Source organism: Gordionus sp. m RMFG-2023, chromosome 1, assembly GCF_954871325.1.
Source record: "Gordionus sp. m RMFG-2023 chromosome 1, tfGorSpeb1-WG-v2, whole genome shotgun sequence".
Lineage (NCBI taxonomy): Eukaryota > Metazoa > Nematomorpha > Gordioida > Chordodea > Parachordodidae > Gordionus > Gordionus sp. m RMFG-2023.
Window position 1 is genome coordinate 14,321,020 of NC_088775.1, and position 136,480 is coordinate 14,457,499.

The 136,480-nt window shown below is 27.5% G+C and overlaps 4 protein-coding genes and 1 long non-coding RNA gene across 10 annotated transcripts; 4 read left to right on the top strand and 1 right to left on the bottom strand.

The window, feature by feature from the left end:
- Positions 1–376: 376 nt before the first annotated feature.
- On the bottom strand, positions 377–31,091 carry LOC135931928 (tartrate-resistant acid phosphatase type 5-like). Its single transcript, XM_065469249.1, has 7 exons — positions 31,000–31,091; positions 12,624–12,829; positions 12,367–12,491; positions 11,638–11,703; positions 10,468–10,713; positions 4,103–4,250; positions 377–637 (listed from the first exon to the last, which is right to left on the bottom strand). Exons 1-7 carry the CDS (start codon positions 31,004–31,006, stop codon positions 377–379), a joined length of 1,059 nt encoding a protein of 352 aa, XP_065325321.1. The 5' UTR covers positions 31,007–31,091.
- On the top strand, positions 29,460–37,857 carry LOC135929952 (uncharacterized). 6 transcript variants are annotated; one of them, XM_065466744.1, is made up of 3 exons: positions 29,460–29,592; positions 32,028–33,176; positions 37,719–37,857. In XM_065466744.1, exon 2 carries the CDS (start codon positions 32,032–32,034, stop codon positions 33,130–33,132), a length of 1,101 nt encoding a protein of 366 aa, XP_065322816.1. In that variant the 5' UTR covers positions 29,460–29,592; positions 32,028–32,031; the 3' UTR covers positions 33,133–33,176; positions 37,719–37,857. The 6 variants fall into 6 exon arrangements, with proteins under 6 accessions (XP_065322816.1, XP_065322803.1, XP_065322811.1 ...); XM_065466731.1 differs by lacking the exon at positions 37,719–37,857 and adding an exon at positions 33,514–33,671; XM_065466739.1 differs by lacking the exon at positions 37,719–37,857 and adding an exon at positions 33,538–33,656.
- A 19,166-nt stretch (positions 37,858–57,023) lies between these two features.
- Positions 57,024–57,272, top strand: LOC135931619 (uncharacterized). The gene is made up of 3 exons (XR_010573106.1): positions 57,024–57,067; positions 57,111–57,167; positions 57,209–57,272. It is a non-coding gene; the product is annotated as an uncharacterized LOC135931619 (long non-coding RNA).
- Positions 57,273–57,400: 128 nt separating this feature from the next.
- LOC135931472 (exportin-T-like) lies at positions 57,401–98,351 on the top strand. The gene is made up of 23 exons (XM_065468603.1): positions 57,401–57,542; positions 70,210–70,293; positions 70,977–71,306; positions 74,589–74,668; positions 76,844–77,051; positions 81,502–81,564; positions 82,288–82,359; positions 83,538–83,666; positions 83,824–83,964; positions 84,326–84,445; positions 84,732–84,826; positions 85,224–85,410; positions 86,245–86,402; positions 88,277–88,496; positions 88,822–88,950; positions 89,090–89,285; positions 90,716–90,783; positions 92,036–92,084; positions 95,069–95,226; positions 95,699–95,746; positions 96,828–96,902; positions 97,995–98,048; positions 98,110–98,351. Exons 2-23 carry the CDS (start codon positions 70,213–70,215, stop codon positions 98,143–98,145), a joined length of 2,697 nt encoding a protein of 898 aa, XP_065324675.1. The 5' UTR covers positions 57,401–57,542; positions 70,210–70,212; the 3' UTR covers positions 98,146–98,351.
- A 2,606-nt stretch (positions 98,352–100,957) lies between these two features.
- Positions 100,958–118,396, top strand: LOC135924095 (carboxypeptidase M-like). The gene is made up of 8 exons (XM_065459165.1): positions 100,958–101,101; positions 101,145–101,248; positions 101,359–101,531; positions 113,695–113,888; positions 114,738–114,905; positions 115,232–115,381; positions 117,114–117,256; positions 118,196–118,396. Exons 1-8 carry the CDS (start codon positions 101,038–101,040, stop codon positions 118,286–118,288), a joined length of 1,089 nt encoding a protein of 362 aa, XP_065315237.1. The 5' UTR covers positions 100,958–101,037; the 3' UTR covers positions 118,289–118,396.
- Positions 118,397–136,480: the final 18,084 nt, after the last annotated feature.

Here is a 136,480-nt window from a genome sequence, read left to right on the forward strand (position 1 = left end):
TTAGAACTATCCACTAATGTTTCAAAAAAAGAAATTATTATAATTTTTCTATTTATAAGAATAAAAATAATCAGTAAATTTTAGCGCAATTATTTATTTATTTAAATCTAAAATTTATAAGATGTGAATGTTTTATTCATAGTAGTGGTTTGGGAGATGCATTTTATTTTTAAGAGTAACGTAAAATGTATTGAAGTTACAATTTTTTAATATTATTTATAGTTCTATTTATAATCTATTTTTTATTACTAATATATTTTTTATAAAGGATAAAAAATAATTAGAGAAAAAAATCTTAATTTAGAACAATCATGAAATATAATAGTACAAGTTTTCAAAAATAAGATAAAAATTCATTTTTAACTATTCACTTTTATTATTTATTCTGATAAAATTGTTGATTCCTCCTGTAGATTTTCTTTCGGTAAAGAAATACGCCATCCTCGTTATAGTACGCCACCACCAAGCGTTTGCTAGGATACATGAAATTTAATAAACCAAAACCTCCTTTTTCCGCATACCTAAATATTTTCCTTTCGTTGGCATAGGGATATATCCTTCTTTGTAGGTCAAGCTTAGAACCAGAACCAAATACTGCATACTTCATTGTAATATTATCGGTGTCTTCTTCTATATACTATTAAAATAGTGTTAAAACGAGTGTAGTTAAAACCCGATTCGGGTCGATTTTTTAAAATGGCCCGATTAAGATAAGCATCGAGATTTGGCAAATTCCCAAATTTCTTCCAGAGTGCAAAATCTTTAGGCTTATGTAATGTTATTTTGGTTATAACCTTAATCGAGCCGTTTTTAAAACCGACCCAAATTGGACTTTGTTAAAATAAATCATTTTAGTGAGATTACCAGTGAAAAAAAGAATGAAATAACACATTTGGCCTATCAAATATATACCTAATTAAGATCTACGTGGACTATAAAATTTAAAAATGGGCACAAGCCAGAACTAGTTTAAAGTTTAGAAATTACAACGGGGCAGTTTTAAAAAAAAATCTGCTCGCTCATGGTTTTTGGAAAAATTTCCAAAAACCATGCGTTGCTTAAAAATATTTGAATGGTTGGTATTGTTCATTGTTTATTTTACTATATTTTTATTTAACCTTATAAAATATGAAATAATTTAAGATAAACAAATATTTTAAATATAATCATGCTCTTTACATTTTACCTTTATCCAAATTCACTCCCCCCCCCCCGTTTATTGTTTTGAAAATATTCTTTGCACACCAGCCTATGAGAGGGCGTAGTCGAACTCTGATAAGTTAATCTATGTAACTTGGGATAGTAATATAATAATCTAAAATATTTAAGTAAATTAACTTATCTATATTTCATCTTTTTGGTGACAATGATTTTGTAGATTTCAAATAAAAAATTAGAAAGATAAAGAAATAAAAAAATATTAGGATGAATTAGTTATCTGCAATCCAGGCTAGACTGGGCCTATTCAAAAAATAATGATTTTGATTATTATATTGTGTCATTTCTAAAAAAAAATCGAGCCGGGCCGGATCAGACCTAAAATTTTAAATAAGATATATCATTCAATTTAGTGAAAAAAATTGATATATTTTTAAATTCTTGTTAGAAACAAGACGCCAATATTTTTTTATTTGTAGAATATTATTTTTACAAATAAAAAAATTATATGTTTAAATTATTTCGGGCTGGACGGTCAAATAATTATTATTTCGGGTCTGGCCTTTCGTAACACATAAAAAAAAATTTCAGGAAATGGCCGGGCCAAAATTTTAAATAAAAATTTCGTGAGAAACAAATTTCGAGGTCTTTTGACGAATGTAGAATCCCACGTTGGGATCCGACAAGTTTAAGTGGCCTCGAAATTTCCAAGAATATTTGTGCAAGATTTGCTAGTACTTTTGGCGGTTCGGAGCGAAAATAAATTTGGCGATCCTTTAAAATATTCTCCCTCCATATAATTTAACTAAACTTTTAAAAAAATCATAAAATAAAGAACCAGGTTCGTCTTTTTAAAATAGGATACTTGAAAGCAACATAGAATATAAATTCATATTTATGCAATAGATATAAATGATTTGTAATAAATGACTGAGCTAAAATTAATCATAATTTATGTGATATTTATACTTTTTTAAATAACATTTACTTTTAAGTGATAAGGAACAAATTTTAACGACCATAAAATAGTCCATCAGCAGTTCCTGTTTGCAGGGGGCTGTATCGATGGCTATTTGTAAGAAGACAGAATTTGTTAAACTAGCATATTTGTTTTTGAGTCTCTATTTTTCCTATAGCAGCTAAAGATGATTTTGATTTGGCTGCGAAGTTGATAATATATAGTACCACATCCTACCTTGGAATGAGACTTATGCCATCGGGATGCATGGAATTATTCTGTGATAACTCACACCAGTTCGAAAGATGGAACTGTAACATTTTTGAGGTAAAATTATATTGATGCATGGCCGGTGCAATCTAAAGGGTAGAAATTAGATTCGATGAACTAACCGCACCCAATACAAGTAGATGTGTCGACATTGCTGGCGAAGCAGATGGCAATAATGTTGAACCTAATTGTTCACGCGTCATAAACAAGTCCAAATCTCAGCTAGGTGGCTTGCAACTATTTTTAGACAGAATGAGCATTCAATATTATGCAATTCCGATTTTACTTTAAGCATCAGAAAGAAAGTATTTAATGGAACTAGCGATAGGAGGGGCATCCAATTCTTTTTGAGTTATTGACGATAGAATATTCACTGGATGTGACCCCCCCCCTCGCAAACTTATTCAACGACGATATTCCCCCATTATTAATTACAAGTTTTAATTAGGATGGTAATCCCTTAATATATTTAACAAAGAATAACTTAAATTATTAATACCTCCCTATAAACTATAAAAAAATTGTGAATGTAAAAAAGTTATTTTTCGGAAATATGAATTTAATTAAAAACTTTACTCGCATTTACGATGAATGCATTGTTATGGTATATAGTTAGCATGAATATGAGTTTGCTGATAGAATGTCTAACACTTTTAAAATTACGTTTAAAAATATAACAGAAAATTACCCAGAATAATTTTATTTGAAAAATAATAACTATAATTATATGCAATATATAGATTTGGTCGATGTTTAGTAATATAAAAATATTATAATAGATCTAAAATAAAAGTATTAAATAAATTTTTACAATAATATATTTTACCATTCTAAAAATTTAATTGATAATCCCCCAATAAATTTATCCTGCCCCTAGGCCTACTCCCTTTACACCTATTCCCTTCAAAAAATTTGGAAACAAAATGCTTATATCCCCTTTATTAATGTAGACGTTGGGGACAGAATAACTTGGAGAGAGTACGGCTGATAATGTTCAAGCGGATATGCAGATAGCGATGAAGGTGTAAAAGTTGTAAATCGGATACCAATGTCCCCTAACTTTTTAAGGAGAGTTTCTTTAAGCCAGAAAGAATACAAGAAGTTTATATTTAAAGTCCATTGAATCATGTCCTTTTTGAGCTTTAATAGATACTGATCGTTGCATTCAGAAATGAGTTTTAAAATAATTTCTTTTAATTGTTATTAAATGATAAATAGAATCCAGTTTAGCTAAATCCTTTGGAAATTTGTGTAGGAATGCGTTAATATTTTTTCTTCCGCGAATATGGGTTCCAGGAGGACAAGGGTTTTCTTTGCTGACTACATAAAAGTTAATAACCTGTAGAATGAATGTGGTTTTAAGAAACTTATCTTACAATTAAAGATAATTATTTGTTATTTATGAGGTCTGTAATATATAAAAGTTATAAGAGGGGGGGGGGGGTTATCACGGAAAAATAGTTACCAGCCCTTAATCATTCAAATTAAAGTTTTATATACAGCCAGGCCCAAAAGCTTGGCTCTATGAATTATCTTTCTTTTTTTTTATTTATTCTACTTTCAGATATTTTATGATATGATAAGATCGTAAAAATTATTGATCACAAACTGAAGGAAAAAAAGTATTAACATGTTTTAAAAAGTAAGATTTTATTGTTTAAATATTTTCGTTAGATTTTTAATTTTTATGAAATTATTAATAATAATAATGATAACTTGTAAATCATGATCATGGCCACAAATAAACAATGAGGCCATATTATCTCTGAGCCAGGGATTTAAGAATTGTAGTAATTTTGTGGCTCCTGCTACACCGAACGAATATATTGGATGGTGTCCAGCCACTACCAAAAAATCGGCCATGCTAAAAGAAAAGTAAATTAAGTGTTTTAACTTAAGAAAATCATTCATTATTATAATCACCAGAATGCATTTGTTACATTTCTATTCTATTGATATATTTCATTTGTTACATATCCCCTATTGTTACTGTTGTATCTCTCGTCCTCATAATTGCATGAACAGCACAGAACTAGGAAGAGACTATTGGATTGTTATATTTAGGGGCACCGGGTAGCTCATGTGTTATGATAGATGAAAAATGGAGAGGTATATCAGTCCATTAAATAAACATAAACTCGAAACGGTCTATGACATTATTTGGAGACTTAGTCGTTATGATAGACCTAGCATGATAGATCAGTTGACGTATCGGAAATGTTGAGAATCACAAAGGTTTTAAATAACCGATGTTTAGTCTAAATAAAATACAATTTCACATAAGCCTCAGAATAAAGAACCTAAGAGGCATAATACCTATTATGACTGCCCAAATGACAACTGGAATGCTTATTTTTTAAAGCACTATACAATCGTCAATAGAGAATTACTCAACACAACCATTCCCAAAAGCAGTACACACCTGAAATTATTATACACCACTGACCATAGATCACGTTACCTACACAATAGGGTAAGTTTTACCAAAACCAAAAATACAAAAATTTTATTTGAAAACTGTTCGTAATAGTAAGAGAAATACAAAACAGTATATGGTAAAATTTTAAGTCAACGGTATCAATAAAAAACAATAGATAGATAAGGCCCTAGTATTTCTATGTTTAAAAATAACTTTCGAAGATCACCTATCACACATGCAAATTAAAGAAACAACATAGAACACATGGCTTATAATAGAGTCTAAAGGAATCTCTCTCAAATGCAGGGGTACTATTATCGTTGTTCATAATTTGTAAGATTTACAATTGATCCTTTACACAGATACCGAAAATAGCAAACCATGACTAATGCAGAAGCTATGAAAAATCAATTAATAATTGAATTCTCACCAACATTTTATAATTGGGAAGAGAACTACAATGACCATAGTGAGGAACAGTTCCGACGACTTAGTAGACACTTCCAAAAAAACCTCAATAATGTCATCACCCGGCATCTACTCGATCGATGGTCTCTTACCAATCCACACATATATAACACCTGAGCTAACCGGCCCCTGTTGCATGCAGCTATAATGACGTGGAAACACAATAGCTACATCCATATATCCTTAACGTTAAATAGTAACATATTATCTCCTTGTCGTTACTGTCACACTTATATTTAATTGTTAAATATCTCTCAGTACTAAATTTGTTCGAAAATCTTGATCTCCATAAACAAATTCCTTTCTCTTTAAAGTTAAAGGTTGAATTATGTTCATATATCTGGAAAAAAATAAGGAATGCTGGTGGGATTCGGACCTCTTGCTTAAAAGCCAAACAGGTTAGCACTTAAGCCCTATATAGTAAAATACCATAAACATTTTAGACTGTTTATATTTATATAATAATAAATGTTATAATAATTAGACTCTGCTTGTGTTTTGATAATTTTCTTCTAAACCTCCGCTGTTTTTTTTAATATATAAATATATATTACTTACAATTAACTCTGAAAAATATATACAAAATAATCCCAAATCCTAATATTTAAAATATTAATAATAATCCGGGAATTCTAAAAATAAAAAAGAAATATATCATTTCTCATAAAAACCTGCCTATATTGAGCGTATTACCCATTAAATTAGTTGTTATTCCGTTTATCCATCAGAGTTCATTAATTATCGAAGATTACTGTTAAGTTAGATGTTCATATATTTTTTTAAACTTGTCAATATTGAGAGAACTACCCATTAAACAAGCTCTTATTCAGTTTACGCATGATAATTCCTTAATTCTCGCTAGATTTAATTTTCTCATATTCTCTAATTAATCGATTAATTGATGCACAAATTTTGCTTAATTGTTTCTCTCAAAATCAATATATTTTAAATAATCTCGCTATTATACACTATCTTATCCATTTGGCTTATCATATATAGGAAAACTTGCCAATATTTAGATTCATTCTTGTTAAATTTGGAGTTATTCCGTTTTTGTATGAGTGTATTATATATTTTTTAAATAAAAACCGCTAATTTTAAAAGTCGAAAATAATAGTATTTATGTAATAAAACTTGCCAATAATTAGCTTCATTCTCTTTAAATTTAAAGTTATTCCGTTTTTGTATCAGAGTTCATTATTTTTCAAAAAATAAAAACTGTTAATTTTAAACGCCAATTTTTATTGCTAAATTAATTACCGCGCGATTTAATTTTTTAAAATATATATCCCATCTTTCCTTTTTGTTTAGTGATGCACAAATTTAACTTATACTTTGCGCAAAATTAAAAATTCATTAGTCGCTTATTAATAACTCACGCCTCTCTATCTCAATTTTCTTCGCTCGCTTTGCTTCGGATTTTTTATATATTTTTATCTAGCATCATTTTTCAAATTATTCATCATCGCAGCTTCATATATTTTGATTCATTGACGCTATTTAATAAAACCTATTTGATAGTTCATTTCTTTATTTCCATTGTTTAATCCGAGTCATATTTGATAAATTTCGCGTGATCCATTCGCGATTCTTTTTATCAATTTTTATTTTCGCATCTGGATATAGCTTTCAATTCATTCATTACCACTACATTCTTCTTACAAGTAGTCAAGCCATTCACTCAAGTTATTTGCTTTACATTCTAATATTTGGCATTGACTTTTGATTTATTCATGCCCGCAGTATAATACTATAACAATGGACATCCCCTTTGAACCCAAAATCTGCCTTTCCTGCCTTAAACTTATACATTTATCAAATGATGATGTATTTTATGTTCATGGATCAATCATTAACAAGTGATCATTCAAGACGTTCACCTCTCCCCTAGAACGCTTACACGCTTCCCAGCCCTTTCATAGAACCACCTTTTTATACCCATTCCTCAATATCAGAAAACCTAACATCATATGAATTCCCAAAGAGATTAGGTTACAGGTCGCTAAGTCTCTCTCTGACTTTACCTCTTTATTGCAAAATTTTAACAGTGAGAAGGAATGGCTTAAATTTTAATCTTTGGTTATAATACCTTTAGGTTATTTTATAAATTCTCAAGAATTTCTTTAATAAAACAAATTAATGATGCCTCCTGCAACATTTCCCCCCATCTCCAAGAGTTTAAGGGTCTCACAATTTTTTTTATAACAAAAAAGCTTCTCCTATTGAGCTTAAAGCCAAACTTATTTCAAATAATAGACTGTTTAAATATTAAAGGTGCTCTTAAATTGGCCTCTTCTAATGATTCACTAGTTGACTCAGATGAGACATACATAAAACCCCAACACCCTTCACTTTAACTCCAATCGCCCAACAACCTTATTCTCATTGTGCTTCCAATTTCATTTCAGACGAAGTAAGGAAGGTAATCCTATCCTTACACCGACCGCTCACGGCCTAGATGGAATCAAACCCATGTTCTCCAGGACACAACTTCTCCATTGATCAGTTCACAAACTTTCATCCTTCTTAAAATCACAAACCTGTGTAACTGAATCTTATATGGTGACGTTCCCATCATTGACTCCCCCATTCTTTTTAGAGCCAGACTTATAACCTTACAGAAGCCTAACAAAGATATCGGAGTTAACTTTCAGCCACCTTGTCGCTAAAATGATTACATACGGGATAAAATATAAGATCTCTCACCTTCTCACCCCATTTTATTTAGGGATAGGAATCACTGGCGTATGTGAGGCCAGAGTATATCTCACTCGTCTTTATTTGGAGAGCAATCCCACAAATGAAACACTTATCAATGTTTTGCTAATGCGTACAACACCCTCACCCCTAACTCACAATCAGCGAGCACATCATTCCCATGCTACACCAAATTTCTCTAATCAATTTTGCAATTCAATTTTCAAAAAATAATCTCAGTCTAGGTCATCAAACAAGATAAATAATTAAGATCCCTTTTATTTTGTCTTCCAATCAATAATATAATTCAAATCATTAATTCAGAATGCTCATTTTTACTCCGCGTTGACGGGATGGACCTCATTTTTAACCAATATGGTCATACATATTATCAAGAAAATGAGATGCGCTGTTGGTCTCATTCCCAACCCCCAAAAATCTTAATTTGTGCAAGTAAACTCCTCCGATTAAAATTCCCACAATTTCGAAATTACCTCCAAGGAGAAGCTAACACATCTAGATTCCCCAGTAGGAGGATTCACCGCAATCAGTGCCTTCCTTCACTCTACTCTTGATATTCTTTTTAAGCTTGATAACCTCTTTGACTTGCTACCCTTGTATAAATCATTCTTCCAAACTTCTTTAATATTCCACACTTTATGCTTTTCACTCAACGCCTATTTTTAAATATCCTATCTCACTCAGTATTTATGATATAAAAATAATAACCGAAAATATTTGAATCAAAAATTCAATAAAACAGCATGGGCTCAAGCTTCTTTACCCACCAAAAGTAATGGTATAGGGATTAGATCTCCCAACGATCTTGCTCTCACTGCCTTTTGAGGATTCTACTTTCAAAAGCCACAATCACGTACCACGCCTCACAACCTTTATGATGCTATCTTGCTATGAAGGAAGCCCGTTGATGATGTCCCGAATCTAATAGACAGAAGGATTGGGACAGGTCAGTTGTAGCATGATGTGTTGAATACCTATTATCTAGCATGTTCCCATCAGACCATTCTCTCTTCACTTCTTATGGAACCGGGTATAAATTTTTGGAGTCATTCCTATCTAAAGTCTTCAACTCCAGCCAACCAACAATGAGCTAACCCACGCAAAACTTTCCTCACTTCTGCTCTGGTTGCAGAATCCCCAAAATCAGCAAAGGAAGACACATCGGATGAATCTTCAGCCACACACAATGCAATTTCTTGATCCAGCGAGCATTGAAATCTGCTCAAATACCCGCTATGCTTGAATCACCAGAACATTTAGATCCGATGGAAAGCGGCCTGACAAAATTTCCCTGATCCCATGGAAACGGGTCAATTTCTGGCTTGGTTCCATTCTTGTATAGATCCATTACCTTCTAACCAAACTCCAAACCTACTTGAGCAAAAAGAAGAACATAAAATTTCCAAAAATTCGTAAATATCAGAAGATCACATCTTTATCCCAATAATATCCACTACCTTAACCTGCAAGCATACTTGTGATCCACAAGAAGGCTTCTTCCTCAGACAGAAACTGGCTATAGCCAGGGATCCAAACCGAAACGAATATCGGTTCGGTTCAGGTTCAGATTCGGATAAAAATATCGGTTCAAGGTTCAGGTTCGGTTCACAAAAAATAAAAATATCGGTTCGGTTCGAACCTCTAAAAACCGGTTTGAACACATTTGTATTCAAACCTACATTAGGATTATGTATCAGGAGAAATTTTTTTTTATTTCATAATTAAAATAAAAACCTTCATTTTTATTAATTGCACAAATATAACAAATAAATATATCAATGATTAATTTAAATATGAACAATTATTTAAACAACTTATGTATTAGATTAAATTTTTTTCTACGCATTATAATTTATAAGCTTAAAATATTTCAAAAATATTGCAAAATGGCAATATACTAAAGTTTATAAAAATTATGACTGACGTTTTTCAATCAAATGTGATTGATAATAATTTTTAAACAATTTGAATATAATTAAAATTTTTGCAATATACTACTAGTAATAACTTACACATTATTTTATAAGCATAAAATTATGAGACTCGAACCGGTTCAGAGGCATTTTAGCGGTTCGGTTCAGGTTCGGCTAGGATATTTTAGAGGAATAGGTTCGGTTTAGGTTCGATAAAAAATACAGGTTTTTAGCGGCTTAACGGTTCGGTTCAGGTTCGGTTCAGGTTCGGTTTGGATCCCTGGCTATAGCTATCCTTAAAGCGAATTATCAAAGTTTCAATGGCAGTCTTTCAACAGATCTTCGATAGACTCACTTTTTCTTTCTTATCCTTATCATTTTACATTATATTTCACCTTTATATTATTTAATTTTATATTTATTAATTTTTTCGTATATAAATTTTGTGTTGACTTATATTAATATGATAATAAAAATAATCAATGTATCTCAATGTTTTAATAAATGACAGAGATTTCAATTCATCTACAATTTTTGAATATTTTAAATAGCCTTAAATAAACCTCATGTGATTATATAACCATTGTTTATGATGCAATTGAGAGTCTTCGTTCACATATTTTTCCTCTTCTAACCCATTAGAGCCTTTGTTGATGAGTACATTAGTATCCAACATTAAAACGTCTATTACTATGGACTCCTTCAACGATTCATTATCTCTATACTTAATATCTATCATTAAACCAATCTTGTAATACAAATCAGGATATTTCCTTATGTTCAATAATTTATTAAAATTAATAAATGCCCTAAATAAAAGAAACAATAATAAGTATAACTATTATTTTCATAATAAGGGGGTGTAAGTGTGAGGAGAGCGGTTTTTTATAGGTAACATAGATAGCTAATTATTCAAAAGGTGGCATATAATTTTAAATAATAGCAAAGAGCCACAATAATTTGTATTGGATTTGAAATTTCTCATTTTTATATCATTATTTGGGAATTTTTAAATCTTTAAAGATTAATTTGATCAGAAATGTACTCTAGTATTATTGGATTACCTACCCTAGACATTTCAGGCAATATTTTATGTAATTTTCTGTATTTCTTTTCATTTATATGAAAAATCTATTTAAATATAAACTAAAAATAGTTTAAAAGTTTTCAACGAAATTGTCAAAAATTTAGAGTTTGGGGGCTCTACCCATTCTAATTCTGATTTTTCAAATTTTAAAAATCTCACTCAGGAATTTCTTAAATTTATACTATCTTCAATCCTATGTTATATCGAAAAGGATGCAAAGTATTAGCAAAAATATCATTTTAAAAAAATATATGTGGTCTTTCTTTAGCAAAACAATAGAAATATTTAAAATTTTAATAAATTTTACAAATTAATATCTTAAATATAATATATAGATGATAAATTACATTAAAATATTTTATGCCATCTATATTTACTTTTACTATAAAAATATTTTGATAAATCAATCATAATATTAATCAGAAATACTATTGGCCTGATATTCAAGGTACCAGTCTGTATTGGTTAATGCTTTCAATTTTAACCTATACCAGTAGCCAATACTCAAAAATGGAGGTGTGAGGTATCGATTGTATCAGCTGATACCGCGTTAATATCCATAGTATCGGTTTAGAAATTGATAATATTGGTCGATACTGTATTTATATTTCAGATATCTTCATGTATCAATTGTGTCAGCCAATACCTTGTTAGTATCCGTGGTATTGGTTTGACCATCCGATATCGGCTAAATAGGCGTAACAGGGCATCGCTGATATTTAAACAAAACAATTTTTTACAACGACTATAGGTATTTCATGCATCAATTATATAATATAATGAAAACTAAATGAAAGAAATACATATTAAAATTAGCAAAAAAGAAAAATTCAAAATTAACTAAAGTAAATAAATTAAAATGAAATTTAAATTAGCATAGCCTCTTTACTATCATTTACTCTTCTGACCCCTCCCCCTTCTATAATGAGAGTGTCTTTCTTCAACGCCCCCCCCCCTCGTGGCAGAAGTCCCTAGATAAGATATTGCAATATATAATAAAAGTTGGCTACTCTTTCTTAACATAAATAATACATAATGAGCTATCTATGTTATTTATTATAACTATATTTTTTTCCTATAAATTTTATTAGAGGGCTTTAGGTCCGTTTTTATAAGCCTTTGCTACTATGGACGAGGCCGGCGGTTACTATTTAATTTCAATAAAATTTTTCTTGTTTTTTTAATTGTAAAAGAATAAACAATTAAAAATTTTCAATAAATTTATAATATAAATAATAGGATTAAATTTTTTTTAATATGAAAAAAAGCAAAAAAATTGTATCAAAATGCAGAAATACAACTAAAAATTTATCTAAGTACAAATAACTTTTATAAAGTTATCTTGATACTTTAAAAATATATATATTATAGTAACCATCTTTCAGATTTCTTTCGATATTCCATCTGAGCCGTCACATTTCCCCTGTAATCATGGTTTCCAGCTATAACGTACCAATTGATATCCTTTAAAGGTCCAAGATAAACGTTCTCAAACGTTATCTTTTAAGCATAATTTATTTTAATTTATAAAATAGTGCTTAAAATCTATTTTAGAAATCAAACGCTTATTTTAATATAAAGTCCATGTTTCCCAAAAAAACAACTTATATTTATAATTATGTTATGAAATACTTTAAATCTATCGTCTTTGATATCTTCCACACCGTCAGCATAAAAATTATCACCAAGCAATAAAACGGAGGTTTTATTGATTATGACAAATTCTTTCATTGTTTCCGCCACTTTTAATTGCATCTCACTCACGTAAGGCTCTATTGGTTGGCCGCCAGTATCTCCTATAGCTATAAATCGATAAATTAATTCGTCCTGTCCATCGCCTATTTTTTAAAACAAAATTTATAAATAATCTAAGTATATTAATAATCATATTTTATTAACAACTCTAAATAATTAAACATCGAAAGAAAGAAAAGCAATTTACCATAAATTTATTTATTGATTGATTGATAAGATAAAATTCTACTTTTAACTCCTTTTAATTAAATTCTGAGAAAATAATTGCATTGCATGGTTAAAAAGAAAGAAGAAGCGATTCATTTGGTGACATATTTTCAATTTTTTTTACATAATACTAGCAATCTGAAGCTTAAATCACATCAATAATTAGTTCGTATTTCGCTCATTATTTAGTGCAGCACCCGTTTGACACATTTAAAAGAAAAATGTATAATTGGCAAAATAAAAAATATCTAGACCCCACCGATATTTTAGGTTTAATTGGTATTATTTATCAGTCCCTTTTGCCAATTAACTATACAGCGTCGCGCCTTGCGATTCAAAAATCAAATTCATTTAGTTGTCTTTTCTCCTATTCAAAATATTTATGAATCCTGATTTTACCACCTTTTATAGTTGATTTGTTATTTTTGTTTATTTAATGAATATAGAAATAAATTTTAAATCTCGTTATATTTCGAATCTAGTTATATTTTCAAAAACTTGATATGATATTGAATCACACATTAAGAGGGATTCTTAAGTCTGAGAAGTCTTCCAAAATTTTGAAGGCGCTAATTATAGAAGCTCAAACTAAAATTTGCTTCAATCCGTTTTAGTAGACAATAAATAAAATAAACTATTAGCAAAAATAAGAAAATTTCAAAGAATTGGCATCAAGATTCAAATACAGAATAAAAAAAATATTGAATTTAAAAACAATTTAATTACAAAAAATTGGTAAAATATTTTTTTTTTGATCTGAAATATTTAAATGAGCCTTTTTCGTATAAATTATCAAATCAATATTTTAAAAAAATCTTAATTCCATGGAGTGAGGTGAGGGGGGTTCATTCCCTTTTAACACTTATGGATGGTACTCACCCTATGTATTTCACCTTGGCATGAACATTTTGTGAAGTATTTTATTTTTCAATTTATAGTTACAGAAGTTCCCGGCAAAGTGCCTGGGTAGGAGCGCTATATCGAAATACATTTTCACCTTGGCATGAACATTTTGTGAAGTATTTTATTTTTCAATTTATAGTTACAGAAGTTCCGGCAAAGTGCCTGGGTAGGAGCGCTATATCGAAATACATTTTCGGCCATTAAATTTCTCGAATTTAAAAATCGCCAATAGTATATTATTTAAAATTGAGAGTTTCTAATTCTTCATGGATCCCTGTTTCTAATATGAAATATTTATTAAAATAATGTTAATGGTTTGGCTAATTCAATAATATGACAATGTTAATTTCTTAGAAATGCAGAAAAGTCATAAATAAATGTATGTAATAAATTGTTATAATATTATTAAATGATAAATATCTGAAATATGATAGTAACATTTTATTAGGTGATTGATTTATTGTTAGTTAGAATTTAAAATCTAATAATTATATAAAATATATATAAACCTGTGAAATCCGATTCTATATAATGGGTAATTTTGACGTAATTTTTGAATGGATTCACTAACACCTCCTCCTCGGTTTCACGCTCTTTTCCTTTCCGGCTTGAACCGGAATTTAAATCTATGCCGAAGAAATTCAAATAGGGATCAAGTGTACGGGATTCAATCAATACCTCAGGATTTGTATTTAAAATATTTTCCGGATTATCACCGTTAGTTACCACCTCACCGGTGTGTTCTTCAAAATATAGGTCTTTAGAAATGTATTCCTGTCCATGAAATATATCATAATCATGGGTAAGGTTTGTTAAAATAGAATAAGAAGAACAAATTAACCAATTAGTTCGCAACAATAGAAAGCAGATTAGAAGGTATGGTATCCATGCACAGAAATAGCTTTGTTTTATTAGAAGTTTTATTAGAAGCATCAAAGATTTTTTTCATAAATTGTTTAAAAAATATATATATTTTATTTATCAACTGATTTTTATCGAAGCCTGATATCAGTTTACCGCATAAACAGTTTTTTAATAACTAGGTTCAGAAATACAAAATAAGAAGTTAAACAAAAAATTTTGAAGAAATAAAAATGTTGTTTGTCTAATAATGATTGAATAAATAAAAATTTGGCTGTTTGCTTTTCATTTTCAAAATCATAACATTGAATTTTACTTTCTTACCTCATGACTGATTTATTTAAGAGATAGGAACTAGATATTATACCATCCAGAGAGATGCATAACACTAGTGCGCCTATTTAATTGAATATTTTATATATTCAAATAATATTCAAGAATATCAAATATCATTATTCGAATAATATTCGAATATTTTTTTTCTATTTGAATATCATCGTATATCGAATAGTAATAAAATTAGATTCGAATATATTAAATTTCAAATATTATTGTAATCTCATAAACTTAGTATTGTTATAGCCTGACTTTTGCCACCTCCAACATGGTTTCGACGTATCCTTATTTTAAAAAATTATCTCAATTATTGAATTGAGGCTGAAATTTAGGAGTTTATAACAATTTAATTTTTTTAAGCTAAAAACTTGTCAAAGCCATATCGGAATTTATAATTAGCTTCGATAAAAGGGTGGTCATTTTTGTTTATAAAGATCATATTATGACATTTTAGCTCCTGAAAAATATATAGAATTTAATATTTAAATTTAAGGGGCATAACAAGATGGTATTAATTAAGAATTTGCATAAAGTATAGGTTCCGCAAATCAAACTAAATAATTTAAATTATTTTATAAATATTAAAACAACTCAAATTTTTTTTAAAATATAATTCCAAAATTTATATTTAAAAAAAATGTGTTATCTGTGAATCTTTAAATGGCTCGATTTATGCAAAAAAATTTACGCAAGTTTGGATATTTTGCTCGTAGATAGCAGAAGCAAAATCTTTCATGAAGAAATAAAAAATATGTTTTAAAAATAATTTTGATCGTCTTAAAAAAATTCTTCAATTTTTTATTTAAAAAATTTTTTTTCAAAATTTTGACCAAATATAAATTTTTAATGTTTGAGGATTGATTTTTTTTCCAAACTCTTACTTGTCTGCTCTATACTCTATCTTTAAAAAATTTTAAATGATCCAACATCACTAATAACATCTAGAATAATATCATATCAATATTTATCTATATATTAATTATATAACTTTCCAGCGTTGTAATATTCAGGCTGTTCAGCTAGGCTCAAAGTGTATAAACCCTTGACAAACTTATCAATTTTATTTTGTGTAATTATTGGTTTTATTTTATTAATGGCATAAAATCATCTTTTTATGGTGGTGGAGTGGCTTATTTTCCTCTCTGCTCTTTTAGATATAACTTATAATGGGTATAATGCCTAAATGACATCTCTAATAAAAGAAAAAAAATATATAATCATATAAAATTATCATATAAATAATGTATTTTAATATGTTTAACAAAATTTTTAAATGAGTTTGTTGAACCCCTCATCATTTTTTTGTTTGTACAGGTTTGACATTCAGCATATACATTGTGATTTTTGACTTGAATTATTTTTAAAAAATTTCCATCTAAAATTTTTAGATTGGGATTTGATTCAAGGGAATTCATTTCTTGTTAATTTTTTAGCTTTTGGTTGTCAATATATTTAAAATATGGGAGAATAAAAATTAATACAGGATTCCACAGAGAAAATAAGGTTATATTCTGTGATATGTAAATTTTTTAAACATGAATATTAAAAAGAATCTGTATCTTTTGTCAAGAAAATGAAAAAAGAAAGATATAAGATTCTTTTCAGAATAAAGGATATTATATATATATATAGGAGTATCTTATCAAAAATGTCAAAAGATACTGAGTACAAGATACAAGTATTCGCGGTCCTGCCCAACTCAGAATAACACCTTTTAAATATTTACATCCATAGCGTTCCCTAACAATTTAGTTTTATTATTATTTAAATAATTTGCTATTTTTAATATTATACTTTTTTTTAAAAAACTTTAAGTTTTGCCTAATTTGTCCATTCTTACTGTCTTTAATGATGTATAAAAAGCCTTTTTCATTCATTAGCTATTTAATGCATATAGTGTTGTTATACAGCTCGATTTTTAAAAACGGAAACCCAATATTTTAGCCAAAAAATATTACACAAGCTTGGAGATTTTGTTCTTAGATGGAAGAAAGGTTTGGACATATTAACCAAATCTCGAGGTTTGTGTAATATTGTTTTGGCCAACATCAATTAAAATTGGCTAAATCGAGCCGTTAAAGAGAGAAAATTGTTGCTGACCTTAAAATTTATAGATCTTGTTGAGGAGATTTATAAAGGAGGAAAACATTTTAAAATTATAATTGGGTTCTAATTAAAATAACAATAAATAAAAAGGCTAAGAAGACCCGGATATGGTGTAATTCGATCCTCTAGAAGGTTGTTTCAAAACACATTCGTAATCGAAGAATTCATAAAATAGGTGATGCATTTTACAAAATAAAAACTTTAGTATAATTTCGTCTAAATTCAAATTATTTTATAAGGTTCAAAATAAAGAGAAATAGAAAAAAAACTTTATTAGACAAATATGAACATTTTAATTAGACTTCCGTAGAATGGAACAGACTGTTGTGTTATATCAGATTTGAGAGAAAATACCAATATTAGTAATAATCTTGTATTGAGAAAGAAAAATGAGGTTGAATAAAAAGGTCTGAAAAATTGAAGTGCGATTATCTGGAATTACATGCCTGGGTACTGTTGCTGATGACATTCTTAGCCATTAAACTAATAAGAAATACCTTTTACGTCAAACCAAATCTTGAGAAAATAAATGTTTTCAAGTTTTATATTTTAAATAAAGATTTGTAGGGGAGACCGGGGATAACCCATTTCAATCTCTCTCCCCCTCAATAACTCCCCCCCCCCCCAATAAAATTATTGGCTATGGGCCTAGTTGCCTTACAATATTTGGAGGGTTGATGTATACAGAATTAATGTGTCCCTGTTTTTGGAAGATTTTCTAGTGGTTTTGTTTCAATTCGATTATGCTGATTAATTTGTATAGTGGTTTAAATGTCTTTGTTGTCTTCTAATAAAGCACTTATGGTAGTTTATCAATTCTAGAAAATCATGAAGTTCACCTTCGTTTCGTTCTTTAATGTTGCCCCTTTCCTAACAATTTTGACTTTCTCTTCTGCTGAATGTTCCTTATCTATTGTCTGTCACTGCAAAACTCTATAAGCGTTCTAAATATTATAATGACTTTCAAGGCCTTTAATTTTAATTACCTGTTTATATAAGATTTATAAATCAGAACTTAATTAAAATCAGAGACCTGCAAGAGGTACCATTTGCAGGCCCGGCCTGGATTTTTTAAAAATATATTACATTTATTTTTAATTTTATAGCTAATAATGGCGATTTAAAATATTCCGTTTTAAAATATACCGCCCGGCCATGGTATATTTTTTAAAATATTTTAGGCCCGACCGGGTATATTTTAAAAAAATTAAAATACGACAGAGTCCGAGTACCCGGGTTGGGTCTATCTTGGATAAAAATAGAGTGTCAATCATTTATATCTACAGCGTTTTCAGTTTACTTAGTCATTTACAGTTCATATAGACATTTACAGTTTAGTCAGACTCAAACAAGAATCTTTTAATAAAATTTTTTAACGTCATCCACCCGATTAATAAAAATACTGTTATTCTGGCATATTGAGAATGATGGAAGTTAAGAAACTCGAACTATGCATATTAGAAAAATTGCTATGTATGTCAAACAGGTTTCGGCCAAAAGAGATATATACTATCATCACGGAAGACAAGATTGGACAAAGATATATTATCTAATATTTTATTACCTTGTAATCTTTAGTATATATAAACATTACATTATCTTATTTTATAAACTTCTTAATGAATTCTATTCTATTATAATATTTAAGTTGGTTTTGTAGCCAACCGCAAAATTAATATACTTTTTACTTTTCGATCCTAACCCTCGCTTGTCAAGTTACCATCTAATTTTATCATAATCGTAATTTGATTTAATAAAAATTGACAATAAAATTTTGGATTAATCTTAAACTGTGTTCTATTTCTTTTATTCCACTTATTTAAATATTAAAATAAGGTTACAATTATTAATCAGAAAATAATATTAATTTATTTATCCAACTATATATGGGTACCTTGTATAAGAATAATTACTAAACTCTCTTGAACCTTTATAAAATTTAATTCCTTTAACCTGAAGCGAACTTATATATGAAAAGATTGTATGACAATAATATTCCTTATCCCCTCTTCTTCTTTACGAAATCATAATCAACAAAAATGGGAAAGCTTAATCAATATCCCTTATCCCCTCTTAACCCTCTTCGATTTTAAGGGTCATCCTCATTAACACCTACCCCCACCCCGTAAAACCCCTGGTTTATTTAACTTTTCATTGCATAGGTGGTGATAATCAGACCTTAGGCATTTAAAGAACGTTTATTTCTTAAAATTTCGATATTTTTGAATAGATCTTTTAGAGGCTTAATATATTTTGGTAAAATATTTAAAATTAAATTAGATTTTGTTAGGTATTTCATGAGTTGTAACGTGTTTTGGAGCGTGGGATCGAATAGATCCTACCTTGGCATCCGAATAACTTTATTTCATCTGTTTTAGAGCAATGCGATAATAACTATAATAAATAAACTTTTTTTATACATCGTTTCTATTAGTTAAAAATTATATTATATTAATATTTGAACTTTACAAAAAACTTTTTACATCAATCTTATTTTTCGGCATCACTTTTTTTACTCCTTTGGCAAAAACTGTCATGAAATTCTAAAACAACAAATAAATCTAAAAATAACAGTGAAAGTCCCTAAATTAGAGTATATGGCAGAAACCCACAGGCCCGGCAGGTACTTTAATTTTTTTATATACCCGGGGCCGGGTTTAATAATTTTTTTTAAATACCTTGACCGGGCTTAAAAAATATTCTTTAAGAAATACCCGGGTCAGGTCTATTATTTTAAAAATAAATATTTTCAATAGCCATTATTAACTGTAAAAATTACAAATAAATATAATATATTTTTAAAAACTGGCCTAGACCTGAAAATATAAAACCTGAGCTGAAATATTTTTTAAAAATAATCCGGGCTCCGTTTTATTATAAATATGCAAGCTACTAATTAATTTGATTCTAAGATATAACGTACGTATGTAAATTAGGTTCCAGAAAATCCCAACTAGTCCTTCGTATAATTTTTTTCACATGTGCCATTTAGTGTTAATAAGTGATAGGCTCATATTTTTTAAATATTTTGTTTTATTGTTTAAATAGATAAAGGTATATGATATTTTTATTACCGGAAAGAAGGCAATAAAACTTTTTCTAATTTAACTCAGAAATGAATAAGTATTCATTTATTTTTACTTACGTTAAATTTGATTTATAAAAAAAAATAATTTTAATGGCTTTTTAAATATTATTATACCTGGTTAAATGAAATGAGTTTAAACTAAAATTTAAAGAGTATAAATAAGCTATGTTATTTTATAAATATTAATGGCAGGGATACGACATCATAAACACGTGTCAAAAACTCCACCTTCATAATAAGGATTTACTATGTATATTATAATTTTATTTTGATTAGGATGGGTGTGGTAATCATAAATAAGTAATTATTATATTAACCTCAAAAAAAAATGAAATTAATTGAATAGTAATTAGGGGAAAATTTTTTTATCCATATTTTATATTTATAATATTGTATTGGTTTTAATGTAAAATTATGGCCGAACAAAAATGCCACCCCCCCCCCCTCAACAGAAATACTCCAATTCTAACAAATCTATAAAATTCTTAAGAAAGCTGCATAAACGTTACCAGCATAAATAGACAATAAACTATAGATTATTTTTCTATTTTCCAGTGTAGCCAGCCAAGGATATTTAATATCTAGAATAACTTCAGATGAGAAAAATTGAATTTGTGATTTCATCATGAAAGATTTTTAACGTATAAAAATTTTAAAATACTTTTAAAAGATTTCTTGCAAAAATTCTTTTGGAATTTTGGACAAAATTTGATCAAAAATTCAGTATGAGCAATCTCAGAAACCCAGCTGGGACAAATTTTTAAAATTTGGGGATGCAAATTATTAAACTGCAAAAAGCAACCAAGATCTTATTCGTTTTTTAAGCAAAGTTGGGGATGGGGGGGGGGGGGGGGTGTAATATGATAATAATTAAAAAATGAAAAAATATTGACATTGGTCCTTTTACATTTCATCTTTGTAATATAATTCTTAAATAATATATTATGGCTAATTAACAAACACTTAGTACATGGCCAGTTACGTTTTTATTACCTAGAATACAACTTTCATATAACCATATTTATACAAGTGAATTTCGGTGGATCCCAACTTCTTTAATATATATATAAATTCTTGGACTGAAAAAGTATCTGGTGATGATTTTAGCTTCAACACTTTATTTTTTAAAAAAGATTTATAATTTATTAAAGTTTTGTCTTTTACAAATTATATATTTTTAAATCTATAATACTGATCCAAGTATAATTATATATAGTGTATAATAATTATCTGGTACAGAATATATTCTTTAATAAACCTTGATAACTACTGAAAGACTATAATTTCTTAATTTAGACTTTAAAAAACCGGCATAATAATGATCGTTCAAAGGCAGCATTTCTTTTTTATTGGCGGTGACATGTGGTACAAAGGATTTGATTAATTGAAAGTAGGGAAAAATCTTTGTTATCTGTCTGACTGAATTATGTTATATTCGAACTTAACATTTATTCTGATAGAATCACTATTGGTCACTTATGTAAAGGTAAACTATGCAAAAGTGCTCACTTTTGGATATTTTTCTTTATATAATAGCAAAATTAATATTTTTTAAAAATCGAGAAATAAATTAATATCATGTATTTTTTTCGTAAACAGAATGTCTGAAAATCATTATATTTTAAAATAAAAATTAAAATATCATCATCACTCACCAGTAAAAAAAATATATATTGACCTAAAATAATCACCTTTTTATAAATAACCAAAAATCAAATCAAATCTATTACCTTATAGAAAGAAAGGAAAAAGTCCCATAGGTTTCAGATTATATAAAAACTGGGGCCTTTATAGTGACTGCGAATAAAGAATATAATTTGGAGAATTAACGGAGCAGCAAAACGTCAAGTTAATTTTTTTAGTTTACTATTATATTCGAGGTCCTAGGATCATTGAGAGTAAGGGACGTAGAGGGGGCGAGGACGTTCATCAGATATGGGGCGCTGACTAGATCAGAGTTCAGATTAAGTAGGTTGATCGGGACATTTCATTTTTGTTAAGTATGAATATGGTAACTTCTTTAATAAGCATTACAAAATTGTGCTATAATTCAGAGGGATTCTTATGGTGCGTACGAATTGAGCGTTTGCGTTATGCGGTAATTTTTTAATTAAAATAACGCATCCCTTGTTTAAATTGAGTTTGCCTTTTTATTAATATCGTCGATTTAAAATTTTAACTATGTTCTAAAAACAGATTTATCTATGAAAAATGTATCATCTTCTGCCTTATTATTTATTTAATTACTAAATATCATTTTAAAATATAAGTCATTTTTCTAACATTTTATATAATATTACGAAATTTAAAAAAAGTATAAATATCAAACCTTGAATGGTGTCTAAAACGCCAAACGGTAATTCACCAATTTGCAAGATACCATTTGAAATGCAATATTTGCGTTTGCAACTAGTGAAGGTCATGGTCCGGTCTTTCCGGACTGGACCGATACCCTCGGACCGGACCGGACCACGGTCCTTAAGAAAAAGATCGATCCAGACCGTGGTCGACCGATCTTTTTATTTGTTTAAAAAACATATTTTTTTAACCTAATTTGATTTGTTTTATCATTTTATTAAATATAAGAGTATTATATAAACAATAAAATTTATCCAATGGTAATGAAGAAAGTGATTTTGTGCTTGTGGAGGGCATATTAAAATTAAGAGTAGATTATGCTTTTGAGATATTTCCATTTTCATCATTAGAAGTATATATTTTATGTTTTATCATATGTCTGCTTAAGGTACCTAATTATTTTATTAAGAATAATGTTAAGTTATTTTGACAATGAATTATTCAGACAGTTTCTTAAGAAAAAATAGAACTATATAAATAATAACCAAAATATTTTAATAATACTGCTTATTTTGATTAATTTATTGCTTAAAAAATTAAACGATGATACATTAAATTTGATACTGCAGTGAACACTTACTCTATTTTTTTTATTGGGACTATAAGTAAAATGTTTCTTGGACAAACTTATGGTTTTCATATTGTAAAATAAAAATTAACAAAATCTAAAATAACTCATCTAGAAAAATATCATAAAATAAAATATACAAAAAAATTATATTAATTGAATATTAAAGCAAACTTAAATAATAATAAAAAACCGGTCCAGACCGTAAAAAAATAAAAAGATCAATCCGAACCACGGTCCTCAAAAAATGACCGGTCCGAACCACGATCCTCAAAAAATGACCGGTCCGGTATAAGACCGATAGGACCGGACCGTTGACCTTCACTAATTGCAACGCAGCTTTAGAAACGCTCAATATGTGCGCACTTTCAGGAAAGTGTAACGCTAATACAATTTTTTTTGTTTATAAATAAATAAGGATAAATTATGACACCTTTTAAAAAAATTAATTATTTGCTATCACATTTTGACAACATATTATATATCAGTAAATATTCAAATAAAGTAACCCATGACCGGAAGAAAGAAAAAATATTAAAAAATAAAAACACATAAAAAATCAAATAACGTTTCAACGCTATACATCATTAACTCTACTATACCAAGCACAAATTAATAAAGTAAATAATATAAATTTTTAGCAATTTACCAGACCCAGCCCCCGGATACTAAAGTAAATTACAAACCAAATTTATATAAAAAGTAATTATAAATAACGATTAATGCAGTTTTTTTTTGTTTGTTTCTGTGTTTTTAAAAGTATTTGTATTTTATTTTTTATATCTTCTTTATATTATAAAGATAAATATAAATGATAACAATTTATAAAATATTTTATATTATCTAAAAATAATTTTCCTGGAAAAGATCAACGATTAAAAAAATATTTTTTCTCTGTGATTTCCTTATTAAAAATATACAAGGGTGAGGGGGGAGAGATTATGATTTATGTATGAATCATTTTTTTTATTGTTTTAGATATACTATATTTAAACTTCCAAATGTGGTCACCTTCACTTTAAAGAGATTCCTGCACTCTAGCATTCTATTTAAATGCTTCTCAAAAGGTATTATTAAACTAATCAACTCTTCAAGTTAACCAAAACGACCATTCATGATAACAAAGAGGAATTAGGAAATATGATTTAAATAAAAGAATTGATTTTGTTATAATGTTCCCAATAGACCAAGTGGTTAAAAGTCGGAAATATCATTTTTTTTCTTATACTGTAAATTGCGGTGGGCCAGAGTTTCCAGGCCAGTATTATTGGATTGTTAAGGATTTATCTACATGGTTGGCCGGGTTAAAAAATGAAGCTAATCCTTAGACTACAAAATCTAATCACCTATCTATTTTCAAATCTTTATAAAATATAACAGTGAATTTTAAAATGATTCACCACTTTCATTTAATTTTTTTAAAATTATTTTTGATTGCATTTCTAGTTAGAATTTGAAAAATTCAAATATAATTTTAAAAAAAATATGAATTTGACCCATAAATGGTTATATAATATTTTTAGTAGGTGTAGATTGGAATCTTAATTTAATTTTTAAGAGAATTAATAACCTTGGCTTTTTAAATTTTTAGCAAAATAAGCCCCTTTTTATTGTTATAATTAATTTAACAATTTTTTAAAATCATTCCAATTGTTTAAATAAAAATGAAAGGCTTGATTTAATAAAGTTGATTTTATTATATCATATCAATATCATATATAAATATTTCATTGACAAATTATTTTCAAAATAATAATAATAATAATAATTAATTGCATTTTTCATTCTAATTTGTAAGCAAAGAAAAAAATCTCCTTTTTTTATAATCGTAATTTAAAAAAATATTTAATATAACTTATTTATATAGAATAGATTATATTATATTATTATTCTAAAAATCAAAAAATAGCATAAAACTGAGAAGAAAATAAGGAAGGAAGAGTAAGTCTGGGAAAATTCTTAGAAAGTAGACTGCTTTTGGGCGAATTGTAGTTTGCTTTAAGGATAGCTATAGCCAGTTTCTTGCGAGGGCTATTGATATGGGATCCCAAATCTTTGAAGATAGAGAAAGAATTGTCGAAAGGTGTTTAGGTTTTGAATTTTTTTTAGATTCCAGTCGTAATGATAGTTACGAATCATAAGCCATTTCAAAATGAGGACTATATTCAATTTTTTTAGAAAAAAAACCTTAAAAGAAAAAGATGAAAAACTAATATTATTTTTATAAAAATCTAACCTAATCAAAGGCCTACAATAAGTAGACTTAAACACTCCGATATAATTTCTTAGGAAAAGGCCCATCTAAGAGTGCACCACTCCCTCTTAGCAAAATCCTGGCTAGGCCTATGATACAAATTATTGTATATAAGGCGAAGCAAATTGTTGGGAGATGGGGGGGGGGGTAAGATAACAAACCTAAACCCCTTCAGTAATTTATAAATTGTCGCTCATAACTACCCCCCCCCCCATATAAGCACGACTTCGATGCTTAGGTTATCACATATTGATTAATATAATATTCTGAACAAATAAAAACTTAAAAAGAAAAACCAAGTGGGGTAGGGAGGGGGCGTTCAAATTAGAAAGGTTGTTGTTAAAATAAAAATATTTTGATCTGTAGCAGAGATCTACAAAGTCAGGTCACTTTCGTCCGGTCAAGATTATTTGCACAAATTACCCGATCCGTTATTTAAATGTTTACCCGTGTACAGGGAAATTTTTTGTTCTAGTTTTTCGGTCCGGCTCGTTTTTAGGCACGGATCAGGGAATGATATTGTTATGATAAGTTTCCCACCTAGCCCGAACCATCGTAAGTTTTTTGGATAATTCCGCTCAAACACAATTAGATATAAAATAGAGTGTATGAATCAAACAGAAGTTTACATAGAGAAATACCATATAATGTGATTGTTTTAATAACAAAATGATAAAAATAAATTCCAAATAGATGATATTAAATTCGGTAGTTTATTCGCCCAGAGAAAACTATCCCAAAATTTTTCAAATCGTTTAAAAGTTTTTTTTTTAAATAATCTATAACACTATAGACACATGAATTTTCGACGACTATAATGAAACATTCTTATGATATTATTTAGAGTTTGAAATGCTCTAAAAATCTTCACAGATTTTGATCTCAGAAGATTTTTTATTATTTTTTTTTGAAAACACTCAAACAAGTTCTTTGATCAATTTTACCCAAAATACTAAATCATTTCATTATCAAATCTTTTAGTTCTGTAATTTTTATGCATAAAACTAGTATTTCAATTTTGTGATCTTCAATAAAAAATTTTTTTAATTTTTAGCAAATAAAAACTACAAAAAGAATCAAAATAAAATAGACATCAATATAAAGAATTAATCATTAGTTTTTTAAGTTAAAACATTCAATAAATCGAAATCATCCAAATATTACTATTTTCTATACCAAATATTCTCTATCAAAAGAGCTATTCTAAGATGTTACTAGATAAATATGAATTAAAAAAATGATTTCTAAACTTTTTAAGATAAATATAGAACCAGAAATAATAAAATCGAATTATATCTTGCATACAATCAGGGTTGCCAGATGTCACGATTTAGCCGTGATTCTCACTATTTCATACCTAAATTTTTACTTACCCACGTTTTCTCACATTTCACGCTTTTCTAACGTTTTTTGAGTAAATTAAAATAATCACACTTAGTCTCACACTTTTTCTCACGTTAATAAATTTTTTCAAAATATTTTTAAAAACAAATATAAAATTTTAAATTAATTTTATTTTAAAATTTTAAAATTTTTTTTAGTATTTGTTAATAGTCCAACTAACCAATCATATTCATTGACCAATTACCCACAACACAAATTCAATTTTTAGAAAGTTTATCAAGTATAATTATAATATGAATAATAACTATACATTTCTTTTATGGATTTTATAAATCTTATATTAAAACTCGTAAAATTTTAAATGAAATAAATTAAGGGCAAATATTATAAAAGATCTAAAAAACAATCATCCGTTTTCAATACTAACGGATGCATAGAATAAAGGTAATATAAAAACATCTCCCTTATTACTTAGATACTTCAACAAAAAGAATGGAATTAATGTTTAATTACTTAAAAATTTTTCGTCTGACAGTGAAACAAAGACATATATAGATGCTTGCTAGAAAATTTAAAATTCGCTAAATTTGATGCTAATGTAACGGCGTTCTCCTTAACGTTGGCACTTTAGTCAATAACATAAATGTACAATTGCAATCTGAAGATGTATTAGCAATATATATACATGATCTTATCTTAAAACTGAAGATTTCATTTAATTTAAAAATTCAACAAAATTTTTATGGGAGCATTTCTAAAAATATTTTACAACATAATAATGATGTAGAGGTCAAAAATGAATCAAAGATATTTATAAAAAATATTATATAATATCTAGAAAAACTGATATGTTAGATAATATATGGAAATATCTTAGCCCTATGACATTAAAATAATGTCCAGAATTTGAACAATTACAAAAAATTATTAGTAATTATAAAATACCAAACATAGATACAGAAATTCTCTTTAAAGAATATTCACAATTTTATTCCTATTATGATATAAATATAAAAAACAATCACATGAATACCCCCAAAAAATGGATGGATTTTCTTTCTAATAAAAATTCACCATTGATAGAGAAAATATGCAATTTTATATTTTCTATTCCGCATTCAAATGTTTCATCAGAGATAATATTCAGTCTAATGACTACTGCTTAGCGAAAAGAACGTCATCATTGGGGGCTTAACTTATAGTTAAACAAAATATAACTATTCATGCAAAGAGTTTTCAGCCTATCTCTACCCGATGGAAAATCTTTATTGCCTCTTTTAAAATCATCCATAAAATATAATAATTAATATTATGCTATATTTATAAATATGAGAAAAAATTATACATCATAATAATTGCTATTAGCAAATCAATAAAGAATTTTCATTGTCTTTAAAATCTTGTTATATTAAATATAACATATTAACTTAGATGGGTATGCTACATCTATTAACCCGGCCGAAGGCCCGCAAATTGGGGGTATTGGGGGCGAAGCCCCCCATTAATTATTATAAAAGAAAAACTCACGTTTTCAAGTGAAGAATATATGGCAACCCTGCATACAATACAATAAAGTTTATGTTAAAATATAAAATAATAAAGAAAACAATGAAATTATTGAAAGAATCGACGAAAAAAATAACTGTCTGCACAATGCTCGTTTAGGCCGTCATAAAGAAATTGTAAAGGCCCCATTGGATTTATATCACATGGTTTGAAAGAAAGGACTGTAAATCAAGGTGTATAAATTCCTTATAATTTTGGGTAGAAAAAAAGTTGAATACTTTACATCTTTTAATTATGTAAGGCTATTAAAATTAGAGGTCTGCAATGGGTGGGTTTTAGCCCTCCCGCGTTTTATACGGGCGGGATTTCTAAAAGATTATTAACGTTGGGCGAGTGAACGGGAGGATTTATTTTTTAAAACAATGGTGGCCGCTATTTCTAAATCTATTAGCCATGTTGAAATTTCCGAGGTGCCTGACTAATTGAAGATTTTAAGGATGAACCTTTTTTTTTTAAAGTTTCCCATAAATTTTATTTACGCCATTGCCATTCATAGTGAAATGATAACTTTATATATTTTTTTTAAAAAATCAAAATCTTGATGGTAATATGAGCTTTTGTAATGAGCAAACATTGTAAATCCGGAAAGAAAAAATATGTTAATTTTTTTAAAAAAAATCTGACAAGATAAAAATCTTATGTAATTTGAAAAAAAATGAAGGTGTCTATTGTATTTGAGTGCAAAGGTACCCCGGTTCATTTTGTAAATAAAGATATATATGTGTTAACGTTTTAAAATTAAAATAACCTTTAAATTTTAAATAAAGTAAACTAAACAAATAATATAGGACAGAGCATAAATAGCTGCCTGATAATTAAAGTAAATGTTCGATTTACTAGCGTCCAATTTTACGATATTCTCATTCTAATATTTTTTTTTGATTATTCGAAATAATATTCGCGAATATCGAATAATCAAAAATTTACTGAATCAAATATAGAGTTTCATATAGCGTACAAATTAGGCAGGTTTTTACTTGTAAATAAATAAATAAAAATAGATATCGTTGCAAAATTTTTGTATAAATTTTTTTTTTAAAACCGCAGAAAATAATTATGTATTTTGGACATATATTTTTTTTAATAACCGGAAACAATTATTTTTATTATTTAATTTTTTTAAAAATCTTCTGCTTTATTATTTTTTATTTTAATAAATTTTTATTTCTTTGGGGTTTTTTTTGTTCTGGAAAAATAAAAGAAAATTATTACATTTAAATATTCATATCGTTATTATTATCTCTTTCATATAAAGGTAAAAACTTTTTTGATATTCAATTTTATTTTACCTATTTATGAAGAATTAAGGAAGGAAAGAAATTTTTGAGTCAATAAAACAGAAACCTGTTATTGTTATAAGTGAAATAAAAATTATAACGTCCTCTTGGGCTAGGTCTAAATATCGGATTTTAAATTACGTTTCAAAAAACATCTAAACACATAAAGTAAATTTTTCCTAGGTTCAAAATATTTTTGAATATTATGGATTCTACTATCTTTATAGACATTATTCTATTCGGGTTATTTAATATGAAATAAAATAGTTAAAATCTCGTTATATTTTCAAAAAATTGATACGAATCTGAATTTCATTCAGGCGAAGCCATAAACTTGTAGTTTGCTAAGCTTTTGATAGCACTAATTCTAAGCGTAAGCCAACAAATAATATGTACCTTAGTTGATTTTTGTCTTGTATAATATAACTATATATCTCTGGCTGTAGCTTGCATAACAGTGGAAATAGCGTAAAAAAATCTTTGAATTGGAAGATGTGAAGTTCAAAATGGGATGAATTGTTTAGGATGAAATTAGGAATCAATATAAATGTATTGAACACACAAAATTGGCCCTAAATCATGTTTAATTGTTTATAAGCTACTATATAAGCGATTGGCGCAATTATGGGAATCTTTTTTTCTAAAATTTGATAACACAAAAGCGAAATTGATATTAAATTGGGTAGGGCCCCTTTAACAATTTTTTAGAAGAGGGGAATTATGACAAAAGAAAGATCGCCATTAAAAGGTAATTTTTTTTCGCAAATCTTTGTCTAGGTTTCTTTTTTTTCCCTATTTTTAAGAGGATTGATATTCTTTATTTGAGGTGGGGTATGATCCATAGCAGAGGTCTGCAAAGCCCTACCCCTTATATTTTTCTCAAGGCCCGTTATAATTATACAAAAACCAGACCCGGTTTGTTAGAATTTTAATCCGGGATTGATAACTCGTACAAAGATTTTTATGGGGCCAGGTTGCAGACCCCAAATACCTAAAAATTTTCAATGTCAATTAAGGGCTCTTATATCTCCCCACCATATAAATAAATTTTTTAAGATATTCTAAAATTAGCTTGAAATTTTGAAAAATAATATAATATATCAAAATTATAATGACCGGCTTGTACAAATTTACAAAAATCATAGATTTGCGAGCATAATTTTTCAAGTATATTGTCCGGCCCGGCCCAGAATTTTATTATAAAAGAATTCTCGGACTTGTTATAATTGAAAAGAAATTTGCCAGGCTTTACAGATTTCTGATCCATAATAAAAAAATTATGGCATTTGGTTTTAGTAGCAATTTTATTCAAAATTGAAGACTTTATGAGGTTTTCTTCATTTTATTATTTATAAATAAAACTTGCGAGGCAATATCTCACTTACATAGCATAACTTCAGTGTCGCGTAGTATTGTTGTTTTTTCTTATACAAATCATAAATTTTAAAACATCACATTGTAATTTTATATTTATTTTTTTTACTATTAAAACGGTACTTTATTTAAAATAATTATCTTTATACAATAACCTATTTATTTATTTTATACAACATTTTATAAAATAAAAAAAATATAAAAATTTCAGGAAACAGATTTTATGAAATTGAAGAAATCTTTTTATATATATTTTTTTTTAAATACAAATAATTAATAAAAAAAAATACGTCACTTCCTGTTTCTTTCATAAAATCTGTTTTTTTTTCTTATTTAATTTTTTTTAAAAAAATTTAAATTGCAATATTGTAATACGAATTTAAAATAAATAATTTAATTTATTTTTACGCATCTACTACCGTCCCGTCGTTCCCCACAAAATTATCAATGGATCCAAAGGCCTAGAAACTAATAAAATATAAAAATGTTTATTAATATTTATTTACTTTACATCAAATTTCAAAATGTTACTGTTCTTATTTATTTATATTATTTAAATTTTTTTTTTGATAATATACATAATCCATTTTTTTCACCTATCCCTTTTTTTTCTAAAAAAAATAATATTATTTTTAATTTTTGTTGAGATTATTTCAAAAATGCGAAATTTCTAGTTTCATTTTTTTATCTGGTCAAATTACGCAGTTTTAATTTAATAATTTAATACAATATAGTGGTTTATTTATTATTTATTTATTTATAAATTTTTTATTAATAAGTACGCTATAAAAAAAATATTTTATTTGAATAAAATAATTGTGTTAAAGGTAATTTATTCATAAATTATATTATTGCGATTTAACGCATTCAAAAAGTAATTATTTTGAAATTAGTTTTTTTCTAAAATGCTTTCAAATTTGAGCAGTTTATAAGCGCTGCGTTTTTTTATTCTTATAAAACGCATCCTTGTCAATTCGATCAATTATTTTTAACCACTATTGAATTGTAATCTAATTTTCATTCTTGTTAAAACTAATAGATATATGGGAAAAGATGGAGAAAAAAGACACAAAAATTATCTTCCATTTTCGAAGGAATCTGCCCGTCAAGCGCCTCTATCACTTGACAACTATCGCGTATCGCCCAGTAAAAAGAATTACTATACTCAAACTTACCTTTCAAAAAAGCCATCCATTCTTTTAGGCTCCTCGGCAATTCTCAATCACGCAGCAGTTTCCGCGGAAAAGGAGGAGACCTTCAAAAATGCTCAAACGAGTCATTACGATCAGGACGACACAAACGTGCAAGAATACCGTGAATATAAAAAACATTCGCTTTCAAACGGTTTAGAATTTTCCTACAAAAAATCATCCATCGCCACAAGGCAAGTGCCTTCTATTATCCCCCGAAAATCGGTATTATCGAAAACCTTTTCCTTTTTAAGGTTTCATCGGCGCTCCAAAAATATACCGCCCCTACCTCCTCCACGCTTCTATCATAATCGTTCTATTAATAATATAAATTTCGAACCTCCACCAAATTCCGACAAAATATCTCAAGAAAAATTACTCCGGATACCGGAGCATATTGGCAAACCCAATCACCTCTATCGCGATCCCCTTAACCAATCATCACCGATTCACATTTGCCCCAAATGCGGGTGGCATTTTCGCCAAAATATGCCGCAAATTCTAGTACCACCCTTGCCATTGCCACGCTTGAATAATAACCCTCCTAATCATAATATTCCTAATCGGCGGCTTATTTGCGGTAATCGTATATTGTTAACCTCAGACACCATCGTAAACTTCGTCTCCTGCATGTACCCGTTAAATTTCGCCCTATATCATTTTTCATCGCCTAACGATATTAATGATATAATCGATTTTTCTTCCGTCACTGATTCCTCCTTGGAAGAAAATGACGACGAATCAGAAGAGAACTACAAAAGAAAAAAAAATAGCAGGAAGCGGAGAGTTCGAAAATCATTAATTGTGACATTTTATTCTATTTTATGCCCATGCGCATTACTATACTGGCCTTTAAAATTAATTGAGGCGATATACAAAGCCGCCCGACGTAAATTAACGGCCATGAAAATAGCCCGTAACAATGGGACTTGCCCTTATCATTATTCCAATTAGTCGACAATTTTCAAAAACAGAATTCTGGCATATGCGTTTTGAATGTAAGTGAAATTTTTTAAATTTATACTGCCTAGACTGACGATTCATTTATTTAAATATATAATCTTCAAATATTTTTTATTTCGAAGAGAATTTCAATACCACCCATTCCATTTACTATTTTAATGATAGTCAGTATAGGTGAGTAAGCAATATATAAGGTAACTAATATTGAGTTAATTTCTTATTTTTTTAAAAAAAGGGAGTTAAATCAGGGAAATTGAAATGAACTTTCAAATTTTCAGGACCTTTGCGTCCATTGCCGACTTGTGCTTAAAGACAAAAAAATGACAAAATCACAGATTTTTTATAAATATAATACTATAATATAAACCAAAGATTTGACAAACAAATATGTATTAGGAATTGTTATTAAAAAACTCACTCAAAAAATCCCTCTTCGTCAATCGTCAATATCACGTCAAATTTTTTATTTTTGTATAAACTTATTAATATTTTTGTAAAATAAAACACCCATTTATTTATCAGTATTTTATAATATATTATATGTAAAAATAAAACAAAAAAAATGTATTTGTAGTAATTGTTCCATAATATATTTTAAAGCAGAAGGGTTTAATGTTGTATTTATTTCTAAAATACCGTTTCGTTGATAAAAATTATATATTTTTAAAAATGAAAAACAAAAAATTTTAAAAGAAAAACACCATGTAAGAACTATAAGAAAAGTAGTTATCATCATGGTAATAAAGATGATGGTCGCCCACTTTGTAACTCTTTTTGGATCAATAAGTAATTGACACTATATTTCAAATATTTTACCTAAGGTTGTATCAAAACTTATTTCAAAAGTTTTAAAACTCGAATCTAATGATAAAGTTTTGAATATTTTTTAAATGTTTTATCATATTTTTATATTTAAAAAAAATGTTCGACATGGCCTAAATTGTGGACCCAAGTCTAATGTGCAACCCTAAATCATATTAGAATGCCGGATTAAAAAAAAATCCACTAACGTTTGAAAAATCAAATATCTTCCATTTCAGTTCTAATACCAGGTTTCTTGGCCTTTAACGCTAATGACTACCCTAATTAGGTAGAGTTCGACAAAGATTTCATTCTTTTATTTTACACAAATACTATAGGTCTATAATAAACAGCGGTCTCATATGGTCTATTTTATTGTCTCGTTGGAAAACAAAATCCTATTGTGGAAGCTATAAATCAATAGAATCAATAAGCCCCATCGATATATATTTGGCTGAAAATAATTTTAAAAAACATGCTACCTAGATCTTTTCTCGTCATAAACAAATTTTAGTGTCATCAACTTGGATTTCATATACCACATATCTACAATTGAGGAGTCAAGCGTAAACTTGTTTACATCACCGAATAATTATTTGTATCCATTTGGACTGTTCATTTATTTGAGCCTTTTTTTACTTGCCCTTTACAAAAGGTAAAAATCGATAAAGATTTTTAAGATCTAATAGAAGGATTCATTTTTTTAGCAATGAATTTTATTCGAAAATAATACCATACGTGCCATCAATGTCTATTTTTCTATAATTTTTTCAAACATCTTAAATCTCGTTGGGTTGTTACTTCTAAGATTGGTTGTAGGTTGTGTATATTTTAGATCCATATATGATATCACGAATTTCTTCACTAATAAATAATCAACATTTCAGAAATTTTCAGTCATTGGATCCCACGGTTTATAAAATCTGATTTTTTTTAATTTAAAGGAGTTGAATAACCGCCCATAATTTTATCAAAATATAAATTAAAATATGTAACACAAAATAATATAAGGAGACGATATATTAAACACAAAAACAACAAATCTTTAAAATTATTTGATTATTAATTTAACGATATAATTAATATATTACCCTTTATAGAACATATACTAAACCTCTTAAATAGATGAAGACTTATCTTAATCCCCTCTATATACAATTAATAGCTATGAAAAGAAAACATAAATTGAATAACAGGTTAAAGTTAGTAGATTAGACACTATTATATTACTTAAATAAAAAAATATATGATAATATCCGTAATTTCAGCCATAGTTAATAAGGGGTCTTCCAGGCATTCTTATTTCAACATGCGTTTTAAAACAGTCAAAATAAATTACACCGAAAAGATATACTTGAAAAACTCACCAGGTTCTGTTTTCTACCTTAGTACTTGGCGTCTTTAGCCCCTTAATTATTTTATCTTTTTGTAATTTTCATATAAATATAATTTATAAAATTTATTTATTTTAGTCACGTATTTTATTTATGAAAATGTTTAAAAAGAGGAGAGACTATTATCTTTTTATTTTTTTTTATTTCCGTTTTCTTTCATTTTACAAATGTTTTTCTTAATTTTTAAAAAAGTAATTTATTTTGAGGGTTCTGAGTCTGCCAACGAAAACATGGCAACGACAAAATATCCAATTTCTTCATACGTAATTTTAGGAATTAGGGAGTGGAAAGTGGAGCTAATCGTTTACGGTAGTGTACATATACAAATAAAAACTTAATATAAAATTTTTAGGAAAAAATTTTTTTAAATTTTGATATAGAAAGAAATTCATAACCTTCAACGGTTTTTTTTCTTCGTTATTTTATTTTTTGTTAATAAAAAAGATTTGATAGATTTTGAACAACTATTCATTTTTTTCTATGAAAGAAGCGATTTAAATATTTTTCGCATAATATTCCAATTTAATGCTCATTGTGCAACAATGTAGAGAATGTATGCATTATTATTTATACCAAAATGTAATAAAAATTATTTTTTAGGAAATTGGTATTAATATTAGAATTTATGATTATAACTTTTTTTTTATCCAACACCAGTTTTATAAAAACGGCCCGATTAAGGTTTAATCATTAATTTTATGTAAACCTGGAAATTTTGCTCATATGGCATAATGGTTTGGACCTCTATATTTGCCAAATCTCTAGGAATATTATTTAGGCCAAAATCATAATCGGGTCGTTATTAAAAATTGAACTTTTTAACAACACTATCCCTACCTCTACAAATAATTGATTCTTTAAATAAAATAGTTATTTTATTCAATTATGAGTTTTGATGTAGTTTTTTTTTTAACATCTAGCACAATATTTTAGCCAATAAATTAAAAGGCATGGAGGTTTTGCTCGTAGATAGAAGAAGGGTTTGGACAACTATTTAAGAAATCTCGAGGCTTGCTTATTATTATTTTAGCTAAAATTTTAATCTAAAATTGGTTAATTCTAGCCGTTTAACCTTATATTTTACGAATTCGCGCTAACTATGATTGAGGGGTAACAACACTAAGTTTAGGAATCAAAAATTCTAAATAAATAGTAAATTATTAAAAATTTATAAACTTGTGAAATTTTGCTAAAATAAAAGTAATCAATATTAATTTATATTTTGCAGCATTTTGGAAATTTTAATGGAAGTTATTGGACATTTTCATATAAAAATTAATGATGTGAATCGTATTTGGATCTTGGAGCAGATACTTAGAGAAAAGGGAGCATTAGGATTTTAAAGTTTTCATATATAAAAATAGTTTTAAGCGCGTTTAGATATAAATTTTAGGCTGCATCCGATATCTAGATTCGCAAGTGTCGAAACTTTCAGAAGTAAAATTTTAAGAAAATAATGCTAAATTTTTAAGATAAATTTCTAGAATTATTATTTGGACATGGTTATTTCCCCTCTTCGATTAAAATTCTCGAATTTGATATTTTGGACAGTCTTTAATCTCAAATTACGAAGGCTACCTATCCAACAATTATCTTACACTTATACATATGTTTTAAAGTTATCAAACCTTTTTATGTAACATGTGTTTCCTCCCAGTTTAAATTAGGATGGTCAATACTAATTTTAAGAGTTTTTTTTAATATAAGAATAAACAATTATGTGCACCCCTTCCTTTTATTTACATTATTTTATTTATTTAAATTTAAACCATATTATATAAACTTGCGTAATTTGATTTGTTACTAGTTAGGCCTTATTTTAAAAAATATATAAATTTGAAGCGGCTCACAAATAATCACGCTCGTACCCTAAAATATTCAAATTTCACGAGGTTTTATTTTATATTATAAGAAAATTACTTTTAATTTTATTTTCTAAAGCGGAAGTCCTCAAACTAATCTTTTGTAAAATCTAAGGCTTATTAAAAAATAATATCTATTTAATGATAGAAAATACGTATATCGTATCGTAGTTTTTAGCTACACTATTACATTAGCAGGTGTAGACAATTAAATTTTTATTTATTTGTAAAAATTTTAACAAATTATATTATTTATTTATTTTTAAAATAATGAAAATAAAATTATTATTTAAAATACAAAAAAGAGGAGTACACAATAAAAAGAAATTTTGCGCGCATAAAACTTACTATTACTATACATTTACATACTATTTTTTTTTTGAAAAAATACGAAAACAAACAAACCTCTTATATAAAATTGAAACTTATTTTGAAATAAAAATAAACCCGAAATTGTATTAATATAATATTTATTTTGTAAATAATACAATTAAGCTAAATATATCCTTTATAATAAAAGCCGTCTCACAAAAATTGTCACATTTTTGAAAAAATGCAACAAGCCACTAGGTGGAATTGAAATAGCAACTAAATATTTGCCACAGCTGCCTACCACTATACCCTCACGAGTTCTTATGAATGAATGTATTTTTAATTCTATTAAATCTATAAATTATTTTAAAAATTAAATAATAATTAATATTATATACTTCTCATAAAATTTAATAAAAGTTTGTAAAGAATTTCTCATGCCCATCTGATAATATATATTTAGTGAATTTTGATTCAAAGAAGAAAAATGAGTCAGATTATTTGATTTGGGTAATAATAAATTACTGAGATTGAATGGTGATCATCTTCATTCAATATTTTATTGAATTTTGATTTATAGAAGAAAAATTAAAGTCAGATTATTAGATTTGGCAATAAGATATTCATATTGAGATTGAATAGTGAAATCCAAACACTTCTCATATCATACTGAGATTGAATGGTGTAATCCAAACACTTCTCATAAAATTTATATAAATTTATCCCCAAAAATAGTTCATAAAAAATTATATTGGGAAAAGAAACAGGAATATAGGAAATATAAAATGATAATTTATATTTTAGTGAAATAATAGTTTTCTGTTTATATCTACAATAAAATAAGTATTCATTGCTTGATGAAAAAAAAGACATATTTGAATTTGAAAGTTGCATGTGAGAAATATATATTTTAGTTAATTTTATTTTAACTAAATTATTTGACTTCTTTATAGGGATATTGTAAAATATTTATTCCTTTAACTTATTACATTTTCATTCAGCCTTTGAAATTTTTGTGACTATACAAAAAAATATATTATTTGACAGATCACTGTTTTTGCATACAATTCAGAATTTCTGTTTTATAACTAGAAGAACAAAAATATTCATACTTAAAATTAAAGAACAATATAAAACTTTATATAACTCAAGAAATTTTCTTATAATAATTGAAATAATTGTACTACCATCTAAAGTTTTTGAAAATTTAAATTGTGATCTTTTAGATAATATATCATTGATGTATGGACGAGTGATTATAAAGGCTCAAGATACAAAAATTCAAAGGTTGAATATAAATGTTATCAGTTGAAGTGATAAATATTATATCACTTTTGGTGATTAAACTAATCCTTATAAAGAGGTCAATAATAAAACTAACGAAGGTGTCCTATCTTTTTTTTTCTGAATAGAATGCTCTATTTATATAACGTAGTTTAGAATCAAGTGATTTTTCTTTTCTATCCATTTTTTTAATTACATTTTTTATTTTATTGATAAGATAATGAATGCTTTTATATATAATAAAAAAAAATAATATATTGCATTATATAATTTTAAAAAAAATGTATATATTATTTTATTCTAATTTCAATAACAAACCATTGAAGATCAATAAACTTGAGTTTAAGTAATAGTATAATTAATAAATTAATATTTTCATTTTTAATGATTGAATATGGGTATTTAATTTTTAAAAAGTTAATTTTCCAATATAAGAATTAACTCGATAATTTCTAGCCTATAAGGATATTTTTTAAGCTGACCATTTCTTGAAATATGATGCTCTCAGACTCGGAGATAGTTAATTTGTTGGCGAAAAATATTTCCGATAATGCGAACGGCAAAGTTTCGCCCTCAGATCATCGAAGTTTTTGTAATAGTAATTTAAAAAATAATATATATATTTTCCCTCGTTATATAACAGGATAAATAATAATAAATTAATTAAAAAAAGAGTTATTATAAACATATCGGTAATTATAAGAATTAACTCGATAATTTCTAGCCTATAAGGATATTTTTTAAGCTGACCATTTCTTGAAATATGATGCTCTCAGACTCTGAGATAGTTAATTTGTTGGCGAAAAATATTTCCGATAATGCGAACGGCAAAGTTTCGCCCTCAGATCATCGAAGTTTTTGTAATAGTAATTTAAAAAATAATATATATATTTTCCCTCGTTATATAACAGGATAAATAATAATAAATTAATTAAAAAAAGAGTTATTATAAACATATCGGTAATTAATTTTTTAAAATCAGTTGATAATAATCCATTATGTATTGTTGTAATGCCATTCAACTCTATAAAATTTTAAAGTAGTTTGATTTAAATTTTTTTAAAGTTTTATTGGTGAATAAATTATATATTTTTTTTGTCAACTTTTATTTATGAACCAAGGTTAATTCTTTTTTTAGCTTATCTTTTAAAAAGTAAATTATTATAATGGGTTAATTCGGTTCATCATCATCTAGATCCTAATAAGGTAAACGATTTTGTATTAAAGATGTAGCGAGATTTGGGCATCTTCCTTTTCAGATTATCGTTTTTATTTGTTTTTATAATAATATTATATAACGTCGTAAACTAAAAAAATTATTACTTTGAAGTGGTTGAAGATAGTCATCATTGAGGTCTGTATTAGGCAATTTTTTTTAAAAAAATTTAATTCGCCCGCCCATTAGTCTAAAATTTTTTACCCACCCGCCCATTAGTCGAAAATTTTTATAAAAAAAAATTCAGCATTACATCTATACAAAAAGTTATAATTTAGAAATTACTATATTAGCATAAAAAAAATATTCAAATTAAATTATGGATAATTTAATTGATCAAATAAAATATTTATAAAAAAAATATAAATATAAAATTCATATTATATGTAATTCTAATGCAAAAATAATAATGAATTGACTTCTGGATTCAAACAGGTTCTTCTTTGTTCTAAAAACCTTCCAGCAATCCTCGTTCAGAAGAAGCACTAGTTGCAGGAATTGCCAATATTTTTCTTGTTAATCTTGATAGCTTTGGCAAATCTCTTGTCGTTTCCACCAAAGTAGTTTTAAATATATCAAAAAGTTTACTTATTTTAAGAAAAAGTTTTTATGATACCAAAAAGGACATTTTAATTTTTAATATCTAAAAAAGTTCATAAGAACAATTTTTATTAATATTTACTTAAATGATTTTAAAAATTTGACCCGCCCTCCCATGTTTAAATTTCTTAACCCGCCCATAGTTTAAAATTTTTTAAACCGCTTGCCTACCCGTTCTTAAAAATTTTTTGCCCGTCCACTCGCCTGCCCACTTAGATGAGCGAGCATGGGCAGGCGGGCCGAAACCCCGCCCAATGCAGATCTCTATGTTATCATGCTAGCTCGAACCCAAGCAGGCACGTGATTAAGGGGGAGAATCCCCCCATCGCAAATTTGCCTGTTCTCGTTATTTTGTCAATAAAATTTCCCTACACCCCTCCCCCCTCTCATCCAAATGTATACAATATATCACTCAGTATAAAGAAAAATTGAAAGAAATAATCTTTTAAAATACCGACTAAATCAAAATTTTCAGAAAAAAGTTAGTGAAAACTCAAAATTATTTTTTATAAAATTATAATATAACCAAAGGCCTACAAAAGTGGACTTAAAGACCTCCAATAAAATTTATGGCGGAAGTCACCGCCTAATAATTCTCCCCTCCATAGAAAAATTATGGATATGCCTGTGCCAAAGAAAAACAGTGTTTCCTAGAATAAACCTCAACAAATAGGAATTAGGTTTAAAGAGGGTAAAATGATATGAGTTAAGATATTCGCATAGCATATTAAAAATTGGTGTTATTGCATTCAAAATTTGAACTTTATCTTGTTATTTACTATATGTTGACCGATGCTTATTACCCTTCTTTCTTAGCAGGGATACAAACCGAACTATTTAACCATTAATATTCCTCAAACCTGATCACTTAAAAAGTTTATAACCCTGATCTCTAAAAATGATTCTAAACCAGTTTGAATCATTTGATATCCTCCATTTTTAAATATTATTTTACAATCTCACCTACCCATATTACCATATGGAAGTTCTCAAACTAAAAAATATTCTTTCCTATTATTATGGATATTTGATTGATAGCAGAGAATCTAGGGAAACATTTTAAAAAGATGTATCATCTTAATATTCTAATTAGTTTGTATGCCAAATATAGGTTTGATTGTTAAGTTTTCTAAACGTACCTTTATTCAAATTGATTTATATTTAGCATGAATTCAGAACAGCCATTTTTGGGTTCTCTTCCATTCCCAATAAAATAAGCTAACGATGCCTTTAATGCTCACCAAACAAATTTATTTTAAAAATTTATATTGGTAATGCAAATTTAAAAAAATATAAATTTTGCTGAAAAAAAAGGTAGCTGGAAAAAAGAGAATTCGAATTCCAAACTACACAAAATATTATTAATCTTCAAATTTATTTTATTTATCTTATTTTCCTCATCATTCCATTTTGTTAGAGGGAAAAAAATTGTTGTAAGTATAATGAGTTGATAAAAAATTCGTGTACGAAAAAAAATAATCAAGATTAGATTTAACGCTCTCTATATATAAAAAAACATATTTTTTTGGTCTCTTGTTATCAAAAAACAATTTTTTAAAAAACATCTACATTAATGTTATTGCAAATTTATAAGGCGTTTTTTTATAAAATTATTAAGAGTCATATGTCTGTCTGGTCAATTTTTGAAAGGGAAAATGTTATCCACGCACTCTTATAAAGTTTTTTTAATGCTCTTAGTTTTAAGATCAACAAAATTAATGCTTTTTATAGACATTTTGGGACAATCAAAAGCTGATTTGTCCATCAAACTTATATATAATATCAGGGCAAAGAACATTGATCGATTAGAAGCCATTAATAGTTTACTACCCTATGGAGAATCATGGGTCATTTATAGCGTTTTTTTGTTATAAGAAATATATCGGTTCTACTATAATCATATAGACTAAATTTAACAAACGTAAAACAATTGCTGCTTGTAATCAATGATTAAAAATGTTCTCCTTTAAATATTCTTATCACGGTTCGGCAAATATTTCGTTACATACTCTAAGCCTGAATTTTAAAATCATTCATAAAATACAATGCAAGCTAGTAACTTAAAGTTACATATAATGCTTAAAATACATTTAGCTAATAAATTAAATATTTAAAAATATTACTGTAAAATAGGTATTAGACAAAATAATTTCTGATCCAAAATGATATCAATAATAATAAAATATTTTAAAAATTATTATTTGTTCAATTATGGATGACTAATTTTTCATAAAGTTTTGTATGCAGACATTGTCTGTGAATGAGGGGTATTTTAACAATCCCGCAAATTAAAATAGTGATTCTACTGCTGCACGAGAAGGTATATATTAGATATATTTAGTTTATTAACGAATATTTATAAAGTAGTTGAATTTCGAATCTCGAAATATTGAAGTATATTTTTGAAACTCATTATCATTCGAATGCTAAAAAAGATATATAATGTAATCATTATAATATTAATTTGTTAAGCGGGTCTTAAAATTGTTTGTGGTAGATAAAAATATTCGTTGTTAATATTTTGTGGGCTTGTATTAAATATATCCCACTCTAATTTATCATTCTTGACCATTTTATCTGTTACCTGGAATAGCTATACGCTAAATAAAATAGATAGATCATATAATATCTTATAATTTTATACATTTTTCCTTTTTCACGATGATTTTTATTTATTTCTGAATAGTTGTCCTTTAATCTATTTGTGTAAATATCTTCCTTCTTTGTATATAATTCTACTAGAGTAGAAGGACTTTCTCAACGCCCAAGTTGTATTTTATAAAATAGAGTGAATTTGTTTTAAAAAAATATTTTGTATTATTAAAGCTAAATAAAACATGAAATTTGGGTCAAAAAATGTATTTCGTTACAATTCGCTAAAAGTTAAAAACACTCGCTTTCAAAATGTAATGCTTTTCAGATGTTTAAGTTAATTTCGGTTTTGCGGTTTGGTTCGATTCAAATGCATTGTATTAAGGTTGTTTAGTTTATTAAGTTTTTTATATATATAGTTATCAAAAATTATTAGGAGTTTGGTAATAAAATAAGAAAAAAATGGGATAATTTTATTCTTAAAAGATTTTTAAAATAAAGGATGTGAAAAATTAACCCAAAAATAAAAATAGATGTTCATACAATCAACTTTTTTCTTATATTTTATTGAACTAATATACAAAAAATGATCTTTTATTAAAATCTTTATTGAGTTGTCATACATAGGCCTAGTGAAAGTTGAAGAGGTGGGGGGGGGGGGGTTATCATTTCAAGTTAACCCCCCCCATCCCCATAATGTATATAATATATAAACATGAAAGAAAAATAAGTAAAAAAATAACAATTTAAAATATTGACTAGTTTAAAATGAACAAAAAAAATCATTTTTATAAAAAAAATCATTTTTATAAAAAAAATGACAACACAAAATATGTTTTCTATCCTGGTGTTGCGTAATTCGCTAATTTTAGTCGAATCCAAAACGGCTTAGCCAAGTTTTAAAAATTACGCTAAAACCTAATTAGGTATCTGGGTAATTCCATACCAAATCGATAACTTTTCGGCTCGACCTTTTTAATTTCGATAAAATTTTGTATACTGAGAGAATATCATTAGAAAGCATCGAATCCAAAATTTTAGCCTCCTAGTACTCATAGTTCCTGAGATATCAATGGTCAAAAGTGCCAAAAATGACGTTTTTTCGAAAAATGCGATTTTTTAAAATTGAGATAAGTTAAAAAATAATGATTTTAAAAATATAAGTTATGTGTCAATTTATAACTCTATTAAGGGCCTTTTATTGAATATTAAAAAATTTTTCAAAATAATATTGTTGCGGTTTTTATTTAAGTTATAAATTTTAAACATGAAAACTCCAAGTGTTTCGCTTTCCAAATTTTTTTGAATTTAATATTTTCTTATTCTCTAACCTTATATCTATTCATAAAAAAATTTAAACTTGGGACAGCCATGGGTTTTTTAGTTATTGCGATTTAAAAAATAAATATTATTTTCAAAAATAGATGGCGCTCCTTTATAAAATTACGCGTTTTGTTAAAATATTATTTTTTTTAAACTTTTTTCCATTTTAAACATAAATAATAAGATTTTCCAGCATTAATATTATGAAAATATATTATTTAGATCATTTGATAGACTACTTATTATTATTACTTTATTGATAACTTGTAAAAATTATTAGTTTTTAAAATAAATGATTAATTTCCTAAAAAGATAATTACAATTCCTATATAAGAAAATATAATTAATTTTTGAAAGATAATAGCAAGTTTTCATGCACCTGCCTTGATATTAATTAATTTTTATTTTACAAATATTTCAATATTAATATTTTCTTAAAATTATTTATAATGTATAAATATAAATGTGCAAATCCTTTTAAAGAATCTAAACACTTTAATTGTAAAAAGAACCTGCGTAAAGTCACGACGTGGATGACACAATTTCCAAACATTGAGGCAGAACACTATATTTGTGATAAATGTCGTAAGCGTTTATCACAAAAAAATATTGAAAATATAAATTCTGATAGCGAATATGTAAATAATATCCCCACAGCATCCGCATCAATAGATACAATCAATTTAACCTTAAACGAAATTGGAATATCTCCTATTAAGAAAAAAAAACTAACTGAAAAAAATTATCCAAAAAAAAGATAGCAAAAATATCAAAAGCTCTTTCAGATATAATAATTAACAATCCAGAATCGGACACAAAAGACAATAATGATATTCTCAACAATATGAAATTACATTATCCTAATTTATCTAAAAATAAAAAATATCAATTGCTGACCATTCTGCCTCCTAATTGGAGTGCAAATAAAATAAAAACGGAATTCAACGCTACATATCATATGGCATATAATTCCAAAATCATTTTAGAAGAAAAGGGGATTCTTACAACTCCAAATCGAAAGCCTGCAAAATATCTCAATCAAAAAACAGTTGATATTGTTAAAAGTTTTTTTTGCAGTGAAGAAGTTAGCAGGGTATTACCAGGAAAAAAAGATTGCATATCTATCATTGAAAAGGGGGAACGAGTGAACGCTCAAAAAGGCTAGTTCTTAATAATTTAAAAGAATTATATAATCATTTTAAGGAGAGTAATTCAAGCATAATAATTGTATTTTCGAAATTCGCAAGATTAAGACCAAAAAATTGCATATTGGCGGAGGCTAGCGGAACACATAGTATATGCGTTTGTAGCATACACCAGAATATTAAACTAATGATTTTAGGCTGTGAATTAGCAACATTGACTAAAAATGGTGAGGATATATTAACAACTTATAGAGATGTTATAGGCAGAATGATTTGCAACCCCCCATTACCAACCTGTTATTTTGGTGACTGTAGCGAGTGTCCTGGCTCGACACTCTTAAAAGAACGCATTGAAAAATTATTTATAAAAAATGATATAGCTCTTATTACGTTTAAACAATTGGTTTCGGTAGATAGAACTCTGGAGACTTTCTCAATCTTCAGACGAATTTATTAATTATTTTTTCAATAAAATAAATATTCTCATACGCCATTCATTTATTTGTGAACAACAAAGTTCATTTCACAATAACCTTAAAAATAGTTTAGAAAATAATCACTATCTAATTATTTGTGACTTTTCAGAAAATTATTCCTTTATTGTCCAAGATGAAGTAGGGTTATCATTGGACAACTTCGCAAGCTACGCTGCATCCATTCTCAATTTATTATAAAATAGGCAATCTAATTAGCAATCTAAGTTTTGTGGTAATATCGGAATCCTTAATTCATAATACTGTTTCATTCCATTTATTCCAATCGCATTTGATTAATTTTTTAAAAAATAAATTCGACACTCCACCAGAAAAAATTTACTACTTTTCTGATGGTTCAGCAGCTCAATATAAAAATAGGAAAATCTTCATCAATGTTTGTTACCATGAAATCGATTTTGGTGTCCAAGCAGAATGGCATTTTTTTTCTACGGCACATGGTAAAAGTGCCTGCAACCGCATAGGCGGCACAGTAAAAAGGTTAGTTGTCAAGGCAAGCTTACAAAGACCTTATACTGATCAAATAATTACACCTTTATAATTTTATAAATATGCGGAAGAGCATATAAAAGGTATAAATTTTTCTTATGCCACCATACCAGAGTATGAGGAAGAGATGAGGCTACTTGAGAGATTTAGTAAAGCTATCTCAATACCTGGGACACAAAAAATTCACGCAGTGTTTCCGATTGGTTAGAGATGAAATAAAAATTAATTTTCTTCATCCTAAAGGACCAGCAAATTCTTTTGTTTATCCAGCGGCACAAGATCTCCTTTACATACCAAAAAATAATATTTTAACAATAATTAACCCATCAACGGCTACTGGGCGTACATATAATCTATCGTAAAACGAAATTATCTTGGCGTCAAAACAATTAAATTTAAGGAAAACCCGAAAATAAGTAATATCTTTCATGAATTTTTATTTATCTATTATATTTACAAATTAATAAAATTATTTTACGAAATTTAAAATTATTAATGCTGGAAAATCTTATTATTTATGTTTAAAATGGAAAAAAGTTTAAAAAAAATAATAATTTTAACAAAACGCGTAATTTTATAAAGGAGCGCCATCTATTTTTGAAAATAATATTTATTTTTTGATTTTTTAAATCGCAATAACTAAAAAACCCATGGCTGTCCCAAGTTTAAATTTTTTTTATGAATAGATATAAAGTTAGAGAATAAGAAAATATTAAATTCAAAAAAATTTGGAAAGCGAAACACTTGGAGTTTTCATGTTTAAAATTTATAACTTAAATAAAAACCGCAACAATATTATTTTGAAAATTTTTTTAATATTCAATAAAAGGCCCTTAATAGAGTTATAAATTGACACATAACTTATATTTTTAAAATCATTATTTTTTAACTTATCTCAATTTTAAAAAATCGCATTTTTCGAAAAAACGTCATTTTTGGCACTTTTGACCATTGATATCTCAGGAACTATGAGTACTAGGAGGCTAAAATTTTGGATTCGATGCTTTCTAATGATATTCTCTCAGTATACAAAATTTTATCGAAATTAAAAAGGTCGAGCCGAAAAGTTATCGATTTGGTATGGAATTACCCATCTTCTAAGTAGCTCAGCTAATCGTCTATCGCCGTTGCTAGCGTTGTTAAACAGCAACTCAATATTTTCGCCAGAAAAATATTGTCCAAGCCTCGAGATTTCGATAATATATGTCTAAACCTTTGTTCTGTTTATGAACAAATCGTCCGGCTTGTGTAATATTTTTCTGGATGAAATATTGAGTTAGCCGTTTTTTAAAATCAGCCGTTTAACAACTCTAGGTTGCATAATAGATATAAATAAATTATATATAAATAATCATTAAAGCTAGGTTTATCACACTTAACTTTGACGGACTTAGCCGAGCTATTTAACCAATGATAATTTTTGACTAATTAGTTCTAACCTATTTTCTGGAGAAATCTAATTATTCGCATTTATTTAAACACTTTTTCCAAACTTCGCTCTGTTCAGGAGTTCTTCCAATCACCAACATGTCAGTCATATAATAAAATACTCATTCCAAACTATGAAAAATGACTGCCATCGTTCGTCGGAAAATCAAAGCAATACGCTAGTCCAAAAAGTAATCTACAAAATGCGTACAACCCTCTTGGAGAAGTAATAGTCAATATTGCGCCTCACGCTTCACTCGCAATTGTAATACTTTTGAAAAATATGCGCTACCGATTAAATCGGCCAATATATCCTCAATTTGTGGCAAAAAGTAACTTATCTTCACAACCCACATGTTTGGCATGACCCGGAAATCTGCTCACAAGCATATTTCTCCGTTGGCCTTTTCCAGCGGTGTCGCACACTTACTATATTCCATGGAACACATCCCTTTTGTACCCATTGATCCAATTTCCACTTCTCTTCGCCCTCATAAGGTATTTGTCGCACACACAAAATTTTGGCACACAACCCTCATTTAATTTAATGTCCACGTCATAATCTCTGAGACACCCCAAATCTTCACCAAAAATTTCATGATAATTAACCACTAATTTTCGCACCCCCTGAACTTTGATCATTCAAAATTCTACTCTATTATTTCGGAATTTCATTTACGCTGATTCGTCTCTTTCTTTTTTACTCCTACTTTAGCTCTCAATAAGTTTTAAATATATTTCACCGTTTTGCGTTTCATCAAATATCACCTCTCGATATTTTGGATCTTGCATTACGCCTCCCTGCCAAGTTTCACCTTCCTCCCGACTCCAACAATAACGAACCTTTAAAAGCCCTGATTTTTCTAATGCCATCCCTTCAGATTTCTTCCCTAGAATTCCCCCCGATTTCTTTCCTAGAATGATTCCCCAATTTCCTCATCTCTTATGAATACACTTTACTCTCTCATATCACCCATAGTTTCTTCTCTTAGAGCCACGATACCCTCTCCCTTCTCTATTCCAACTAAACAGAGTCACAATTCCCGGCAATATTTCCTCACTCTCATAGGCCATACCCAGATATTCCTCTTTTCAAGTTACTGGTACAAACACACTCCACTATGATTATACTTCTCAAATACTGTATTATGGACCAATTCGGTAGATTCAGTCCCACTCTAATACCGAATCCACTTTCCTATTAATAATCCATGAATCTAATATCGACACTCTTCCCATTACCGCCAATCTGTCATTTCATCAGGCCAAATACTCCAATATTCCACCCCGTGTTAAATAATAGAGTATAATTCTCCCATTCAAATCTATCATCACTCTGACAAGGGTCATGTACCACTCCCTCTTCTTTCATATTTACACACCTTTTTAAAACTGAGAAAACACCTCTTATGTAATTGTTAACCGCATGATATTATTTGCTATCATATAGTTACAAATACCCCCATTCTCTTGCCATATTTCCCATTTTCGGAATTTAAAACACTCCACATTTTGTTCCATTAGTTTCTTTTACATTAGACACAATAATTCATCAATTCTCTCACTATCAGTAGTCCGCAAATTCTAAGTATTAATGATCCAATTCCTTTCTGTGGAAAGCCTCTGTTGTTATAATTGTTCACATTACACTCTTCTTTATTGCGATCAAATCGTCCACATCCCGAACACTGTAATATTGCTTGTTTTTCCCTACAACGGAGCTATATGACCATAATTTTCGCATTCGAAACATTTCATTACTGGGCAATCCCTGCCCATATGGCCTTGTCTTCCGAAATTTTAACAATTCATCTTCATCCTTCCTCAAGAATAAATTCCCCACTCCTGCGAGTTTTCCCTCGGCCTCCTAAATGGCCCCAATATTTGATTACTAGATGAATTTTGCTCTCAGATCTATGTCCTAATTATCCATATCATTATCTGTTCACCCCTTAATTAACTTTTGTACTGGCTTTTCTTCCCATCGGATGGCCCCTCTATGCAAAGTCTGTCCCTTTATTCTTACACTGCCACTTCTCGTTCTCCTTCCCCATATTAAACTGCACTATCCCTAAAGATATATACGATATTTCTCAGTACTTAGCAAATTTTAAGGTTTTCATTGCCGCGTTATAAAAAATTGACTTACTTTTTAAATAAATTTTTTTACTATTTGTAATATCAATAAATATCAGAGTTGTTAAACTCTACTTTTAGCGCGCTACTGCTATCGCTATTTGTTAAAAAAAGTAGCGTGCTACCGATATCGCTGTTTGTCAAAAAAAGTAGCCCGCTATTAGCTACTATTTTTTAAAAGTAGCTTTAGCTACTTTTTCTAAAAAAAATTTATTTGCTTATAATGTTATTGTATAGTAAATATATAAAAATCAACATTTATAAATATTAAAATATAGTTAGTTTTGATTATAAAAAAATTTATGAAATAAAAATAAATATTTATGGTAATTTGTTGCATTTTAATAATAAAATCATTTCAATATTATTATCCCCAAGTCTAGAGCGACGATCAGAAAGTATAAGTTTTGCCTTATTAAATAATCTCTCGACACTAGCACTCTAGGGTAAGGGCGTATTCAATCTTTTATACATATTTTAAATATAAAATATTATCAATAATTTTATTTGCAAGTACATCGTATGTCTGGCATCCTATTATCATTTTGAGGGCTAATGCCACAGATCTTCTTTTTAAAGTTCTAGGGTCTAGCCAATGGCCTGTGATTCCCAAATAAGCTCAAAAATATTTAATCAGATCAATTTATAAATATAAATAAGTTTTTACCTTCTGTTATGTGTTCAACTATCTCCCGTGGTACATATATATGATATCTCTGATAACTCTACTATTAGAGCATCTTTCATCATTTTAAAGTTATCTTCTATTTTATTCATTAGTGTCTGGCGGCATAAAATTGTTGTACCAGGGGATAGAGTATGAATCATCATGGCAAATGATGGATTATCAACTAAGGACATTGGCTGAACTTTATAAATTATAAAATCAACAATAACTTTATCAGCCAATTTCTGAGAAATATTGTCATTTGCATTATTAATTAATTTGGTTTGAATTGAATTAGTCTTTTTGGATGTAGAGTCGCCTATACCAAAATTATTTAGATGTTTCTCTATTTCCTTAAAACTCATGAACAGTCTTATAAAATAAATATTATTAGAATGTAAAAATGACAATTTACCTTTAGGTGTTTCTTGAGGTTATAGCTACCTGATTGATTTGTGGAAATATTTTTTTTTACATTTTAACAAACAAATTTGAAACCAGTTTTGGTTATATATTTATTTATAAAAATTTTCAAATCTAGGGAATAGGAAATATGTATTATAGCTATAAAGAACATTTTCTTCCCTGGTATCTTCCATTTCATTAATATCATTGTCTGAATCACTTTCAACGATTTGGATATCCATAGGCGATGACATTTTAAATTATTAACACGTGATTTAGGTTTATAATACATATGAAAATATAAAATAATAAATCATAAAAATTATAATTAATTATGATATTATATTTAAATTTTCATGTTTACACTTACCTTCATTATATTTTTTAAAAGTGGCGAAGTAGCGGCTACTTAGTTACTTTCAAAAAAAGTAGCGCGCTAAAAAATTAAATAATTACAAAAAAGTAGCCGCTATTAGCTATAGCTACCAAAAATAGCGCGCTACTTGTAGCGCTCTACTTTAACAACTCTGAAAAATATGACATAATTAGTACTGTATTTAACCCAATAATACACATATTTTTCAACTAAATAATTTCCAACGTTTTCTTCTTATACAATAGGCGTAGCCAGGGGGGGGGGAGGTAAGGGGAAATTCCCCTTCTTCAGAAATTTATCACTTTTTGTAAATATCATTTTTAGCTAATAAAAAATACCCCCCTTAGTCCTCCTCCCACTCCCTGACCCTCAAATATGTATGCATATATCTTAAATAATAATTTAAAAGAAAGAATGTAAAAGTTGATATTTTTTTATAAAACTATTCATCATAATTTATAGATTTTTGGGAAAATAAATTTATAAATATATAAAATGAACCAAAAATGTTTTTTAATAAATAGAATATAAGCCAAAGATAAGTCTTAAGACAGAAGTGAAATGAATAATAGATGCATAAAATTACTAAATAATATAATATATCAAATATAATTTTTTATAAAGTGAGTAATTTTAATTTATTAATTTTAATAAGAGTAAAATATAATTTTAAAACTATTGATAAAATCAAATCATAAATTAAAAAAATATTAAAGCACAATACAAACAGTGGAATATTATATGTCGTAGATTTACAATATATCTAATTATCAAATGACAATCAAGTAATTTTTACCAATATAGCGAATAATATATTTTACAGAAAACTATAAAATATTGATAAGGACATCAGATAATATCTTTTGAAGACATTGTGGGATGAATAATATGAAGATTAAATTAAAATATCATTTTTACTTAAATAAATAGATGGCTTTAAATAATTGAATGCAAATTGTTGCTATATTTAATATCAAGAGCATTGATTAGTAAAATATGTTAAATTATTAACTATAATATATTCTCTAACTGACAAATATGTCTGTAAAAGTGGAATTTTACCTAGTATTTTATAACTAATTCTATATAATAGAGTAAAATCAACTATATGTCTACTTACTTTTTATAAATAAATTACTTATAATTGTTTGAAATAAATTATTACCATGCTTTTATATTAAGGTATATACAATACAAGTAATTTATTATATTTTTATTTTGTATATGCTTTTCTAACTAATTAATTTTCAACGTTTTTCCGTATCCTACTAATTACTTTAAATTTTTTATTCCGTACCTTACGCCTTGGCCACCACTTTTATGTTTATAATGTAGAATTAAATAGTAAATTTCCCTTTTAATAGATCATTTTATTAATATTGGTTTAACTTACCACGTGTTCGGGACGAAATGTTTTTTTGTTATATACATATAAATTAAATAAGAATCTAATATTATTCTAGAATAAAAAAATCTTAAATATTATATTTACGTGTTACATATCTTATATATTTCGAAAAAATTTTAAACACTTTTACAAAATGAATAAATAATATAAATAGAAGAATGACTATGCATGATAATCAAAAAACAATATTTGTCCATAAAATATATGAATGAAATGACAAAATTAGTGATCTAAAAAAAAGGAATATACATCATAAATTTTTCATTAAGTTGTATCCAAAACATCAAAAAATTAAATTCTCACTTTTGAAATTTAATAAAAACAAATAAATAGGCATTTTAAATATAAAAGCATGTACAAATAATAATTCTAGAAAATTTTATAATTCAAAATTATAATATAGGATTTTATAATGTTAAATTTCAAAAGTTTTGAAACTTTTCGAATTTCATAGCCTTACCATTCACATTTAGCACAAATTTTCGGGTGGAGATTACAAAAATCCAGTCTATTTTGTATAATTCGCCGCAAATTTGCACAAATTATGAATGAAGTATAGGAGTATCTTAACGATTTCATTATTGTATTAATCTAATAATAAAAAAATGGTTCGTAATATCCCAATTTATTATTTATTTCAAAGTAGATTGATTAATCCTTACAACCTGTCTATTAATAAATATCAAATTTCTATTTAAAATAATTTTTTTAAAATATTACTATCATAGTGTTGTTAGATCGATTCAATCCTAACCATAGGCGTAGCCAAGATTTCCCAAGGGGGGGTGGAATTAAAAAATTACTGGGGGTTTCGTCCCCAGACCCCTTTTTGGGCGGGACTTCGGCCTGGTTACCTTAGTCTATATATAGCTATAAAATATTTTTACAAGATAGGAGATTAGCTTTAATAAAAAATAAATAAACCTGGAACAAATATGAAATTAATTTTCATTAGTTTATATAAAATATAATAAATAACTTGTATATACATTAATATAAAAGCATGGTAATAATTTATTCCAAACAAGTATATGAAATTTATTTATAAAAAGTAAATACACATATAATTGATATTCCTCTATTATATAAAATTAGTTACAAAATACTAGGTAAAATTCCACTTTTACAGACATATTTGACAGTTAGAGAATATATTGCAGTTAATATTTTAACAAATTTTTCTAATCAATGCTCTTGATAATAAATATAGCAACGCATTCAATTATTTAACGCCATCTATTTATTCTATAAAATGATATTAAAAATTAATCTTCATATTATTCATCCCACGTTTAAAAGATATTTTCTGATCTGTAAAATATATAATTCGCTATATTGGTAATAATTACTTAATTGTCATATGATGATTGATAAAATTATATATACTGTAGTAAATCTACGACATATAATATTCCACTGTTTGTATTGTGCTTTAATTTTATTTTATTTATGATTTAATATTTATATTTTACTTTTATTATGATAAATAAATTAAAATTACTCACTTTATAAAAATTATATTTGATATAGTATATTTATTAGTAATTTTATGGATCTATTATTAATAATTATAATACATTTCACTTTTGTCTTAAGACTTATCTTTGGCTTATATTCGAATTCTTAGAAAACATTTTTGGTTCACTTTTTTATATATAAATGCTCTTTTCCAAAAATGTATAAATTATGATGAATAGTTTTATAAATAAATATCAACTTTTACATTCTCTATTTCAAATTATTATTTAAAATATATGCAAACATTTTTGGGGGTCCAGGAGTGGGAGGAAGACTAAGGGGGATATTTTCTATTAGCTTAAAATGATAATCACAAAAAGTGATAAATTTCTGAAGGGGTTGGAAATCCCCTTCCCCCCCGGCTACGCCTATGATTCTAATAATTGTAAAAATTCGCAAAGCTTTGAGAAGTAGTTAGTTTTTATTATAAGATTGAGCTATCTTTTAAGCTTAAACCTCGATGGACGCTAAGATGATAATTTTCGCTTAAAAATTCTGTTTAATCTTTTTAAAGTCGGTTCATAACTTGCTAAAAATGGAGCTATTTTTTATCAATATTTGTGGTGAACTCACTCTATATGTAAATAAAGCAGAGGTGAAATTTTTTATGAAGGTTGCAAATTGTAAAATAATAGAAAATTGATGTATAAAATATTAATGAGTCAATAATATATATTTCATAGAATACTTCAGCGTCCACATGAGTTTGAGGGGGGAGGGGTAAGAACAGTTTGAATCCAATATTTGTGAAGGGTAGGGGGTAGGCGTCTTTAAGGGGGTTTGGATAAATTTATAGATCTATTAAATTTTTATAGGAAATAGGGCAAAATCTATTGTTGTAAAAATTAATATTTTTTATTATAGACCTATTATAATACAATAATATTGCTAATATTCGATCAAATCTATATATTGCGTGCAATCATGGACATTATTTTCCCAAATAAAACTTTCTGCTATCTTATTATGTAATATAAAAGGGTTAGGCATTATCAAACTCATATTCATGCTAAACATATATTCTATAATAATACATTCATTGTAAATGAGGAGGTTTTTAACTGAATTCATGATCTAAAAAAGAACTCTTTTAGATTCACAATATTTTGATATAATATTTAAGTTATTCTTTTTAAAATTTATGAAGGGAGTACCATTATAATTATAAAGGTGAAATTATTAATGTGAGAATATATCCTCCTAAAGCAGCGGTGAAAATCCAGGCATGTAGACACTGGAATACTTCAATGGAACAAGAGTCTTATAATTTCCTGTAGAGTCGGTGCCACTGAATTAGTAAAATTTTAAAACCTTTGTTCAGTATAGATGGTTATCGGGCTTGTCCTCACACAATCACATTTGTTATTAGTCATTTGGATTTAATATTTCCAAAAATATTTATCTTTATTTTTCAATATATAAAAATTGTTATAATCATAGAAACCAAAATTTTCACTATAGTTAAATATAAAATATATAATGAAAATAAAATTATGGAAAAATAAATATATAGCTCTATATTATAAAAGAGCCGTTTGGCTATAAAAAAATATTAAAATTGGGAAAAATTATTTTTGACTTTAGAAATTTTTTGATTTATATAGCAATAGTAAAAAGAAAGGGAAATTAAATTTACTTTTGAAAATGAATTATAATAGTTTGATTGGGTAGCTCAACCCCTCATCAAAATTTGGAAAGGGGACTAAAAATAAAAAATAAATTAATGGAAGAACCTAGTCCCTCTCATTAATAAAGCAAACTATAACGCAAGATGACCATAACAATAAAATTTAAAATTGTGGGTAAATTTTTCTCACGCAATATATTACATCATTATAATATTTATTGACCATCCATGGATCCTGCGAGTGCTCCTTGCTCTAGGAAAACAGAATATTTGGCTACAATAACTAAGCACCATGACGGGTTAATAACTAATTCATTTTGCCTAAGGCTAAGCCTGAGCTGATTTTTTTCTAATTTTATAGTATGAAGATTATATTTATTAAAAAATATTCTGAGAAAAATTTTAATCGGACGCTTCGCACTGAAATAATACCGCTCGTTTGAATAAAAGTTAATTATAATTTATATTAAAAAATATATATCATTGATTTATATACCCTTCTAAATGCTCTAAAAATATTTGTTCAAATATTATTTTAAGAAGACATGCATAAAAGACATGTTTGAGTAAAATCAACAAATCTTACTAAATTATAAATTGATAATAAATATCTAAAATGATTGACTGTGACCGTCTTGTAAATATTTTCAATAAAAAACGTTTATTTAAAACATACGTTCATAAAATCACATTGTGATTCCTATTTTAAAACATGAATAGTTTAGAGGTATTATAGATCAAATCTTTAAAATTTTATATTTTATTTTAGACTTTGAAATATTTTGAAAGCCTAAAAAATGATTCTAATGCACTTAATATATGCTTTCAATCAATTTTTAATTATAATTTGTAAGATTTTAAATATTTTTAAATAAAATTAATTATATTATAGAGATGATCAGTCATTGTTCCTCTATCTAAATATAATTGAGACCATTATATCAAAAAAGTAGGATTATGATTATGTTTAACTTATTAATATTATTATAGTTTTTCTGATTTGGATTCTGCAAAAAAAGAATCTATTAGAAAGTTTATTTATGATTGGATGCAGTTTTATATGGATAATAAAAATGTGGACAAAAATGTTGCAGAAAAATTTTACATTTTAAACAAATTTGCTCAATTATTTACAACTTTCTTCTTAAATGATTATATATTAGAGCAATCAAATATTTTAGATAATCTTTATATAATAATCAGTCCTTATATATCAAGCTATAATAATAGTTATCCAGCTAAATTTATCCTAAATTTATATATACGAATTTTGAAAACTTTAAATGTTGAAATTGCTGATCGAAATTTGTCTATTATCCAAAAGGTATCTATTTATTTTATAAATTTTATTTAACCTTTTTTATTATAAAACATCAAACATTTAAGTCAAAATGAGTTAAATAATAAAAAAATTATAATAATAAACAATTAGAATTGTGTAATATAATAACAATTTATAAAACATATACTTTAACACAGGCATAGTTTCAAGTTTTGTTTTTATAAAAATTAGTATATTAAATGTTCAAAATACCTTTAATTTTGTAGCCAATTCTATATGAACCGGAATGATAATTTGAGCTTAAATTTTATATAATCTATGTATATTCTATTTCCCAGTTACTCCTAAGACTTAAATTGTAAATTGTAACATTGCCAATATGACCCTTATATAATCAAAACTTACTTAATCGGGCATGGGCTTTTATCTGTACCTTTTTCCCATGGGTGTTTAAGTGAGTGGCTTTGCCACTTACACGCACAGGTAACTGCGGCCTGACCAAAAATCGTGGATGGTCCTCTGAATTATTTTCCCATTTTTTATCCCAGTTTAATGGGTTTTTTCATAAGAGAACCAAACTTTGCTCTGTTGTATATATAACTTTTGCTATATGTACGACGTTTAGGGCTATTGCGCTTAATATCACGTATCACGTAAATAAAAAATGTGATAGAGTGAAATTGCCAATGGCAAATAGGCAAGTAAAAATCAGTGTCAGATCTGCGCAAAAATAGGAATCAATTAATGCCTTATAATTTAAAGCTGATCCAAATGATTTCTATATACGTATATATTAGAGACCTGCAGAGGAACCATTTGTACGGCCCGGCCCGGTTTTAAATTTTTTAGGCCCGGCCCGGATATTTTTTAAAAAATTTTTAACGGCACGGCCCAGATTTAAAAATTTAAGCTCGGAATTTTTTAAAATTATATTAGACCTGGTATATACAAAAATTAACCTATGAGTAGTGTTGTTAAATTGCTTGGTTGGGTCGAATTAGCATGATTTTTGGTTGGGTTTTTGGTTGAAAAAATGAACCAAAACAAAACAACCAAATTGGTCGGCCTGGTCGACCAAATCCATAGACCCGAGCATCGACCCGAGCACCAATTCGAGCATCGACCCAAGCACCGATCCAAGCACTGACCCGAGCACCAACCCAAGCACCGACCCAAGCATCGACTCAAGCACAGACCCAAGCACTGACCCAAGCATCGACACAAGCACTGACCCGAGCACAGACCCGAGCATCAACCCAAGCACAGACCGAGCATCGACCCGAGCACCAACCCAAATCAACTTATAATAATTTATTGTTAATGTTTTGCTCAATTTTATGCATAGAGGACGAATATTTCAATAATAGTCTTTTAAAAAATTTTATACTTATATTCAAAATTAAAAATTAGATGGCGAGTAATTCAATTTCATATTAATTAAATAATTGATATGGAATTCGAAATAATTACCTTCTAAGACCGGTAAAAATTTATTATAGGAATTTATCGATTTTTAGATATTTATAATTCATATATCAACGAAAAATGAGGATAATTTATGTTGATTTAATTCTTGCCCTAAAGTTGTAAAAATTGGCTAAGGCTCAAACAGATTAGATATGCTGGCTCAGGAGTTGACATTAGTCACCTCAGGAGTTGACTCGTTTTAATTTTAAGCTGAAATGCATTTATTTGTTGTTTAACTCTAATTCGATAATGGATATTACAAATTAATGTATAGCCTAAAATTGCCTTCCCATCAAAATATTTAAACTTAATATAAATTTGTTAAACAACGTTATCTTTTTTGATATTCATTTTATTAATATTTGTGAATAATTTTATATTTGTCATAAGAATAAATAAAATAATTTTAATGAAATTGTTACGACTTTTGATAGTTTTGAGAAAATTTTTATGGGTAATTAAATTAAAAGTAAATAAAATATAGATTTAATCACTTGACAAACCATGATATTTTTTAAAATTCTATATTTTGATAAATTTGCTTAATCTATTTTTATAACACTTATTTTTTATGGATAAAAATAACCCCGGTCCAGTCTCCCGTATTAGATTGAAACAATCTAAGTTTTATATGATCAGATTAGCTTCTGCTTACAATTATTCCACACATAGCCCTTATAAAAACAAATTTCCAAACTTTTTAAATCGTCTAAAATTAATTAAAAACAGATAGGATGTACACACCATGAACTAGGTTTTGAAGATGATTTTTGAATACTTTTTATCAGAGTTGGCAATTCGGTCAATTGACCGTTCAATTTAAGTCAATTGACGGGAGGAGTATTTGACCTGGTTAAATACGGTCAAATATTCCAAAATATTTTAAGTGATAAAATTAATTTTAAGAAACAATCAATTCCCACCTAAAGTTAATGGAATAAACTATGCCCATTAAAGGACTAATAATTCCTAGTTATACTTTAAAGAAATAACTGTCATTATTTTGAGTCATATTCTATATTATTCACTATAAGATTTTCCTCATTATTTTCAATTTCAATATTTAAGCTAGCATTTTAATTATTTCAGCAGATATAATCTTGATGTGTAAATATATTTGGGTTTAAAGGATATATGCCACAAGCTAAGAATCCGTTTAATATATTATTTGGTGTTACTGTAAATATATATTTTAACCGTTTTACCCATAACAGCTTTACCCCAAGGTGACATATATTATAAACATCGATATTGCGTGACTTCTAGTATAGCTATAGATGTCAATTTTATTTTATAACAAATACATTAAGGAACATGTGTGCCAAATTTTGAATCCTGAGGATATGTATATTTTAGTAAAAGCAAAATATACTAGAGAATGATTTTTATATTTTTTGGGTAAAAAACAGTTTTTTGATAAAATAGATAAAACCAGGTAAGTTTTTTAAAAGATGAACATAGGTAAGAAATTAGATATAAAAATACATCTTCACACCAAATTTAAAATCTTTGTGCTCAAGGGTTAAAAATTATTCGCGTTAACATTTTTACCCCGTCAATCGCTTTACCCCGTCAATCGCTTTACCCCGGTCTCCCCTACATAGAGAAATTTTTTTAAGAGATATTTAATATCTCATGATATTTATTGCATCAAACTTTAAAATTTATTTATTAAATTCCTAGAATAAAATATAATTAAAAAATATATATAATATTAAAAGTAGGTATTATAATTTTGTTCTTAAAAATACCCCTCCCCCTCCTTCCTTGATTTAATAATTTTAAAAAAAAAAATTTTTTCTCTATCAATGAAAAAAATAACAATTCTATTTTTTGAATCCTTTTGCCGAAAAAAATTTCAGTTTTATTTTTTTAAATAACTTTCATTTTTTACTTATTTTTTGTTTTTTCCATAATAGCATAACTAACTTCCAATTCTATTCCCCTCTCTTTTTTTCCCCCAAAAATTAATTCCATAATAAAAATATTCATTTTTTGTTACAATAATTTCATTCCCAAGTCAAAATTAAAAACCCTCTCCCTCCCTCCCTCTTTTCTTTTCTTTATTTTAGTAATAATTATTTATATCCCTGTTTTATAGTAAAATAAAAAAAATAATAAATTAAAAAAAAATATATGATTTTTTAGCTAACTCTATTAATATGATTTTTTTATAAAAAATAGGGGGTAATTATTAGTTCTTACTTTCCTTTTCTTTTCTAAATTCAATCTGGGTAAAGTATTTAAAAGTGAGAAAATTTATAAATTTATTTTGATAAAAAAAATTAAACAATTTTTACTTCCTCTATATATTTAAACCTAATTTTCTACACTCTTCTGGACGATTATTCGATTTTATTTTCCTATACGTAAGTTTTGATACCTTATTTTCTTATTATTATATGGTGCATATAAGTCAAATCTACATTACCTTTTCATCTCTATTTTTATTTCCCATGGGCGTTTGAGTAAGGGGTTTTGCCTCTTACGCGCACAGGTAACCGCGGCCTTCCCAAAAAACGTGGATGGTCCTCTTAATTATTTAAGTATTTCCCATCTTCTATCCCAATTAGATGGGTTTTTCATGAGAGAACCAAGCGTTGCTCTGTTGTATATATATTTCTGATATATATGACGTTTTAGGGCTAGTGCGCTTAATATCACGTAAATTATATTAAAAAAATTTTTTTTTTTAGATAGATATCGAACTCGAAAATATTGGACTAGATTTCTTAGCTGATTACACAATCGACACCCGAAACCTCCTTTAATAATTCCTCTATCGTTAGATATAAAGGGGAGTTTTGTTAAGACTCCCACCAAAAATTATAAGAAGTGTATTCATTGCTCAAAAAAGTACAAAAATACAACTTCCACAAGTAATATTTTATTCCTATAAATTATATTTGTTAATTTTTAGCAAATTTAAAAAGACACTTGTGATTATCTCATCCTAATATAATATCAGAAACATCTATCACAACCCCTGATGTTATGCCGGGAATAAGAAATCAAGAAAATTTAAAATTAAATATGCTGATATTAAAATATCTCATCCTAACAAATATTTCATTTAGAACTATAGAACATAACAGTTTTAAAGAGATGATTCATTATTGTAACAAAGGCTTTAAAATTTGGACGAGACAAACACTAAAGAAAAAACTTTGTACATTATATGAATCGTCTAAAAAAATAATAATTAAAAAATTAACTGATATAAATAGACTAGCAATCACTACAGATTGCTAGTCTAGCCCAGATTCCATAACCTACTGCGCTGTAACTATTCATTACATCAGTAGTGAATGGACACTAACAAATTTATTACTAACCATAGTTTCTTTCCCACATCCCCATACAGGACAGCAAATTTCCGATTTGCTGTTCAATTGTTTTAATGACTTTGAAATAACGCCTAAAATAATATCAATTCATCGACATATTGATAACTTGTCCCAGAGGTTGAATAAGTTTTAAATACATTTTTAAAATCTTCAAAATAATCCTTTTGGAAATCAATATTATTGGAATTAAGGATTTTTTTATTCTTGGGTCTAAAAAAGACCCGGCATAATTGGCGAAATGATACATTTTCGCCAAATAGTCATCACATTTAATCAACATTTTAGATGCTGCATTATATATTATTCCATTATTATTTTTTGTAGCGTTTATTAAATTTTCGTGAATAAAATTTAAAAATAAGATCGCCATCCCAATAGTTGGGGATTGAACTAATTTCACAAGTTATTTTGTAAAAAGGAGACAAAAATATTTCCAGATCGGTTAATAATTGGCGTAATTCCTTATTAATGAAAAACTTATTTTTCCCTAAAGATGTTTGTCCTAGTTCAACAATTGCTTCGATATTCTGTATTAAATAAATATATTAATGTATAAAATTTAATACTTTGTAAAAATATTACCTTATTTACAGCAGCTATCATTAGATATGTGCTGTTCCAACGTGTAGCAACGTCCAAAGGAATTTTGGTACCTCCACTTATTTTGACACACTTTTCCATTAATTTAGGGGAGGTATGAAGCTTGTTGACTAGGGTATGAATTATCTCCAATTTATTTGATAAAAACTCTAGTCCTTCTTGTACAATTAAATTTATAACATGGGCTAGACAACGATGGTTGTACAAGTCTTTTTTGTAAAGAAGTTTGAACTCCTCTTTCATCATATTAACACCACTAACAATATTTTTGGCATTGTCATGTGTAATTGATATTATTTTAGCCGTTATTTCAAAGTCATTAAAACAATTGAACAGCAAATCGGAAATTTGCTGTCCTGTATGGGGATGTGGGAAAGAAACTATGGTTAGTAATAAATTTGTTAGTGTCCATTCACTACTGATGTAATGAATAGTTACAGCGCAGTAGGTTATGGAATCTGGGCTAGACTAGCAATCTGTAGTGATTGCTAGTCTATTTATATCAGTTAATTTTTTAATTATTATTTTTTTAGACGATTCATATAATGTACAAAGTTTTTTCTTTAGTGTTTGTCTCGTCCAAATTTTAAAGCCTTTGTTACAATAATGAATCATCTCTTTAAAACTGTTATGTTCTATAGTTCTAAATGAAATATTTGTTAGGATGAGATATTTTAATATCAGCATATTTAATTTTAAATTTTCTTGATTTCTTATTCCCGGCATAACATCAGGGGTTGTGATAGATGTTTCTGATATTATATTAGGATGAGATAATCCCAACTGTCTTTTTAAATTTGCTAAAAATTAACAAAAATATAATTTATAGGAATAAAATATTACTTGTGGAAGTTGTATTTTTGTACTTTTTTGAGCAATGAATACACTTCTTATGATTTTTGGTGGGAGTCTCAACAAAACTCCCCTTTATATCTAACGATAGAGGAATTATTAAAGGAGGTTTCTGGTGTCGATTGTGCAAATTCAGCTAAGAAAATCTAAAAAAAAAAATTTTTTTAATATAATTTACGTGATATTAAGCGCACTAGCCCTAAAACGTCATATATATCAGAAATATATATACAACAGAGCAACGCTTGGTTCTCTCATGAAAAACCCATCTAACTGGGATAGAAGATGGGAAATACTTAAATAATTAAGAGGACCATCCACGTTTTTTGGGAAGGCCGCGGTTAACTGTGCGCGCAAGAGGCAATACTCCTTACTTAAACGCCCATGGGAAATAAAAATAGAGATGAAAAGGTAATGTAGATTTGACTTATATGCACCATATAATAATATTAATATAATAATATTAGAAGAAAATAAGGTATCAAAACTTACGTATAGGAAAATAAAATCGAATAATCGTCCAGAAGAGTGTAGAAAATTAGGTTTAAATATATAGAGGAAGTAAAAATTGTTTAATTTTTTTTATCAAAATAAATTTATAAATTTTCTCACTTTTAAATACTTTACCCAGATTGAATTTAGAAAAAGAAAAGGAAAGAAAGAACTAATAATTACCCCCTATTTTTTATAAAAAAAAATCCATATTCATAAGAGTTAGCTAAAAAATTATAATTATATATTTTTTTTGATTTATTATTTTAAGGATATAAATAATTATTACTCAAGTAAAGAAAAGAGGGAGGGAGAGGGTTTATATTTAATTTTGACTTGGGAATGAAATTATTTCAAAAAATAAATATTTTTATTATGGAATTAATTTTTGGGGGAAAAAAAGAGAGGGGAATAGAATTGGAAGTTAGTTATGCTATTATGGAAAAAACAAAAAATAAGTAAAAAATGAAAGTTATTTAAAAAAATAAAACTGAAATTTTTTTCGGCAAAAGGATTCAAAAAATAGAATTGTTATTTTTTTCATTGATAGAGAAAAAATTTTTTTTTTAAAAATTATTAAATCAAGGAAGGAGGGGGAGGGGTATTTTTAAGAACAAAATTATAATACATACTTTTAATATTATATATATTTTTTAATTATATTTTATTCTAGGAATTTAATAAATAAATTTTAAAGTTTGATGCAATAAATATCATGAGATATTATATATCTCTTAAAAAAATTCTCTATGTAGGGGAGACCGGGGTAAAGCGATTGACGGGGTAAAAATGTTAACGCGATTTTTAACCCTTGAGCACAAAGATTTTAAATTTGGTGTGAAGATGTATTTTTATATCTAATTTCTTACCTATGTTCATCTTTTAAAAAACTTACCTGGTTTTATCTATTTTATCAAAAAACTGTTTTTTACCCAAAAAATATAAAAATCATTCTCTAGTATATTTTGCTTTTACTAAAATATACATATCCTCAGGATTCAAAATTTGGCACACATGTTCCTTAATGTATTTGTTATAAAATAAAATTTATCTGACATCTCTAGCTATACTAGAAGTCACGCAATATCGATGTTTATAATATATGTCACCTTGGGGTAAAGCTGTTATGGGTAAAACGGTTAAAATATATATTTACAGTAACACCAAATAATATATTAAACGGATTCTTAGCTTGTGGCATATATCCTTTAAACCCAAATATATTTACAGATCAAAATTATATCTGCTGAAATAATTAAAATGCTAGCTTAAATAATGAAATTGAAAATAATGAGGAAACTTACAGTGAATAATATAGAATTTATGACTCAAAATAATGACAGTTATTTCTTTAAAGTATAACTAGGAATTATTAGTCCCTTAATGGGCATGGTGGGCATAGTTTATTCCATTAACTTTAGGTGGGTATTGATTGTTTCTTATAGAAATTACTGCCTTAATTAACTATTAAACATGACGTTTATACTTTTGAAATTAATTTTATCACTTAAAATATTTTGGAGTATTTGACCGTATTTAACCAGGTCAAATACTCCTCCCGTCAATTGACTTAAATTGAACGGTCAATTGACCGAATTGCCTACTCTGATAAAAAGTATTCAAAAATCATCTTCAAAACCTAGTTTATGGTGTGTACATCCTATTTGTTTTTAATTAATTTTAGACGATTTAAAAAGTTTGGAAATTTGTTTTTATAAGGGCTATGTGTGGAATAATTGTAAGAAGAAGCTAATCTGATCATATAAAACTTAGATTGTTTCAATCTAAGACGCGAGACCGGACCGGGGTGATTTTTATCCATAAAAAATAAGTGTTATAAAAATAGATTAAGCAAATTTATCAAAATATAGAATTTTAAAAAATATCATAGTTTATCAAGTGATTAAATCTATATTTTATTTACTTTTAATTTAATTACCCGTAAAAATTCCCTCAAAACTATCAAAAGTCGTAACAATTTATTAAAATTATTTTATTTATTCTATGACAAATATAAAATTATTCACAAATATTAATAAAATGAATATCAAAAAAGATAACGTTGTTTAACAAATTTATATTAAGTTTTAAGATTAAAATATCGTCTAAAGTATATTTGTCAAATTTATTTCGTAATGTGGTTACTTCGTAGTGCACTGAAGGATCCCATCGATATATGTGAGAAAAGATCAGCTAGAACTACTCGCTAGAGGGATATTTTGGATAAATGTAAAAATATTTTGATGGGAAGGCAATTTTAGGCTATACATTAATTTGTAATATCCATTATCGAATTAGAGTTAAACAACAAATAAATGCATTTCAGCTTAAAATTAAAACTAGAGTCAACTCCTGAGCCAGCATATCTAATCTGTTTGAGCCTTAGCCAATTTTTACAACTTTAGTGCAAGAATTAAATCAACATAAATTATCCTCATTTTTCGTTGATATATGAATTATAAATATCTAAAAATCGATAAATTCCTCTAATAAATTTTTCCCGGTCTTAGAAGGTAATTATTTCGAATTCCATATCAATTATTTAATTAATATGAAATTGAATTACTCGTCCTCTAATTTTTAATTTTGAATATAAGTATACAATTTTTTAAAAAAGACTATTGCTGAAATATTCGTCCTCTATGCATAAAATTGAGCAAAACATTAACAATAAATTATTATAAGTTGATTTGGGTTGGTGCTCGGGTCTGTGCTTGGGTCGATGCTCGGGTCAATGCTTGAGTCATTGCTCGGGTCGATGTTCGGGTCTGTGCTTGGGTCGGTGCTCGAGTCTATGGATTTGGTCGACCAATTTGGTTGCTTTGGTTTTGGTTCATTTTTTTAACCAAAAACCAGAGTCGTGGTCGTGTAAAACCAGCTAATTAACCACACTACCTATGAGGTATTTTCATATTTTTCAAAAAATACATGTAAAAAGCTAATATTTTGAGAATATTATATTGAATTTATAAAAATTATAAAACTGTTATTTATAAAAATGTATATTTAGAGCATATACTATATTTTATATTGCATTTATAAAAATAAAACTAATATTCATAAAAATGGTAATAATATTTTGAGCATATACTATATTTTATATTGCATTTAAAAAAAATAAAACTAATATTTAATTTATAAAAATGGAAAATATTTTGAGAATATAATATATTGTATTTAATTTACTATTTAATTTATAAAATAAAAATAAATCGCATTTAAAAAAATGCATGTATAATAAATAGTATTTTGAAAATATAATCTAATTGCACAATATTAATATAATTTATTTTATAATATAAATTTTTAACAAAAGAAGATAATTGCATTATATAATATTGTAAAAAAAAATAATGAAAAATGTTGGATTAAAAACTTTCATGACTCAAGGTAAAATGTAATTAATGCAATAAATATTTGACAGTTTGCAAAGTAAAAAACCAGCATGATTGACGAAACCCTATACTCAAGAAAGATATTAAAAATTCACAAATTATCATGAAGAAAGAGAAGCATATCTACCTTTTCAGGTTGAAGATTACTTCTTCTTTATTCAAGAATTCTCCCAGTAGTGGAAAAATTCCGCTCACAGCTTGCACTTGAAGCAGGAATTGCCAATACCCGTTTTGCCAATTTTGCTAAAATTGGAAATTCGCTTTGATGAGCCGCCCACCACTCTAACAAATTATCCACCTTAAATATTTCATCTATTTTTTTATTTATGTAATTATAATATTCATCATCGGGTATTGACATATTACCAGAATTACCAACGCCCCATTTGTCATAAAACGATTCAGTTTGTTTAACAAAGTCGTAATTTGACTGGTCGATGGTATTTCATTTACTTCCTGAGCCTCTTGTAATTTAATATAATCTTTTATATAGTTTTCCGTTATCTTGCGATCTGTCCCTGACAACATACGTAATTGCTTGAATTTGGGACAGAGAAAAAGAGAAATAAAATGATACTTGTGTAAAACAAATTTTTCAATTAAAAAATACTTTATATTAAGTAAAATCAAATTTATTTCTCCTTTTCGCTTTGAAAGGTATTACAAACTTCAAGAAGTTTATAATACCAAATTATCATTTTAAAAAGAGTACAAGAGTCCGACTGTAACTCAACAATAGCTCTGTTAAAATTCTCAAAAATTTTGACTAGATCCTGAAGGATCGTAAAGTCTATAATATAATACATTTCCGATCCCCCATGTTCTTGAAGAACTTTTATAATTTCTTCATTTTGAGAATAAACAAAATTGAGCATATTGTATTTAGAGATACAGCGGACTTCTATATCTTGATAAAGGGCTTTCAAATGCTGGCATTTATTACTTTGTTTTAAATGCCCCACTAATATTTTAGTATTATCTATTGTTGATTTTATTAATGGGGCATTACTTTCCAAATATTTGAAGTTTTCTTAAAATTGTATTTAATATATGACAAGAACAATTTAATCGTTCATTTAACTCCAATGCTTTTATAATATTTTTGCCTTGGTCTGTAACAAATATTATATTAATAAAATCGTTAGTGTTAAAATTAAAATTGTGAAAATTTTTTAATAGTTCATCCTTAACTACTTTGCTAGTCTTTGACACTTCTTTAAATTTAGCGGTAAATAGGTTTCTCTTCACTAACTTCCAGTCATCTGATATATAGTGCATGTTAACTGTTATAAACGAGTTCTTTTTATGGTCATCACACCATATATCAGTGGAAGCAGCCATAAATCGATTCTTGATTACTGGGGCAAAAGTATCAACTAAAATGTTTCTTATTTTATTACATTTTTCTTTAAGGTGGCGTGATAGAGTGGTGGGATGTGAAATCAATGAGTTAATATTGATATCTATTTTACCATACTTTGCCCCAACATCGACTAGAGCCTGGCTGAATTCAAGAAACCCATTCCCAGCTATCATTTCGAAAGGTCTAATATCTTTTGCGCAAAGTGTTAGGAATGATCTATAAATTTTTCTTTTAAATATTTTATATTACATTTATAGGTTGGTTTTTCAGGTGTAATTTTTTTTTTTATTAATTTTCATGGATTTACCATCACATTTATGTCTTTTTAAATGTGATGTACCATGTTTATAATTATAAGATAATATACTTGAACAATTCTTACATTGTACGTCACCAATGTTTTTTTTATTTTCATCTATGATGATGTTAAATTTAGTCCATATTTCAGATTTTAAATTATTATTTGTATTTCTAAAAGAATAAATATTATTTTTAATTTTATTAATTATACCATTAGTATTTTGTGCCATGATATTCCTTTATTTGATTGTTTTGGTAAAATATGTTGTAAAAATTTAGATATGAATTATAAAAAAATATATTAATACTTTGAATAAATTTGCAGGAAATTAATAATTAGATCGATCGGTGGGTGTTAGGTAGTGTTAACCATCACCCAATATTATATTAATCATAACTATAATATAATATAATCTTATAACCATTAACTCATAATGTAAAAATTTTTATAAAAAATATTAAGGCCCGGCCCGGGTTTAACAATCTTAGGCCCGGCCCGGATATGTTTAAAAAAATTTTTTTTAGGCCCGGCCCGGGTATATTTAAAAAATTTAAAATACGGCCCGGGCTTAGGGCCGGGCCTGCAGGTCTCTGGTATATATACTGAATTATTTATACAACACTTTTATTCCTAGAACTTATTTTAGGTTTAAATTATTTATCCAAGGCACCATTTAGTTTTGAATGCCAAATTTAGCTATCACACATTTCTGTGTTTTTATTTAAACTTATATATAATACAGAAAAAACTAATCTAATTGTCTACAGGAGAAATTTTAAGTTTTAAATATACACCTTTTTATTTATTCATATAGTACATATTGATAATTGCATTTTCTTTAAAAATATTTATATATAAATATAGTCAATAATATAATATATATATTTTTTAGGAAATGTTAAGGAACAATGCTATTAAAGATAAAATGAGATTACTTGATGCTTCAAAAATTGTATCCTCCTTATACCAAATTATTGTAATTTTTATTTTTCATTTTATTAAGCACCTCTTTTTTAAAAACAAATGAAGTTAAATTTATTGTTTATTGAATAAAAATTTCGGGAAGTCACATAAAAAATTGTTGTAATTTATATAAAGTTTTAGTTTTAACTAAAATATTCCCACTTCTCACGCGCCTAGCACTTATAGATTGAATTCTATCTCGTTTTAATTTATTCTTACTAATTCTGGAAAGAGCATTTTATTCAGAAAATTATAAAAAGACAAATTTTTTTTTGGGGGGGGGGATTAAAATAGAATTTGACGCAAGAGTTGATGACCTAATTCTCAGAGGGTTGTTTTTATTCTTGTTTAAAATCAATATATCAGAATCTATTTTGAACTCTTAAAAGAAAAGAGGACGACTTTATTACAGTGCTGACCAGTTGGATGGAAAAATTTGACTTGCAAAAAATTGTTAAAATAACATATTTATTATTCTTATCAATTTTTACAAGTTGAATAATTATATTTACAAACGAATTAAAAAATATGGAAATTTTTTGAATTAGATCTTCACAACACTGTATAAAGACTTGTTTAAAAAAGTAAAATTGAATTAGACGAACTCAAAAAAGGATTCTTATACATTATATCTAATCTTTTTGTTTTAAAATGAAATTTTGATGCTTCACTCACTCCATTTAACAACACAAAAAGGCTTTGTATCGAATGGATATTCCCGAACTTTGCGTTGCGGCTTTCGAAGTGATAGGCCTTTATTCCTCCTGGCTGGACATAAACTTAATTATCAACGACAAAACGCTAACCCTGATTTCCGAAACCATAGCATCCTCTTCCCAATCCTTCGGAAGTAACGCGATCTACGATTCGCACGTTAAAATAGCAGCATTGAAAGCGCTATGCGACGTGCTCAATAAAAAAATGGAACCTTTGCCTAAGGTGCAATTCCTGGAGAGGATGTACGATAGAATAGTGAGTCAAGATCTCGGATTCACCTTTGAAATAGCTATTGACGAATATTCTAAAGTCAGTTATATTCCCCCCTCATATCCTATCATATTAGACATTTAAAAAAAATATATTCAGAGTTGGGCTAAATATTCCGGAAATGTATTTTGTTAAAGTACTTTCTATATTTCGCTACATGCTATAAGCTACATTTTAAAATCGTTCGCAAAATACAATGCGTTAATCTAGTAAAACCTAAAGTCACTAATAATTAAAAAATACATTTAGCTAAAAAATTAAACATTTAAAATATGACCGGAGAGTAAATAAATATTTGACAGAATAATTTATATGATCCAATACAATATATCAATAATCATATAAATAAAAAGTAGTTAGTATATTTAATGATAATCAATTTTACAAAGTTTTATACGCAAACACTCTGTGAGGAGTATTTACTAATCACACTAATGAAAACATTACTATTGCGGAGAAAGATAGTATCTAGTGTTGTTAAAAGGCTTGATTTAACCGATTTTAAATTAAGATTTTAGCCAAAATGATATTTCGCAAACCTCGAGATTTCTTTAAGCCGTTTTTAAAAACGAACCATAATAACAACATTATATAAATATCGTATTATATTTTGTGAAACATTCCCTATTATCGTATACTTTTATAAAGTTATTTTAATTTCGAATAACGAATCGCGAAGATATTGAAATATTTGAAAACTCAATATTATTACTTGGCATCTCAAAAAAATGATTATAATAAAAAATAAAATTAATTATTATTTTTTTTACAGCAATGTGGATCTTAACATTTGTCGTGGAATATAATATTCCCTTGATAATATTAATTTGGGAGGTTGCGTAATTAGGGTTGTTCAAATCAGCGCCGATATATAGCGTTTTCAAAAAATGACCGGACCAATATTTTTTAAAAAACCGATCCGATCCGATATTTATTATTATTTTTGGTTATTTTATGATTGTATATATAACCATATAATTTTTTTATTTAAAAATAATTTCATAATAATAATGTTTGTTGTAATGTATAAAAAAATAGTTAAAAATTGTATACTATTTTTTTGTTAAATTATCTGCACAAGATAAAGATTTTCATATATCTAACGAGCCACATTGAGCTAGAGTTGTTAACGACTCATTTAGCCTATTTTAAAAAACGTTTAGCAAAATTTTGACCAAGTGTAAATTACTCAAGCTTAGTGATTATCAGATGGCAGAAAGATTTGGACTTCTATTTCGAGGCTTAGGTAATAACATTCCTTTTTAAGAATTGGCTGAATGGAGTTGTTTAACAGTAACACATTCACTATAAACATTGCAAATATTTTTAATGAGATTATTAACATTTGGTTAATAAATAAGATACAAATTATTCGTGAAAGTCAGCTGTTTTTTCTTAAAATAGAAAATATTGATATTTTTATGACATTGATACATGGTAAATAAAAATCAATATAAATTCGGATCGGTAGAATATAGGATTGGATCATTGAAAAAATTTATGGGTCGGCATAGCCCTACATCTAACACTTCCCGTTCTTGCTTTATTATTCATGACGCTCTTAACAATTATCTTTAAGAAAAAGAAAAGTGTTAATTAAATGACAGAATTAAGCTAAATAAAAATAGCTAAACATTGTAATATTAATATCGTCGGCTGAATATTATAGCATTCTATATCCATTTTTTTTTTAAAAAATAGATTTTTCAGGAGAATATTTAAAAATAAATAATATTTCAAGTATTTTATAGATGGGAGATTACACCATAATTAATGCATAAATAATAATTATTCTAAATTATATTTTTAAACATCTTTATTGGTGATATGGAAAGAATTGACTTATCTAATAAAATGCATTTAGCATAAAATAAAGCGGATAAGACATTATAATATTCAGCTGGATGTATAAAATTTATACTCTTTATTTTCCTTTTCATTAAGATGAAATTGGTTTTTATTTGTTTCTTAATTATCACCTTCGTCGTAGATGGCATAATTTTCCTAGCCCGCTTGGGCCGATATTTTCTTTATTTGATTTTTAAGCTCCAGCCCAGTTCTGTCTGAAATGTATATTTATTTTTAGGTCCTAACATGGCCCGGACCTAAGTTTTTGATTTAAAAAAGTATATAAATTTAAACCCCATTTTTTTATGGAGATAAATGTAGTAAAAATTACTGATATAGCTTTTGTCCTTATCACAGAAAAATTGTAATTGTTCAAGAGAAAACATTTTTTTCTATATCATTTTGTAGAATTTTTTAACCTTGGCCTGATTAATTTTTAGGCCCGAACCGGCTTCAGGTTGTTTTTAGAGCTCTACTTCTGTTATATGTAGCGTTATATTCGTTTTTTAATACAATTTATTGAGATGATGTGAAGTGACTTCCTCCAAAGTCCTTGGTGTAAATTTATAAAAATAAAGTGAGACCAGGTCGTTGAAAACCAACTTATTTACGGATATTTTCTATTTATCATCTATTATGTATACCATCAATTTATAAAAAAAAATTATGAATGTAAATTAGAAAATAAATGATGAAATTTGACAAAAAATAAAGAAGAGAATCGCCGCGAATTCGCGGCGAAGTGTACTAAATATGATATTAATATAATAATTTTGAATTAATTTTTGTATATTTCGCCGCGAATTCGCCTTAACTGCGAATGCAGGGTTAAGCTAATAGTTTAACTGAAACACAAGTTTTTTGCAAAATATATTTCGTTCTACTGCCCAACTTTGAGTATAGTCCATTAGAGGCTCTGCGAGAACAGGGTCGGCCTGTCTTCGAGGTAGCTGGACCGACTCGGACCTCTTAAATTCCGGGCCGGGTAAGTTTTATTCACACCGGACTCATCTCATCTCATTAGAGGTATGCAAATTTCCAAAATGTTAAAATCTGACCCGTTAAAATTTGTGCCAGGCCAGCCCGGTTTTCTAAAATCCACAAATGTATCCTATGGGAAAATGACCAATAATGATGAGAATATAGGTTTCACGATTTTCTTATTAAAGCAAAAAACACAAAATGTAGGAAAAAGGAAATCGTTTTATATGAATGAATCATAGTAGCAGTTCTTTAAATAAAAAAAAGATAATATTTTAATTAGGCTCTAGAAATGATTTTATTTCTATCCTCTATTAAGCACGCAGGGCATCTCGCCCGCCCTCTCCGTTTATTTATTTTTCCCATGCTCAAAAAAAAATTTCAGACGTTACCTGCCCAGACTATTCTTCTCAAATTAAATCAAGGATTTTTTAAAAAAATTAATTAAATTTATAAAGGTATATATTATAAATTGATTTTTTATATTTCCAGCCCGAAAATTCGGAATATTTGATTCAAAAAGGCAAATTGCTCAATACTTTTGGAACTCTTTTGATCTTATCGTGGAGCAAGTTTCTCATTATTTTTTTTCAAAACAATGTTTTGTTAATATTTACGATACGTGTGATACGAGATAAGGCACCTCTCCCTCTAATGGTCGTAGATAGAACAGAACGCTAGATAATTATACTATCTATCAAACTGAAAATTAAGTAAAAGGGAAGGAGGAGCCATTTATCTGTTGATGGATAGGCCGCACGTACCTGTACGCATAACAGTTCGAAGACTGCCATTTAAGCATCTGTAGGCGGAGATAGAAAGAGTTGGGGAAAGAAGAAGCTTATTTCCGAGAATTGCACATATATTAAATTACTTTAATGAGGGCAAAGGAATAGCTGATTTTAATATCTATGTTAAATAAGTCAATCCTGCTTGTGTTTAATAGTATGAATAAATTGAAAATCTTTTTGTCAAGTTTAAGATATCTAAAACATATATATAATTAAATAATTGATAACTTTTGTCCTCTTATCTCATCTTCTAGTGTTTACATAAAGTTAATCCTGTTTTTCTTTTGAATTTACAATTCATTTTTTTTTTCACCGGAAAAACTGAGGATTTTTTAAAATCATTTTAAAAATAAAAATATTGCATTTTCTTTAATAATATTTGATATAATTATATGAATTGACCCTCAACAATATTAATCCCTTTGTTGTCGGATGAAAAACTTAATTGTATAAAAGATAATATTTTTTAATGTCTATATCACAAATCCCTTAAAAGTAACAATTTAACTGTTTGATTTTATCCTCTATTGTTTGATAAAAAAATTTTTAAGTACCTAATCCCATCTCAATAAAGTCATTTAAATCAATCTCGAAACTGTTCTACCTTTATTAATATAGTGATACTACCATTTAAAGTTTTCGTAAATACCATTTTCAGATCATAAAAATTTTCCTCTCCCCTCCCTCTTTCCGCCTCATTCTCAGAGCCCTCATTTCATCATTGAAATTTCAAGGGTTACTTTATTAGTCAACATAGATAATCAGTATCTATTTTATAAATATTTAAAATAATTTTTAATCATCATGGAGAATGAGGTCTCAGCGTCATTGGATTGGGGAAGGGGGTTTGTAAGTGGGGTTCTAGTCTGACAATTTTTATCGAAAATGAATATAAGATGTTATTTTTAAACTATATATTTTTTTTAAATAAATAAGTAGTAAAAAGTTATTAATTTTTTTTAGAAATGGTGACTAATAATTTGAAATTTTTAGGAAAAAAGGCAGTTAAAATAAGTGTAAAAAAACCAATATTATTTTTAATGAATTTAACACTACCTAAGCTCTTCAAAAAGTGCGCCCAAAGTCCATCCATTATAATACATAGAGGGAACATCCAAAATCTCAGTTTATATATAAAAATTTATATATATTATTCGATTTCTTCCATTCTTCATTTTTACAAAATATTTAAATTTCCATGATGATTGCTTTCGAATTTTAATGTGAAGCCAATGATGTACTAGATTTGGCGATTCAATTATTAAAAGTGTTCATACATAAGAGTCAGCTATAGCTCCATTTTGTGGTTTGCACATCTACTAATTTTATTTATTTATCATTATATGAGTGCACATCAATGCCATATAATTAACGTGCAAACCATAAGATGTCGCTAGAGCTGACTCATATGTATAGACACTTTTAAATGCATTTAATGAACAAATCGCCAAGGCCCAGATACATAAGCCGGGCCTGAAATTTCCGTATATTTGGAAACCAAATATTTGAAATTGCCATTATTATAGCTATAAAAATCAAAAATAAATAAAATATATTTTAAAAAAATCCGGGCCGGGCCGGGCCATACAAATGGTATCTCTGCAGTGTTATACATCATTGTACGAGGCTTGTAGTCTTAATTTATTTTCTCGCTAAATGCACTATTTCCACAACATTATTTAAAAAAAAATTAAGCAAATATAGAGGAAAAGAATTAACATCGCTTTTTTTTTATTATTAACAGTTGGTTTTATGCCGTTTATTATATAATAGTAAAATGTTTGGCATTCAATAAACTGTAATGATGGAGCCTAACATTTTTTTTAACTTGTAAATCAAAATTTTTTTCTCCTTAGAAATTCATGGCATTAAGGAGGCGAAAATTTTAAGGGCGTATCATTATTTTGAATATACATCCATGATATTTATATTCGCCGTAAATTATATGTATGCCAGATTATTCAAATTACGTGACGCTAACAATGCTAATTTTATATTGACCTCATCTATACTACCCAAAGTCGATACCATGATAAGATTCATGAACATTCCCCATACACCCGTGAGTTTAAGCGTCCTCGATTTTGCCAACGAATATTTGGGCGTAGTCGTGAAGCAATGCCGATCCATAAATTTTCAATACGATTTTGAACCTCACCTACAAGTTTGCATAAATTTTTTTTTTTTATTTGAGCCTAATTGTAGGCGCCATGTTTTTCGGGAATCCGTGATCTGAGTTTCTATTATATTTTTACATTTTTTTTCAAGCACGTTGATCAGGCTGTTTTTTAGCCATTCAATATCGATATTATATATTGTAGGTGGTCTAACAAATCTCTCAAGCTTTTAGAATAGCGCTAGGAAAATAAATTTTTTCCGCCCATGGTTTTTTAATATTAAAAGCCTTGACTTGGCCAAAATCGTGTTTTGGCATGCATATAGCGTATCTTACCTAAGATAATTCAATGACATTAAAGAAAGAAAGACTAAACTGATTAATCCAGCTTTAAATGTCACGTTAAATGGAAGATCAGTTGGGATAATAAAAATATTAATAATAAAAAATCCAAAATCCTACCTTCAGCCTCATCGTGGCGGGGGAGTGGCAACGTCTTTTAGCGGCAAATGGAGGTCTAAAAGGTTCCCTGTGATCTGGGTCTAGAATAGGATCACCGTCTCCTCGACGGGGTGTAAAAACCACTTAAAGAGGTTGATGTCAGGAAGGGCATCCGATTGTAAAAACCATGCTACAAAAATTTCCCTATGGTTACAACAAAGCATGGGCGGGGTACAGCCCAAAGTACCCCGTGGGCCTCCTCATCCGCCTACGACAAAAAGAAGGATGGGAAACCTGGTGGAACCACTATTCATGAAAATGAAACGTATGACGGCCATAAACGACCTGATAAAAAGTGGAGAAACCAGTTTACGGGTGATCGAGTTAGGGTCGCGACATGGAATGTTGGGAGTATGACTGGAAGAGCGGGAGAAGTCGTCGATGTATTGCACAGAAGACATATAGATATGTGCTGCATACAGGAGACTAGATGGAAAGGAAATGGGACCAGAATGATTGGCAAGACTAGCGAAAAGTATAAATTCTTTTGGCAAGGAGGTAATGATGGTAAGGCTGGAGTTGGGGTATTGGTTGCGGAGAAATTGGTAGACAAAGTAGTCGAAGTGAGAAGGCTAGACAACCAGATAATGGTTATCAAGATGATTATTGGTAGAAAGCTATATAATATGATCTCGGCATATGTTCCTCAGGTTGGAAGAAGTGAAGAAGAGAAAGATGTATTTTGGGACAGTCTATTGGGGGTGACATCGAGACTGGCAAATGAAGAGGGGATTATCCTGGCTGGCGATCTGAATGGACATGTGGGAGCGAGTAGTGAGGGTTATGAAGGAGTACATGGAGGGTTCAGTTACGGCATGAGAAATTTGAAAGGAGAGAGGATTTTAGAATTTAGTGATGCTATGGATATGATTGTTTGTAATACAATGTTTAAGAAAGAATCAGAGAAGCTGGTGACTTATAAGTCGGGTAGTACCAAAAGTGTTGTGGATTACTTGTTATTAAGGAGATGTGATCGATGTATAATAAAAAATGTGAAAGTGATACTGGGAGAGGAATGTATAAATCAGCATCGACTAGTTGTAGGAGATCTCACTCTTAAAGGTGCCAGGGTCACTAAAAGAAAGTTTGTCCCAAGGCTGAAGGTTTGGAAATTGAAGGAGGAGAATGCTAGACGTCAATTCAATATGGCATTGGCGATTAGGGAGGCGGAGGTGGCACAAGCATCTGGGGTGAATGACAAGTGGGAAGCCATGAAGAAAGCTTGGGTAATGACAACTGAGGAGGTATGTGGATGGACAAAAGGGCCGCCTAGACATAAGGAGACTTGGTGGTGGAGCCCAGAGGTAGCGAAAGCCGTGGATGAGAAACGGAGTTTCAAAGTATGGTATAATAGCAAAGAAAATAGTGATAATGATATTTACAAGATGGCTAAAAGAAATGCTAAGAAATTAATAGCGAAGGCTCAAGAAGAAAAAAGACACGAGTTTGCTAAAGAAATGAAATGCTCTGATGGAATTGGAAATATGGTTAGAATGGCAAAACAGATGTCAAAAAAGAGGCAGGATGTGATAGGTGTAAAGTGTTTGAAAAATATGGAAGGAAAAATGACGATTGATAGTAGTGGTATTAAGAACACCTGGAAGATTTACATGAAAGGACTTTTGAATGAAGAAAATGAATGGAATAATAATATTAGTTGTGCAAAGGTAGAAGGTCCAGGGTGTAAATTTGGCAAGGACGAGATAAGGAGAGCAGTGAAAAAGATGAAGAAAGGGAAGGCATCGGGTTTAACGATGGTGGTATCAGAGATGTTTAAAGGTTCTGATGATTTAGGGATTGAATGGTTAATGAATTTAGCAAATCAGATTGTCACAAAAGGTACTATTCCCGAGGACTGGCGAAGAAGTATAATTATCCCAGTATACAAGGGGAAAGGTGATCCTTTAGATTGTGGGTCTTACAGAGCTATTAAACTCTTGGAACATGCAATGAAAGTATTTGAGAGAGTGTTAGAAAAGCGGATAAGGGAACAAATCAAAATTGATGAAATGCAGTTTGGTTTTACATCGGGAAAAGGCACGACAGATGCAATTTTTGTGGTGAGACAAATTCAGGAGAAGTATCTTGCGAAGGAAAAGAAACTCTATTATGCGTTTGTTGATTTGGAGAAAGCATTTGATAGGGTGCCGCGTGAGATTACAAGATGGGCCTTGAGAAAATCCGGTGTGGAGGAATGGTTAGTTACCGCAGTGATGGCAATGTATGTTGAAGCACAAACAGCAGTACGGACGGATTATGGTGATAGTGACAGCTTTGAGGTGAAGGTAGGACTTCATCAAGGATACGTGCTGAGTCCATTATTATTTATCTTAGTAATGGATGTGGTGGCTAGAGAAATGCGTGAAGGACTTCCCTGGGAGATATTATATGCAGATGACCTTGTATTAATGGCAAACAGTGAGGGAGAATTGAGGGATAAGTTAGTAAATGGAAGATGACTATGGAAGCAAAGGGCCTGAAAATGAATGCATCAAAAACAAAGGTGATGATTGGTGGGGAAAATCTAAAGATAGAAGAATCAGGTAAGTGGCCTTGTGGTGTATGTGGGAAAGGAGTTGCTAGAAATTCTATCCAATGCACCAGATGCCAGAAATGGGTACATAAAAGATGTAGTGGGAAAAAAGGTAGTTTGATGTTAGAAAAAATGACCTTTATTTGTAAAACATGCATGAAAGGGATACATAATAATGATAACCTAAAAAATGGTGGTCTGGATATTGGCAATGGGTTAACCCTAGAAAAAGTGGATAAGTTTTGTTATTTAGGTGATATGCTAAACGCAGATGGTGGTGTAGATTCTGCTGTTGTTGCAAGGATCAGACAAGCTTGGAAGAAGTTCAGAGAGATGTCGTCTATTCTTACAAATAAAAAAGTTTCTCTGAAGTTAAAGGGGAAAGTTTACGTAAGCTGCGTGAGGAGTTGTTTAGTTTATGGCGGTGAAACATGGGCAATGAAAGCAATTCACGAAGCCAAATTAGAAAGAACAGAGATGAGGATGGTTAGATGGATGTGTGGGGTATCTATGAGAGAGAGAAAAACTAGCAAGGAATTGCGAGCAAGATTAGGTATAGAAATGATTGGTATGGTAATGCGACGAAATATACTAAGATGGTTTGGGCATGTGGAACGTATGACAAGAGATGACTGGGTAAAGAGATGCACAATGATGGAAGTAGGAGGATCAAGACCTAGAGGAAGACCCAAGATGACGTGGACAAATGTGATAGCGGCGGATATGAGAAGCTTGAATCTTACAAGTATTGATGCTCAGGACCGTCAAAAATGGAAAAGAAAAATCAGAGGGAAAACTGGCCTACCCGGGTAAACCTGGAAATCGCCATAAAACGGAGAAGAAGAAGAAGGAGATATAAATAGTGAAATAATAAGAGAATGGTTTAAGAATTATAAAAAGATGCCACATGAATTTTTTTTTTTAATTGGAAATAGATTAAAATCAAATTTTAAAGTGTTTTCTCAAAATAAAAAAAAATATTTAATGATACTTTGAAGAAGACTTTCGAGAATACTCTAGAGTTTTAAAACCTCTTCATTTGAGTTGATTTTTAAAAATGGCTAACTAACTATTTTATCCAGAAAAATATTACGTAAGCCGAAGATATTGCTCTCTATTAGGGAAATCTCGAGACTCAGGCAATATTTTTTTGGTAACAATATTGAGTTAGCCGTTTTTAAAAATCGGTTCAAATGGAGCGATTTTGCATCACTACACAAGGATTTTTTAAATAAAATTTCTCCTGAAATTCAAAAAAATTTTTATGAATAAAAAAAAATATTTGTAAGTATTTAATTTATTATTTCGAATAATATTAATTTACGATGTTGTAAATATATTAAAAAAATTTTTTATAAATAAATGTATATTTTTAAGTAAAATAAAATATATAAAGTTGATAAAAAAACATTACACTCACTAATCATCAATTATATGACAAACTTTTTCTTTTAATAACAAAAGCAATTCTTCCTTATACTAGTCAACAAAATCATGATCCCAGACGAATACGAAAATGATATGAAGGTTTTTGAAAATTTATTTAGAATTTTTTTTATAAAAATAAATATCATAAATTATACCTAGTGGACGTGTTATATTCTATTTGATCAATCTATTGCTGCAAAAACCTTTTTTTGCAGGAATAAACTTTGTTTTTTTTTCTGTTTTATAATTATTTAATAAATCCTTATAAAAATTAAATTTTGATTGCAAATTCTTTCAATATCACAATCATCTTATTTAATATAATTGCCAATATTTTGTTGGAAATTTTTCATTACTGTGATCTTTTTAAATCTTGCTCATTTTGATAAATTTGAGTTTATTTAAAAAAAAATTAACCTTTTTACTTTTTTCCCAGGAAATTAATTTTGAAATTTTCTAGTGTTTTGAAATTTCATTAAAATAATTTTTTAGCATGTTCTTTGCTCTATTTTTTTCGCCATTTTCTTACCTGTTTTTTTTTGCATTTGAAAAAAAAATACCTAGTTTCTTCTTTTTTTTATATTATAGATAAAACATTTCTTTCCTGTTTTTTACATTTAAAAAAAACCAGGTTTATTCGTTTTTTGTATATCCAAGATAAAACAAACCCGTTTTTACTAAAATAGTGAGATTTACCAAAGTATCTTTATATTATTTAATAAGATATTAAAAAGTTTTTTTGCTTCAGAATTTGTGTCTATTTTTATTGGTATTAAAAATAAAAATAAACGTACAATATATAGTTATTTTTTTTTATATCAGGAATCTGAATACAACGAATATAAATCGATCAGGAAGGAATTGAAGCCTTTTTTTGACAATCTTTCATCCGTCGTAAATAATTCCATATTTATCAATATTTATTTATTTATAGTTTTTTAATTTGAAATTAAATTCAAGAGTGTTTGTATTCTAACTTTTTCATTTTGTAGAGATATTCTGAATCACGAACCGGACTTATATATATAACGGTCACCTTTCTCTTAAATTGACTGTTATAATTTATAACGAATATCGGTTAGCCTCGTACCGGTTTCCTATCGTTTCGCTTTCCTGGATGGTATTAACATGATTGATTATATACCAATATTTTTTTAAGGATTACCTTGATCCATTTTAATTTCCCTTCTCCTCCCTCCTCACCATTTTTGAATACCCTTTTCTTCTTAAATAATGCGAGAATGTTTTTTAAATTTAAATAAAGCAAGTAGTAAGCCTTTGATTGGTCTAATTTCCGCCTAAATCGATTTTAATTTAATTTAATGATATTATTTTTAGTATTACTTGCCCTATTTTTTTTCTTTTGGAACGAGGCACCGTAGTTTAAATTAAAAGTATTTCACATTTAATAAGGCCCTGATATTACAAATTTCTAAATTTTTTTAAAATTATAAAAAATAAAATATCTTTTTAAAAATATTTCATCTTGATTTAACCAAAAACACGTATATAGGATGAGTTATATTTAAAAAAAAACAAGAATAGCTATATTTATATATGTTATACACAATTCCGTATAGGCTATTTACCTACACGGGTCGCCTTTATTGTGATTAATTTCTCTTGATACTGGTATCGTACATTAAATAAGATGAACCATAAACTTTTCGAAAACATCTTAATTCTTTTCCCCACTCAATTATTTCCATGTCAAATTCTATATCCGGTTTTCACCTTTTTTGAAAAAAAAAAAATATCCAAATATTTTATGATTTTTTAAAAATAAACATTTTTTTTAAAAAATCGCGCTTTTTCTCTAAAATTACAAAATATGGAGATTGCAGGTATTCGAATCCAGAAAATATTTTAGCAGCTCGGTTCAGATCTGGGTTGAGGATATAGAATTTTGAACTTAGTTTGGATTCTGCAAAATAAAAAGGTTGGGTTTCACAAATAATGTAAGCTAAACCGGGTCCACTGCTCTGTCTGAGTCTAGCTTAAACTTCCGGATAGAATACCATGACAATTAAACACAAATATTTATACGATATAAATATATTCGATATTTCAAGAGTTACAACCTTGTAATCAACGCGATAAAACAGTATTCGGCAAACGTGTTGCCAGAATGGTGGGTCCATTTGTTCAAGGAAGTTGAAATGGTTCTCACGCTCATCAATTTCCTAGCCGATTACTATAACGTAACATTTTGCTTTATATTCTTAATATTATATGTATTGACTGAAGTTCAGATTTATTCATTCTTTCTCCACTCACTCATTCACTTACTCCCTCACTTACTTTCATTATAAAAAATCAAAAAATAAATTAAAAATATTATATTGCATAAATAAAAAGTTATACAAAACTCAGCTCAACAATTGTGGTAACAATAACAAAATGAATAATAACTCGAATCATCGCGACGAAAACATGGGCAACCATCAAATAAAAGATCCTAAAGCTGTTCAAAATACTATGAATGAAATACTGGAAATCGTAATTCTTTTACTCTTTTTTTTTTAAAAAAGAAGAAAATTTACTATTTAATTTTTTATTTAAAATATATGATCTTAGCCATTAAGGATCGCATGGGTGTAATAAAAGTATTCTCATCTAAATTAGATTAAATTAATTATTTCCTAAAATATTTTATATCTAAGCAAAATTCTGCCCGGAGCTCCCTAAAATAAAAAAAATGACGTTGCAGCTCCTAAATGACAAAAACAAGTGACCCCCTCTAATCATAACCAATCGACGATAACATATTTTTCGCAATGATTTTGATTATCATTAATGAAATTAAACTTTATTACAATTTTTTTTTATATAATAAACTCAATTTATTAATTATACAAAGTTTTTGTCGAGTAACGTTTATCAACATCCCGCTTCCATCGTTCAAACTTTATACTTCGAGATTTTATCGAAATTCGAACGTTTGATAGCCAAAAATCCCAAATATATCAACCAAGTTTTAGTTGAGTAATTAACACGTACCATTTTAAATGACACGTGTTATAAAAAAATTTAAAACTATATTCTAAATTATTTTAAAAAAATATATAGAACGAAAATTCTTTATTTTTATTGAGTTTAATTATATAAAATCGTATGCCATTTGGTGAATTAGAATCTATATATAAATATGCAAATATAAATGCAAAATTTTTAAGAATAAGGCATTATTTAACTTATGTCCTATCTTTATATATTAGCAGCAAATAGTTAAATTTTATATTTATTATATCATATATCAATAATAGCTAGCATTTCAGAGTGAAAAGGGAATCAAGAGTCCCTCACCAAAGATCAGAAGCCGTTGCTTGCAAATTTTTTGTCGCTTCATCAAAAGTTTCAAGTAAATTTTATATTTTTTCTTATCAAAATATTCTTAATAGCCAGGTAACGGGTGTAAAATATGGATATACACGTGACTTAAAATGATGGATCGTTACGCAATTTATAATAAATTTAAAAAAAAAATTAGAATATGAAGTTGTTAATAATTGGTGTTGTTAACCCCGATTTGGGCCGAGTTCTATAAACGGCTAACTCAATATTTTGTCCAGAAATTATTATGCAAGCCTTAATATTTTTACTCATAGATGGCGCACAGGTTTGGACATCTATTAACTAAATTTCGAGTATTAGGCCATATTTTTTGGATATAATATTGAGTTAGCCGTTTTTAAAAATTAATGATTATATTTGAATGGCATAACGCACAAAAAAATAAATTTTTTATCTATAAATAGGCCTAATTTAAACGCTTCCGGAAATATGACTGTCAATAACTCTAATCTTTCCAACGAAATGTTAACTTTCATTCAGCAAATCCTGGAATGGGCGATTTGCAACGAATCATTGCTCAGCAAAGAAGACATGAACGCTCTTTACGAATCGTACTCCGTTCTCATCATATCCTCCAATTTGGATTTGAACGTTTATAAAAACAAATATATTTATTATTTATATATTGTAAATAACCCTTGATTATTTTAGGATAAATAATACGTAGCAATGCGTTTTTATAAAATATTTGTGAACTTAAATTATACATATTATATAATAAAATTATTGTATTTGGAATGGTGCACCTCAGAGGCTAAACACCCTTCACAAAACTGATTTCTTAGTTCGGAGTTTGTTCTTCTGAAGCTAACCTCGAGTAGGTTAGCAATAAGTTAAGGATTGAGATTGCAGTGATGCGAGTTTATAGAGATGAATGCCATTTAATAATTATGTACTAGTTGTAACTTATCAGGATATAATTACGTTTTGATCGAAATTAATTTAGGGTTAAAATCTTAGCCTGACTCTTAGCCAATTAGCAAAATTTACATTTAGGAATAAGTTTGCTAAAATACATTTCTAAATGTGTGTTTTTTAAATATCTTTATTATTTAATAGAGTCACTGGAAAGGGGGGGGGGCTGAAAAATTTTAAGAGCCCCCTCAAAATTTGAAATATTTTTTTTTAACCAAATGAAATATTGATAATGTTAGCTAAAAAAGGTTATTTTGAAAATAATCTAAAATTTTTTTGAAGTCCCTTAGGTTGTAAAGGCAAATGATGCCCCTGGTTATTATAATGTTAACCTGGTGGAATTGATAAAAGCGTACTTAGGAATAAGGTCAGGGATTTTTTAAAAAAATTCATTTTTATGAACGAAAAAAATGATAAAAAAGAAAGGTTGTTTTTTAGTTAAAAATATCAATAAACCTATGAAATATAATTCTAGGTACACACAACAATTATAACACCTTGTTTTTTTAGGCCAAGAAAGAAGCAATGGAAAAACTTTTGTTATCCCTGGTTACCAACTTTCAGAATACTTTTTCTCCGCTCCAGGATATTAACAAAACACAGACTATCAATTACCGATCGCTAAATTTTATCGTGACCCGTTTTGTCAAAATCATCAATTATATCATGTATTACATTTTAAATTTTAAGATGTTTGCACCATTTTATGATTAATTTGAATTTAAAATTAAGTAAGGAATAAGAAATTAATGCATATTAATTCTCCTTATTGATTCACCCTTAGGTAATAAATACAGTGCAACCTTTACCAATTAAAGATCATCAATGACGTAATAATACATGAATTGGCGCATTCATTTATTTAAATTGCTATTGACACGCTATTTTCGTAAAAAAAGATATTTAATATTTCATGAGAAATCATAATGCTGGGTCACAAGCTGATTTCTATTCAATGACGCTTTAAAATGCATTTTAATGAATGAATCATAAGTCAAGGTTAAGTAAAATATGTCATTTGAAGATCAGTGACGAAGCGTGAAGTTTACTACTATGGAAACAATTACAATACTTATTAACCAATTATAACAAAATCTTAAGATTTATGATTTTGAGATTGGCTCCCGGAATATTTCCCTAACCAAAGACACTTTCTTCTTTTTTAAAAAATAAATTTTATTATTTAAGTTAGGCTGGGTTCAAAATATCAAAAAATTTGATTCACAAACTTTTGAAATTTCATCGAAAAAGAAGAAATAGGCTATTTAAAAAAAAATAAAAACATGTCCAAAATATAATTCTAGAAAATTTTAAAAATTTAATATATGATTTATTTAAAATTTCAAGACTAAACTTTTCGAATTTTTTAAAAAGATTTTGGAAATAGCCATAAGAAGAATTAAAATCAATTAAACCATGACAAAAACAAACATTTTTATTTTCTGCATATTATAAATACAACTTGCATTCAATATAGTTTTCCTTTTTTTTAAAATTCACACACAACTTTTTCCATCTAAGGCTGAATATATAGTAAGGGCGTTATGTTCAAGCTTTGCGTTATTTAATGCTATTGAAATCACAGCTGATTCTTCATAGTGTTAATAATTTTTAAAATATAACATGTTTTTCAAATTTTATCATAACGTTATCATCATAACGCTCCATATTTATAAATTACGTTGCGCGAATAACGCACCGTTTGAAAATGACGCGTGTACTATAAACGAGGCCTAAGTCAGCATTTAAAAACGACGCTCCATTTAAAAAAAATGTACATGTCTTCTAAAAAAAATACTATATGACTAAATAAAAGGTGTATATAAAAATGTAGTAATAATATAAAATATATTTATTTTAAATGGTTATTAAAACCGGAAACCCAAAGAGATAATTTAACCGCCTGGCCGGATTTTAAAAAATTGATATTTTAAATTATTTTTGGCCAGACAAGTTTTTTAATTTTTAAACCCAGTCTCGAATTTATTAAGATTTTTTTAATTAAAAATAATTTTGGGTTTATTTAGTCAATCATTTTTAAAAGAAAAATTGATCGATAATTTAAACAGTGAATGAATGTTAAACGATCCATTTTTCAGGCTGATTAGTTTTATATATTAAAAAAATGGCCAAAGAATTTGTGAGCTTAATCTACCCTCGGTTCGGGATATGTTATTTTTAATCCAGGTCAGGGTTTTTTAAAATGCGCTCTGGGCTGGGTCAATTGGTTCGTTATTTCTAATGTTGTGGGTAAGATTGCTTTACCTTTGAATTGATGTATTTCGAATATCTCTCATTTCAGCATTGATACCTTTTATATCAGGAACATGGGTCTGAACCCCGGATCTGAATATTTTTGGATTAATTTTATATAGATTCCATATTTTAATTTTCGGACTTAAGAATATGTAAATTTCTGGTTAACATCAACGGCATGTCCTTAAAATTTAACAACTCTAAAGTATAATTGTTGAGCACAACTTAAAATTTAAAAGATAAAAGCTATAATCTAACACTCGATATTATATTTTTATAAATACAGAAGAACAACTAAAGCCTTTTCGAACCATAGCCCGATGAAGCAATCTAATTTGGAAAACGTTTACGCCTGTATTCTCGATACCTTACTTTCCTCCCTGGACTTTTTGGATCAAAACATATCGCGCGCGTGTTCCAACAACGAGAAACAAGAAGAAGAGAAAGGCATTCAATTGAGGTACGCGATGTACAGTGGCGTCAGGCAATACTTTCACGTTATGGTGGTAAGTTTAGTCCATATTTTTTTAAATATTTATAGCCAACTTTTTTTTATCGGAAAATATAATCCTTTAAATTTTTTGAATATAATTATAAAATAAGACTTCTATCTCGGCCAATCCAGTGTTGCTTTTATTATATAAAACTTATTATTAACTCTTTAAACAGCTTTTACGCAGATGCTTATGATCATTTTTTAGGTCAATAGGACATGCCATCATGACTCTACATACTTCTTTCTTTAAAGGCCACATATACGATCCAGATGGTTTAATAAATATTAGTTATATTTTTTATAATATATATTATCATAAATGACGTTTAATCCAGGTTTGCCTGGAGGAATCTATTATTATCCCGTATGTTACACCCGCTTTTGAAAAATTCATAAAATTTCGCGATTTCAAAAACGTTTCCGAGATTATACCGCTTTTGAATCAAGTTACCACAAAATTTAAGGTTTGAAGTTATTTAAAATAAATTAAATATTTATTTTGAGACGATATAAACTAAGATTCTAGGTGGAATGAAACAGCGGGAGGGTATTGAAAAATAAGGAAGAGGAAAATATTAATTTTTAAAAAAATCTATCTGACAGAAAAACGCTCCGTCGTTGATAAACGCACTATTCATGCCACTGGTAACCGTTATATTCGAGCTATTGAACAAACCATTAGACGCCGATTCTGATCCGCATGAAATAAGAGAACGATTAAGCCTGCAAAGGAGCTATTATTCCTTTTTAAGTCATTTGATTAACCAAAACAACATGGTCGGAGTCTTGGTCGATCAAGGTAAATAAAAGACACATACTTTATTATCTTCTTCATTGTTTAAACCCGTTTTTTAGGTTTACCCAGGTAAGCGAGTTTTCCCTCTGATCCCCTTTTTCCACTTTCTACGTTTTTATCCATTTCACTTTCTTGTCGTCGTTGGTCTTCCTCGAGGCTTTGATTTCATCTTTTGTATAACGTGTCCAAACCACTTCAGTTTTTTTTGTTGTGATCATAAGGGGATTTTTGAGCGATTATTTTTTTACGATAAAATGCCCTTCCTGATATCAAACTTTTAACCCCATCGAGAAAACGGTAGTCATATTCTATCCCAAACCTCAGGGAATATACCGGAAATTAATAATCAGCATCGAGCCACTCTTTATAAAGATATAATATTAAAAATAAATAAATATTCTAGCTATGGTAATAGACCATATAATTAGTAATTTGAATTAGGAGAACGTGGTGCCTTAAGGTTCGCTTAATAATTACGAACCTGGGTTATCTATTTTCATATGCCTTTAATGAAGATCTGATTATTAATCTATGTGAAACCGAATTTCGTTATCTAAATAACATCCAAATTTAATAGTTTGTGTTTGTAGGTAACCATATTTTTTTAAGCATGCTTTCTAGCTTTTCTAAATATTCAGTCTCTTCTCTGAAAAATAATCGCACATTTTTTTTGTTCATTTGCATTACACCAATAACAGACAATCAATTCGTTTATAGCTTGATCACATTCTGCCCCCACCCCCATTTTTCATATAGATAAAAATTATAGACTGTCCCAAGCCTCGGAGCCCATTAATAAATATTAAAAAAATTCGGCTCTATCTTAGTATAGTTAGGCGGATATCTATTTTTATCCGGTAAAAACACGGCTACACCAAGTTTTTTGCCGAAAACTATCTGCTCAGCTTCTTATTATTTTTTGAATTTTATAGCACAACTTTGAGGAATGCGTAAATAAATTAATTCGCGTCTCTTTGATTGTTGATTTTCAGCCATTATCCAAACTATACGAAAAGTGGACATATTAAAAAAAGGAATACGAACCGAATAATATATTATCCGCGACTCCTCTGAATCATACCAATCGAATATGAATAGGAAATTAATCGGTTCATTAAAAAAATCGAATACTAATATAGTATGTTATTCGATTCCCATTCCTTTTTGAGTCAGCCTACTTAAAAGTTTAAAAAAAATAAAGCAATAAATTGGAATATTCCGTGAGATTAGGAACAAAGTAATGTTTAATCTTTATTTTTTGACTTTATTTAAATATACGTTTAATTATTTATTTTTTTAATTAAAAATTTTGGTCCGTGCCTGGAAAAATCAAAAGAAAAGAATTGATTATGGCTAAGCTAGGCCTCAAAAATATTGAATTTGAATTTTTATTATAATATATATATTTTTTCTTTTAATTTAATATTCTAAAGGAGAACAAAACATGAAGCTTATTATCGAATCCATTATACAAGGAGTTATTGAATGCCAAGATCCTATAGTAAAATAAAAGTGGGTAGAATAAAGGGGCCTGACTATAAAAGATATTTACTAATGCAGGGTTTGAGACCTCCAAAACCGAGTTTAGGTACAGAACCAGGCACGGCACCCTTTTTCCCCGAACCAATGCCGAACCTGGATCCCGTAATATTTAGCTTTATAAACCTGGACCTAACCCGATTTTTCCCCCGGAACCGCGTTTACTATTTTTACAAAAAAACTTATATGATCTTTAGCTTGGGTAATTTACTAATTTCAATTTTACCCAAATAAAGCCTACCTAAGTTAGGTCTCCCTGGACCGGCCTAGATCAAACCGCATTTTTTTGGACTCTGGATCTGTAGCAAACTCGCCAAAAATTTTCATAGAGTCCCGAACCCTGTATTAATCTATTCCTAATCATCTACGCCACATCAGCAGATGAAAATAATAATAGGTCACGTGTCCTTTCATTTTACCCGTTAGTATAATTCAAATAAAATTTAATTTGTCAATTTTAGCTGATACGTATATACATTTAAAACGCGTTATGATTTAAACTAGTGTTGTTGAAAACCTCCATTTTACCGATTTTTAAAAAAGGTTAAATCAAAATTTTAACCATAACAATATCATAAACTTCGAGATTTCGCAAAATCGAGGCTTTTATTTCTAGAATCATTAGTTTAAAGCGTATAATGCTTGCCATGGCTGTTTACTTATTCAATATAAGTGAATATTTTTGATTTATAAAAAAATGGTTGATTTTTACGTTTAAAAAAAAATTGATGTTAGGCTTAAGTAAAATTAAAAGTTTTAGCCCTGATTTAAGTTAAAAAATATATTAGTTTTTATTTAATTGTGGGCGGAACATCATAAAGTTAGGACTTGAAATATAGGAGTATACAAAAACCTCCCACTATGACCCATGCCTTTCTACCCAAGCGTAAGACCCAAAATCCTTATTGGGACAGGGGGAGGAGGGGTTAGGTCGAGGTATGGTTTTGAAAATTTGGATTTAGATTTCCTTTTTTTGCTAAGTTTTGATTTAGAGGTTTTGGATGGTGGTAGGGGGGTCAAATTATCAAATGCTTAGGGGTTAGGTCTAGAAGTACCTGTGATGACCACCTCGAACATAATTATTATCTTGATAAGGTGACCGTTCTTTTTTCTATAGCCAAAAACATCTGTATTACTGAGTAAGTCAGATTTTTAAAGTCCTTATTTTTATTAATATATTAAATCATTTATTAAAATGTCATTTTATTTCAAAGGTTCAAAAAAGCTGTTTTATGCTCCTCAGGAAATGGGTGGACTTATGGAGTAATTATCGCTTAATTATTTATAAATTCCAAAAAATATAACCTTAATTTAATCATTTGAGTTATAGTCTAAATTTAAGCAGAACTTTATTTTCATATTTCTAGGAAAGACATATACTACATTGGGGGGGGGCAAAGCTCTACCAAAACTTGGGGTTCTAATTATTCTTTTATAATTTTAATTTAATTGAACGCGTTTCTCCTATAATTTTGCATGTTGGTTTATGGGTTCAACCCCCCCCCCCTCCCCCCTCCACCCCCCCCCCCTATGTAAATTTTTATGCTTAAAATTTAAAAAACAACTATTTTATTATTTTTGTATTTTTTAAATAAATTATAAACTATCTTGCAAAAAACTTGTCTAGTTTATCATATTCCTTTAAAAAAAATTAATTACTTTATCAATTTCATTATGAAGCAACAATTATTAATTTATTCCTATTTCAACAAATGATAAGCTCAGATACACAAGTCTATTTGACTACCTTTTTATGCAGTTATTAAATATAAAAGTATCAAAGCTACAACCACATCAAGACCCATATTTTAAAAGATGATAGGGTTTTTCTAATGATAATAAAATTATTTTAGCCATTTCGTTTATTTAATTTTTTTAAAATTGCTTTTATGCTTCTAGAATCTTCGTTCTATCTTGAATCTTGGTAACATTTTTAGTAATTTTGCTAATACCCTTTTGATTTATACTGTTCATAAAGTAGAGATTAAACTAAAATGTATTCTTTAAGCCTTACTTATTAGTCTAAACTTTAGAATCAGTACTTTCAAAAGTTTAGCAAACTTCATGCTTAGAACTGCGTCTTAATATCTGAATATATCAAATTTTTGAAAATATTTTTAAAATTTAATGAGATTTTTGAAAATATATTTAAAATTTAATAAGATTTAATTACTTCTATATATATTAAAATTAAAAGAAAAGGTACATTTATGAAAGATCATAGAATCATAAGATTCAAAAATATCCTGAATCGAATCGTGGAAAGAGAACCTTGATGTATTCAGACAAAATTGATTTTTGATAATTTAAAATTCGTTATTTAAAATTTAGCCTAAGATTTGCCATAATTTTTATTTCGCTTATGACTGATTTTTATTTATTTTCTGAAAAAATCTGATGAATGAACTAGTATGTACTAATCAAGCGTTACATATTGTTCATTGCTTCTATAATTTCCCTTCTATCATGATGCCAATTTTAGCGATTTTTTTTTATTTTGCCAAAAATGTGTTTTTTAAACTATCTGACAAAAGGGTTGAAGCAATAAATAAGTATGAAATACGCACTAATTAGACATAAATTTCCAAGATAATTGCTTCTAGATGTTTGGCTAACTTTACGCTTAAGAAATGATATCATAGTTAGTTTTTGGTTCATAATTTGGTTACTTTTTTAATGGCTGGTGAAAGATTAAAGAATTAATAAGGTATTAAATATTAACGCAAATTAGATAGTTAGAACTTCTCTATTCTCCTTTCTGGCTAGACTAGTTTTGACAATGTTTTATTTTTTACCAATAATTATTTTCCTCTTTAAACCAATCAACAAAGAGAATAAAGTAATAAAATATACTAATAAAGGCCTACTTAATGGTTTAGTATAAGTTTTAGAATTAGTGTTTCCAAAAGCTTGGCTCACTTCACGCTTAGAACGTGAAGTCCATAGTATTCATTTTGTTTATGACTCAGTTTCGCTTTGTTGTACTTATATTTGAGCGAGTAATTGAAAGTACCAGACAGGCCAAAATATTAGGGCACCAGATATATAATTTTTTATATTTCCCATTTTAGCACGATATCTTTTTATTAATTTTCTTTTTTCTTTATACTATCTACCAAGTGGATTAAATTAATATATAATTATGATCCAAACATTGATAAAATATACTGAATAAATACCTTCACTCATTTTTTAATCTTAAGGTTGCCAAAATCTTGTTACTAATAATTTTTTCCTTTATACTGGTTAAAATCAGACACTAATAAAACTCAAAACATTGCCATATTTTAGAATTAGGGCTTGTTCGCCCTTTAACGGAGATTATATAAAGACCACCGAAAAATCAATAATATATAACACTTTTTTTATAGTGACCGGATAAAACGGGTTTGGCGCGGGGCTGTTAACACCTTCCCCTTATTGTAAAATCCTGGCTACGCCACTGAGTTGAGCTATTATCTTTAACTCTTTAAAAAAATTTACTTTTATGCTAGGAATGTACTGATATTTTTTATCGGATCGGGCCTATATTTATTCATTTTAAATTATCGGTTATCGGCCAATATTATAAAATTTTCCGACCCGATAAAAATGGCTCTATCAAACCATTTATTTTTATAAATAAAATTGAAATCCATTTATATTGTTATTTTTTTTTTCGCATTCTGTTTATAAAAGTGTGCGATAATATATTTAAAAATAATCTTTAGTTTTATTTAATATTTGACCTCTGATTAATTGTAAATTTTGATATTTTTAAAAAGAAATCTTCGATATATTATTTAAACATTTATTTCATAATATATTTGTTTATTACTTATTATGTAAATAAATTAATGTTACTTATATAAATAAGGGATTTATCAATAAAAATATTTTATATACTTTTAGAATTGCAATTGAATTCTATAACATAATTTTTTAAAATTATAGATGTTATACAAATAAAAAGTATATTAAAAATTAAAACAATTGGTATCTTTACAACAAAATTAGATATGATGTCGGATCGGATCGGCCTCTAAAAAGTGGTATCGGTACATCCCTAGCTAGGACCTCTAAGTTCATATAAATGGCTCCCAAATTCTCATATACGAGGTAGGAACTTTTACCCACTTTTATTTATTTATCTCGATATTTTATAATCTAGCATATGAATTTTGTCTTATTTGGATAAATACTCTTTTAGAAGTGCAATTTAAGCTTCAGATCTCCTCTATTAAATAATTAATTATTTTTTTAAAAAGTGAATTCCTCAGATCCTTCCAATTCAAAGCCGAGCACAAACAATTTAAATTTAGATTCTATAAGCTTTTCCCGATTCGTTTATTCGACCATATTTCCCGCCTGTTTTTCTGCGCCTTTAAAAATGTCTTTCGATTTAAAGGATGCTCAAACAATACAGGTTTTAAAATACTATCTTCCAAACAATTTAACCTGTGATTTTGGGATAAATTATGTTGATAAAAATTATTTACAGTTATAAACATGTATCTCTATTCTCTTAGTCTTCAGTAATCTTGATAATTTCTACAAATGGATTTTAACAGAGTTAATCTAGATACAGATAAATCGTCTAAAATTGTATCGGTATAGATACATTTGTTATAAATGTATTTGTTACGCCTTTTATGTTTTAGATTCTAGGTCGAATTTATTAAAGCGAGTTTTTACTCTAAATTAATTTATTAAGATATAAATTTTGAACCAACGCCTCTACGGTTTGTCAAGAGACCGAATTTTTAAATATCTTGAAAGCTGGAAAATTCATTAATTACTTGTAAGGATTTGATATTTCAGAGATTTACAATTTTTTTCTTTAATATAATTATGTCATAATAAATACATAAAATGCTAATTAATATATATTTTTACAGGCTCTAAATGAGTGCGCTTTGTGTTTTCAATTGATACATCGTAAAGGGGTAACCAATATATTATATTTTAACTGAATTTAAATTTTTCAAATAAATACGTTTTTTTTAAAAAAGCTTTCTTTTTACCAATGCTGAAAACTTTGAGCCCCATATTCAAAAAAATTTGTTTTTTTAATTTAAATGTAAGGAATCCCTTTTTTTACGACAAAGACTTGCTACCGCGATTATTCACTCTAACTATCTAAGTTTATCTCTTCTATCGTACAATCTTCCATGCCTCTTTATACTTTTCATCTCTACTATTTTTTTTTAAACATCCGCTTTTTAAAATTCCTTATCCTTTTTCCTATTTTTATTTTTATCGCCTTCATTAATTTTATCTTAAAAGAAATTATATGCCATTACCTTTTCATAATATATTATAATAGCTATTATTCATATAAAGAAACAGAATAGTTAAAAAAAAATAATTATGAATTCAAAGATTTTTCGAATTTACAAAATTGTTTTCTTAAGGTTCTGTCCTAAATATCATAAATATAAATAAATAAAATTATTAATTTTGAAGAAAAAAATACATAAGCTACTTTTACTGTAAAAATGTGTTCTAAATCTTTTTTTTCATTTACAAAAAATTTTTTTTTTTAAATAATAGATATAAATAAATTTAAATAAAATTTTTCTTAAAATTTATAAATTTATGTAATATTTATGAATAAACCAGCATATTAAAATATTTGGTAGCATTGTTATTTTTCATATTTTAACTTCGTTTTTCTTTATTTTAATTTTTACAAAACTTTAAGAATAAATTAGGAAGATTTCGGAAATGTTCATAATTTTTTAATTTAGCCAAAATTTATAAATTTTGAGGTTTTTTTCAATATATTTAGGACACAGCCTAATTTAAGGCGTTGATTGTACTAAGCTTTAAAAATATTTTCTGGTCCGAAGCATTACTATTACATTCTCAACAAGGATTTGCCTCAAATATAAATTTAGATAAGACCAAGTTAAATTTAAGTGTGATTGACTATTGTTTCTAAACTCAAATAAAATATAACTATTTATGAATGTTAAATATAATATATTTTTTTTAAAACACAACGAAAAATATTTACTTTTTAAGAGTTCCGAATTTGAAAATGTATTGGTCAATCAGATATTTCCATCTATGAATATAACCAATCCCACTATTCAACAAGTGATATTATTTTTTCACTAATAATTGCGTATTCGCATTAAAATTTCAAGACATTTGTTATTATCGCTCACAATTAAAATCAAACAAGAAATTAGAGCAAAAAAGAATGAAAGAGATAATAAAATCAGTTAGAGAGAAATAGCAAGATAGATTTAGATTAATTTTTTGTAATATGATCAGTTGTAAAAGATACTTTTAAAATGGATCTAGATACAGACACAATTTTTATCATACGTTCGCTATTGTTCTCGAATAAAAACTTTTATTATGAGAGGACAAAATACGTAAACAAAATATTTTTTTTATTTTGTTCTCATTTAAAAAAATATCAATACCTCTATTGTTATCGTTTTTAGAACAAATTCTCATTTAAAACGAGCAATTTATTAAAAAAATTTTTTTGTATATTAAACTTTATATTTATTCATTAAAAATTAGCGGAATATCTATACAATTATTTAAAAAAATTCTATCAAAATTTATTTGTTCAAGATAATTTTGTGCTTCATTGGTATTGTTTTTAATATCTAATGGGCGTCATGGCTAAGCAAAGATTTATATTTTCCTTTACATTATAAAAATGTCCTTCTTTCATAATCTTGAACTGATATCTATATATTCAAACGGGGAAAAAATAATATTTTTTATTATATTAGTCTAAATATATTTTAATATATATTTATTTAAACTATATACTCATATAAGATAAAATGAATTGCATTCAAATTTTTATATTTTTATGATAAAAAGCGGTAATCAAAATGCATTTTAAAAGGCATCAAAAACAGATATCGATACCTCTAAAATAATATCTAGATACAGATACTTTTTGTGAAAGTGTATCTAGGTACAGATACGCCATATATGTATAGGTACTTTAACAACTCCGAACCTTTAAAAGGAGCCCAATATTTCTCTTTTTTTTTGTAAAATGGCGTGTTTTCGCTATCGCTATTTTATTTTAAACGTTTAAAACGAGTTATATCGCTACCAAATTTGTAGTTAAAATACCACTATTATCATCTTATTAACATATCTGTAAATTGGCAGACCAACTAATATTATCTATAACCATTTTTTTATATCGAGAAGCAATTCGTTACCGCTTTACGTTCCGATATCAAAAGCTTCAAAACTTTTTTAAAAGTAATATAATATTATTAATATAGCAAATCCCTCATGTATAATTTTTTTTTTTACTAAATAGGAATTCTACAGCAATGCCAAATCAATTCAATTCTAAACACGAGTGACAAAAGACATAATTTTTATTGGCTCAGTTTAGTCATTCCATTCCCAGGATATAAGATTCAAATTTAGCCCTTCTTCGAAAGAACCAAATTATTTACAATTATACTCATTTGCATACGAAAATATTAGTATTCGAATTTTTTTTATCATACATACGACGATGATAACATTTGTTATTCATACGGATATAATTTTAAACCTGACAATTTATTATTATTTTTTACATATTGATTTTTTATTTCATTTTACTTTATAAAATTTATTATATAATATTATTTTATAATATTAATTTGAATAAAAAATAACAAGAGGTCAAGCGATATTAGATATTTATAATATAATATATTATAAATAATAAAAGTAAGAATTAAATAAGTTAAGATAAAATGTTTACTTATGCTATATTTGAATAACGTAACAGAAAAATTGTTATAGACATAAATTTATCTAGGGTTTATTTTTAGTTATTTTGAATTTATTAATGCACATTCTCTTAAAAAAATAGACTATTAAAATGGCGTTTTTGCAATTTTAAAAGGTTATATTTTAGTTATAAGAATAGAAAACCAAAAGAGCTCGCATATGTTTTTGGTTTTATATATTAAAACATTCCATATCCTTGATTCTAATTTTAATAAAAATAACACCAGACTATACTCAGGGGCGTCGCTAGCCTTCACAATCTCAGGGGGCTCAACTAAAAAAAATTTTATGGGGGGCTTCGCCCCCATTACCTCCCAATTTTCCGCTTTAGCCCGACCTTCGGGCGGGTTTTATATTAATATATAATACTTTTTTAAAATTTGTTAACTGAACAATTATTCAGATTTTCATATTTTGTCATTTATTATATTATGCATACAAAATAAACAGGCATATAAAAAATCACATAATGCAATAATATAATTCTTAGCAACTTACATTGACAAAAGCTTATCAAACTAATATAATTCTCTGTAACCATTTTAGACAATGTTTTATAGAATGGACTAATAAGGAAAAATTTATAGGCCAATCTTTGAAGGAGAGTATAAACGACCAATCCAAATCATAAAACTATATGGTGGTTAGAGATTCCTCTTAGATGACATGATGGAAGCTAAATAAGTAATCGAGAAAATTATTGTGAGATATTAAATTTCTAAAAGATTATCTTCCATTTTAAATGATATATAAACGACTACACAGTTGACCATTATTGTTTATCTAAAATATGCAATTATATGCTCTTAGCCGTTATAGTAATAATCTTAAATTACATAGCAAAACAAATAATAGATGGGTTAATTTGCAGTAATAGCCATGACACTAACGATGTAAACTAATATAATTTATTATGTTGGATAAATTGATAAAATAAAAACACTAAAAATCTTTGGAAGAAATAATTATGCAAATATAGTGAAGCCTGGAGTTATTTACACGGCAATGCCATATTAGAAATGAAACATTTTCTAACTATAAAATAAGGAACAGAATGATATGATGAAACAATTAAGATTTTATATATTGTCGCACCACCTTGGTATATTATATTTAAAAATAATAGTAGTATGTAATAATATCAAAAATATACTTGTATTAAAAATTTAACCCAAGTCTGTTTTTCGAAAAGAAAAAAAATAGCTTTCCTAAAAACACGTAAAAAAGAGAAGAAAAGATATCAAATTTATTACATCTATTACAGGATGAATAATAAAATGTTTAATTTTTAAAATTATTATAACTAAATAGATGGCATTAAATACTTGAAGGCAATTTATTATTATATTTATTATCAAAACCATTTATTAGTAAAATTTATTATAATATTGACTAATATATTATATAACTGTCAAATACGTCTATAAAAGTGGTATTATATTTAATATTTTATAAACAACTAGTAGAGGATTATAAACTATATATCTACTTAATTTTTATAAAGAAATCTTTTATAATTATTTGGACCTTGAAAATATATTTAAGGTATGATAATAAAATTTCAAAATAAATATACACTTGATTAGTTTTGAACTCGGCCAACTACAATATTAAATTTGTTAATTTTCAAAGAATATATGATTATATTTATTTAATTAGGGTTAAATTATAATTTAAATAATAAAAGTCAATTAAACTTCAACTGTTAAAGCTAAATTAATATTTAGTGAGTTATTGATATTATATTTTTAATACAGAAATTGATTGCAAGCTGACATAGTGAAAATATAATTTATATGTATTAATCTAATCTAATAATTAAAATAATATTCATTTAATAAGAATTTAAATAGTCTTATTAATTTCTAAAAAATATGATTATATCTATATATTATTTAATGGAATTATAAAAGAAATCATTCAGTGGCATTCAGTGGGCAATCAAAAAAATTTATTTTTAGTTCAAGGGGATATTAAGGAGCCATTAAAAAAAATTTCTTTGATTCAGGGTGCTATTCAAATTTTTCAGGGGGCTCAAGCCCCTGCTCCCCCCCCCCCCCTAGCGACTCCACTCTGTACTTATAGAAGAAATTAAATGTAAATAAATTTATATATAATTTTCAAGCCTTTGATATCCTAATTTAAAGAGCCTACTACTTATAAATAAGAGATAATACAGCCTATATCGATTAATTTAAATATATTATATGTTTTAGGTTAATTTTTAAAATTTTTCGTTGATAGGGGCAATATTTAGAATCAGCCGATCAAATGATATTTATAAACATCGCAATCTATCCCGGCGCTATTAATATTTATTTAAATTTGCATTTTATTTTGAAAAATGTTTTTAAAATTTTATTTAGTTATCACCATATTCAAAGCATCATCATTTATTATAAATAATCCTATTCAGTTAAATTTTACATATCATAACTATGATGAACTAAAAAATTATTTAATGGAAATAAATGCTAAGTATCCAGATAAAACTTATTTATATTCTATAGGAACCACCAAAGAAAGTTATCAATTATAAAAAAATTCAAATAATAAATAGATTTATAGATAGAGCTATTTTGGTTTTAGCCATATCATTGATTAAACCAAGTCGTTTGGAATTTCAAAAATATAAGAATGTAAAATTAATAGGGAATATTCATGGTGATGAGGTAATATTTAAATTATTTACTTAAAATATATGATATTTATATTTCCTGATTTCTATGTTATTAATACTTTATATAAATTTCAGAATATACATATTATTAAACATATATAGGCTGTGGGAAGAGAACTTCTTCTTCATTTTATAGAATATATATTAACTCCATCTAATGAAGATGGTTATAAAATATTAAATTCATTCATGAAAGAAACAATAATACATATTTTACCATCTTTAAATCCTGATGGATTTGAACATGCTCTACAAGTTGAAAATCACCAATGGAGGTTATTTTGATTTAAATATAATTATGAGAGTCTAACATTTATGAAATAATATTTTTACAAATTATTTCAAAGAGTAAAAATAGATATACAATGATACCTTTTATCTATAGCAGCCAAAAAATTATATTTATATTGATAAAAACTAGATTAAATTTATTTCTAATCTTAATCCTTTTTCCTCATAAAAATTTCATATTATAGAAACATATTTTTGTTCTGATCATACCTGATTTGATGTACACCAATTATTTTTACCACTTTGCTTATGGTTTGATAAAAAAAAAATTACAGACCCAATACTAAAAATTATTTGGTAGATGTTCTCTTTATTTAAATATATTATATTTTTACTTATAAAATTTGAAATAATTGTAAATACAAGTCCACCCTCCATATCCCACCCATACAATATTTGAAATCCTACCTGCTCATTTTGTTAAAAATGTTTTCTTCCCACCCACCAATTATTTAAATTTTTATAATGGGGAGAGGGCTTAAACCTTGCTTGTTACAAACCTAGTTTACACAGAAAAAATGCTCTTACTGGTAATCTTGAAAAATTTAGCGAACAAATTTTTTTTACTTGTTATAATATTTTTATTATTTGTGTTAATACTTCATTAGCTTATTTTTTAAAACTTTGCCAATTTTCAACCCTTTTATAACCAATACATGCTTCATAAGCCTATGAATTTTTAAACAACTAGTTTAAACTAGCTTAATGCCTATAAATACCTGCAGTTTACCCACAAACATGGAATATCTTCTCTTTTGGGGATCTATTTTTCCCAGATTGATGGAAATGAAAGAAATCTAGTGTTACTTTGTATCCACAACATTAAACTATGCACTTAAATTATATATCACATAATTATTATTTTTAAATTATCAAATATATTAAAAATCCGCAGGTCTGTAACTTAGCCACACTCAAATCTAACAGGAACGGGCCAAAAGGTTGTATGATTTTTTAAAAAAATTAAAAATCAGGGTGGGGCTTAAAAATTAAAAATCCAGGCATGACCAGGCTAATTTTATCAATTAATCGATTGGAATATTATAAAATGGAATGTTTATTATTTATTTGCTGCTCATATTTTCAATTTTATTTGAGCGATTGGATTGTCTAGAAACTACTCTAGGTTTAAAAATTTCAATCCCAAACATATCAGCAATTTCCTTTACCTTCTCATATACTTCATGAAATTTTTCATTCACATTCCTCTGATATTTGTTAATATTTCAACAATATCCTTTGCTCTATTCATAACCTCTTAAATCCAAATCAATTTATTGTAGCATTTGGCTAAAATCATATGTTAAATAAAAAATACATTGAATTGATATTAAAAATTGTAACTTTGTAAAAGATTCTCAGCATCTGCTGAATCTTTTTACTTGCTTGATATATAAAATTCAAGTGCTGCAAATAAGCGTCATATAGTTTATTTTAAAAAAATATAAAAATAATCAAATACTGTAGATCAATTATTATTTATAATAAATTAAAAACTTAAAAATGGTTTTTTAAATTTCAAGCATTTATTATCAATTTAGTAAATTAAAATAAAATAATTTTTAAAAAAAATTTTTATGGGGGGGGGGGGTGCCCCCAAAGCTCCCAACCCTCATACCTACGCCACTGTTCGTATTAAAAAAGGATTTGAATTATTTGTTTTAAATGCACAAAACTAGGGATGATAATGTTTTCAAAAACCTTGATTTTAGCCAATTTTTTGAAAAATGGCTACTCAATTTAGCTAAAAAATATTGCACCTACGTGAGATTCGCATATATATGGCCTAAAAATATAGGTAAATGTTTTTCAAGTTTTGAGCGAAATTGTTTTTTATTTACTTTTTATTGTTTGGATCGATATATACCAAAAAACCAGGGTTGTCAGATCTCACAATAGTGGCCAAATTTCACGATTTTTTACCTTAGTTTTCGCTAAAATACTCCCGCTATTGATTTACGCTTTCTCCCAATTTTCTTAAAAAAAATTTTCCTGATTTTTATAAGATAAATCATATAATAATTACTCTAATTCTGATGATGAAAATAATTTTTATATAAATGTGAAATAAGTATTTTATATAATTTTTAGAAATCAATCTATATAAAATAATATTTTACTAGTAAACAATTTATTTTTTAAAATTTTAACAGTTTTATATAGCCCATCAAATAAATACTGAAACATTCCCAAATAATGATGCGCTATTTTAATAAAGAAAATAAGTGTTTTAAGCAAACTTCTAAAAAAATTTTCATCGGACTAGGAGAAATCGAACGATATTGTGTCTATGCTTGTGCAGAGCCTTGAAAATTGTAACCTTTCACTATTAAATGTAAAAGCTTTTTCGTATATTAGTGTGAATTTCGGGAAAAGGCAAAGTGTAATGACGGAATTATTAGTTTTCAATGAAAATGTTATCCCCATTGGTTTCCTGTGCCATACAATTCACAATGTAGGAATAAAGGATGCTTCATTATCAATAGATATAGAAATAATTGCTATAAAATGTTATGCCGAATTCAGCAGATCCACCAGACATGGGTATCTGTTCTAAAATAAATTATGGATTCTCAAGATATTGAATGGTCTGAACATTTACGAATCGTTTCAACAAAATGGCTGTCATTAATATCGGCTTTCGAAAGACTTAATATAATTTTTGGCTGTTAAATCTTATTTTTTATCCCAAAAAAATCCTAATTCAATATTAATATTCTTTGAAAATGTATTGGCATTAATATAAGGACGACCTTAAGCAACGTGGTTAAAAAAGTGCAATCAGAAAGTATAATTGCAGTGGAATTATGAATAAATTAGTTACAACTTTAAAAGCCCAAGTTATCACAACTTTTATGGCTCGGTTGTAAGACAAAATCTTATGTAATGTGCAATTCCAATATAAAAGATATCAAATTAGATAATTATTTCAGGAATTCGTTGCTTTAAATACATTTATAGAACAAATAATATATCAAATTTGGCTCATGAAAACAAATTCATACTTTTTTTCAAATATCATTTCGCCAAATTTTGAAAAAATATAAAATATTATATTTTCGTTACCACATACAAACGCTGATTCAGAGCGCATATTTATTTTAATTAAAAATTTATGGCGGAAAGATCGTTATCGGTTATCTTTATCGGATTTAAAAGCGGAATTAATGATCAAATATAAATTTAATTATTCTTGTAAAGATTTTAAAGAATATGCAACAAAAATTAAAAATTTAATTAATAATAAAATATGAATACAATAGGATCATCCTTTATTTTACTGTTTGCTTATTAGATATATTCATTTAAATAAAGAAATAATCAACGGGAAAGAATTATAATTAAATTCTCCCGCTTTTTGTTTGAATGAATCTGGCAACCCTAGCTATAAAATTATAATACAAATAAAATCGTTGTAGGGGAGACCGGGGTAAAATGATAGGCATTTTGCATATTTACCATAAAAATTTTAAACAAGAGTCAAACACAACAAATTATAGATCAATGTGTAGCCCCATCTCTCTTCTACAAGATAAAAAAAGTGTAGCCCTCTACCTATAATATTTTAGGAGCTATGATTAGTTATGTAAAACTACTCATTTTCGCCATTTTACCCTGGGTACAGGGTAAAATGGATAAGCACTAGGGTAAAGTGGTTAAAATAATATTTGACACATATTTATTGTTTTATTTAACAAATATTACAAATTTAAGATTTATTTATGATTTTTATTTAAAAACTAATCGATACAATAAGGACATGTAAAATAATTATCATAATTAGCACATTTAGAATGTGCCCATTCAAGGCCCTCGCGACTATTTTTATAGTTTTTATTACAATTAACACATAAACAATTATTTTTTGATCTTTTTTTTTCTCTAAATTAATAATTTTTTTTTATAAGGTGTAGATGTTAATATTTCTGAATTCTTTTTTTTAAATATTTTATCCGATGAAATATTGAATAATTTAAAAATAGGTATTATAGATGAAGGATTGAATACTCTATTATAATTTTTTGAGCATGATGGTAACATATCATGATAAGGTTCATCAATATCATCTGGAACATTTTCGTTCAATAATATAGATAAATCACTATCATTATTTTGAGTCACTGTAAGATTTTGAGTCACTCTAATATTTTCATCATTATTTTCAAATTCAATGTTTGAGTTAGCATTTGAATTATTACAGCAGATATAATCTTGTTCTGTAAATATATTTGGGTTTAAAGGAAATATGCCACATGCTAAGAATCCATTTAATATATTATTTGATGTCACTGCCCTTGGTACTTCATTTTTTAACACTCCTGGAATATCATAAATCTGAAATTGTTGCCCCACATGATTTTTAGATTGAGCATTATTAAAATTATGAAATACAATATAATTTCAATTGAGCATTTTTATTAAAGTCACCAAATTAATAATATTTAGATTGAGCATTATTAAAATTATGAAATACAATATAATTTCAATTGAGCATTTTTATTAAAGTTACCAAATTAATATTGATATTTAGATTGAGCATTATTAAAATTATGAAATACAATATAATTTCAATTGAGCATTTTTATTAAAGTTACCAAATTGATATTGATATTTAAATTGAGTTATTAAAATTATGAAATACAATATAATACAAACAATATAATTTAATTACTTGTTTAGGCGTTAATCCCATAAATGACCTACTTGCTTCTAATATGTAGTCACACAATCTAAGATTCTTCTTCATTTGTAAATATTTGTTTATGATGATCTGAACTTTTAATACCAATTTTACATCTCCTTCTCAACGTTGTATAAGGTATGTTAAATTTTTTAGCAGACAAATTTAATGAAGTATTATTTTATATTTTATGGCTTCATTTATTATATTTACATCTCTGTATATGGTTTTTCTTTTATAATTTCTCATTATTTGATTGATACAATAAAAATTATAATAAATGAATTAATGAAAAATTAATGTGAATAATTTTATATTTTAACCGTTTTACCCATAACAGCTTTACCCCTAGGTGACATATATTATAAATATCGTTATTGTGTGACTTCTAATATAGCTAAAGATGTCAGATAAATTTTATTTTATAGCTAATACATTAAGGAACATGTGTGCCAAATTTTGAATCCTGAGGATATGTAAATTTTACTAAAAGCAAAATATAGTAGAGAATGATTTTTATATTTTTTGGGTAAAAAACAGTTTTTTGACAAAATATATAAAATTAGGTAAGTTTTTTAAAAGATGAACATAGGTAAGAAATTAGATATAAAAATACATCTTCACACCAAATTTAAGGTCTTTATACTCAATGGTTAAAAAGTTATTCGCGTTAACATTGTTACCCCGTCAATCGCTTTACCCCGGTCTCCCCTAATCGAGTAGCATCTATGGAGCACTCGCCATTATATTTGGTAATGGCTAAATGTAGGCTAATTCTGCTCAATCTACAGGCACTTGCTGGAGAAAATTTGTTAATATTAAGGGGTTTAATTTATATTAGTTTCTTTCAAATTTGAGCTGCTATATTTTTAAGAAAAACCCCTAAGTCATAATCAGAGTTTTCGGCTAAAAATTTATAATTACCCAAATATACTTGCCATAGGCGTTGATTGATTAATCACTATAAAGTAGAGGTCATTAAAGGCCTCTTCGGTTCGTTAAGAATTTTTACACAAGTTGTTGCCTCGTATATATTTTTTAAAAATTTGCCCAGCCTGGTTAGTTATAATCTTTTAAAAAATCTCCAAGCCCAGCTGTTGTATCAGTTAGAAAAAAGAAGAAAATTTAATAAAATATACTAAATGTCAGTCATTTTTCTGACATGAACAATTAATTTTCCTTGGGGAAAAAGTTGTGATGTGGAGATCACGGGACGCCATTGTGGGAGGACAAAGAGATGAAGAATGCACGGAATATATTGGATGACTTGTAGTACTGATCTTAAAGATTTCACAATGTAATTTGGATAATTATTGTTTACTTGTTTTCATATGAATGTTAATTTTTTCATTATCAATTTGTGATATTGGTAAATAGAGAATTTGAAGGAAATTTTATAGTTAAGGGGTTTTTACTTCCAGATTAAGTATTGACAGGGTTGAGGGTAGGGTTGTGTATTTATGTTTTTTTACACCAGCCTTATCCCGGCCTGGTCTAGGCCTTTGTGTTTGCAGCGCTTTGCAAATTTCTACTATATATTTCATTCTAGGTTCGAATCCTGGAAGGATGGTTTTTTAATCCTTGCTAAGTGGTATGAATAACAGATTGGATGCTAGCACATGATTCGGGTTGAGTGATATATGATAAAAATGGATCTTATTGCATTATGATAAAATTTGATCGCTGTTTAGCAAATTTCTATTTTTAAAGTGGTGAGTTTTAACATTTATCAAAGGTTTGCCCTCTTTTGACACAATCTTGAGGCTTAGATAATATTTTTTAAATCTTGATTTAACCGTTTTTAAAAAATTAGTAAATCGACAGTTTTTAATAAATCCTTTTTTAAGATAAATCAAGAAGTTAAAACAAGTTATATATGTTAGCGACAATGAGTTTTTTCCAGCAGTATTTTTTAACTTTAAATCATTTTTTGAGCGTTTTTTTTAATTTAAAAATCTGATTTTATCGGAAATGTTCCATCAAGTTTAAAATACCTACCTTATAAATTGTAAATATTTTTCGGTTAACTTTTGAGTCATTTATGTGAAAAATCTAGGGAAAAACATATTGCCGCTAACATATGTACACTTAAAAAAATTATTTAAATAGTATAATAAAATTTTAATAAAGTTTATTTAAAAAAATAATAATGTCAGATAATCAATGTGAATTAGTTTACATAATCATAATTTATAGCATACATACAACAGCAGTGGCGTATCCAGGATTTTCTTATAGGGGGGGAATTTTTTTGGGGGCTTCGCCCCCAAACCCCTTTTACCTGGCCTTTGGCCTTCGGCCAGCTTTTCTCCGGCCTTCGGCCGGGTCTTATTTAGCTATTCTATTAAATTATTATATTTCTATTTTTAACTATTATTTACTAATTCGTGCTTATGGATAGGATATTACAAGCCTCTTTTTTATTATTTCAAGTTAGGTATATTATATTTAATAAAGTTTTTTTAAATGTAAAGGTTTTTTTAAATGTAAAGTTGAAATAAAGTGTAATGTCATTTTTTTTATAAAATTTGCTTTAAAAACTAGCCTCAGCTTAAATTCTCATACAATATAAGTAGAATATAATTTTTTTATTGAAAATACTAATAGTAGTGTGTTTAAAATATTGACTAGAAAATAATTAAATTAACAAGTTTTTTTAACTTCTTATCAAATACAAGATTTTTAATTATTTCGTTTGTCGTTGGAACCAAATCTCTGTGTATATTTAAGAGCTAACCCATTTAGCCGAGATTCAGTACTTCGTAAATATGTTTTCAACCTTCTCAAGTTGGAAAAAGTCCTTTCATTCGTACATGTTGTAATAGGCAAACATGCAAGAATATAAAACAACTTTGAAATATTATGAAATTGAGCCAAGGTTTCTTTACACCGATTGAGCGCATCAATAGCATGCTCAGGTAAAATAGCTAAACGTATAAATATTTATATCACAATTCGAATTCACTGATTAAATTTATTTCAGTATCAATCTCATAGGAATAAAATTTTTCTAAATATTTAATTTTACCAATAGTGGCATTAGAAAATGAAGAAGGATCTTTGGGTAATAAAACTTGAAGATTGCTAAAGACTTGTTTTTTATCTAAAACCCGTACTTTTATTTGCGATAAAAAAGTATCTGAGAATGGGATGAAAATGGATATTTTATAATATTCTTCAGTTGAGCCAATATTTATTTTCATCTCAATAATGGCCTAGGTGCTAGACGAGGTTTAATTAGTGTTATATCATAAAATTTAACCTTCGATTCAACGTCTAGATAAATATTATGAAAATATTTATCTACATTCATTCTTATTGTATCTACCTGTTCATGTATATTTTCCGCCAAATCAATAACCTGAACCAAATCTAAATTTGGTTTTTGTAAATTTCTACAAAGTAGTGAGCTAAAAATAATTTATAGATGCAACTAGCAGCAATGATAAACTATGATTGATCAATTGAATTCAATAATGATATCGCTGCTGACGACACATTACTTTTTTTCATGCTCAGCCTTATTTATAAATTATCGTTTGATTTCAATCTCTTTGACGAAATATTTTTCCATTTTATTAATATTTTTGAATAATATGTTGGAAAATTGATATTCAAATATTTGTAAAATTTTGATTGGTGGGGAGGGGGGGGGGGTAAAATTTTTATTAGCTTAAAATGATATTTATGAAAATAGTCAAATTTGCGATGGGGGGGGGATTTCCCCCTTTCCCCCCCCCATTGGTTACGCGCCTGTACAACAGAATGCCACAGTCGTTTCAGACCTCTTTATATTTGTCTTGTGGGTAAGTATGTTCACTCATTAGAGATCACCCGACTTTGGTTGTTTGTTTTTATTATTAAAATACCGGCAGTCAAGTTAAATCTGTTCCCCCATTAAAGATGGAGTTAAAATGTTAAAATAATCCAACTATGTTTATTTATACAATAAAAAAGAATATATATAAATAACTTTAAAAGTTATACTTTTAGCCAAGGTAAAACTACATTTGTGTTGGTCATATTTTTTTTATAAATATGTGCAATTTTTTCCCCCCATTTAATTTATTTGTTTATAGGCCATTTAAAAATAATTTTTTAATAAAATATTCATAAAATAATTATAATTAGGCCATAAAAATTAAAATGTTTTAAAATTTCATGATTTATCATAAAATATTTAAAATCGGGTTGCTTATAATATTAATTTCAACAATGTGTTATTTTCGCGAATTTTCACAAATCTCATCTAAATTTCTCGGCCCTTTGTCCACCCGGCGGTCCCGGTATTAAAATATTTTTTTTAATAAGACGATTTAGGCCCGCGGCCCGAATTTAAAAAAAAGCTTAGAAGGAAGAAAACTCAAAATCGTTATTTCCTATTTAAAATGTTTATGCATTAAATTTAAATATTCAACAATTAACTTTGATGATTTAATTGTTTATTATTATTTATTACAAAATAATTATATAAAAAAATGAATGGCAAATATTTCCCAAACCAAGTTTTATTTTAAAAAAACTTTTCTTATTTTTCAAATTCAATTTATAATAACGATATAGCCGGGCTGATTGGCCACCCCTATAGGACTATACGGACTAGATATTGAGTAAATATTCTACACCATTCACATGCTGAAATACAGTTAAATTAAAAAAAAATTTCGTGTCCAAAAAGTAATTTAAGTTGAAGGAAATAACGCATTGACGAAAAGAACTTTGACGTTAACATTTATAATATCATTTTTTGAGTGGATTAATATGATTTACCTGTAAGCGGAATTTTTTTGATTCGGCAGCGGGGGCATATGGTTCAAAATTCATGAGCCTTTTATTTGTTTTTTTTTAGCCAAAAGCATCCATATTACATGATGCCCTTTTTAACCATTAGAATATAAGTTGGATATTACGTGATGAAACGTTTATTAAAATTTAATTGGATTAATTCACCAATCTCTCTCGCCTTTGGCCTACCTTACGTTTCCATGATTATTCTTAAAGGATAAAATCTGAATACCATCTTTAGTTAGTGGTAGTCAATAATCATGCTTGTTTGTCAATAATAAAAAAATTTTATTTTTTTTAAATAAAAAAGATAATGGGTTTAAATTTTTGCTTAACAAAAAATATCATAAAGGACATTTTTTTATATATAAGACCTTAAGTTGGAAAATGTTGTGACAAAGTGGCTCCTCGCTATAGGCTCAAAATGGAATTTATATCTAAGATTTTAAAATACCCTTCAAGAGTTATAAATCAAATGGCGTTTTCCATTCACGAATCAAAGCTAGGCCCCAATTCAAAGCTTCCCAATACAATTTTTTAAATTTTTATAAGCAATTGCTAAAGACCAATTAGATTACTCAAGATTTTAGCCAAAACAAAAAATTACTAAAAAAGAAAGAAAGGAAAGATTTTATTGATTTAGCCTTTGAAAATTGGCTAAAGCGAGGTTTTAAAAAACTACTATAGATTAATAGTATATATTAAAATCGATAATTATTATTAATGGCTAGTAAATTTATTAACTTTTTATTTCAAAAATATTTAAGTAATCAAATTTTTAAAAACTCGGAGTTTTTACCTTTTTGTAGTGTGGGCGTTATTCAGGATGCAGTAAATTTCTAATAATTAACGGCAGATGGGTCATTCGGGTAAAATAGCGAAGATCAAACATACACCACAAAATTTAATACAAAATGATAAATATTCTATAATAAATTATAATACAATAATAGCGCATATAAAGTAGATCATTCCTATAACTATAATATGCCCATTCAACACAGTGCATTGTATTGAAGTCAATTTTTGTTTTGCGCTTTTTACTGTTATTTAGGTTCCATTCACTTTTTTTAAAGTATAGATGGAGATACAAATGGTAATTGTAGATGATTTTTTTCCCTTTTTATATAAATCTTGGCAACTGTAATTACCGCACTTGAATTGAATATATGAGAAAATAAAGGATTGCTATTATAATAACGTTTCAAGTCTAACCTAATATTTTTACAGAAATATATAACGCAAGCCTGAAGATTATGCTCATAGATGGTACAAAGGTTTGGACATCTATTAGCGAAATCTCAATGTTTAGGCAATATTTTTTTGACTAAAATATTGAGCTATCCGTTTTTAAAAATCGGTATAAATCGAGCCATTTAACAACACTAAGTTAGCTTAAATGCTTAAAAATTTTTCTAGATAAAACTCGACTAAGTTTAATCGGTAGCTTGGACATCGCGAAATATATCCTATAAATTTTATAAAATTCGATAAAGTTACTTTTATCAAAGCAAAAATCAGCGTTTGATCAATATCTATTATTAGCACAGCCCCCCCCCCCCCCATTACTAAAAGAACATTTGTTAAATTTAATATATATTATAGATAATTATCTCTAAAAATGGAAATGTTGGTGTTTACCTTTTTACTCCGTGTGCCTTATAGCTCGGTTTATATATTTATAAAACTCTAAAATCCTGGCTGTGCCGATCCACATATTCACCGATCCGATATTTTCCGATATTGCTTCAAAACCGATCCAATATTTATACTGATTTTTCACCACCCCCCATTGAACCAAATGTAATTAAGATATCAATATTTTTTATGCATTTAATTTAATTTTTTTAATTCTACAATTAACTAATTAAAAAAATATATTTAATAATATATCCATTTTATGTTGGTATGAATTATAAAAGTTATATTTAATATATAAAATTCTAATATATTAGATTTTTAGAGCCTCGATTTTCTGGCAATAAGCTTCTACGATATGGACTATCTATATCCCCAGCCGTATTGAAGGCAGACTCAGATGATTTCGCAGATAACGCATTTTGCAAAATTATCTTTGTCTTTTGTAAAATATTTCCATAATTCAGATACCATATTTAAAAATTTTTTTTTATTTTAAAGTATAAATAATAAAACTGACGTTATTATTTAAAAAGATTTGAAATAAATAAAACTTTGAGTTTTCCTTTCTATTTTTATAAAAAAAACTTTTAATATACTATAAAATCTATTTTAAAAAAAGAAATCAAATTTAGAGGGTGTTGTGCATTTGCATTGTTTAAGAAAAAATTATTTAGAAAATATTATAATAATGTAAAATAAATATACATAACATAAAATAACAAAAAAAAGAAAAGTAAAAAGATCGGATCGGTTTTTACATGTATCGGCTAGATCCGATATATTTGGAAAACGCTAAATATCGGTACCGATCCGATTCGATATTTAATATCGGCACAACCCTAATATCCTGCTTTGCGTTCCCTTCAAATCCTATAATTTAACAATATATATCGGGTTTAAAAAGCGTTTCCTCTACCTCTTATAATTTTTGATTCTTATAAGATGTCACCAGTACTTTAATTCAATTTAAATATATATCCATAAATAATTTTATTTATATGACCCCCAATCCCCTTCCCAATGCACCACTCATTTTTTAGAGGTAACAGTGATCCTAATGTTGATTTAAATCGCAATTTTCCCGATTACTTTATGGAAAATGACGTACCTCGCGAGCTGGAGACCGTAGCGGTTATGAATTGGTTGCGGGAAATAAATTTTGTCTTTTCAATTTCGTTCCACGGGGGAGCGCTGGTCGTTAGTTATCCTTACGATAATAAGAACCCCATTTCTCGTATATTCTGTATTTATATAATATATATAAGAATACTAATAAAACAATGAAATCTAGGAACATTTGCTATTTCCGGGAATCAAAATGCACTTTATGAAAATATATCCATTAATTCCAAAACTCGTGCTTAATCAATTTTTTTAAGAATATGCCTTGATATGTAAATGAAAAACGAAAAAAATAGCATATTTTATTCTTAGGCCATTTTCAATTTTTGTTCTAGGTTTTTGTATTTATTAAATTATATATCATTTTAAAGAGAGTTATTCTTATACGTGAATATTTTATTTTAATAGCCTAATTACTTTGATATTCCTGTAGTTTAGCCCTTATGAAAGGGAAAACGACTAAGTTTACCCGACTATTAGCCAACTTTATGTTTTTTTTATTCATTAGGAATAGGGATCACTGATAATGATTAAAAAAGTAGCAACCAGAAATTATTTAAAAATGACCATGGCATTTAATCAGAGTCATTTTTTTTACAACCAGAGCTAACAGCTATAGCAAATTTTTTATAAGCTACAGATAAGTCGAAAGTGGTTAAAACCACTCTTACGTATAGTTGAGAGATAAAATCGTACACAATATTCTTTATTAATAGGTCAGGTCCCATCTTCAATGCACTTAAATAAAATGAAGTATCTGAAGGGATAATGCCCGAATCTCTTAATGAAGGTAGATTTTACAGAAAAACAAATTTAGGCCTCCTATACTTGGTTAAAATGTGGGAGGGGGGATTTAGACCCCCCCCCCCGCCGACTCTCCTATGATTTTCAAAAATATTGTTAACCTACATTCTCTTTTTGCCCATAATTTTAAATTTACTTTTCATACCATTAAATTTAGAAAGCAACCCTTCTAACGAAAACCTGTCCGATGATGACGACGTATTCAAGCATTTATCCAAATCTTATGTGGGAGTACTTCAGCAAGATGCTATTATAGGCCAATGTTCCAGGGAGGAGTATATAGAGCCAGGAATTACTAACGGGGCTAAATGGTATCCCATCACCGGTATATTAACACGATCAAATAATATTGTTAGAGATTAAATAATCTTTCGAGTTTAAATCATGTATTTAGGAGAGATTTTTGAGATTTAAAAATCTGATTTGAAGGAAATGTATTTAAAAAAGTATATAGAACTCATTTTAATATGATGAAATAAACAATTTAAAGATAATATGTAATATAAACAAATACAATTGTATTATAATTATACTAGAGAAAGAAAGAAATATTTTTATTTATAAATACTTTACTGGCCAAGATTATAAAAAAAACTTAAAAGTCGCCTTCTCTTTAATCACAGTAATCTTCCTTAAAAAAATTATTTGAAGGTGGAATGCAAGATTATAATTACTTTAACGGTGTATTCGAGCTTACCATCGAGCTTTCCTGCCCAAAATTTCCTGAACCCACTGCGCTTTTGACTTATTGGAACAGCCACAAAGACTCGATTATACGAATATTGGATGAGACAAGGAGAGGTATGTAATATTATATCGGATGAGTATTATGATGCTCTATGATCACTTTTTTTTAATAATTCATTTCTTCTATAGCATCAATAAAAATACTACAATATTATCTGGAATAATCCTTTGTATACATTATTGCATTGATCTCCTATTTTAACATGATAAATCTTTCAATTTTTAAAAAAAAAATAAAACTGGATACAGAACATTATAATCAGGGGTGTTCCAATGCCACTTTTTTGAGGCCGATCCGATATCATTTGATTGTGTTATTTATACATATTTAATTTATGTGTAAAAGTATACTATATATTTTTTATTAAATCATTTATTTTATAATAATAACATTATAAATATATTCACTTATTTATATAGTAATTAAAGAAATTTTAAACAAATAGTTAAATTAAAATTAATATATCGAAGATTTCTTTTCAGAAATACTTAGGGAAGGAAGGGGCTGTCACACCAGCTTCACTAGTAAACACAGATTCTGACGATACACTTATGACAAGTGTTGCTAGATATTAATGAGCAAGTTTAGTGCCAAAATTTGAAACACCAATCGAAACTATGGCAGATTTTGAAAAGTGTGAATGGCACCTGAGTAGTCCATTAGCACTGATTTCTTTCATTCTTATGGTGGATGTAATATAAAAACTATCATTCCTTATTAACGGGTGAAGCAGTAAATAGTAGTGATGCATCCGGCCTAATTTATCAAGCCCGGCTCGAAATTTTTTTAAAAAAGTTTTACCCAGCCCGGCCCGCCGAATTTTTTTGAAAAGTATTGCCGGCCCCACCCACCGGCCCGGCCCAAATTTATTTAAATATACATATTAATTTTTATAATTACTCAAAATAAACGATATATGTTATATGGCGTCTAGTTTCTATAAATAAAATCAAATATTTTTATTTTACATAAAAAATTTAACATAAAATTGATAAATTTAGATATATTTTAAAAAAAATTCTAAGGCCCGACTCGGCCCGAATTTTCTTAATATTAGGCCCGACCCAGCCCAAACCCTATTTTTTTTAAAAAAAGGGCCAGGTATGGGCCGGGCTTACTTTTGCAGATCTCTAGAAATAGCTTTTCACAGGTAAACCAAATCAAATGAATCAAACCGGAATTGAATTTACGCAAAAGTTTCTTAGCACAAATCAAATGAGCAAATTTATTTGCAGTTGTAAGATATCGAGCTTTTTTTAGTCACAAATTCTTATGAATAATTTGATGCACTGAAGTTTGTGATATACCAATCTCTGGATATTTGAGAAATTATGGGTGCCCGTGGTCTTCTTGACTTATTACAAGTGTATCAACAAGTTTAATATTTTTCTGAGTTCAAGCACTTCGCGGTCTCCCAATTGAGTCCTGAAAGAGGCCAATTTCCATTTGGAAATTTCTGAAATAATCGTTTGGTACCATAATGTCGTTCTTGTTATAAGATTTTAATTAAGCTTAAATCATTTTAGTAAAACTCATATTTTTTTTATTATTTGGTATCGAAAAAAATCGTTTGGTTTTTTTATTTTTAAATAAAGTTGCATGTTTTCTATACCAGTTAAGAAAAATTTATAAAACTTTGCAGAATTGTTAAGAAAAAAAACTTAAAAACTGACGCAGTTATGATTAAGTGAAAAAGTATGTCACTTCAATCCAACCACCCTTTGAATCATTGTTTAACAATAATGATTATTCTTCATTAATATACATGGCATATATTTTTTAAAGGTATCAGGGGACGAGTTCTGACGATAAATAAACTTCCGGTACCCTACGCAGAAATATATGTCAAAAACAGAATTCACAATGTGTTTACCAACAATGAGGGCTATTTTTGGAGGCTTTTATTGCCGGGTAGTTACGTAATCAAGGTTAGAAATTTTGCCCATATTTGAGCATTTACTTTTACAAAATTTGAACAATGTTGTTTTTCGTTGGCTATTTTAGCTCTCGTTATTATCATTAAATATAGTTGGGTATAGTGTTGTTAAAAGGCTTGATTTTTGAAAACGGCTATCTCAATATTACGCACGCCTGGAGATTTGCTCATAGATGGCAGAAGTTTGGACATCTATTAACGAAATCAGGATACTTGCGGAAATCTTAATTTATAAATGACTAAATCATCAATTGTTTGTTTTTTTTGAAAAAAATCATACATTTAGATGTAGTTTATATACAAACTATTTCATGATAATTAATATTCATTTGGATTCTAGTATTTTATAATGATTGGCTATTAATAGGATTTTTCTAATCGATAATTTAAAATTCCTTTTTTTAAACAGTATATAAATATTTTGTTTTTTTTAAAATAGTCTATTTCTGGCTGGTGTTTTTTCTTTCTCTCAGTTGTCAATCTATTATAATATTTTTTATTTAAAAAAAACAATTTATTATGATTTTTTTTTAAAAAAATTTTGGTCTTAATGTTTATCAGATATAGAGGTCCAAATTTTAGACCAGGTTCGATTTTGAAATTTTTTTACTTTTAATACCCACCAGCCCGGAATTTTTTAAAATTTGGTTTTTTATTTTGAAAAATTATAATCTTATTTTGCAAATTGTTTTAAGAAGGAAAAATTGAAAATATAACCAGTAAATTAATATTAAACGTTTTCTGGTTGATTAATTGATATAAACAGATTTATCATAACCTTTGCCCGGTACGAGTCGGGTTGCAGATCTCTGATATTATTAAAATATAATTACAAAAAAGTAACATAATGAATTTAATTTAGCTGGCCACGTGGTGCCTTATCATTGAAAAAAATAGTATATTATTATTAACAAATAAATATTTTAAAAAGGTCAATATTCCGAATGTAACTACTCAATTTTTCCCTGTGCAAGTTCCACTGAATACTGGTTACGTAGATGTTGAGTTGGTGCTAAATATTTAGATGCAATTTTTTTTAAATGATTATTGTTATAATAATACGAGTGCCGCTAATAAATAATCCGTTAATAATTTTTTTAAATTATGTTTTATTTTTAGTCAGTCTTAAACGAACCAATTTTTTTATGAAAATATATTATTATGATTGTATTATAACTTTAATAAAAAAGGAATAATTGCTCAAATAATGCTTTTCACAAAATTTTTATTCTTAACCATATTTTACATACTTTTGAATACCGGAGGCAGACTCTACTCTCTCATAAATTCATACATTAGTACGTTTCATTGAGCCTCCCAAGTCTGAGTCGTTTTTTAGGATTTCGATAGATCTCTGAAAGTAGTAAAAATTAACAATTTAAAAAATATTAGAGTGGAGTAAGTGTGACCATTTATTTTAGCTCGTGCATAATTTGAATTTAAAAAGTTTCATTTATGGCACAAAAATTTTTATAATTTTTTTTACCAGAGTTTGAGATCTGGACGGAAAATATTTTGCCTTATTTTTGAATATATATATTGTTTAAATAGTTCTGTTTCCGGATCCTGTAGTTTATAAAAATGGGGTTTCAGATCTTAATTTTTTTTTATTAAAGTTTAAAATCAGGTTCCAATTTAATAATCAAAATTTCCTCCTAAAAATTTTTAAAAACCGCAACCAGGACTCTTTTATTTTATTTAATATACTTGAACCGGAAACAAAGAAATTTGAACAATATAGAACTGGAATTTCTCTTTTTCTTTAAAAAAGATGAGTAAATATAGTACTTAAACTTTTTGAATACAGTTTTAATTAATCATAAATCGGATGTAATATTATATTAAGTTGTTTACAATTATCATTTATAAAATTCGCTAATCGTTACATAATTAGTCACGTGTGTTGTCGATTTCACGTTGTTCTGTATTTTGTGATTTCATATTTGGTCCTATCTCTTTTCTTTCTAACCTTTAAATACTTTCAGGCATTTAATTTTTGGAGAATGAAAGCAATATATTTCGATTTATTTTTCCCACTTTCTTCAAATGGGGATGCTTTTCCATCTGTTACTTTATTTTATACCATATATTTTCGATATAATTTTCAACTATGACTAGATGAAGTTAATTTATAAGTTCAATATATTTTGTTTTTAGCATATTTTGCATTTATGACAGGGTGACAGTGACCACGTCTTGTTCTTGTTAACCAAACTAAGTTGAACGACATAATGAATTTATTATTTATTTTTATCTCATATATTATATCTTCTTAAGATTTTAGTTAATCCTTTCACCCTAGGATAATTAATATTCTTTTAGATTTTTTTATAATTATCCTTAATATTTTTATTTCAAATTTCAAAACGGACTTCAATTTTATCACTAAAAACCATAAATTTATTTTAAAAAATGAATATAAAAAGATCAATATAATCTTATATATTTATATCATCTTTATCTAAAAATTATTTATGTAAATTTGATACCATTTTTTTTAGTTTACTCTGTGTCCAAAACATCAAAAAATTTATTTTGAAACATTACTCAATTTCTAAAACCCTAATACTCATGATAAAACTTTATCGTTAGTCCAAAACTTTTTTTGAAAATTTTAACAACTTAAACATTCTTCTTAAAGTTTTGAAACAATTCGACAAAATCTTATCTTATAAATTTATATTTTATGAAAATTTTAACTCAAGGTGACACAATTAAGCTTTAAAAATGTATAAAATTTTAATGAATTTGTTAGAGACCGAATAAAATGTTTTGGATAGTAGATATTGAAGCCTTAGTGCTAATTTTTAATCATTCTCCATCTCCCATATGGGTTTAAAATAATCTAGCCAATTTATTTTAACTAATAAATCTAAGTCGTTCGGTTTGGTCATTTCGCCCAAAAATGGATCCTACAATATAAGAAGGATTACGAAGTAAATTTGTAGAGGGGGGGAGAGGTGATACATATATTTGAAACAATTTTTTTAATTAGGAAATTTTGTGATCCCCTCTAAAGGGACAGGTTGGCCAGTAATCCTATTTGGAAATAGTCCCGCAGAGCCTTTAGGTTAAAAAAAAAATTTCGGCCTTCAGGAAAGTAAAATTTAATTAATTATAATCGAAATTTATAATTTTTCAAAAACTATTTATTTTAAAAAATATAATATTTAATTTCAAGATTTTACATAATTATTATAGATCTAATTTATTTACTTTAGATCCAAATGCAACACTTTCACAAAAACATGAATTCGAAATTAAATATATTTTTCATTCTCAAAAAAGTATTTAATATTATAGAGTTGTTAAAATTCTTGAAGAAACCGTCATATTCAAAGCGGTTGGTATTATTTCTTAAAGCATTCATTAACATTAGCTTTCAATATTCTATTGTTCAAAACCTTATAGCTATAAAAGTATCGCGAATTTTTAATAATGCTCATATCTCATTATGATCCAATATACAATAAATCATTTATGAAGACCATTCAAATGAAACAAACTTGGAAAATAAAAACAAACTTCTAATTGTTATAAGTAATATGTTTTTTTAGCGCTGAATTTACAACATTTGTTTTTTGGGGTAATGATATATGGCATTGTTTAAATGCAATAACACCCACTTATTTGTATTATGTATTAGAGGTAGTGGTCCTCTCCGATATTCTATATAGCATTCCCTATAGCACGGGACAACCTAGTTGGCTTCAGAAAAAATGGAACTTGTTGGATTCGAAACCAGAATTATCGGAATAATAGTGAAACAATCGCTCAACCTATTAGGCCACAGACGTTATAAGAAAACCTTTTTTGTATATAAGGATAAAATTATGACGCTATCTTATATTTCAATGAATCACATAAAAATTTACGTTATAAATCTCTTACCCATTTTTTTTAATAGTCGCTTTATTTCTGGATATATTATATTATTGAATGTATTTATGATTGGTTAAATTAATGAGGTGAGTTACCATGGATTTTCTTTGTTTTAAGTTAATGAGGTGAGTTGCCATAGAATTTCCTTGTTTTAAGTTATTTTATTATTTTGTTTTATTTATACTATTTAAATTATATTTATTTTGCGGAATTTAAAAAAGGCGAAATTAAAATTACCAATTATATTCATATTATTCGGATTTTATATTATAATAAGAAGTTAAAGTTTGGGAATTCATTCTGTGGAATTTATTTAGAAGGGGAAAAGGATATGTTGACAATTTTGAGCAAACTACATTCGAAAGACCCATTTAACACTCTTAGAAAACGAATTAAAAAACAATTTGACAATAAAAAAAATTATACAAATGGGCAGTTACTCAAGATATAAACATATATGATCGAACTACAAATTTTCTCGCGATATATTTAATATAATAGATAAATTATTAAAATGCTTTTTGAGTAGTTTTGGCCACTAATTCTTTGAGTAAAAGACTTTATTTTAAGTCTTTGTATCTCTAAACATGGACTATAATCAAAAAATATCATTAGAAAATCGTGTGAAGGTGCGTCAAACATGCGAAGTGAATTTGTTATTTTACACAATCTATATTTATAAAAAATTGAGTAGAGCCTCTAAATCTGTTTTTTCTTTATTTTAATAGATCAAATAAATTTAAAGAAGCAAACTTTTTATAAAAGTTTAACTGGCTGGAAATTTTAAAAAAATATAACAGACCGGTTAAAATATTTAACAGGTGAGCAACTTTGTGCAAATATGCCCACTCGAGTTTTGCTGATCCCTGCATACTGTGGAAATATTGATAATAACCAAAATTTTTGGATGAAATATATATAGTTAAACAAGATAAGTAGGATTAAATGTTAAAAAGATATGGGTTAGGGTTAATTAAAGGTTTAGATATGGGTTAAAAGTACAGTATATTAAAGAGGTATTTTAATATGATGAAATTATTTTTATATCTTGTCAAATCTGATAGATCATGTAATTAAAAATATTTTCCTTGAAGCCTATAATCGTAAATATTATATTAAAATTTTTAGAGGATAGGGCAACGCTTTACAGCTCCTATTTAATCGGACAGAATTAAAAGTGAAATGCTCAGAAATTTTTTTTTTAAAATCAGAAAAAATACTTAATGTTCAAATATAATACTGAATGCTCAGATTTATTTCTTGATACTCAGATAAAAATTTAACTTTCTAGAAAAAAAATACTAATGGCTCAAATTGAAACGCTCAGAAAAAATATAAAGAGCACAGAACTAGTTACTTAATTGCTAGGAATTATTTTTCTTAGTCTATTTTAAAATTTGTATACGATTATAAATTTTCTAAAAATGTTTACCTCCTGGTTTCCATGGAATTCACGCTCTAATTTCAATGTCGATATCACGCCATACTCTTTTCCCCGTTGTCATAGTCCTTGCCGGTTCCTCAAAATAAAAATTACAGATTAAGATGGCTTATTTTAAAAGGTGTATCTTTTGATTTGTAAATTTGGTTTTGGCTTAATAAATTGGGGTATATTAAACATTCAAGAATCTTTCAAATAATACCAATGTTAGAAATGTAAGAAAATCAGGATGCCCCTAAAGACATAGTGATGAGTAAAAATTGCAATGTTATCGGTAGATCTTTAATTACCTTTTAGAAATATATTGTTAAAAAACTTTTAATCACACAGCACTTACCTTTAAGACGTAGAGTGATTGGCATCAATATAATCAATCGATCTCCTTATTGTGTCATTATATTATGCTAGGATATTTTAAACCCCAAATCCTAACATGCCCACTGGTAAATGATATATATTAATATTTACAATTGAACTTTTTATTACTCTAATTTCATACCCATGTTGACATATCAACAAAATTTACCCTCCCCCTCTCCCCCACTCTTTATTTATTTCGAAGACATAGAGTGATGAAAATCAATTAATCTTTTTATTATCTTTCATTTGATACCAATGTCGATATAATGTTAGAAAATCTTAGAAACGGCTAGATCAATATTTTTAGAAAAATATTGCCTAACCTTCGAAATACCTTTGTTTCCTGTTCCAAGGTCATAATATTAATACATTTATAAATAGAGTTATTAAAATCAAATTTTGATTGTAAATATTCTAAATTGTCTTAATAAAATATCTGCTTCATTTAAAAATGTATTTATTAGAGTATTATTTGAACATTTAAAATTTTTAGCAATAGCGCCATAAAATTTATTATCAATTTTTAACTGTAGAGATGAACAGAGCTGTAGCATGATTTTGTGAATCTTTATTAATAAAGAATATTCTGATTGCAACTGAATATTAACTGCATGAAGTAGATTTTCTACATGTGAAACTAATCCAAAATATGCTTCTGCCATTTCATACTTAAAAAAATTTTTCAAAATTTTAGGACAGCTTTTAAAATCTTTATTTAAAAAGTATTTTTTTAAGGGTTTGTAAAATTTTAAAATTCTATCGATGGCAGGTATTAATGATAACCACCTGATAGGTACATATTGTAACAACTCACACCATTCCAAGTCAGACCACTCCACCAACTCTTTTAATTCATTAATTCTTTTCGTTGATGAAATAAATTCGTTAAAACATCTCGTCATAATTATTTCGACATCCACAGATAGTACATTCATTGCATTCTTGCAAGAATCATGTAGTATATGGCATATACAGTCAATTGGTATTAATTCATTATTGTGCTGCCTCAATTCGGTAAATACACTTTGGTTTTTGGCAAAATTTACAAAGGCATTATCAGCGCAGAAGGCTGACATTATTGATAACCCTGAATCAGCTATATTTACATTATGTGGTTAGCTACATCGTTCTTGTTGAAATAGCGAAAGATCAAGGGAAATGTTTTAATATTTCCCTTATTAAATGCATTTGTCAGAATTGCATATGGATGCCCATCTTTCGAATCGTCTAGAATTGACCTCTAGGATTCAGGTACTAAAACACTTGTGATAGCCTTGCTCATTTTTGTTCTACCAAAAGTAAGGTTTGCACTTATATTGGAGTCGTTAAATATCATGGGAAAAGGATTCGACTCACATTGTGGTGGTATAGCTCTGTGAATGTTGAACTACATGATAGGTGTATACGATTTCCGCAACTGTAGTTACGTCTGTGTTATTTATTATTTTTGGAGAATATTTTTGTATTGCAATCGATGTTGATATACCCCCCTGTACTGACTTACATGAATGAAATGATGTTGATTTATTATTGGATAAAAATAAAACAGGATAGAAAGAAATTTACAAACTAGACATGTTTTTCGAATAAATATTTAAAATTTATTTTTAAAATATAAAAATAATTAATTAATGTCTCTCAAAATTATTATTTATATATTAAAAACGTTAAAATATTTTTAAATAAAGGGAGAAATTAAAAAATTGCGGTAGATTTTTGCGGGAGATTTCCAATTGCGGTAGTTTTGCGGGAGAGAAATGTCTGCGTGTAAACTAAAAAATTGCGGAATCTCCCGCTGATAGACAACCCTGGGCTGGAGTATTAATGTCTTGCAAAACGTTCTTAAATATGATTTGAGCCTATCTACATTTTTTGCATATTACATTATGCCCTATGTCTAAATTTAATTAAAATAAGCCTGGGTAAAAAAAACTTGTTTTAACTTTATATGACGATAATATACTGATCATATGACATAATTAATGAACATACCTTAAATATGGTATGAACTATAAGACTGATTATAATAAAATGTTTAATAAAATATACTAAATTTAGTTTTCCTAAATAGAAAAAAATAGGGGAAATTTGCCTATACTTAGTGAAGGGATCATCTAGATGTGATATAGAAAAATCAAAGCCTATCTATTTGGGTTTGGAGGTAGAGTCCTCTCCACACCATTTCTCTAATTAAATAAGACATTGAAAAAAGGTTTGAGGAAGTATTTATAGTGAATGCTTCGAAAATCCCATAGTAGTTATTCTATGTGGGTCCTTTTTTTCTGGCGCAGACCAATGTTATCTCTGAACACAGCGACACAAGCAACGAGTAACTTGACTAATAGGTGACAAAGTTTTTTAAAATTATTCTGGGCTATGTTGGACCTATTATTTTTTAAATAAAAATAGGGATTCTATAATAATTTGTGAAATATATAATATTTTTTAAATATTTTTTAGTTTCGGGTTGGGTATTTAGGGACATTAAAAATTTTTTTTTGATAAATATCCATTTAAAATTTTTTTAATAAGGATTAACAACATCTAACTCCCCACTTTGTCAACTATTAGTCAAGTTACTCGTTGCTTGTGTCGCCAGAGGTAACATTGCTCTGCACCAGAATAAGAGTGACGCACCCTCATAGAAGAACAGGGATCTTCGAGGCATTCACTCACCATAAATTCTTCCTCTATCCTCTTCTCAATGTCTTATCTAATTATAGAAATAGTTTGTCCGAGAAGGCTCTGCCTCAAAGCCCAAATAGAGTTGGGAATATTTAAGATATCTTCATAGAGACTTGTAAAATTAAAATTTCCCGCCAAAGCTCGCTAGAGGCATTGGTGAGTGGGATCTTTTTTAGATCTTGGCCTGCCCTTATCTGTGTCCTGTTGGAGTTTGTTTCATAGAGTTTTAAAAGATTCTTTTAGAAAAAAAATCTAAAATTAATATTCTACATATTTTATTGATATCCATACAATAATTATAATAAGTTAATGTTTATTTATTTTTATCTTATGGAAATGAATAGTAAATATTCAAAAATGACGGAGAATGAGAATTTTATCTCTTTTTTAAGAAAGATGTTACCTTTTATTTAAAAATCATATACAATTTATATTATTTTAAACCCCCCCCCCCCATTTTGGTCAAGTCCAACCAATGTCATTGAGTCTGTCACAACGACAGGTTTGTCATTGTGCATCAAAATCTAAATATAAAAATAGAACACAAATATATATATATAAAAAGGAAATTAATAATAATTAGGAATCACGAAATCATAAAATCAACTTTAATTCATTATTCAAATTTATAATAGTAAAAATCATAAAAAAATAAAATAAAATATAATTAAAAAAGTTAATAATTTTAAAAAAATCAAAGATTGTTTGTATCGTAAAAATTTGCCTTTTTATACTCTTTTCAATCTTCTTATAACTAATCATAACTATTCAAATATAATCTTTTTATCACGCGTTATAACAATAAATCCACAAGAATTCTTTATGCAAATTACATATAAAGTACAACAAAATCCAAAAGAAATCTTTATGCAAATTAAATCTAACATTTACAACACCTCCCTACTTAAATTAGACCCAACATTCTGCGAATGATCAATCTTCTTTCGATCTCGACTTATTCTTCTTAATTTTTGCTGTCTTCTAAGTTCTAACGAAGGCTTTGTCGCTTGAAATTTTTGAATTCTATCTATCGCTTGTCACCCTGGGAAATGATCAGCTTTTTATCTCTGTAGGCCACTGACGAACTTGATAAACGCTTGTTTTCCACGATCCACGCTTGATGAACGATTATCGATGCCATCCAGTTTCATCGTAGCTTGTTTTCTATCATTCTCTTGTAATCCACGATTAGCTATTTATCTCGATAAACAATTGATTGGTCTGCGATAAACGATGGTTTTCACGAATTCTTGTTCCTATGATTGTCGATTTCCGTATCTTAGACTCAAGTCTCGGTCATAATTGGCTATTATTGATCCGCGATTAACGATTGTAGCATAACGTCTTGACCCTCTTTTCTATCAATTTGCTTGTTTTCCCCTTTCTCTTGTAATTGATTGGTTGTTGCCTCTAATTCTTGTAATCGTATCCATCTTTCAGACTTCCGGGTCTTCTACGACAGTTTGCCCTTGCTGAGATATCGGGTAATCACATCTCTACTTCTACCTAAAATAATCTATTTAAATAACTTCTGAAATATTTTATCACTTTCTTATATTTATTCTCAAATATAAACTACCTAATACAAATATACTAATAAAATATATAATTATACCAACCTTATCCTAATGTCTACATTAATCTCCTCTAAACTAATTCTGCCTTTAATAAATGGCGTAAATTATACTAAATCTTAAATTTATAATACGTAGCAAAAATATCTATAATAAATTATATAAATATATCAAATTCTATCACCCCTCTCCCCTTAATGAAGCCTAGACCCCTATTTTCATTGAAAAATTTACTTGTACTCATCCTTTAGCTATTGATCCTCATCTTCTTTTCAGCCATGTCTATACTAAATTAATATCTAAAAATCCTATTCTAAAATATATATCAAAACCTATCTTTTAACAAAATTATCATTGTGTATTTATTTCCTCATGTACTCTTTGACACTCAAGTCTTTAAAAAAAAAACTGCTGAAATATTATAATCTTTTTTCATATATACGTTGTTGAGAAATCAATGACATCTAATCATAAAAGTTTTCATACTTACGTTTATGAACAACCACTTAACTCTAATCACTATGGTTTTCACCCCACGTCTTTGAAGAACTTATGAAATCTAATCATTATAATTTTTCGCACAACCGTTGTTGAAAACTGATATGTATATTTCTAAAGCATGTTTTTCCTTTTGTATTATTAGAATAATATTGTATGATTCTTCTTAAATCTTATTCATGATTCAAAATAAAAATCCGATCTCAAATTGAGCTCGCTTGCGGCATAAATTTTCTAATGACGAAAAGCCGATTCTCTCTATGAAGATTTTTTGGTTAATCTACAACCTAATATACTAATTCACATTAATCCTTGAGGCTGTTTTATCTCTCGCAGCCCTTAAAATAAAAGTTAAACGTAAATCTTCAATAAGAATTTAATCAACTATTTCCTAACAATAAAGTCATATTCTAATCTTATTCACCGAATTTTTTAATTATTATATATCAGCAACCTATTAGTTAAATATTAACTTTCGCAATTTATGTTTCTATTTCTTTGCCAAAGTTATTTCTAGTGATCACTTGATAATAATTCTAAAATCTAAAATATCATAGTCTTTATTAGTTTCAAAATTCCAATGGTTTTTAGTTTACCAGTAACTTCTAAATATAAAATTCCTAATTATCACCTTTAAATAACTAAACACAATTATATCTTTACTATGAATGTTACCTTTGTCTTTAATTTTAGATTTTATATTCCTACATAAACATAATCTTAACAACATAATTTTTCCTTTTCATCTTTATTTACATATTTTTCTTACGTTCTTCTGGAATTTTTTTTTTGTATTAGAATACAGTTTGACACATCTCCTTGTTGTCCTGCCGGTCACAATGCGTGATTTGCATTAGAATGAAAGTTGTAAAGGGCCGGTCTCCTCCGCTCTCCAACACCATTGTCACAACGACAGGTTTGTCATTGTGCATCAAAACCTAAATATAAAAATAGAACACAAATATATATATATAAAAAGGAAATTAATAATAATTAGGAATCACGAAATCATAACTTTAATTCTTTATTCAAATTTATAATAGTAAAAATCATAATAAAATAAAATAAAATATAATTAAAAAAGTTAATAATTTTAAAAAAATCAAAGATTGTTTGTACCGTAAAAATTTGCCTTTTTTATACTCTTTTCAATCTTCTTATAACTAATCATAACTATTCAAATATAATCTTTTTATCACGCGTTATAACCATAAATCCACAAGAATTCTTTATGTAAATTACATATAAAGTACAACAAAATCCAAAAGAAATCTTTATGCAAATTAAATCTAACATTTACAACAGAGTCCAACCCATTAGGATTAAGAGTGGAAACTATTTTTTGAGTCAAAATATATTTAAATGAGCTTATATCTAATATCAAAATTCTTTGTAAATATATTATTGATTACATAAGACTAACATTTAACATTAAAAAATTTCAAGCCAGGTCCAAGCTCATAATATTTGGAAAAAAATTTCCAAGCGTCCAAGACCTTATAATTTTTAAAAAAATTTCTTAAACCTACTCAACCCATAATAATTTTGAAAATTTTTCCTAGTCCGGCCCATAATAATTTGTAAAAGATATTCCCAAGTCAGGTGCAAGCAAATATTAATCTTGAGGAATATTTTCCAAGCCCAGTCCAACCCATATTAATTTTCAAAACTTTTTCCCACGGAGATAGTTAAATTTCTAAATAATTTATCATCACATGAAGGGGAAATCTCGGATTTACCAATTAGTGGGTATCTCCTTTTATCAAAAAATTTGATAAGGACTATCTATATCTTTATGTTAAGTACAAAAAAATGCTATCTATTTAAATTACAAAAATGTCATTCAATACTAATGAAACTTATATGCAATTTATTTATATATTTTTTAAGGAAATTTGTTTTTCTTGCCATATAAATTTAGGTAATTTTTTAAAAAAATGATGAGGATTAATTATTATTTTGTGTGTCTGATAAAATTTAGAGCAAATTTTTTATGAATTTTTGATGGAAAAAGCGACAAAATAAATCTGGGCAATCGTCTGCAGAGGAAATAATTAATGCATAATATCATCCCATTTAGGGTTGTAGGTGAAAGTAATGAATAATGACGGATTACCAAAGCAGTGTACAACACTCATAGCGTCCTGATAAAGCTGAGGCCTTGGGCTACTGGTAAAAGAAGAACGCAAAATGATATTTTTGCCAAAGTGTCAGTTTTGGTATCCCCCTCTAAAATAGAATCATGAACGACATTGTCAACTCAACCATAAAACGGTCGTAAGTTGTTATAAAGGCCATGACAAAACTACCGCATATTTCCCCAATAATAATGTTAATGAAATTGGCAGCACCACACATTCACGTTTGAACATCCCTCTAAATATTCATGAAAGTTCCTCAGGGAATCAGATAAAGTATTATTTATATTAACTACTAGTGAGGTGAATGATAGTGGAATTAAATGCTTATTTTTGTTAAAAATTAGGCAGAGGTGGCATAGGGATTATGGTAGTAGTGATAGAAATATCATTTGGAGGCAACGGGTGAATATAAAATAAACATATAGATATAAAACATTAGATAAAAAACAAAATAAACCTCCAGAGGAGTTCACAGTTCCTTATTATCTTGGCCACCAGTAACTCTAGAACGGGTCGTTTGTTGAATCGCCATTTTTTTCTTTGCTTATCTTTAATAATAGATTCATCATGTTTTGTAACAATGTGAGGGATTAAGATTGGGTTAGCTTAGACAAATAAAGAAATCAGCCACAAATATAAATAAACTATTGTTGAAATTAAACAAACATTAATATACTGTAAACCTGTAGAAGAGTCAATATTAGAAGTATATTTATAGTAATTGGGGGGCTATAATCAAAAAAAAAATTTGGGGGGACTTATCAAGCCTATCATGTTCTTCTAAAGGTTAATATTGCATTTGTTCATTATTAATGACTGATATATCAATATTTGAACAATTATAAAGAGGAAATAAGATGGGGATATTTAACTAAAGTAGAAACAAAACAATTCTCAAGTTAATTTTATAAGGTAGGATTAAAATAAAATACCATTCGGAGAGTCCAATTGGCAAATTAAAAAAAAATAGGGACCTAGAATAATTTAAATAATATAAATACCGTAGTATGTATATTGTTTTGGAATAAATGTAAAATCCTAAAGATAGAAAATCCCGTTTTGTCTTTTTTATTGAGTTATACAAAAAAATTAGTAAGAATAAAAAGGAGTATTATAACTATGACAATAATACATATTTTATTCACCCTATCTTAATAAAACATTTAAATTGCATTGCATGAAGTAAAAACATGCATTATTTTTGGTTTTGGGTAGTATTTTTATTCAATTATCAGATTAAACAAAACAATATTTGGAATCAGAAGAAGATTTATTAATTATTCTCTCCCCCAGGTAGGATCCTTAAGAATAAATATATAATTTTAATTGAATAAAAAAAATATTGTAATATATATATCGATTTTTGGATAGATATAAAATCCTATATAAAATTATTTATAATAAAAATAATGTACCTATTTTTTGGTGAGTTATACAAAATAATCAGCGTGGAGAATAGAGCAATTGTGGATCTGACAAAAGGCAAGCTTTTAAAAAAGTAGGATCCTTAAAAATTGATATATTAATTTAGTTAAATACTAAAAATAATGTACTTTGGATATTTTTCTGTTTAGACAAAATATTTATCAGAGATAAAAGGACATATTGTGCGGCCGGCAAAATGGATAGCTTTAAAAATACGGATGCTTAAAATAGATATATAAATTTATTTAAATTATAAAAAATATCATACTAAGTATTGTAAATGGAAAGAAAATAGGGAAATTAAAAGGGAAAGGAAGCTAAAGAGAAAGAAATAGGAAATTAAAAAGTTTGAGAAAGGTGAAGGTAATAAAAAAAATTAAAAGGGAAGGAAAGGAAAATAGAATAGTTTTTTAAAATTTTTTATCAGGCTGATTTTTCATATATTATTTAAGACTATTGTTAAAATAATTAATATTAATGACATCTTCAAGTAGCATAGCCAGTCTACATTTTGTACTAGTATTTGTGATGTCACTAATTAGTAGATTAAAAATGGGGGGTGGCACATTCTTGTTTTATACCACATTTTTGTTTAAAAAAAGGTAGGGTTAATCTTTTGTGTTTTGAAACTATTTTCATAAATATTTATAATAATTTTGAATGTGTGTAGCTGGAATGGGAAAGCTTAAGTTATTGATGTTATACGTTTTGTAAACTAAGGGTGTATGATGATTGTTTGATTTGTAAAAACTCATTTTTATAAATTAAAAATATTATTTATCCTTACTTTGCTTTACTTCTCAAAGTAAATATGGGCTGAATTAATAATTGAATGATATTTATTTTTTGATATCAACCCTTGTAAAAACTCATTTTAATAAATAAAAAATAATAATTTACCAGGATAATAGTTGCTTAATCAGCATCTGTACAATCATTAAGAGAGGTTAAGACAGGGCTTGTTATCTAAAATAAAAACATAAGAATAATTTTAAAAATATTAATGTATTAAACCTGAAGAGGAATCAATATTAGGTTTAACTCTCTAGAAAGAGTGGGAATATCATCAGAAGCTAAAATTGATGTATTCTAAATGTAAAAAAAATATAAGCATTTATAATTTAATTTACTTGAAAGAATTGAATGATATTTATTTTTTGATATTAGCCCTTGTAAAAACTCATTTTTTGGAAAATAAGGGTGTATGATTGTTTGATTTGTAAAAACTCATTATAAATAAAAAATATTTACCCTTTCTTCTCAAAATGAATATGGGTTTAATTAATAATTGAATGATATTTAATTTTTGATATCATAAATTAAAAATATTATTTACCAGGATTATAGTTGCTTTTTATTTAAGTCTTGCTTTCTTTTTCTTCTCAAAATATTTCACCTATAACAAAAGTAAATAAATTTTTTTTTTATAAATTATAAATATTATTTACCAGGATATAATAGTTGCTTTTTATTTGAGTCTTGCTTTTATAAAAAATAAATAAAAATTAATAAATACGTATCGATGACATGGGGTCACAATGACGTGGTGAGGACATCGGAAAATTATAATATAGATGTATTTATATTTAAAATCAAATATATAGATTTGATTTTAGGATTAATATGCCCACCCTGAGAGATTTGGAAATCTAGATTTAATCAAAAAGTATGTAAAGCAAATAAATAAAAATATTAGTATTATCTTTTCAGAAATGGAGGAAGATAATTTTCGTGACATCTCAATGTATTAGCAAAATAAATAATAGCATACAACAATTAAATATTCAGTTGAGGGGAGATATTTACCTATGCCTATTTATTTTTAAATAGTAACACTAATTAATTTTGGATCATTTTTCACAAATCCCCTATCTAATTTCTGACATCTCTCACATTTGCTAATATAGTCTTTATTATCTTCTTGCATGTTATTTCAATAATGTCCAAATTGTAATATAATAAATTTTACATTATTTTAATTAAATTTTTATATTAATAATTTTAAATAAAATTTTATTAATATCATACTATATGAAAAATTTGAATATTTTTTTTATTTTCATATGGTGATTCTAATTTTTAGAAAATATAATGAGATATTTTTTTGAAGAATATATTTTTGGAGTTCAGATGAAACTTATATAGTTGCCATGGAACAATTATATTTGTGGTTGATATTATAATTTTAATAGGGAAACAATAAAAAAAATTTAAACCTAAAATTTTAATAAATGGTAGGCTTGGGGACCTAATTGAGTATAAATAACAAAAAATATGGTAGACGTGAATGTATTGTTTAAATTTAGGGTCAGATTAAGAAATTTATTTGAGAAAGATCAATTATATTTCAGGTTATATAATTACGCTCTGTAATTATTTAATCCTTAAAAATATAATAGTTAAACTTCTAGATATTATTGTATAAAGTTTGTTAACACCTATATATAACTTTTTTTCTTCACATTATATAACAATTTTCTAAAATTCATATAAATATCATAAAAATAGTTAAAGTTTTACGTTTAAAGATATCTCATTCACCATCTAATAAACAATATTAGTGTTATTAGTTAGTGGAGGTCATGAAGTAAGATATTTGTGTTATATATTATATAATAGGGGTGTACCGATACCATGAAATAAATATCTATATTATAATTTTCCGATGTCCTCACTGCATCATCGTGACGTCATGTCATTGCTACATGTCATCGGTACGTATTAATTTTTATTTGTTGATTTTATTTATTTATTTTATACAAACAGATGGAAATATTTTTGGGCTGGAAAGATCGTCTGCGGAAAAATGTATGATGTTAAATTGATATAAACAATATTCCCTCAACTTTCTGAATATGAATGAAATGATGTGAATAAAAAAATAATTCAAATTATGTCTCTTCATTTTTCAAGATTCAGGCTAACTTTTCATTTCACTTAATCCTTTCTTTATTTTTTAGATTACCATATCAATTTTTATCTCATATTATCAATTACACATTAATGTAATTTTCCTCTATAAGATAGCAACTTATATATTTATTTTGAACATACTCACAATTTTTGTCAGTACTTACATCACAATTTTTTTATACTCATATTTTTCTTTCATAACCAATAATTAAGAAGATAACCAAGTATATACAAATATTCTTATCCTACCCTACTTATAATCTCCAATCCTTATAAATAACTCTTTCTTTATTTTTCCCCTCCCTTAGTGAATTTATTTATCACTAAATTTTATTATCTCATTCTTTTATTCCTATCTCTATTATTTAATAACCACTACTTCTCAAAACCTTATCAATTCCTTTAATTTAATTTTTATTATTTTTATAATATAATAATTTATACCTTCTTTCCTTTCCCCCTTTTTTAGTCTTATTTTTTAATTACCTTACAATTAATTAACCTTAATCTTAATAACATTCCATTCATCATGTTATTTTCTAACCTTAAACTAAATTGCCAGCTTTTTCCCTTCTTTTCTATCAATTTATCAAATCGCCTGCTTTCTTTTTCTATTACCTAACAAATACCAAAACTTAATTTTTCTCAATTTAATCTAAAAATCTTTTCTCAAATTACCAATTTTTTCCTTTTATCACTATTACTTATTTCTTTCTTATATACATATATTTAATAACACCTTTTTTTTCTTACTAAATATAAATTTCTAATTCTTACCCTACTTTAAACTATATCTTTATCAACTCAGTGGATACTAACTTTATCCACAAGAGATATTTTAAGCTCTCTTAAATTAAACTGGCCCTGACAGTAGGGTAAATTACTGTTAGTGAATCTTTGCTTATTCACGAGAGGTACCGTAATTCCTCTTAAATTAAACGGACCCTGACAGTAGGGTAAATTACTGCCAAACAGTGAATGCAAAATCACTTCACTGGAGACACCCTCTATGGGGTGGTGGAGTGCCCACTTAATTGTGGGATGTCTCCACAGTGTATAATAGGCAAATTCACATGTAAGACATCAGATCAGAAATTTTTATACATAAAGAAAAATGATAACTAAATGAGATCAGGGTAGGGCAATATATTTTAAGTGTGAGGCTTTAAATATAATATATATTACTTATATTTTTAATAATTAAAAAAAATAGAAAATCATGTTTAATTTTAAAGTCCTCTTAATATTCGGAAATCCTTCAGGTTCTTGCTTCGTAACGAGGTGGGTGGAGATATATTGTAGGAAATGTAGGAACCGTCATTATTGTTGTACCGCATTGAAAAAGACATTGCTCTCGGCTCATAAAATTGTTGGCATTTCCTTTGCATACCATAAATAAATATCACGCACTTTTTATCAGACCATGTATAATACCACCTTACGTTTGCTACTTTACAAGGCCCAGAATCTGGGGGCAAATAGCAATCAGCTTTTTTGAAAATTGAGTTTTCAAATTTAAAATAAAAAAGAAAATAGATAATCCAAATAAAATGATGTTATAATGTTCACAAATTGAGCTTTTGCGTTTTGCAGTACATTTTTTTTTAAAAAAGAGTAACACATCCTTTGTTTAAATTAAGGTTGCCCTTTAATTTTAGAATTAATTTTATGGATTCAACATTTTAACTAAATTATAAAAAGAATTAGTTTTTATAAATTATATTATCATCTGCATTTTATTTGATTTAGAAACATTTTGAAAGATAAGTTTTTATATTTTAATTTATATAATATTAAATTTAATTCATATAAAATTAAAAAACTGGAAAATTTTTTTAGTGCCTCCTCATTTATGCGGCTTCCTTGTAAAAAAACGAGTTTTTAAAAAATATGTCGTAGACAAACATGTAAAATGGATAAATGAAAGTATTGAAAAAAAGGAAATCAATTTCTGTTTTTAAAATAGTTTATAATGCCAAACGGTAATTTGACCAATTTGCATAATTGAAATACTCAATTTGCACTCACTATTAGAAATTGAAATAGATATAAGGGTAAATCTTATAATAAAAAGCGCATATGCTAAGGTTTAAATATAATAATGTTACTAATATTAATAAAACCAAAAAATGTATGCTAAAAATTAAAATTTATAATAGGAACATCATACTCGGGATTTAGCAGAGAATGGAAAATGGTATTTTCATAATATAATATAAAAATATAGAAAGTTATTTCCTCTACATTAAGACATAGACAATAGATAGCTAGGATCTTGATGGTTATGGCGTCTTTGG

Excerpts from the sequence above, each read along its gene's own strand:
- LOC135929952 (XM_065466744.1), top strand. The coding sequence starts at position 32,032 with ATGGGAAAAGATGGAGAAAAAAGACACAAAAATTATCTTCCATTTTCG.
- LOC135931472 (XM_065468603.1), top strand. The coding sequence starts at position 70,213 with ATGTTAAGGAACAATGCTATTAAAGATAAAATGAGATTACTTGATGCT. Across the intron at positions 84,446-84,731 it reads AATATATCAACCAAGTTTTA|CTAGCATTTCAGAGTGAAAA; the intron begins GTTGAGTAATTA and ends TATCAATAATAG. Across the intron at positions 85,411-86,244 it reads CCTCCAATTTGGATTTGAAC|GCCAAGAAAGAAGCAATGGA; the intron begins GTTTATAAAAAC and ends TTGTTTTTTTAG.
- LOC135931928 (XM_065469249.1), bottom strand. Across the intron at positions 12,492-12,623 it reads TCAAAGACGATAGATTTAAA|ATAACGTTTGAGAACGTTTA; the intron begins GTATTTCATAAC and ends TATGCTTAAAAG. Across the intron at positions 11,704-12,366 it reads CGAAAGAAATCTGAAAGATG|CGATGCCCTGTTACGCCTAT; the intron begins GTTACTATAATA and ends TTTAAATATCAG.
- LOC135924095 (XM_065459165.1), top strand. The coding sequence starts at position 101,038 with ATGGAAATAAATGCTAAGTATCCAGATAAAACTTATTTATATTCTATA. Across the intron at positions 101,249-101,358 it reads GGAATATTCATGGTGATGAG|GCTGTGGGAAGAGAACTTCT; the intron begins GTAATATTTAAA and ends AAACATATATAG. Across the intron at positions 115,382-117,113 it reads ATTGGATGAGACAAGGAGAG|GTATCAGGGGACGAGTTCTG; the intron begins GTATGTAATATT and ends TATTTTTTAAAG.